This window comes from Schistocerca cancellata, chromosome 3 (genome assembly GCF_023864275.1).
Source record: "Schistocerca cancellata isolate TAMUIC-IGC-003103 chromosome 3, iqSchCanc2.1, whole genome shotgun sequence".
In the NCBI taxonomy this organism is placed as follows: domain Eukaryota; kingdom Metazoa; phylum Arthropoda; class Insecta; order Orthoptera; family Acrididae; genus Schistocerca; species Schistocerca cancellata.
Genome location: NC_064628.1, coordinates 666,604,128 through 666,748,306, shown reverse-complemented (window position 1 = coordinate 666,748,306; position 144,179 = coordinate 666,604,128).

Sequence of the window (144,179 nt, the reverse complement as noted above, 5' to 3'; positions counted from 1 at the left end):
GTCCGTAAATCCGTAAGAGTACGAGGGGGTGGGGATGACTTCTGAACAGCACATTGAAAGGCACCCCAGATATGGTCAATACGTTCATGTATGGGAAGTTTGGTGGCAACGGAAGTGTTTAACCTCAGAGGAGTGTTCCTGGAGCCACTCTGTAGCATTTCTGGGCGTGTGGGGTGTCCCACTGTCCTGCTGGGATTGCCCACCTCGGAACGCACAAAGAACATGAATGGATGTAGGTGATCAGACAGGATACTTATGTACATGTCACCTGTAAGAGTCTTATCTAGACGTATCAGGGGTCTCATATCACTCCACCATTACAGATTCTCCACAGATTGAACAGTTCCATGCTGACAAGCAGGGTCCATGGATTCATGAGGTTGTCTTCATACCATTACACGTCTGCCCACTCAATCTGAAAATACAATTTGAAACGAGACCCGTTCGACCAGCCTAGACGTTTCCATTCATCAACAGTCCAATGTCGGTGATGACGGTCCCCGACGCGTAAAAAATGGCTCTGAACACTATGGGACTTAACATCTGTGGTCATCATTCCCCTAGGACTTAGAACTACTTAAACCTAACTAACCTAAGGACAGCACACACATCTATGCCCGAGGCAGGATTCGAACCTGCGACCGTAGCGGTCACGCGGTGCTAGACTGTAGCGCCTAGAACCACACGGCCCGACGCGTAAAGCTTTGTGTCATACAGTCATCATATGTACACGATTGGGCCTTCGGCTCCGAAATCCCAAGTCGATGATGTTTCGTTGAACGGTTCGCACGCTGACACTTCTTGTTAGCCCAGCAATTTGAGGAAGGACTGCACTTTTGTCTTGGTTAGCGATTCTCTTCAGTCGTCGTAGATCCCGTTCTTTTTCCGGACGCAGCAATGTAGGAAATTTGATATTTTACCGGATTCCTGATATTCATTGCACATTCGTGAAATGGTCGTACGAGGAAATCCCCAGTTCATCGCCACCTTGGAGATGCTGTGTGACAACGCTCGTGCGCTATCTGTAAGACAACGTCCAGATTCACTTAAACCATGATAACCGGCCATTGTAGCAGCAGTAACAGATCTAACAACTGCGCGAGACACTTGTCTTATAAAGGCGTTGCGCTCCGTATTCTTCCTGTTTACATATCTGTGTATATTCTGGTGAACTCGAGAGATTATTTTTCTGACATCAGATACCATTCGCACCACGCTGGGCGCCAAAATTGTAGTGGACTCCAGAAATTATTTTGTGACATCAGATACTGGTCACCCCAAGTTGGGCGCCAAAGCTATAGCGATTGTTCAAAAATGGTTCAAATGGCTCTGAGCACCATGGGACTTAACTTCTGAGGTCATCAGTCCCCTAGAACTGAGTACTACTAAAACCTAACTAACCTAAGGACATCACACACATCCATGCCCGAGGCAGGATTCGAACCTGCGACCGCAGCGGTCGCACGGTTCCAGACTGTAGCGCCTAGAACTGCTCGGCCACTCAGGCCGGCAACTATAGTGAATTCATTTATGAATGTAAAAGATTGTGTATGCGATCAAAAGACGAAAGAAATGTATTTATTTTCGTGCTGTTTAAGCAAAACAAAACAAAAATATAAATCTCAGGGCCGATTTGACCGGGCATGGACACGACTCAGTTATTAAGGGGAATGAGGAGGAAACGAGTCGTCTCACCATTCTTCGTATCGTTCGTCGTATACTGCTGCCGGCGGCAGGCGCTGCGTCGGTGCGGCGCGTCGCGTCGGAGATGTGCTGCACGGGTTGGCTGCCCTCATCAGCAATCGCGGCCTTGCGGCGAGGCCCAGGTACGATCTCCGCGTTGTCTGCCCGTTGTCGGTTGCGTGGCTGAAGCTGTGCTCTCATGGCATCGGAAGGCGGATGCTCGTTCTGGATGGAGAAGCGCCCATGTCCTCTCGCTTCGGCGGTGTTTCCACGACACCCCCTGTTTCGCTTCTCATCCATCTCTCACCTCAACTTCTCTTCGAAACATCACTCCTTTCGGAGTTGTCATTGGCGAACGAAGTTTTCAGTGTAGCCCTACGACAGATCGCCGTTTCATTGCCACATCTCTCTGTGCAGGTTGGAAATTTTCTATCTGGCGTAGCCTGGCGTGCGCCTCGTGAATCAAATTCTTCAGATGTTTTCCTGCATTCCGAGGCTGTTGGGAGAGCAGCTACACAACACTCTTTTATAACCGCTCTCTCTGCGTGAGCCCTGGACAGCCTCATGTTTGGGCTCCATCTCAAAATCTGCCGGCGTCCGTCTTTTTAAAGGAATGTCCTCACTGTCGGGGAAAACATCTTAAAACTCCTAGCTTCTTTCACACGCCTCCCTGCACCGATCCCCCACGCTTTTCCCCCCCTCTGCCATGTGCCCATGGGGTGCTGCAATTGGCGGCACATCCTTGTTTTCTCATGAAGGTAAAATGACTGCTGCAATGCCAAAAGAACTCTGCCGCTTTGACGTGTACATTCTTGGCGTTCCATCCTAATGTCTGCAGGTGTCCATCAGTTCTAAGCACGTTTCTCGTTGTCAGATGGTCGTTCACATCGTGTCCTTTGAGTGAGCAGAGGACGTCGGCCTGGCTTCCTGTTGTGTGTTTGCAGAATGACTGCACCAGGGGGCTCACTCCAGGGAGCCCAGCCCCTTCTTCCTTCCCTGCCACTCGCGGTGACTATGCGAAAGTGGTTTGGTATTACACAGTTCTTTCTCATGGCAATTAAGCTTCTGATAAAGAAGGTTGAAAGTCAGGGCAAAATGGCCTATCTATGTTCACTTGGCCTGTCGCACACACACATCAAAACAAAACAAAAATCTTCACTCCCTAACAGTTACACTAACACTTCATTCACTGATGTGGGATACTGTGGAGATCTTACAATTACAGTCGAGCCCTAGTGTGTGAAACCCAGTGGACCATTTACATATATGGTTGCCCTTAGCAAAGAGGTACAAGACATGTACAGATAAACAAATTTCCTTACAAATAAACCGTTCATGAAGAACACTGTTACTATGAATTTGACGATAACGTGGCATATGTACACATGACAAGACATGCACAAATAAATGAAGAACAAAACAAGTAAACAATACATGAGTAACTCAGATAACACTGAACTCAATGAATGTGATGATAAAGTCAGAGATGTACGCAAAATAAACATGTATTCAAGACGAGTGTAAATCAAAGTAAACCGCTCACGATAATACTGTTCATTACCTCGCAGATGGGAATATTATATATCTATAAGACACATGGAGTTAAGACATGTGATACAAAAATGCACTTTACACAGCAATAATGTTTATAAAAGGCTTATTTGTTAGAAATGCCGACATGGAAAATATATAACACAGAATTAAGGCAAGTGACATAAGAGTTGACCTTAAGTGGCATTTTTCATCAAAGAGTTCTATAAAATTGATACAGAATGGATGTCATTTCAAACATCTGATGACACAAAACAATAAATTTTCCGATAACACACTTCATTGAACTGATAAGGATATAGTAGTTAGCATGGAAGGGAAAGAACCTGCACATTTTTATCAACTGTGCATGCGCACAGTTGCTGCCTTGTAAGTTGTACAAAAACAAGATTTTACCTTTTCTTCTTCCACAGAACCCAAAATCAATATATATAAAGTTCTCATCACAGGTCTTCGGGAGGCCTCCTTCTCATTAACTAGGTTGCATAGAGTCAGCTATGCGAGCTGCATTGACGGACTCAAATATCAAGAAAGAGCTGTTCCTATACTTAACTTTACATTGCCTTCTATTTAGCATGCAATTTTTTAAAAAACTAAATTCAATAGTGTCAGCTGGACGAATCACGAAAACGATCTCGAATGCCAATAATGTAAAACAAATGTTTTGTGTACGTCACTTTCTACACTCGCGATATTTTACCTAACCCTTAAATTCTAACATGCAAAATAATCCGAACATGCTTCGATCAACATTCCATGCACTACTTTGCTAAGGTAAAATGTCTTCTCTGCGAACTGCAAGGTACTTATTGGATGCCTCTGTATGCTGCAACAGAACTCTCATCAAATATTAGTGTGTGTCTGGTGTTCACCTTTCACGCTAGAGTCATTACACTGAACACCATTGCACTGCATTACAATTAAATATACACAACAAAGAAACAAACAAAAATTTGAATGACATGGAAATGGCAATGCGCTTGCGTGAGCTGCATGATAATCCCGCGCTATGGGAAGTATCATTCTGTCAAATGAGAGCGGCTCCTCTCAGTCTTGCGCTGCACGTCGCGACGGCGCACCGCACCCAGGCACACACATATGAAACTGCCTCTCATATCTACACATTTACACCAACTGTCCAACGCTTCAGGTGCAATACAAATGACTATCTAAGCACAATAAATGAGTACTAATTACTACAACAGAAAATCTATTCACAAAATATAGCATGCTGTTAACAGATATCTACATTTCTTTTTATACCACTACTGCCGTACAATCCTCTAATGAATCACGTACACTCTCAGGCTGCGGGCGTTAAAAATTCCGACCTCTCGCTCGCCTTCATAAATTGCGTAGGCATTGGGTGCTACTACCTGTCGAAACGAGGATGGGCCGTCGTACAAGTGGAAGAACTTTGCTATTCTTTCCTTTTCGGCATCCGACGGCCTATGCATTCTTACGAGAACTCGGTCTCCGATCTCGTAAGTCTTCGTCCGTTTTCCCTGCTCCCTTTCGATTCTCTTCGTCGTCTTCTCCATCATGAACTCTCGGGCTCGAGTCACGCGTTGCTGGTGTGTCTCTGCCTCTCCTCCCGTCGGCGGTGTGACGATCCTGTCAGCAACAGACTTATCCGGTTTCTGGAATAGTAGGTCTATTGGTCTGTATCCTGTTCTGCAGTGGTTCCCAACAGGTGGTCCGCGGAACCCCAGAGGTCCGCGAGCTATGCCAGACGGGTCTGCAAGATGCTATTAGAATAAAAAATAATGGACTTAAAGGTCAGATTCAACTCATCTAATTAAGAACTGAAAATTGAAACTGTGTATGATGGAGTACTCTGTTGTAACAGTGTTTTTTCAAATAAATAATACCTTGTATGAAATTACTGTTTTCTTATTTTTCACACATGTCTACTCAATGCAACCTCAAGTGTAGTACACTTGAAAGACCAGTACACTCAGTTTTAATTTTTTCCTGTCTTTTCAGTTCAGACTCAATTTTAATTTTTTAAGGAGTTTGTTATAATAAACACCCAGATTTGAAGATTTCGAGCAATAATCAAAAATTTAACAATAACAACCCTAAACTGAAAAAGTTTTAAGCTCAATATTTTTTCAATAATGAATATGTCAATGTTTTTCTAAGTACGAAAAAAAATAAACGTATTAAAAGACTCTTAATTTGGCTTTTTTAGCTGCTTGATACTGTGATATCACAAGGTACCAATCATGTTCGCTGAGTGGGGCCCTCGAGAAAATTGTTGGGAACCCCTGCTGTGCTGCAATGCACGACTTCGTAGAAGTACCTCTCTATCTTCGGTAGGTGCTGTTACCAGGCATTGCGCCTGTCAGGAACCAATATCCTAAAGAACACTCCCAGCTGCCGTACGTTCTGCAGTGTTAGATTGAGGAGAATGTCACTTTGTTCCTTTCCTTTTCTAATCCTGCCTTCCACCTCGGCGATGTGAAAATTGTGGCACGGTCTGAGAGGACTCTCTTGGCCTTCCCACATGTTCGCAGATAATCTTCGGCCAAGACATTTATACAGTTTTTCTTTATGGTGCAGTTGGTGGCGCAAAACCTGACGTGCTTAGTAAATGCGTCCACAGCAACGAAAATAAACTGCCGCCCGAACTGCCCTTAGACAGAGGGACGTAATGATCAACGCACACCAAGTCATTCGCTGCTTCTGGTGTGATGGCATGCATTTCACCTCGCACAATCGCGTTTGGATGTTTTGCTAGCTGGCGCATGTCGGGTTTCCTACTACCTCCGTAACTTTCCGTCTGAGAATGGTACGTTCTCACTCCTTGACGATTGTCGCATACAACTTCGTCGCCCCGCAATGGCCAAGGTCCTGGAGATATCGATCGATTAAATCTTCTAAAAGGGCATCAGGGAGCCAAGCTTTTTCCACCTGAGTTGTTCCACGTTCCATCAGAAACATACTCTCCGCTCTATCGTGCACAGTAGAGCAGCATTTCTAATTCGCACATCCTCTCCACCAATGCCATACATCAGAAAGTGCTTTACTCTGCGGATTTCTGGCCGTTGGTCTTGTGCTGTGGCTAGCTCTCTCCTGTATTGTCGGATGCATGCCTGATCCCATTGTTGTAACAAGGCCATTGTAACTTCATTATTTTCTTGCGCGACGTTTTCTTTGTCGTCATCTTCCCGCGAAGGACTTCGGCTTAGCCAGTCGGCAAATTGGTTTGGTTTACCCCGGCAATAAGCGAATTCCATATCAAATTCCTCAATCGCAGGGGCCCAATGCATCACTTTGTTACTCTTGTATCTGACAGTTCTTAGGAACGTTAGATCGTGGTGGTCTGTATATAAATGACTGTGTACTTTGTTCCCTCTGCACCCTATGCGATCGGATCCTCGAACAAACTGACCACCTTTTTAAGTGGCCCAATCCATTATCACTGCTCTACTCGAGAGTATATCATTCCCGATTATAAAATGAGTGACAGCCCAGAAATGACAATTGCATTCATCTTGAAGGTACATCGTCCATAGCTTAACGACACCAAGACCTGTTTCTCTACCTTCTTTCTTTTCGCCCCAAAAGTGGGAATTAGTGAGATTCCTTTTACCGGTATCTCAACTAATTTACTACCACTTTCTACCAGTTTTTCGTAAAAAGACGTCCAAAGTACTGTCACGTCCGACCCTGAATCCAGAATTCCTTCCACAGTTATTTCAACGAGGGGACACCGATTGTCCGCTTTTTCCGGCAACTCTGGTTCATCACAGTACTGGTCAATGTCGTCTAGCGCTTGTGATTGCCAGAACCGCACATTGCGTATTTGATGGCCCTTCTCTACCGTGGCGTCCCCTGCAGTACCTCATTTTCTCTGATCATTCATTTGAGTGATCTCATGCTTCTCTGCCTGAGGCGGGGTCAGAGGTGGTGAACTTGCATAATTCTTACTGTCTCTCCTATAATGTGTCGCTTGCAGGCAGTTCACGTGGCGTTTGGTTTGGCACCTCGTTCCTACCTTGTTCTCCATGGTGTGGACCATGACGTCTCTCTCGCTCTCGCCTATTCCCTTCTTCTCTCGTTCGTCCGTAATTGCGCCAGTTCTGTCTGTCATTGCGGTGCACAAACCCTTGCGGCGCCCCATTTTCTGTCCTAATTGCGTGTCCATTTTCTGCCCTTTGCTTCTACTGCTCTTAGATTTCGTCCAAGGGCATTAAAATATCGAGGAACTGTTCTCTCGACGGTGCCCCGAGGAGTGTACGTTGTAAATTAGCAGGAAAATGTGAGCGCATCGTGCTGCACCATTCCTCATCTGACATTTTGTCATCCAAATATCCCGCGAGAACGACAAAGTGAGCAGCGTCGGTTACCATGGATTGGCCTGACTATGGTGCTTACTGATACCGGTATATACTCATCTTTACACTCGCCTGTGCGACTAGGTTCCAGTATGTTGCCAGAAACATAGTTCAGAAATCCTTGTAACTACCGTTCTCACAAATTTTAACGCAAACCAGGCAGCCTCCTCCAGATCGAGGGTCTGGCGTTCAAAGAGTAAAGCGTTACATTCCGCCACTCCCTTCGCATGCAGATACGCGTCTAAATTCTTTAGGTATTCAGCCGTGACGCCGCCGTGGCAATCGCAGCTTTGGTGTCTCCCTCTGGTGGGAAAGGGGAAAGGTTGCCTGTTTACGTGCATTTAAGGGGCGTTATGAGCTCGCCAGGTGTCAGTCTGGAGTCAGTCTCTCGAGCCCAGCTTGCTAGTCTGTCTCTCGTCCGCAGTTGTGAGGCAGCTATTGTCTGTCTGTCGTTCGGATCAACCTTTAAAGCCGGCAAAATGAGAGTCTTTCCATTCCGCCAGTAAGAGAACTCAGCGAGTGTCGCTCGGTCGTGGCTTAGTTCCTGCGCGCTAGGCCGCCAGTCTGCTCGAGTTTGCTCAGGCAATGGTCAAGGCTGTTGGATCGATGGGTCGGTCGGTCACGCACCTGAGACACAAGATCACTTGCCCGCCTTGAGCGTGGCCTGAGCACCACGTGAGTCCAGTGGGCCGCGCCCTATAGCGAGGGGGTAGTGGCTTCGCGGTCGACACGAGAGCAACAGGAGTCAACCCACGAGATCAGTCTGGCCGATGCGAACTGCGACGCCGTGAGAGGGGAGATCGGCGCGCCTTCCTGCGTTCGTTCGAGCGGCTGGCAGCGGACGGTTCGAGAGAGCGATTTGGGGGTGCTGCGCCAAGTCTTCTCCAGAAATCGCAGTTTATTAGAAGTTAAGTGAATGATGATATGTTGTTTCATTTACTTGTTAAATTCTACTTGTTTTCTTGGTGAGGTCACCAGCCGTTTTGTTTTAGGGTCATCCCACCATTCTTCTCCGTTTGCCTACCCGTGGGAAGGTGGTTGTTTATGAATTGGGTGGTCCGTTTTTCCTTTGTAGAGTAGGGCCGGGTCAGAGCAACCTGCGGTTCGGGTTGTTCGGTAATCTCCCTATCAATATACCGTACGTTAGTAGCTGCCTCTGTCATGTTTGTCGGATTTGGTATTAACGAATTTATTGCTTGGAGTGTAAGGCCTAATTCCTGAAATATGTTTTGATTTTGCCCATCATCTTGAGAGGCGTTATCTGTGTACTATAGAGCATGTTAACTTGTTTGGCCAACCTTGAATAATCTTATAGAGATTGCATTTCATGGGGTTTTATTTAAATGGTCATTTTAGTATATGAAGTTGCCACCCTTTCACCGTAAGACTTTTCTTAGAAGCTAAAATCAAGTTGCACCTTCAGTGGCAAAGTTAATACTTTAATTCTAGTGTTTTTGTAAGTAGGCTGTTTATGTTTTCTTATTGGCAACGTTACGTAGCGCTCTATATGAAAATCACTGGCTGTGCTGTGTGCAGTCTGTGGCTGGTTTGCATTGTTGTCTGCCATTGTAGTGTTGGGCAGCGGCAGCTGGATGTGAACAGCGTGTAGCGTTGCGCAGTTGGAGGTGAGCCGCCAGCAGTGGTGGATGTGGGGAGAGAGATGGCGGAGTTTTGAAATTTGTCATGAACTGCTATATATATTATGACTATTAAGGTAAATACATTGTTTGTTCTCTATTAATATCTTTCATTTGCTAACTATCCCTATCAGTAGTTAGTGCCTTCCGTAGTCTAAATCTTTTATTTAGCTGGCAGTAGTGGCGCTCGCTATATTGCATTAGTTCGAGTAACGAAGATTTTTGTGAGGTAAGTGATTTCTGAAAGGTATAGTTTAATGTTACTCAGGGCCATTCTTTTGCAGGGATCTTTGATAGTCAGATTGCGTTGCGCTAAAAATATTGTGTGTCAGTTTAAGCACAGTCGTGTATAAATTGTTCTAAGGGGAAGTTTCATTTCCCCCCATTTCCATCCCTCCTGCGGGGTGCATACTTTGTGTACTTGTGTGAAGTGTTAAAACATTTAGCTTAAGGCAATCTCGTGTGTTGCAGAATTGCACCAGTGTAGTCATTCAGAGGTTGTTGTGAGCGGTCGTAACTTCGGCCGTGTCAAATGGGAGTGGCAAGGTTCTCAGCCCGAAAGCTCATACAGTCAAAAAATTTGTTTCTTTCTGCCTCTGAATAAATTGTAACTTGATATTTAGAGGGTGCTTACTGATTATAATTTTAAATCTGTTTCTTTTAAAAAAGCTTTAGGCACCATTAAAGTGAATAAATTACCATTAATTAAAAAGGAATTTGCTTATGATTTAATCAGTTACTCCCTGGCAACTACTTCCATTCTTCCATAGTGTGATTAAATGTGTTAATGTTCTTGATGAATCGCTAGTAAATAAAATAAATTCTTAAGAATATTCTTTGAAAATAAATCCACGGTTCAGGTCTGCCTTCGGGTGAGTGCTGCACATTCGGCCGAACTTGGGCAGTGGTATGTCCATCCCATGCATCGGTGGTGCGGCTTCCAAATTCGTTGGCGTGACCTGCGGTACAAGCTCATTACCTTGTCGCATTGAAGACATTTCTTGTTCCAGAATTGACACTCGTGTTACCTTGGATGATTTACTTTCCTCATCTAGACACATATCAGTCATCTTTGCATTTACCCGCGTTTCCAAGTCGTCAACCTTAGTTTCAAAACCTCAGTTGCATAGAGAAATGAAACTAAAAACTAAAAGCACTCCACAGAACGAACAGAGACAGTACAATGCTGATGACAACGCTGGAAACAGCAAACAGAGCAATGGATATCGTGGAAAAGAATATTCACAACAACAAACTACACATTTTAAAACTATATCACAAATCACGAGGAGGCTAAGGGAACCAAAAATGACTACACTAGCTACCGCTATACCTAATTTGTATGCTCATTTGCAACGCAGTTAGCACACATAAACACACCATCCTTGCACCTGACATCTCACACAATGAGGTTAACATATGTTAATATTGGAATGGGGATTCTTTCTGAGTCGTGTCTCGAAAATTAGAAATTCTCACACTAACAACAAAGTGAGAATGAAGTCAAATCGAAGCACCGCGTTGGGGGCCAAAAATTGCAATGGACTCGAGAGATTATTTTTCTGACATCAGGTACCGGACGCCCCACCCTGAGCGCCAAAATTGTAGTGAATTCGAGAAATAATTTTGTGACATCAGCTACCGGTCGCCCCATGTTGGGCGCCAGAAATGTGGTGAATTCGAGAAATTAAATGAAATCAAACACAAAGGGTACAAAATTAAAGGGCTCAATTATGAATGTAAAAGACTGCGTAAATGATCAAAACATTAAAAAAATGTATTTATTTTCGTGCATTAGACAAAAGAAAACAAAATATAAATCTCAGGGCCGATTTGACTGGGCGTGGATACGACTCACTTATTGAGGGGAAGGAGGAGGGAACGAATCGTCTCACCATTCTTAGTTATCGTTCGTCGTATACTGCTGCCAGCGGCAGGAGCTGCTTCGGTGCGGCGCTTCGCGTCGGAGATGTGCTGCACGGGTTGGCTGCCCTCATCAGCAATCGCGGCCTTGCGGCGAGGCCCAGGTACGATCTCCGCGTTGTCTGCCCGTTGTCGGTTGCGTGGCTGGAGCTGTGCTCTCACGGCGTCGGAAGGCGGATGCTCGTTCTGGATGTCCTCTCGCTTCGGCGGTGTTTCCACGACTCCCCCTTTTTCGCTTCTCATCCATCTCCCAGTTCAACTCCTCTTCGAAACATTATTCCTTTCAGTATTATTATTGGCGGACGAAATTTTCAGTGGAGCTCAATGACAGCGCCGTATCACTGCCACGCCTCTCTGTCCCGGGTGGAAATTTTCTATCTGGCGTGGGCTGGTGTGTGCCTCGTGAATTGGCATCTTTCTCACGATTTCACATTGATGTTTTCCTGCATTCCGAGGCTGTTGGGAGAGCAGCTACACAACTCTTCTTTATAACCACTCTCTCTGCGTGAGCCCTGGACAGACTCATGTTTAGGCTCCGTCTCAAAATCTGCCGGCGTCCGTCATTTATAAGGAATATCCTCACTGTCTAGGAAAACATCTTCTTAAGAATGCTGGCTTCATTCACACACTTCCCTGCGCCGATTCCCTGCGCTTTTTTTTCACGCTCTTCCCTGTTCCCGTGGGGTGCTGGAATTGTCTGCATATCCATGCTTTCTAAGGCAGGTAAAATAACTGCCGCAAGGCCAGAAGAACTCAGATGCCTTCGTGCGTAAATTGTCGGCGTTCCATCCTAATGGCTGCAGGTGTCCATTATAGTGGGACGTGAAATTGAAGCGTCACCCATCCACCAGTATCAGCCCAGTTTGTAGGTGAATATAAGTTTAATTTAGTGTTTTGTTTATGTATTTTGTAATATTTGTAATTGTTGTGAATTATCTAAAGTTTTGTATTTATTTTTGTGTTTCATGTACGGAGAGGGCGGCGCAACGAACGGAGACAGCATCTTCACTGCCGGGACCAGAGAGAATATTGCTGGCCACTATACGTCGCGGGTCGACAGCCAAAGAGCAACAGAAGATCCTGAAACCGAGTTGTTGCGTCGTGCTTCTAAAAACTGAAAAAATAAGAATTTGTAATGTTTCTACAACAATGACGTCATAGAAAAATTAATCATGTTGTAAATGTTCAGTCCTATCTTGTCAAGGCTCAGGTTCACGTCTATATGTATTATATAGGAAGATAATAAACTAGTGTATACTACAGAAGTTTAAATACGTGTTCCGAAAATTTATTTATGAAGAATTATGTTAAGGAAGAAGTATTACTAATTTATTTGACAAGATTATTAATTTTTGACAACATTCATCGCGAGTTTGAGTCTTGAAAGTTTATTCAATGTGGTTCTAATATTTATTAAAGCAGATAACTTGCATTAATATAATTTCTGAGAAGAAACAAACGACATCTAAATTGAAAAAAGTTTGCGCAAACCAACTGGACTGAGTGACGTAATTCTGCGCATACGACTCAAATGATGATGTTTTAAATTACAGTTTCGTTCAAGAACCATTCAGAGACAATTTTAAAAAGAATTTAAATAATTTTGAAGTGTTTTGTAACTGACGTAGGTGACGAAGTCTGCACATGGTCATATGTCAAAAGAAAATCATTTATACAAAACTACGTCGTTACACTACACCATCAGCTGTCGGCACGCTTCTCGTTGTCGGACGGGCCCTTCGCATCGTGTCCGTTCTTGAGTGAGGCCCGGACGTCGGCTTGGCTTCCCGCTGTGTGGTTGCACAATGATTGCACCTGGGGGATCGCCCCAGCGAGTCCGGCCACTTCCTCCTCCACGGCCGCTCGCGACGACTTGGCGAAAGTGGCTGCGGTATTACGATATGATTACGCAGGCATGTACCAGTTTCTTTGGCGCTTCAGTGTACAAGAAAATATATTAATTTGGTATTTCACGGCTGGCTAGCAGCGAAAGTCTGAAAAGTGTTCCAAGGTACGACATTCGCCCCTTGATCTTGCAGTATTCGATAGTTCAGTTCACAATTAATGTCTGCTAAATATTTGTTTCCATTTTCTGTACGATATTTCGACAACCCACGCAGCGCTTTCCTTTATGTGGTGTGAGGTTTGCTGTCATATGTACTCGCAGCATGGAGTTCAACCTCTTTCATGCTAACCAGTGTAGACTTTAAAAATATGGGCCTGGCGAAAACCAAGAAATGAAAGCCTAAGAGTCATTAGTAAAGATACTCTGAAGTATTTCTTGATTTTTGTGAAGCGTTTGACTCAGTACAATATCAAGACTAACTAAAGATATTCCATTCACACAAAGGAGGTTTCCTGCAAAACATTCGTTCACCGCTTGTCCTTATGGAACTACATTAATATGTTGTACTATGGAAAGTACTCTCTACTATGCACTTCAAAATGGCCTCAGAATATGGACGTCTATGGGGAATGATTATAGCGTTCTTATCAATCGTAATCGCCATTTCTAATTCAGAATCACTTCAACTGCTGCTTCTTTCCTTCGTGTTTACAGCAAGTGTAAATGGTTGTGCAATCATTTCATGCCATATGGATTGATCGGAGCGTGAATGTGTTAATTCTCTTCATTACAGTAGTCCGTCGGCTCACAAAAGGTGCTGGAACAAAACTGGAAAACTCTTCGCTTCAACGACAGTCCAGGTATCTTCCAGGCATTATATATTTTAAAAAAGTTTAAGCTCTCTTCAACCCGAAAGCCTTTTTCAATCCCGCAGTGCCTTGGCACGGTCCTGGTGCAAGTGGTGTGTCCTTGTCTCAATCTCTGGAGTGACTTACCGTACCACACCTGTTACAAGGGGATTTACACAGTAGTGTGAACTCGATACAAGATGCGATTTAACATTTCCCCCTTAGCGGGCCATTGCCATTGATCATAGGAATGAGTGAGTATTCAACTTTGGAATTTCGGCGTAGTCTTTTACATCTACAATTCAACTTCTGAATCACATATTATATTATTGTTGATCACCTGTGGTTCATCTAGTCAGTTTTCCGTAAACTCAACAATTTGAAAAATGTGAATGTAGTATTTTTATGCAATTTGTTACTAAAGGGTACCAACAAACATACAGAAATATGTTATGTGGACATGAATCTGGAAAATCTGTATTTCTACGTTAGAACTCGTTTTTACAGCTCTCCATTCTACCTTTAGCAAGAAAAATTCAAGGGAAGATGCTGTAGCAACATAGAACATACAATTCTTTCCAACATTGAATATTCTAAATATAATTTGTTAGCATCGATTCATGCATCCAACTCCCATTGCACTGATCCAGTGACGTATCCGTAAAAGATGCTAATCAGCTACACGATACTAAGAATGGATCTATGAATATTTCTTGACTGAGCGAAAATGACGCAGTGCGAAGACACTGGACTCTCATACAGGAGCACAACGGATCAAATCTCAGAAGCATTCGGATTTAGATTTTCCATGATTTGCCTAAATAATATAAAGCAGGTATCTGGATGGTTCCTCTGAAAGCACGTGGCTGATTTCCTTCCCTACGTTTCGCCAACACCAGCTTGTACTCCGTCGCTAATGACCTAGTCGTCGATGGTGCGCAAAATCGTAATTCTCCTTTCCTTCGTTCTTGAATATTTCTTGTAAAACAGAGTCTCATTTGCAACACTGGTACTTTCTGCTCCTGACTAGATGAGTCCAAAGAGAAGATTAATGTTTTAAAACGATAACTTTCTGGTTGTTTGATGCTATACTTTGATATCATTCTCTAAATCTACATTTACATGTTTACTCTGCAATTCACAGTTAAGTGCCTGGCAGTGGATTCATAGAACCACCTTTAAGCTACTTCTTTTCCGCTCCACTCTCGAACAGAACGTGGGAAAAACTACCACTTAAAGTTTTCCCTGAGAGCTCTGATTTCTTCCTATGTAGGTGGACGTCAACAACACACTTTTACGCTCTGGCAAGAAAGATGGTGATACAAATTTCATGAGAATGTTCAACAGCACAGAAAAACGCCTATGTTTTAGTGACTTCCACTCCAATTAGTGTATCATATCCGTGGCACACTTCCCCTAGTTCGATACAATTAAAAACGAGCTGTCTTTCTTTGAACTTTTTCGATGTCCTTCGTCAACCTTATCTGATTCGGATCCCACACTTTGCGTCTTCTAGATTTGTGTGATTTATGATATAGCTAAAATTTAGCGGATCCCTTTTAGTACTCATGTGAATGACTTCACACTTTATAATTGAGAGTCAATTACCAATTTTTGCACCATACAGATATCTTGTCTAAATCATTTTGCAGCTCATTTTGACAATCTGATGACTTTGCAAGACAGTAAATGACGGCATCATCTGAAAATAGTCGAAAATAGCTGCCCATATTGCCCCTAAATCGTTTACGTTGATCAAGACCAAGAGAGGGCCAATAACACTTTCTTGGGGAAGCCGATATTACTTCTGCTTTACTCGGCAACATTCCGTCAGTTATTACGAACTATGACATTTCTGACATGAAATCACTAATCCAGTCACACAACTGAGACGATATTCCGTAGGCACGTAATTTAATTTGAAGTCGCTTATGAGGAACGATGTTAACAGCCTTCTGCAAATCTAAAAATATGGAACTAGTTGGACGTCCCCTGTCGATAGTACACATTACTTCGTGATAAAAGAGTTAGTAGCACTTTACCTTCTAAAATCCTCCTGCAAATCGACGTTAATGATATGGCTATGTAGTTCAACGGATTACTCTATTTCCTTTCTTCATTATTGTTAATGTGATTTGTGCAACTTTACAGGCTTTGGATACGGATCTTTCTTCGAGCCAGCGACTGTATATTAGTGTTAAGTATGTAGCTGTTATATCTGCGTACTCTGAAAGGAATCTGATTTTTGCACAATCTGGACCGGAGACCTGTCCTGTCTTAGATATTGGACACTGCTTCGCTACACGGAGGTTACCTACTTCTAAGTTACTCATGTTGGTAGTTGTTCTTGACTCGAATTCTGGAATATTTACTTCGTTTTCTTCTATGAAGGAATTTCGGAAAACCATGTTTCGAACTCTGCTTTAGTCGCACTGTCATCAATAACATTAACATTGTTATTGTGCAGTGAAGGTACTGATTGTGTGTTGCCACTGGTGTATGTCACGTAAGACCATAATCTCTCTGGGTTGAGACAGGGTTTCGATGTGGAAGCTATTAACAGCATCTTGCATTGAAGCTCGAGCTAAATTTCGAGCTTGTGTAAAACTTCGACAGTATTGGGAATTCCGCCTTTTTTAAAATTTGACACGCTTTTTTCGTTGCGTCTGACCTGTTTTGTTTGCCATGAGGGATCAGTACCATCTCTTGTTAATTTATTTAATATATATCTTTCAATTGCCACCGATACTATTGCTTTGAATTTAATCCACGTCTGGTTTACGCTTATATAGTCAGACTGGAACGAGACTCTCTCTGAGGACGGTGTTTAAATATTAAACTGTATCTTTATCAAATTACGTGAGCTGTATTTACGTATTATTTGATGATAGTGACAAAAATGACTAAACAAAAGAGAAAACTCTCAATATATTTTTCATATACAAGCGTTGAACGAAATGTTGTAGTCTGTGAGTTGGCAAATTTCTGTCACCGAATTATTGCTCCATTGAATTATATGTATTTCCATTCCTGGTCTACTATCTGTAAAGTTGGGGCGTTTTAACTACTTTTAGAGTGCTGCAGCACCACTTTAGTATCAATAGAATTGTTTCAGTTGCCAGCCGAATGGAAATGCGAGTGCGAACAATAGCGTGAGACGCGCTCCACCGTCCCACTTCTGCTTGCAGTAGACGGAAGAAAAGTGCTTTTGATGATTCCTTTCTCACAGACCCGTACGAAACGCCACTGGCTCTCCGCAGGTGTTTGTTCCCATGGACGCAAGCGGATCGGCAACACTTTAAATTAAAACTAATCGATTCCATCAGGTCTATTCCCAAGGACACAAGTGGAGTGGCAATCCTTCAAATTAAAACTGGTCGATTCCATCACGTCTCTTCCAACTTCAAAGTTCTCAGCGGTAAGAGGGGCCATTTAAAACACTGGCTGTATCTGCCACAGTGCAAACACTTTAGATATTCCGTCCAACTGGCAGAACTAATTTTACAGACTTGCATTTACGACTGAAGCAACAAAATTCAGAGTCAGTGCGATAGTAAGCTGAAAAATTCTCATCCTGTGGCAGCTACTCGATTTATACCAAAGAAAAAACTGTTTTTCGTACGTTGGTACACTTACAAGAGCAGAGTAAGACAATTGCCTGGTTCATCGGTGGAGTTGGTTTGTATACAAGGCTTTATGGATAAGTCCTTCAAAGGTGCTTCGACGCCGTAGACGAATTGCAATACCATGGCTTCACAAGTTTCTTTGTTACGATCAGTTTACCGTCATTGCAAAATTTTACTAAGATGGTGAACGTTTATAGGGAGTTACAAAACCACTTTCTTAAGCGAGTGATAATAACATTTTCAAATCAAACCGGTAATATCTTAAATGAGTATAGACTTTTATGTTATATTTTACTTCACTTCATGCAGAAATTTTGATTGCGATCTATAGTATGTACTTCTTTACAAAAATGGTTCAAATGGCTCTAAGCACTATGGGACTTAACATCTGAGGTCATCAGTCCCATAGACTTAGAACTAACTAAGGACATCACACACATCCATGCCCGAGGTTGGATTCGAACCTGCGACCGTAGCAGCAGCGCGGTTCCGTACTGAAGCGCCTAGAACCACTCGGCCACAGCGGCCAGCCCTTCTTTACAACGTTTGTGCATTTGGCAATATATTTTGACAGCACTATATGGAATACACTCTTTGGAGGTGGAATTATGTTTGTAGTCTTCAGTCCGAAAACTGGTTTGATGCACCTCTCCATGCTACTCTGTCTTGCGCAAGCCTCTTCTTCTCCCAGTAACTATTGAGATCTACATTCTTTTGAATCTGCTTCCTGTGTTCATTCCTTAGTCTTCTTCTACCACTTTTACCCCACACTTCCCGACAATACTAATTTGGTGGTATCTTCATGTCTCAACCAAACCCTTCTTTTAATTAAGTTGCATCACAGCTTTGCTGTCTCTCCAATTCTATTTCGTTCCTCCTCATTAGTTACACGATCTACCCACCTAATCTACAGCATTCTTCTGTAGCACCACATTTAAAAACTTCTATTCTCTTCTTGTCTAAGCTGTCTATCGCCCTTGTTTCACTTCGATACATGGCTACACTCCATACAAATACCTTCAGAAGAGACTTCGGAAAACTCAAATCTATATTCGGTGTTAATAAATTTCTCTTCTTAAGAAACAGTTTTCTTGCCATTGCCAGCCTACATTTTACATCTTCTACACCTAGGCCATCATCCTTTCAAGACGCTGTTCATTCCGTTCAATTCCCTTACGGCATCTTTGCTGTTTCTGACATAATTACCTTATCATCGGAAAACTTCAAAGATTTTATTTCTTCTGTCTGAACTTTAATTCCGACTTCAAATTTTTCTTTGGTTTCCCTTACTGCTTGCTCAACATACGGACTGAATAGCTTCGGGGATAGTATACAACACTGTTTCACTTTCTTTTAAACTCGGCTTCTACCTCTCTCTCCATTTCTCTTAAAGAATTCTTTTTAGTACCTTGCAATCAGACTTATTAAACTGACGATTTGGTAATATTCACACCTGTCAACACCCTCTGTCTTTGGAATTGGAATTATTACGCTCTTCTTGAGGTCTGAGGGTATTTCGCCTGTCACACAGATTTTGCTCGCTAGATGGAATAGTTTTGCCACGGATGGATCTCCTAAGTCTATCAGTACTTCTGACGGAATATTGTCTAGGCAGGGGCCTCGTTTCAGCGAATGTCTTTCATTGTTCTGTTAAATTCTTCTCTCAGTATCATATCTCCTAACTCATATTCATCTATGTCCTCTTCCCTTTCTACACTCCTGGAAATTGAAATAAGAACACCGTGAATTCATTGTCCCAGGAAGGGGAAACTTTATTGACACATTCCTGGGGTCAGATACATCACATGATCACACTGACAGAACCACAGGCACATAGACTCAGGCAACAGAGCATGCACAATGTCGGCACTAGTACAGTGTATATCCACCTTTCGCAGCAATGCAGGCTGCTATTCTCCCATGGAGACGATCGTAGAGATGCTGGATGTAGTCCTGTGGAACGGCTTGCCATGCCATTTCCACCTGGCGCCTCAGTTGGACCAGCGTTCGTGCTGGACGTGCAGACCGCGTGAGACGACGCTTCATCCAGTCCCAAACATGCTCAATGGGGGACAGATCCGGAGATCTTGCTGGCCAGGGTAGTTGACTTACACCTTCTAGAGCACGTTGGGTGGCACGGGATACATGCGGACGTGCATTGTCCTGTTGGAACAGCAAGTTCCCTTGCCGGTCTAGGAATGGTAGAACGATGGGTCGATGACGGTTTGGATGTACCGTGCACTATTCAGTGTCCCCTCGACGATCACCAGTGGTGTACGGCCAGTGTAGGAGATCGCTCCCCACACCATGATGCCGGGTGTTGGCCCTGTGTCCTCGGTCGTATGCAGTCCTGATTGTGGCGCTCACCTGCACGGCGCCAAACACGCATACGACCATCATTGGCACCAAGGCAGAAGCGACTCTCATCGCTGAAGACGACACGTCTCCATTCGTCCCTCCATTCACGCCTGTCGCGACACCACTGGAGGCGGGCTGCACGATGTTGGGGCGTGAGCGGAAGACGGCCTAACGGTGTGCGGGACCGTAGCCCAGCTTCATGGAGACGGTTGCGAATGGTCCTCACCGATACCCCAGGAGCAACAGTGTCCCTAATTTGCTGGGAAGTGGCGGTGCGGTCCCCTACGGCACTGCGTAGGATCCTACGGTCTTGGCGTGCATCCGTGCGTCGCTGCGGTCCGGTCCCAGGTCGACGGGCACGTGCACCTTCCGCCGACCACTGGCGACAACATCGATGTACTGTGGAGACCTCACGCCCCACGTGTTGAGCAATTCGGCGGTACGTCCACCCGGCCTCCCGCATGCCCACTATACGCCCTCGCTCAAAGTCCGTCAACTGCACATACGGTTCACGTCCACTCTGTCGCGGCATGCTACCAGTGTTAAAGACCGATGGAGCTCCGTATGCCACGGCAAACTGGCTGACACTGACGGCGGCGGTGCACAAATGCTGCGCAGCTAGCGCCATTCGACGGCCAACACCGCGGTTCCTGGTGTGTCCGCTGTGCCGTGCGTGTGATCATTGCTTGTACGGCCCTCTCGCAGTGTCCGGAGCAAGTATGGTGGGTCTGACACACCGGTGTCAATGTGTTCTTTTTTCCATTTCCAGGAGTGTATAATAGTGCCGTCTCTCCTGTAAATACCCAGTATATACTTATTTCACCCTTTCTTTCTATACTTCATACTTTTTTCCCATCTGAGCCCTTGATATTCATACAGCTGGGTCCCTGCAAAGGGCCCTTTAATTTTTCTGTAGGTGGTATGTATCTTTTCCTCGGTGAAATGTGCTTCTAAATCCCTAACTTTGTCCTGAACTCTAACCATTTCTTCTTAGCCATTTTGCAATTCCTGTCAATTTTATTTTTAGACTTTGTATTCCCTTTCGTCCGCTTCATTTGCCGTATTTCTATATTTTCTCCCTTCATAAAGTGAATTCGTTGTGATATTCAATGATTTCTACTAGGCCTTCATGTGTTTTATCCTCCTCTGTCTTCATTATTTCATATCTCAAAGATATTGTATTCCTTTCCCCTGTTCTAGTCAATCGTTGTCTGATTCTCCCAACAACCTTTGGTTCTTTCAGCTTATCCACGTCCAATCTTCTTAATTTCTAACTTTTCGCAATGTCCTCAGTTTTAATCTACAGTTCATAATCGATAAATTGTGGTCAAATCCACATCAGTGCCTCAAAATATTTTACAATTTAAAATCTATTCTGAAATTTTCTCTTACCATTATATAGTCAATCTGAAACTTTTCTGTGTCTCTAGGTCTCTTCCACATATACAACCCTTTTCTATGATGCTTAGTCGAAGTATTATCGATGATAAAATTTTAATCTGTGCAGGACTGTGCCATGCGGGTTCCTCTTACATTCCCTTCCCCTAGTCCACATTCACCTACTCTTTTTGCTCCTCTTCCTTTTCCTACTATCGAATTCCAGTCCACAATCATAATGGCATTTTCGATTCCATTAAACATCTATATAATTTCTTTTATCTCATGGGACATTTCTTCAATCTATACATCATCTGCGGAGGTAGCTGGCCTATAAATTTGTACTACTATAGTGAGTTTGTGCTTAGTGTCTACTTTGGCTACAACAATGCGTCCACTACTCTGTTCATAGTAGCTTACCCGTATTCCTATTTCCTTATTCATAACTAAAGGTACCCTTGCATTACAACTATTTGAGTTTTTATTTATAAACCTGTATTCAGCTGACCAGAATTCCTGTTTCTCTTGCCACCGAACTTCTCTAATTCCGATTATATCTAACTTCAACCTATCAATTTCCCTTTTTAAATTTTCTAACCTACCTGACAGATTAAGGGATCTACCATGGCATCTTCCGACACGTAGAACACCAGTTTTGTTTCTTCTGATGACATTTTCCTGAGTAGTTCCCGCCCGGAGATCCGAATGGGGACAATTTTTCTGCAGAATATTTTACCCAAGATGGTACCATCATCATTTAACAACACAGTTTAGCTGTAAGCCCATGGGAAAAATAAAGATTGAAATAATCAGGCATAAAATACACGGATTGAGAGATTATCTACAACGTTAACGGACACCAGGTTGACGTTTGAAATGTCGAAGACATGGAAGAGAGTTAATAGTTGAAAAGAGAGCGAGCCAGTGTTGTAACCCACCTCAAGTTGTTCAGCTTCTACTTAGAGCAAGCAATAAATGAAACTAATGACCTAAACTGGCGCCAGAGACATGGAGTCGTGTTATATTTGCATCATTGTCCTGTCGGACAATTATTCCGACTATATAGAGAACCGACTCATAAGAGTAGAGTCATACTTCCTCGAGCAACAAGAAGATACGAAATCTTCAATCCATTAACGCAGAGAGCACCAGTAATAATAACGCTGTGATAGCGTAAATAATTACAGACGTGACAGGGACTGGAACGAAAGATAAAATACACTGACGAAAAAATCGTAGTACCAAGGGGGGTTATGCGAGATGAACAGAACTCAGCAGTCGCGTTTCTACATCTGATAGATGATGTCTGTTGCGATCCCCTGGCATAAGAGTGGTGCTAGTAGCACCTCTAAGAGGATACAAATCGGGTTTGATTTTAATACACCCCGTAACGGGCGTGAGAGATAGTTACCTTTGAGATTGGTCGCGGTGAGATGATGTCAGTCAAGAATGCATTCATGACGACAGAAACGCCATTATCAGCACCTTACTGAACGAGATCGTGTAATAGGGCTACAAGAAGCTGGATGTTCCTTCTGCGATATTGCAGAAAGACTTGGCAGGACTGTAGCCACTGTACGTGATTGCTGGCAGCGGTGGTCACGAGAATGTACGGTCACAAGAGAACCATGCCCCGGACGGCCACGTATCACTGCCGAGACAACGTACAGAATCCTAATGTAGTGTTCGCCGTATGGTTTTGGCACATCGTACTACATCTTCAGGAGAAATTTGAGCAGCAGTTGACACCACAGTGGAACAAAGGACTGTTACAAATCCTAGGAGAGCTCCGAGCCAGACGCCCTGTGCTGTTCATTCCACTGACTTCTAAACATCGCCAATTGCAGCTTCGTGGGTATTAAGCGAGAGCTCGTTGGAGGGCAGGGTGCAGCTGATGAAAGCTGGTTCTGCCTTGGTGCCAGTGATGGCCGTGTGTTGGTTAGAAGGAGACCAATTACTCGACCGATACTTGGATACTGCTTACCAGTATGAGACGCTTATCAGGTTATGTTAATTCAAGATATGGAGAAGATCCATCAAAGACTGGGGCCGTTTATTCGGAGTGTGAACGTTAAGGAAATACTCGGCGAACTGCAGCGACACACGCCACAAAATCAGTGCGGTGCATCAGGGAGATATTCAGAGAGCGTACGTTTCAAGAAAAGCTGGATAACGTATTATTTCCTCTCAAATAAACACTGTATTTTTTGCCTTAATAAGCCTCCATTGAGAGCTAAGCATAGTAGATACGTGATTATCCAGGGAAGGCATTGTATAGCCTGACCACTGGAGTCATTGGTCTGCTTAACTGAACGATCACTTATTTGACATTTATTGTACATTTGATAAATAGTTTGCAGGCGATACAGTAGATTGAAAGCACTTCTGGCTGTAGCTTTATGTCCTGAAGAAGGATTGCAGTTGCAGAGACGCAAGAAACTGGCTGCCGACACATGACAAAACCAACGGACAGCGCACAGAATACTAATATAGTGTTTTAGTGCTGTGAGAATATAATGCGAATGCTGCAACAAATGTGGCTTGATTAAAAACGAACCAGGCCTAACGTTAAATAAAACTTGTATAAAGTATGTGTTACCTCTGCTCTTTGTACACTATCTGTTAGGTATGACTGGAATCAGTCATTAGCTACTCCTAATGCTGGTAACTCATTTATTAGATTTTATGATCAGCAGTATCAGAAGCCTTACAAAGATCTAAAAATAAGCCTGTGACACACTCATCTTTCTAAAGAGTATCTAACAGAACTTTTGTGAATTCTGTTATTGCTGATTCGGTACTTCTACCACTCAAGAAAGCAAACATCACCACTTAAAAGTTTTATTCGAGCAGCTCATTAATCTGACATTTGCAATTGATTCTATTATTTCTGATAATCGTGAAGCAGGGAAATGGACGTAATTTTCTATGTCTTCTGTGTTACCTTCTTTTAGCATAGAAACAACTCTTGTCCTTTTCAAAGACTTAGAAATTTCCCTAATGCGAAGTATTCGTTTCTATGTTTTGCTAAGAGAGCTTGTATATTCTTTCTGCTTTCTTTCCGAACACACACTGGTACTTCATCTAAGTCTACTGACTTCTAATGTTTCAGTTTTGTGTACAGTTTCACGAACTTCATGTTCTGTCATGTTGCAACATTTTTGTACGTATTGCATAGTTATTTACATGTTTCATATTTATTTTTGCTCTAAATTCTCAGCACAACATTAAAAATGCTCTTTCACATAGTTTTCCTGGAGAGTGTGAACCATTTATTACTTTATCCCAGGCACTTAACAGAATGTTATTATGCCTTTGTTCATCTCTATTTTATATTTTATGGCATCCCAGACTGTTTTTCTTTTATTCACTGCATTTTACATAATTTTGCCATTAAATTACTTTTTTGCAGCAATCACCACCTTTCTAAAAATATTTTTCTACCTGTGTCAGAAATTCAAGCACTCTTGCTCATTATGATTTTTTTTTTCACTGAGCTGAGTTATGTAAGGGTTTGGGAGGTCTTCCTAATACCTGCTGTTATTAACATGTTGTTGTGGGACAGTGACACTGATGTGGGTACTTTTGGAAATGCCTTCTCAAAGATCAATTTAAATAATGATGAGAATTTGGAGAATTTCACATTTACAATGGTTTCCCTGTACAGTTCTTCCCTGTTGTGGTTTACTAATTCTTTTGAAAAACCTTGTGTTTTGATTTCTGATAAATGTCTTTTGTAAGCTTATAGTTTAGGGAATTTTCCATACCTGATTTTATTATTATTATGTGGTAGAAATGGCTTGACAGTCAAAGACCCTTCACAGTTATATCCCCTTCTTCCTGCCCATATTTGTGGCCACATGATCAAACACTATTGCTGTCGTTGCACTAATGACAACAGGACATGCGAAAATCCTAGAGATTACTTATGAGAGTGCAACTAATTTCATTTATGATATTTGTGTTTTTGTTTATGCCTTGACGTTTGAACGCGAGATTTTACCTAAAAATTCTGTCAACTCAATGAAAAATGCTTCCACATTGTCACTGAAAGATCAATGCATACACTAGAATATCAGTTCCTTGGTGTTATCAAGCCCTGTTAGTTCAACAGCTTATGTTTCAAAGTGTTAGCCTTCACTTACTGTACTAAGATCATATCTTGCTTTGATCTGTGTTCCTGTTCTGATATAAACGCATAATCGTCCGCCATTTGAAGTTGTCCCGTATAAAGCATCCACCCTTTCACACACTGATGATCCAGCATGTTGGATTTCTGTTTCTCTACACCAGTGCTCAGTGACACAAACTACTGTGTACTTCAAAGATTGGAGCTCAATTTCAGATTCTTGTAGTGCATTTCTTATTCATTGCATGCTTTGATGAAGTATGTGAAACATCCCATGTTGCTTTATCCAATTATTTCATTTCCATCGTGATTTGTACTACGTGTGTGATTTGGTGTGTTATAAACTGTTTTGTGAGTGATTGTTTCAGAATTTTTTAAACTGCTGAATGTACTCTTTAGGCAAGGGAACCTGTTATCTGGATTTATTTCAAAAACTACCTATTTCTGCTACTCGTGAGTATGGGTATTTTACCATGTGTGGCCAGAGATCCACCTCTTATTCTTTCACAAATGTTGTACCAATATTTCCTCCCCAGTCCAGCTTGGATGTAGATCACGCCTAGTGAAACTCCTTGTATCGATAGATCCGGCGGGCACCAGAACAACAAGAGCAAAGCCAGCTGCCATCACTGCCGTCTCTAACCCCACGTTAATCCGCCAAACAGTTCCATTATGGTGAGGCCGATCACGACGCTAGAATAGCTCAACAAAGTGTAGATGAGTGCGGTTATTCAGGGTATCTATATTGTCCAGGTCATCACCTACGTCATGAGCCCCATAGCTGGGGACACTTTTTGCCGTGCTACCCACTATCACTACATGGACCTGTTTTGAAAAATTCTTGGATAAAATCCTTACATAACGTCCTCTACCATTTAACTGCATTTGGTTTGGAAATGCTGGTGATCTGGTACGCTGCCCCTACTCTTCCCTATACCTTGCCAATGGCTACCGACTGACAGCAACACTTTCTTCTTCGTAACACTTATAACTAGCGCATTCACAAACTTCCTGACGATGGCTGAAGTGAGCTGGGGATTTACTGCAGCTAGACCCATCTGAGGCTGTTCTCCACTCAACACCTAGTTTCCATTTATTTATCGTCGACACCAGCAAGTGATCGAGTTATGCTTCCAGTGATGCCTGCGCTATGTACTAGGACAGAAGAGTGAAATTCAATTTTGTGTCACTTTTTAATAACGTCATGTTTAAGTAAATGTTACACGGTGGGAAGTTTTAGAACCGGTCTTAAAGAGAGGAGGTGGATTACTGAATAAAAGATGTAGGGTGCTATTTAAAAGTAACATAATGCTGTTCATAATTTCTTAACAAAAAAAGTTACAAGAAAGCGAATCATATTGTCCTTCTTGTAGAAAAACGACATTTATTTGATACTTTTTTTTTATTTTGCTTCTGGACAAAGAAGTATTTGGGGTGGTCAGGATAAATGGGACATCTTGGGCGTATGTGAAGGTGTACGAGCAATTGTTCTTCAGACACACCATTTACAAATGAGTGTCATCACAAGACGTTACACGCCCACAGCGATTTAAACGCCAAGGTGATGGGCGCGCTGCGGCTGTGAAGTACACCGCTCAATGTGGCCGTGAGGCGGAGCTAAAAGAGCTCTTCTATGGCAGGGTGCTCCGGAAAACAGGGCTTTGCTGGGCACGATGAGCAGTGTGTATAGATCGTCCGCTGCGCCCCTTGGAGGACAGTGGTTCGACGTCCGAAGGACACAACGTGACCCGGACGGTTTGTAAGAGGCTGACCTCTTTGACCTGAGATTACTGTACTGCCTGGATATCTTATGTTGTCAGTACCTTTATTTCACAAATGGTCCAAAAACTGTGAAGTCTGAAGGTAATCGAAAGATTTTCCGTGTAATGTTTCAAATTAGCAGATAGTTTTCTGTCTGGAGCGTCGCTACAGCGTGAGCCAGTGCATGGGAGTGGTGAAGATGTATCTAATATCACTGCTGTGGTTATGCAGAGAATGTTCGTACAACTACTCCATATTGGTAAAGCTGAATTGTAACTGTGGCAAAGTATTCACTTGTGTATCCGGCGATGTTTTAACTGATGTTTTAAAACTTTGGCTGAAAGCGACTTACTTGAGTAACCGACTAATGATTGCTTTTTTGGGAGCTTCCTGAGATTAGAGATATTTTCATGGTGTAATTTGTCGAGCATAGTACGAAAGACCACTGCCTGTATTATTAAGATGTAGAATGCAGCTATTATCGCCGTTCATAAATACAGGAAAAAATATATTCTCATTTACTAATGCACAACATCTTGACGAAAATGAAAATTTGTGCCGGATTGGAACTCAGCACCGGGTTTCCCGAACTACACGAGCGGTCGTCTTAACTGCTACGGCTATCAGTGCACGAATCACAACCAGACCCAAACTTACATATATCGTCGGCATCGTGCCATAAATTGCACTCATACGTTAGGCATCTTGACATCCAGGAAGAACATATTTATTGAGAGTCAAGGCCCTGGTATTGCGAATAAATATGAAATTGCAATGCCTCTTCTATTAAGAAATAGGAGAGAGTAATACACAGTGCGACCAAAATTACATTATCGATGATTTGGAAGAAATTATTTCTTACAGAACAAAATGCTTGTATTTATTTAAAAGAATAATTCATTGCCCATAATATGGACTGAAACGAAAATAATTTGACAAGTTATTAACAAATGAAATTATAATTTTAAAAAGATGCTACGAATGTTTTACTGTGTAACATGTATCGTATACTGTGAAATAATTATAATTTTTTACATTTTTAGTATCTGAATAGTTTAAATTACACATTAAACATCAACATATGTGTTAAATACAATTACAAACTTTAACATACGATAAGTTTTGCTCATTGAACATCAAGTATATCAAAACTGATTGGACGTAGAACATTATTTGACATTCTCCTAATAGCTATAGGCAAAGCTGGATTCATTACACTGTGCTACTTATGTGATACACGAGCTCATATTCATCATCACCATCCACTAGCTTAAACACTTAAGCTACATCATTTGCAAGTTTTATCAAAATGCAGCTACCAATCACAAGATACTAGTAAAATTAAAAACATTTATTGACTAATTCTCCAGTGATTCATTTGATGACACCTGATCTTCAAAGATTTGATAATCAGTTTCGCTTGAATTCGGTTTAATCGTTGCTTAATTTTCTTGTTGCTGGCTCTCTTCAAACTTCTTTTCTTCTTGTTTTATTTTTTCCTTGAGGTTTCTCTTCAGTATCCTTTTTCTCAAACGATGAAGCCAATATTATACTTCCCCCTTTTGGGTGTACAGTAGTTCTTCTAGGAGGTGCTTTTGGGAAACCAAGGGACTCCTTCGGTGAGATATATGATTCGCTTGCTATTGTTATCATTGTATGCTATGTTATTGAGTGTAAACTGCACCTGGTTGTCCCAGCATTTTGTATATTATCTTTCAAAGTGTTTTGAGGAGCTTTACTGAATTAGGCATACGACCAGAATTTACAATGTGGTCTGAAACTGCTGACATAAGAAAATTTGATGCGTCAAAGATGTTGACTTTAAGTGGATAAGCTCCACACTTTCTAAATCAAGAATTTACATTTGTTTCTCACTTTGTGAAGAAAGCTTTCACCAATACAATCTGCAACTTGATACATTGTATCAATTACGAAATTAGTTAAGATTCATAAACTGCATATTTACCACATCTAAAACAGGTCAATATATAGCTTAAAGTGTATATTTGATCACAAGACAGCCAACTTCCTTAGCTGTATGTACTATAGAAAATATTTATAAGGAGATGTTAATTGTAATTTATGAACTATCAAAAAGATACAACAACATGAAAAGAAGAATACAACTCACAAAATTTTCCAGCGTTACAGTCAAGCATGTGTCTGGTACAGATCAACATGTACTGATATAAAAATGACGAACAAATATTACTAGGAAGATCTGAAATAGGATGTTTCACTGTGTAACAAGTTCCACTGTGTACTACTCTCCGCTATTCTGCAGTGTTCCTTCGGGCATGCCGTTCTCGTAAAGCTGGAAATCCGGGTTCGAGTCTCGGTCCGGCACAATCTTTTACTGTCTTCATTCTAATATACAGCCAAAGGTGATTCATATTCGCAACTGCGAATATTTTTTATAATCCATTCCATTTGTGGAATTGAGCAATTGGTAAGAGAGATCGTTAAATAGCCCGGAGTACAGTTTCACTGTGTTATTGCCGGCAGTATCTAAATGTGCATGATGCACGGACAATAAGTCAAATTTCTTATCGTCTGGAGTTTTATTACCATTGGTGTTCCGTTTTTATGCATGAAATTATTGTGAAATAAAATATGTTCAAAAACAAACGTACCTCCTTGTTCAACCCAGACCTATCACGTCTCTGTTCCGCTGTAAAACGGTCGCTAAAAAGCATCAACTTCCGGTACTACAAACAGACCTTTCTGCCTCACAGTTCACAGTGATTTGCGGAACAAGCAAGCAGGCGGTTAGTTTCATGCATTCTACATTTGTGTGATTCACAGACGTGTCGAACTTAAAACAGTAATCGTCAGTTACTTTTTAGATCCTTTAGAGGCTCTGAGTGCGGCTTCACACGTTTCAGAACGCCATTTGATAGTCGCTCACACGACCTGCAGAGCACCTGTGCCGGCGCACAGAGGCGAGAAGCCGGTTGTAATTAGCGCCTGTTGGGGGCGCACCCAGCCTGTCGCATTATTCAGCAGGGCCGAGGGCCGCACTCCCTTTCCACACACTCACACACACACACAGCAGGGAGAGAGAGAGAGGGAGAGCGTGTTATTTGCATATGCACGAATAAGTAACAAAGGGGTGTGTAATCCGTTTTTAGATTTTAGCATTGTACAGTACTTTCTACTTCCATTACACACAGTACAGGAAGCGTCTAAAAGTTAATAACGTACTGCTAAAGGAAATTACCAAGGCTTTGAGATAAGGAAGTTGTACCCTTGTATTATCGGCAGCCATTTTAGACGTATTCGATACACAGAAGAATCGAGAGAAAGAAATACACAATTTCACCTGTATGGGTTATAACTGGAAATGACTAAAAATGATACGTACGCGTTGAATGTGCCATCTAACGCTCACAAAAGTAAATAATGATGATGAACAAGTTGTATAGGATAAATATTATATTTTGCAACTCTAATGAAAGTCTTACGAAGACCAAAAGCGTTTCGATTTGTTCTAAAGCATCTTCAGTGTTCATTATAACAATACGTTTCTTTTCTTAAAAACTTGTACTTTTCCTCTAAGGATTTTCAGATTTTTGCTTCTGTGTTATCTCTCATATTTTATTGTGTTCATGTCTTGTAGCCGGCCGGGGTGGCCGAGCGGTTCTAGGCGCTACACTCTGGAACCGCGCGACCGCTACGGTCGCAGGTTCGAATACTGCCTCGGTCATGGATGTGTGTGATGTCCTTAGGTTGGTTACGTTTAAGTAGTTCTAAGTTCTAGGGGACTGATGACCTCAGAAGTTAAGTCCCATAGTGCTAAGAGCCATTTGAACCACGTCTTGTATCTATGATGTTTTTAATTTCTTTGCCTGCTAATTCTCTTGTTAGCCTTATGTTCATGTTGCCTGTGTCCTTGCTCTGTTCTTGAGAAAGTATATTATTAGATTCTGTGATCAGATTTTCTTTGAAGTGTTCATTTGTTTTTCCGATTACCTTATGCTTAAAACCTTTCTGTAGTAGCTGTGTTTCTTCATCCTTAAGCTTAGTTCTGTGAGATTTATGAGACGTATGTGGAACTGATCTGTGTGTCTCTGCCGGTCTGGAGTGTTTGACTGCATTTGCTTGTCCATAAGTGTCTTTAGTATCTTACCCTGTCTTCGCATTAACTGCTGTATGTTATTACAGGTGTGTTCTTCAACTCTTTCCAGTATATAGCAGAGGAGGGCGCTATTAGAGTGTCACCTAAGTGTAAGCGTGCTTTTACGCTGACATACTTACGTAAAGGGTTGTTAAATTTACAGTATCTGTTAAAACTGAAGTATTGAATCGCGTGATGAAGCTTCAGATAGATATTTTGCTACTTCAAGTGAAGGCCTCCAGGAAATGCTTGACTGGGCATCATATACACGTTCTCTACCTTGTTTTCCGCGTAAAGACACTTCTGGGCAAACAGATAGTCACATCGACCAGGCAGAGACACGCACATAAATCCTACCTGCGTCTCATAAACTTCACAGAAATGAAACTTAAGGACGAAGAAACACAGCTACTACAGAATGGTTTGGAACGTAACGTAAACACAAAAGCAAACGAACGCTTCGTAGAAAGTCTGATTATAGAATCTGAGAACGGACTTTCTTAAGAACTGAGAATAAATTAACTACATTAACTAACGCTTCGTAGAAAGTCTGATTATAGAATCTGAGAACGGACTTTCTTAAGAACTGAGAATAAATTAACTAACATTACTTTACGCTATTTAAAGAAATTTATTTTGTATGCAGGGTGATTATAATTAAAGTAGCCGCGCGGGATTAGCCGAGCGGTCTCTTGCCCTGCAGTAATGGACTCTGCGGCTGGTCACGCTGGAGGTTCGAGCCCTCCCTCGGGCATGGGTGTGTGTGTTTGTCCTTAGGATAATTAAGTCATGTAGTGTGTAAGCTTAGGGACTTATGACCTTAGCAGTTAAGTCCCATAAGATTTCACATACATTTGAACATTTTTTATAATTAACCTTACAAACCGGTGTAGAAGTAACACCACTGGTCAGAATGACGTCAAATTGCGACGGAATATTGTAGGAGGAGGGGGAAAACATATGACACAATAAAAAGAAATAGTTACAGAATGTAGCAATAGATGGCGCTGTAAGCATCATAATTTAATAGTGGTAGGATACAAATGACAAATGAATCATACAACAATGCCTAAGGTGTACGTTTGACGTTAAATAAACTGTACTACTCAGTGTGCTTTGGGTACACAGGTGTGGTACTGTTAGTTATGTAAGCCGATCCACCACGGCAAGGTCATACGACATTGGATGGGAAAAACTGGTTTTTAATTGTCCTGAGGCCAAAAACCGCATAAGAAGCATAACTCACATCGGTTTTTAATTGTCCTGAGGCCAAAAACGGCATAAAAATCATAACTCACATCGGGTCTTAATTGTCCTGAGGCCACAAACTGCAGTATTAGTTTCCGTATGACTGTCGCAAACCACGTTCACTATGCCGTCCACCGTTTTCTGCAACAAGCTGAGATCGAGAAGCAGCATGTTCCTCAAATGATCGAAATGTTTCCGGGGTCACGTTCAGAATGTGTTGTGCAATGCGTGCCTTCAATGCAGCTAAGTCTGCAATCGGCATACTGAACACATCTTTCAGATAGCCCCACAGCCACAAGCCACATGGATGACGATCAGGTGATCCCGACGGCCAGGCTGTAGGGAAATGGCGGTTGATAATTCTAGCATTTTCGAAATGGCACTTCAGCAGCTGCTTGACTGGATTTGCAATTTGCGGAGGTGAGCCATCTTGCATAAAAGTGACGCTGTTGGAGAGCTGGAATGACGTGGTTGCGAAAAGGCACTCATAGCGCTTACCAGTGACGGTACGGATCTTCCACGGCCAATCATTGTCCACTTCCATGCGAGCAAGAAATTTTAAACCAAAGGTCTCTCTTGCTGGCAGATCAACAGGAAGCAACTCGTGTACATAGGTAATTTCGAATGGATAACAAAGAACGATGTTTCGCAGGATTTTACGTACTTGGCTCACGAGTATGTCCAATGATCGGTCAATCCTTCATGCACTACAAGTTTGCACACCACTCGTCTCCTCCAGCATTTCTGTGGCCACTGCTTCTACTGACATCGAATAATCACTTCATTTCCTCCTTCTACCAGGTTGCACACCGAAGGAACCCGTCTTTCCGAATTTCCGAATAATTTTCTCCAGACCCACGGCAGTCATCGGACCAAAGCCTTTTTTCAAATCATTCAGTGACCGGACCTTCTGCAGAGCGACGTGTGCACAGTCACCATTCTCGTAATAGAATTTTACAAGCAGAGTGCGATTATGCAGTGAGACAGTCACGGCGAATTGTCGCAGACGCGAAAGGAGGAACAGCTATGTACCCGGCGTGTTTATATCAACGTCAATGGGTCGTGCGCATGACAGGTGGTTTCATTTACGCATTCTGACACATACAGCACCGTCTATTGATCAATTTTCATACTATATTTTCCTTCTGCCGTACGTGTTCCCCCTTCTCCGGTAATATTCCGTTGCAACTTGACGTCATTCTGGCCAGTGGTGTTATTTCTACATCTTTTTGAAAGTTTAACTTTAACTGTAATCACACTGTATATCAAGTTCAGAAAAACCTTACTGAAAAACCACCTTAACGTTAATTTTAAAATATAGGCAACTTTTACATATGCTTACAACGTCGTATTTTTCTTGCAGACAGCTACCCAATAATTACTTATTGTTGTTGACGTAATGTGTGTTTGAAGTTACGATGGACTGGGATGTAGAAAAATGTCCTTTTCTTTTTTCTGTACTTTATCCTGCATAGCCGGCCAGTGTGGTCGAGCGGTTCTAGGCTCTACAGTCTGGAACCACGCGACTGCTACGGTCGCAGGTTCGAATCCTGCCTCGGGCATGTGTGTGATGTCCTTAGGTTAGTTAGGTTTAAGTAGTTCTAAGTTCTAGGGGACTGATGACCTTAGAATTTATGTCCCACAGTGCTTCGAGCCATTTGATTTCGATTTTCGATAATCACGTACCGGAATACATAACTGGTAGCAAGGTACATGGTCCTGAATTATATGATGTAACATGTGGACACTTTGTTCTAAGCTAGATGTTATTTACTGTGAATAACGGACATCGTCGAGCGTCAAATAAAGAACCAAGGATTGTACTACACTACTGGCCATTAAAATTGCTACACCACGAAGATGACGTGCTACAGATACGAAGTTTAACCTACAGGAAGCAGATGCTATGATAAGCAAATAATGAGCTTTTCATAGCATTCACACAAGTTTGGCGCCGGTGGCGACACCTACAACGTGCTGACATGAGGAAAGTTTCCAACCGATTTCTGATACATAAACAGCAATTCACCGGCGTTGCCTGGTGAAACGTTGTTGTGATGCCTCGTGTGAAGAGGAGAAATGCGTGCCATCACGTTTCCTACTTTCATAGAGGTCGGATTGTAGCCTATCGCGATTGCGGTTTATCGTATCGCGACATTGCTGCTCGCGTTGCTCGAGATCCAATGACTGTTAGCAGAATATGGAATCGGTGGGTTCAGGAGGCTAATACGGAACGCCGTACTGGATCCCAACGACCTCATATCACTAGCAGTCGAAATGACAGGCATCTTATCCGAATGGCTATAACGGATCGTGAAGCCACGTCTCAAACCCTGAGTCAACAGATGGGGACGTTTGTAAGACAACAACCATCTGCACGAACAGTTTGTGGTTAGCACACTGGACTCGCATTCGGGAGGACAACGGTTCAAACCCGCGTCCGGCCATCCTGATTTAGATTTTCCGTGATTTCCCTAAATCGCTCCAGGCATCTACATCTACATCTACATCTACATGACTACTCTGCAATTCACATTTAAGTGCTTGGCAGAGGGTTCATCGAACCACAATCATACTATCTCTCTACCATTCCACTCCCGAACAGCGCGCGGGAAAAACGAACACCTCCTTTCTGTTCGAGCTCTGATTTCTCTTATTTTATTTTGATGATCATTCCTACCTAAGTAGGTTGGCCTCAACAAAATATTATCGCATTCGGAAGAGAAAATTGGTGACTGAAATTTCGTAAATAGATCTCGCCACGACGAAAATCGTCTTTGCTGTAATGACTTCCATCCCAACTCGCGTAACATATCTGCCACACTCTCTCCCCTATTACGTGATAATACAAAACGAGCTACCCTTTTTTGCACCCTCTCGATGTCCTCCGTCAATCCCACCTGGTAAGGATCCCACACCGCGCAGCAATATTCTAACAGAGGACGAATGAGTGTAGTGTAAGCTGTCTCTTTAGTGGACTTGTTACATCTTCTAAGTGTCCTGCCAATGAAACGCAACCTTTGGCTCGCCTTCCCCACAATATTATCTATGTGGTCTTTCCAACTGAAGTTGTTCATAATTTTAACACCCAGGTACTTAGTTGAATTGACAGCCTTGAGAATTGTACTATAAATCAAGTAATCGAATTCCAACGGATTTCTTTTGGAACTCATGTGGATCACCTCACACTTTTCGTTATTTAGCGTCAACTGCCACCTGCCACACCATACAGCAATCTTTTCAAAATCGCTTTGCCACTGATACTGGTCTTCGGATGACCTTACTAGACGGTAAATTACAGCATCATCTGCGAACAACCTAAGAGAACTGCTCAGATTGTCACCCAGGTCATTTATATAGATCAGGAACAGCAGAGGTCCCAGGACGCTTCCTTGGGGAACGCCTGATATCACTTCAGTTTTACTCAATGATTTGCCGTCTATTACTACGAACTGCTAGTTGAATTGACAGCCTTGAGAATTGTACTATAAATCAAGTAATCGAATTCCAACGGATTTCTTTTGGAACTCATGTGGATCACCTCACACTTTTCGTTATTTAGCGTCAACTGCCACCTGCCACACCATACAGCAATCTTTTCAAAATCGCTTTGCCACTGATACTGGTCTTCGGATGACCTTACTAGACGGTAAATTACAGCATCATCTGCGAACAACCTAAGAGAACTGCTCAGATTGTCACCCAGGTCATTTATATAGATCAGGAACAGCAGAGGTCCCAGGACGCTTCCTTGGGGAACGCCTGATATCACTTCAATTTTACTCAATGATTTGCCGTCTATTACTACGAACTGCGACCTTCCTGACAGGAAATCACGAATCCAGTCACACATCTGAGACGATACTCCATAGGCCCGCAGCTTGATTAGAAGTCGCTTGTGAGGAACGGTGTCAAAAGCTTTCCGGAAATCTAGAAATACGGAATCAACTTGAGATCCCCTGTCGAAAGCTGCCATTACTTCGTGCGAATAAAGAGCTAGCTGCGTTGCACAAGAACGATTTTTCTGAAACCATGCTGATTACGTATCAATAGATCGTTCCCTTCGAGGTGATTCATAATGTTTGAGTACAGTATATGCTCCAAGACCCTACTGCAAACCGACGTTAATGATATAGGTCTGTAGTTAGATGGATTACTCCTATTACCCTTCTTAAACACTGGTGCGACCTGCGCAATTTTCCAATCTGTAGGTACAGATCTATCGGTGAGCGAGCGGTTGTATATGATTGCTACGTAGGGAGCTATTGTATCAGCGTAATCTGAAAGGAACCTAATCGGTATACAATCTGGACCTGAAGACTTGCCGGTATCAAGCGATTTCAGTTGCTTCGCAACCCCTATGGTATCTACTTCTAAGAAACTCATGCTAGCAGCTGTTCGTGTTTCAAATTCTTGAATATTCCATTCGTCTTCCCTGGTGAAGGAATTTCGGAAAACTGCGTTCAATAACTCCGCTTTAGCGGCACAGTCGTCGGTAACAGTACCATCGGCACTGCGCAGCGAAGGTATTGACTGCGTCTTGCCGCATGTGTACTTTACATACGACCAGAATTTCTTCGGATTTTCTACCAAATTTCGAGACAATGTTTCGTTGTGGAACCTATTAAAGGCATCTCGCATAGAAGTCCGTGCCAAATTTCGCGCGTCTGTAAATTTTGGCCAATCTTCGGGATTTCGCGTTCTTCTGAACTTCCCATGCTTTTTCCGTTGCCTCTGCAACAGCGTTCGGACCTGTTTTGTGTACCACGGAGGATCAGTTCCATCTCTTATCAATTTACGAGGTATGAATCTCTCAATTGCTGTTGCTACTACACCTTTGCATTTGAGCCACATCTCGTCTACATTTGCATAGTCGGTTCGGAAGGAATGGAGCTTGTCTCTTAGGAAGGCTTCTAGTGACACTTTATCCGCTTTTTTAAATAAAATTATTTTGCGTTTGTTTCTGGTGGATTTGGAAGAAACGGTATTGAGCCTAGTTACAACGACCTTGTGATCACTAATCCCTGTATCAGTCCTGATGCTCTCTATCAGCTCTGGATTGTTTGTGGCTAAGAGGTCAAGTGTGTTTTCGCAACCATTTACAATTCGCGTGGGTTCGTGGACTAACTGCTCGAAATAATTTTCGGAGAAAGCATTTAGGACAATCTCGGAAGATGTTTTCTGCCTACCACCGGTTTTGAACAAGTATTTTTGTCAACATATCGAGGGAAGGTTGAAGTCCCCACCAACTATAACCGTATGAGTGGGGTATTTATTTGTTACGAGACTCATATTTTCTCTGAACTGTTCAGCAAATATATCATCGGAGTCTGGGGTCGGTAGAAGGAGCCAATTATTAACTTCGTTCGGCTGTTAAGTATAACCTCCACCCATACCAATTCGCACGGAGTATCTACTTCGACTTCACTACAAGATAAACCACTACTGACAGTCACAAACACACCACCACCAATTCTGCCTAATCTATCTTTCCTGAACACCGTCTGAGATTTCGTAAAAATTTCTGCAGAACTTATTTCAGGCTTTAGCCAGCTTGCTGTACCTATAACGATTTCAGCTTCTGTGCTTTCTATTAGCGCTTGAAACTCAGGGACTTTCCCAGCACAACTACAACAATTTACAACTACAATTCCGACTGTTCCTTGATCCAAGCACGTCCTGTATTTGCCATGCACCCTTTGAGATTGCAGCCCACCCCGTACCTTCCCGACGCCTTCTAACCTAAAAAACTGCCCAGTCCACGCCACACAGCCTCCGCTACCCGTGTAGCCGCCAACACCGGGATGGTTCCTTTGAAAGTGCATGGCCGACTTCCTTCCCCATCCTTCCCTAATCCAATTAGACCGATGACTTCGCTGTTTGGTCTCTTCCCCCAAACAATCTAACCCACGAACAGTTCGACGACGTTTTGCAGCAGCATGGACTATCAGCTCGGAGACCATGGCTGCGGTTACCCTCGGTTACTCTTGACGCTGCTTCACAGACAGGAACACCTCCGAGGGTGTACTCAACGACGAACCTGGGTGCACGAATGACAAAACGTCATTTTTTCCTATGAGTCCGTGTTCTGTATACAGCATCATGATGATCGCATCCGTTTTTGTCGACATGGCGGTGAACGCACATTGGAAGCGTGTATTCGTCATCGCCATACTGGCGTATCACCCGACATGATAATATGGGGTGCCATTGGTTACACGTCTCGGTCACCTCTTGTTCGCATTGACGGCACTTTGAACAGTGGACGTTACATTTCAGATGTGTTACGACCCGTGGCTCTACTCTTCATTGATCCCAGCGATACCCTACATTTCAGCAGGATAATGCACGACGGCATGTTGCAGATCCTGTACGGGCCTTTCTGGATACATAAAATGTTCGACTGCTACCCTGGCCTGCTCATTCTCCATATCTCTCACCAATTGAAAACGTCTGGTCAATGGTGGCCGACCAACTGGCTCGTCACAATACGCCAGTCATTACTCTTGATGAACTGTGGTATCGTGTTGAAGCTGCATGGACAGCTGTGTCTGTACACCCCATCCAAGCTCTGTTTGACTCAATGCCCAGGTGTCCCAAGGACGTTATTACGGCCGGAGGTGGTTGTCCTGGGTACTGATTTCTCAGGATCTGTGCACCCAAACTGCGTGAAAATGTAATCACATGTCAGTTCTAGTATAATATATATATATATATATATATATATATATATATATATATATATATATATATATATCCAATGAATACCCGTTTATCATCTGCATTTCTTCTTGGTGTAGCAATTTTAATGGCCAGTAGTGTACGTTGGCGCACGCTAGATTTCTCTACGTGTTCCAATAAAAGTGAATGTTAATTGGTACTAGGAGATCAAGTAAATCAGAAGAAACATTCTAGGTTGTTGACTTATGAACTCCCGTCAATATCATTTATCCATTACAGGCACTTACAGCAGTGAAAAAATCTTAGAGTGAATATTAATGACTATAGGTTGTATGGTGCCAGGTAACCACTAACATTATTTACAGAAGAAAAGTGTTGGTGACTTGCACAAATCTCACAACGGACTGCCAGTACCGGGTAGCTGTTATTCACATTCTGTAATGAATTTCACGACTCCATAATTAACGGACTATGATTATGTAAATATTCAATTTTGTTCTTTACACTTAAACATAATTCCTACTAATAGTGTTTATTGTGTGTACTTCAGTAAATTGTTCATTACTTCCAAAATGTTCCATGTGTATACTTGAGGCCGATGGAACCTGGGCGATGTCATTGATTATGGAGTATAGTGTGGAATATTGAATAACCCTAGTGAATTCGGTATCACATACTGGAATCAAAACAAAAATTTTAAACCACACATCTTTATAAGGATGAACGATGTCGATGGTACATTACTCCTACACCAAGATAGGGAAGGGTGTGACGGAAGAAGTAATGCGTCGTACCAGCAGGTATCTGTGTATTAAGAGTTCGCGATTTCACAACTGGGTCTTGATGTCGGTGATTAGCGAACACAATCTTCTTCAAGATCTACTCCAGTAACAGTACCAAATTCTCCACACATCTATGTCACATGGTCAGACTATACAGTAGGCTCACTGCAATTGTGGTACATGTACGGATCGCCCTAATAAATCTGGTGATGCAGTGTCTGCAGAAATTACCGTATTTACTCGAATCTAAGCCGCATTTTTTTTCCGGTTTTCGTAATCCAAAAAACCGCCTGCGGCTTAGAATCGAGTGCAAAGCAAGCGAACGTTTTGAAAAATGTTGGTACGTGCCGCCACAACTAACTTCTGCCGTCGAATATACACTCCTGGAAATTGAAATAAGAACACCGTGAATTCATTGTCCCAGGAAGGGGAAACTTTATTGAGACATTCCTGGGGCCAGATACATCACATGATCACACTGACAGAACCACAGGCACATAGACACAGGCAACAGAGCATGCACAATGTCGGCACTAGTACAGTGTATATCCACCTTTCGCAGCAATGCAGGCTGCTATTCTCCCATGGAGACGATCGTAGAGATGCTGGATGTAGTCCTGTGGAACGGCTTGCCATGCTATTTCCACCTGGCGCCTCAGTTGGACCAGCGTTCGTGCTGGACGTGCAGACCGCGTGAGACGACGCTTCATCCAGTCCCAAACGTGCTCAATGGGGGACAGATCCGGAGATCTTGCTGGCCAGGGTAGTTGACTTACATCTTCTAGAGCACGTTGGGTGGCACGGGATACATGCGGACGTGCATTGTCCTGTTGGAACAGCAAGTTCCCTTGCCGGTCTAGGAATGGTAGAACGATGGGTTCGATGACGGTTTGGATGTACCGTGCACTATTCAGTGTCCCCTCGACGATCACCAGTGGTGTACGGCCAGTGTAGGAGATCGCTCCCCACACCATGATGCCGGGTGTTGGCCCTGTGTGCCTCGGTCGTATGCAGTCCTGATTGTGGCGCTCACCTGCACGGCGCCAAACACGCATACGACCATCATTGGCACCAAGGCAGATGCGACTCTCATCGCTGAAGACGACACGTCTCCATTCGTCCCTCCATTCACGCCTGTCGCGACACCACTGGAGGCGGGCTGCACGATGTTGGGGCGTGAGCGGAAGACGGCCTAACGGTGTGCGGGACCGTAGCCCAGCTTCATGGAGACGGTTGCGAATGGTCCTCGCCGATACCCCAGGAGCAACAGTGTCCCTAATTTGCTGGGAAGTGGCGGTGCGGTCCCCTACGGCACTGCGTAGGATCCTACGGTCTTGGCGTGCATCCGTGCGTCGCTGCGGTCCGGTCCCAGGTCGACGGACACGTGCACCTTCCGCCGACCACTGGGGACAACATCGATGTACTGTGGAGACCTCACGCCCCACGTGTTGAGCAATTCGGCGGTACGTCCACCCGGCCTCCCGCATGCCCACTATACGCCCTCGCTCAAAGTCCGTCAACTGCACATACGGTTCACGTCCACGCTGTCGCGGCATGCTACCAGTGTTAAAGACTGCGATGGAGCTCCGTATGCCACGGCAAACTGGCTGACACTGACGGCGGCGGTGCACAAATGCTGCGCAGCTAGCGCCATTCGACGGCCAACACCGCGGTTCCTGGTGTGTCCGCTGTGCCGTGCGTGTGATCATTGCTTGTACAGCCCTCTCGCAGTGTCCGGAGCAAGTATGGTGGGTCTGACACACCGGTGTCAATGTGTTCTTTTTTCCATTTCCAGGAGTGTACTTGGTCAAAGTCATAAAATGTGGTGATTCAAACTGAGAGTGCACAAATGACCAAGTTTAACAATAATGTCGCGCTGGTGAATCTGAAATGACAAAGAGTTGTCGGAAATTGTGTTGTCCGACCGTTTTCTGAAAAATAGTTTACACTGTCGAAAAACTACACTGTTGGTTCCGAGGAGGGAACCCGAATCAATTAAGCCCTTTAGTCCTCAACTGATACTTATCCCTGACATTGTTGCACACGGTTATGTCATCGCTCACATAGCATCGACTGCTCAAGCGACTCCGTCTTTTTTCGCTAGAAACTATATAGTGCCGTTTGCTTGCAGTTCCTACAAAAAGCCTGACTGACTGTCTTTACACACATAATTTGTCTTTAGTACTACCTATTAATGGCATCTCCTCTACGCGTATCCTCTACGCGTTTACTTGAATTAAACATCGTAATTTTGGGGCTTCGCTTTCCTGAATGTGTTTAACCGGGCTGGAAATTAATAGTGTTCAACTCAGTTGCAATCTCGGAGATTTCCCTCCGTAACGGTGCATTGACTCTCACTAACAGTTCTATATCTTTCACATTTCCGCGAGTTACATTTTGGTGAATATTTCATACTTTATGTAAAGCTTACTTTCGTGTATAGAACTCGCTTTCAATTTTTACGAACATAAACTGGCTTTGTAGAAACCTTAACATTAAGCGTTTTCTCCCTCCTTCGCTTAACCAAAGAATTCACAGCCTTTCCTTCGCCACTGACAGCTGTTACTTTCCATGTTTCCTTTGACCTAGAGAGGTACTGTATTTTTGCTATTACACAGCAGTCATTGTTCGAACCACAAATCATGGAACTGTCAGAATAACTTCCTGTTCCTCTTAACGTTTCCACAGTTTCTAGCGAATGAATGTCCGAAAAATTAACTAAAAAATAACACATATATAGGACTTCAGGAGAATCAGATGATTTCTATTGCATAGCACATTCTTCTTGTTTTAGCTTTGCAACGTTGAAAACACTGATTTGATACCACATACTGTGAAGCTCTACAACATGTATGAAGACAGATGCTGTTAGAAAGCATGCATTAAGAAAAAATAAAGAAAATTAATTCAGGTTTACCTCTACTGTTAACACATAGCGATACTACAAACTTAGCTGCTAATTATTATGGATACTGAAGGAGTAGCAAATTCAAGCGGATAGTAACTGTGAAAAAATGCGTCATTGAAACATTGAGTGGAAACTGCAGTTCACTTTACAAATTAAGGTCACCTTGTGTTGTGTTATTTGTTTACCGATGTACCGTCAATCAAAGATGTGCGCCTGCCGTGTTGTGGACTTATTTCTTATACAGCTACGGTATGAAGTATACATTACTCGAGCCACCTGGCGAGCTACGAACTTGGGAATTTTCAAAATTAAAAAAAAGTACTTACAGTGTTTCTTAGCAGCTAGAATTTCAACACTGTTTCTTTTGGCGTATTCTTCTTATATAAAAAAATTTCGAGGCAGGATTCGCCATAAAGGATTAGATTGTTCCCTTGTCTGGTGTATACCACCCATTACGAAGTAGTCTAGGTTTTTTATGTCCTGGAATCCAACAAAGAACTGCCTTGGTCCATCTAGCATCCATTCACCTTCCTACAAATCACATCCACTTCCATTTGCTTTCCATTACGGTAATATCCGACGTTCCCCAAGGAAGTCTTATAGGCCCTCTAGTGTTCGTGATCTATATTAACGACATAGGAGACAATTTGAATAGCCGTCTTTGATTGTTTGTAGATGTTGCTGTCTTGTAAAGTCATCAGATGATCAAAACGACTTGCAAAATGATTTAGATGAGATATCTGTGTGGTCCGAGTAGAGGCAATTGACCCTGAATAAAGAAAAGTGTGACGTTATTCACATGAGTACTAAAAGAAATGAGCTAAATTTCGATTACGCGATATGTCACACAAATCTGAAGGCTATAAATTCAACTAAATACTTAAGAATTACAATTACAAATAACCTAAATTGGAAATATCACATAGACAATATTGTGGGTAGAGCAAACCAAAGACTGCGATTCATTGGCAGAACACTTAGAAGTTACAACAGGTCTACCAAAGAGACTGCTTACACTACGCTTGTCTGCCCTATTCTGGAGTATTGCTGTGCGGTGTGGGATCCGCATTAGGTGGAACTGACGGATGACATCGTAAAAGTACAAAGAAGGGCAGCTCGTTTTGTATTATCGCGAAGTAGGGGAGATAGTGTCACTGACATGATGCGTGAATTGGAGTGGCAATCATTACAACAAAGGCGTTTTTTTTTTGCGACGGGATCTTCTCATGAAATTTCAATCACCAGTTTTCTCCTCCGATTGCAAAAACATTCTGTTGACACCCACCTACATAGGGATAAATGATCATCACGATAAAATAAGAGAAATCAGGACACGCACATAAAATTTAAGTCCTCGTTATTTCCGCGTGCCGTTCGAGAGCGGAACGGTAGAGAGAACCCTCAGCCAGGCACTTTATTGTGAATAGCAGAGTAATCAAGTAGATGTAGATGTAGATATAGATGTCCCTGTCGCTACAAGTAATTCCAAACATACCTCTTTCCATTGACTGTGAAGCACCCTCCTTTTTATTTAAAGGCTTCCGCATTAAATCGGAGTCTCACCGACACAATTCAAATCTAGTTAGCACACCGACTGCTACCTTTCTGGCCATTTGAGAAACTTATTTTCACAAACGGAAATTCGATTACAAACAAACACCACTACAGCTCAGTGTTTATTTGTTTTAGTGTCCTTCCATTTGTCTACAGCAGCGCAACACATAAAGATTCATGAACTTCTATAACTTCATTGCTAACATACGCAATTTCCTGTCGATTACGTTGTTACATATAAGTTCAGTCTTTTTTTTTCGTGAATGGTTTGATGCGGCCCGCCACTAATTCCTCTCCACTGCCAATATGAGAGGACCACATGGAACTTACACCCTCAACTATTTACTAGATGTATTCCAATCTCTGTCTTCCTCTACAATTTTTACCCTTTGCAGCTCTCTCTAGTACCATGGAAGGCATTCCCCGATGACTTAACAAATGTCCTATCATCCTGCCCCTTCTCCTTGTCAGTGTTTTCCATATATTCCTTTCCCTTCCGATTCTGCGGAGAACCACCTCATTCCTTACCTTATCAGTCCACCTAATTTTCAACAAGCGTCTGTATTACCACTTCTCAAATGCTTCGATTCTCTTGTGTTCTGGTTTCCCCACGGTCCATGTTCTCCAAACGTACATTCTCAGAAACTGCTTCCTCAAATTAAGGTCTATGTTTGATACTAGTAGACTTCTCTTGGCCAGGAATACCCTTTTTGCCAATGCTAGTCTGCTTTTGATGTCCTTGCTCCCTCCGTCATTGATTATTTTGCTGCGCAGGTAGTAAATTCCTTAACTTCATCTGCCTCCTGACCATCAATCCTGATGTCATGTTTCCCGCTGTTCTCACTTCTGCCACTTCTCATTACCTTCGTCTCTTTTCTATTAACTCTCAGTCCATTCTCTGTACTCCTAAGAATGTTCATTCCATTTAGGAGATGACGTAATTCTTCTTCACCTGCAATGTTGCTTACGAGAATAATATACAGTAGAATGGAAAAGAAAACTGAGGATGTCTTAGATGATTAGTTTGGCCTTGGGAACGGTAAAGACACCAGAGAAGCAAAGCTGACGTTGCTGTTGATAATGGAAGCAAGACTAAAGAAAAATCAAGAGACGTTCTTAAGATTTGTCGTCCTGATAAAGTGGTCGACAATGTAAATTGGTGCAAGATATTCGTAATTCTGAGAAAAAATAGGGCTAAGTTATAGGGAGAGACTGGTAATATACAGTATGTACAAGAGCCAGAACGGAATAATAAGAGTGGACGACCAAGAACGAAGTGCTCATATTAAAAAGGGTCTAAGAGAGAAATATAGGCAACGGCCTTGCCGCAGTGGATAGACCGCTTGGGGTGAGATCACCGAAGTTAAGCGATGTCGGGCGTGGCCGACACTTGGATGGGTGACCATCCAGGCCGCCATGCGCTGTTGCCATTTTTCGGGGTGCACTCAGCCTCGTGATGCCAATTGATGAGCTACTCGACCGAATAGTAGCGGCTTCGGTCAAGAATACCATCATAACGACCGGGAGAGAGGTATGCTGGCCACATGCCCCTCCTATCCGTAACCTCCTCGGAGGATGACACGGCGGTCTCGATGGGCCACTTGTGGCATGTAGATGGAGTGGTAAGACAGAGATATAGTCTTTCACCCCTACTGTTCAATCTGTATGTCGAAGAAGCAACTTCGGCTACCTTGGTTATGGAAGCACCCGCCATTCGAACGCCAACAATTTTCCCATGTTCTAATTCACTTAGGGCACATATCATGCAGTCACGACTAGTTATGATAGTATTCTGACTGTGACTGATGCTTGCAACGTATTGAGGACATTGCACAGGTGTCGTTCTAGGTCAAGTAAAATAGTGCAACCCCGAGGCTTCGCTGCACTTATGTTCAAGACCGCGTTCCTCGAGCTGTTTCCATATTTTTTTTCATCGCCTGTTAGTAAAGTTATGAGGACGGCTCGTGAAGCGCGCGTGTAGAACTCAGTCGCAAAGAACATCTGTCAATGCTTTTGTTTCGAACCTGGTCTGGCACGAAGTAATAATCCCTCAGGACCATTCGTACTTTCTATGCTGTGGTAATAATATTCAGCACCGAATATTCTATCATCCACAACAGCTTTCACAGCCTTTAAGAACAGAAAATTCAGTAATTAACGTCAATTACAATGATTGTAAGCAAAATTCAGTAACAAACCTCAGTCACTAAGCTACCATTTCCAAAGAAAGAATTACAAACTACCAGATCACTGCCTGATAGGAAGAAGTACTTGTCCTCGAGTGTCCGTCCGGTGTGCTCAATGATTTCAAGCTATACTCGTTTTGGAATGCAGAGATCGCCTCCATTAGCAGCGTGGAGAGCGGACACGAGCGCACCACCTCCCAGTACCCCGATGGCCGGCGGGCAGGCGGCGTGCGCACGAGTCTACGTCACGGGGTAACATTCAGGTGACCTTTCCAGAGGTCGATACACTGGGGAGGGCGGCGGCCTCCGGCCCGCGACCGGCGCTGGACCGCGGACTCCAGCGGGCGCGCCGCTCCAGCACTCGGCGTCTGGATGCCCCGACAAAGCACCAGCCCTGGAGAGCGGTGCCTGCGGCAGTGACCGACGGTCGCTGTTCCAGCCTACCGTTAGATACGGAGAACGACGCCGGATGCTCTCTGAGAAAGTGGCTGTTGCACTGATCACCACGGCTACCGCACGCACAGTGAACTAATCTCTAGGGACAAACCGACCTTAACAGCGTACAGCTCATACTTAACCATTTCTCTACCACTACATTCTGTGCTGAGGGCGGCTTTTGTTACGACTGTACGGCTCGCCAAATACTGATGCCTGTGCTGAAAAAAAATGATTCAAATGTCCCAGATCACTATGGGACTTAACATCTGAGGTCATCAGTCCCCTAGAACTTTGAACTACTTAAGCCTAACTAACCTAATTACATCACACACATCCATGCCCGAGGTACGATTCGAACCTGAGACTGTAGCGGTCGCGCGGTTCCTGACTGAAGCTCCTAGAACCGCTCGGGCGTAACGGCCGGCGCCTGTGCTTAGAGACGGCGTTCTGTCCATTATAAAATACAGTAAAACCTGCTCAAATCGGGACGTGAATAATTCGGAAATCTACCAAAAACCGTACACATATTTCAGTTCCGGCGCATTCAGTGCACTTTTATATGCTGATTTTTTGTATAACGCTTTACGTGCCTATCGCGGAAGCGGAAAGCAAATCTTAGAACATACGTATTGCATTATACGGAAAAGAGCCTATACAGTACTACTGTATTACAGTTCATTAGTTATTCACGACTCTACAAGAACGTTACTTTTACGCCTGTGTTAAGCGGCGCAAAACTAAGAAGAGAGGTCCAGCGCAGCGCGTCGCTGCTGGTTTCGACCTAAAACAGCGCTGCTCTGTGCAACGAGGAATAAGTTACACTCAATGTGGGTACAGTACATATAAGGAAACGGTTCTTTCGTCAGCGCTCTGTTTGTCGGCTTTCTCGTTTTCCTCATTATTGACCCAAGTCGGCGCATACAGGAGCATTGTTGCGCATCTACCAACATTCTGCCACAATTTGGGCAATGAAAAAGGTGGGTATTGTTCCGTTAAACAATGGTTTCAGCCGGCAAGGCCATTATTTTCTGTCAGTTGCAGTTGCCTAGTAGCACTTTAAGAGATACAGTATGTGCCGAAAAGATTAATGCAACGGAGGCGGGTGACAAAGACAAATTCTCTGTGCGCGAAATTATGTTGCTTTTCAAATGCAGCAAAACGCAAATTTATGAGACTTTAAGATACAAGGAAAAGATTCGGGGCGGATGGATGAAAGAGAACGGGCAGATGAAGGAAGGCGAAGAAGGCCGGAAATGAAGAAATTAACGAAATAGTGTGGGAATGGTTCGTAAGCCACGGGCAAAAAATATACCTTTATCTGGATCCATGCTGCAGAGTGAGGCCCTGAAAGTCGCTAAAGAGCTCGGAATTACAGAGTTTAAGGACTCACAGGCTGGCTGGCCAGTTTAAAAGCTGTAAACAAAATCGTGCGAAATGAAGTGTGTGGGGAAGCTAGGGTGTGCAGGAAAGTGTAGCAACAGAATGGAAGACAATACTGTCCAACTTAATTGTGAAATATGACACGAAAGACACATTCAAAGCCGATGAAATGGGACTGTTTTATCGCCGCTGTCTTCAAAATCGCTTGCAATTCGAGGTGAAAAGTGCACCAGCAGAAAAATGTCCAAGGAAAGACTCACTGTACTGCTGTATGCAAACATGTTAGTGAAATGCAGAAGCTACTGGTGACTGGAAAGGCGGAAAAATCGCTTTGTTTCAAAAACATAGACGTCAGTAAGCTTCTAGTCATATAGCGAAGCGTGGGTGGTGAGTGGTCTTATGGAAGAAAGACTGGGCTCTTTCAATGCCAAAATGAAAGAAGGTAGTGGCCAAGCTCTCCTTTCCTTAGACAATGCAATCTGCCAACCGAAAGTAACGTTATCACACGTGAAATTGGCTTGGTTCCCTCCAGGTTCAACCAGCCTCGCACAACCCATGGACCAGGGGGTTATTTACACATTCAAGTGTCATTATAGATGATTACTGATGCAATCTCTTATTCTTTGTGTTGAAGAAGCCGAAAGTGCATTTGCTCTTGCATGGTCAGTTTCTGTCCTGGATGCAGTAAACTGGACTGGTTTGGCAGTAAAGGAAATTAAACCCGAAACTGTCACCAAGTGCTGCCGGCCTCTGTCGGGCATGGATGTGTGTGATGTCCTTAGGTTAGTTAAGTTTAAATTGTTCTAAGTTCTAGGCGACTGATGACCTCAGCAGTTAAGTCGCATAGTGCTCAGAGCCATTTGAACCATTTGCTGCTGTGTCAGCTATTTCCACACCACGCGTGACCGGCTCGCCTTGCAAACTGCGACGACTATGATATGATTCGTAAGGCAAAATATATGCATTCTCCTTAGCTTGTCTGTGCTGTAATCAACTAAACCAATTTGTGAGTTTCTGAACGAATAAGGTCGGTATGCAACACACCAGTACTTCAGAAATACACATACGACACAACTCCCCGCAAGGAAAGGGAGCAGTTTGCATCGAGGAAGAAAACCCTTTCGATATTAAAACTGTATTAACAACTTCAGCTGCTACCGGGCGTTGATATATAATCAACGGGGAGCGATGAAAATGTGTGCCCCGACCGAGACTCGAACCCTCGATCTCCTGCTCACATGGCAGACGCTCTATCCATTTGAGCCACCATAGGATTGCGCAAGTGCAGGGACCATCTCGCGCACGCCTCCCGCGAGACCCACATTTTCACCGTGTATGTCCACACACTAAATTCGTAGTGTCCCACCCGAACACACTCATTACTCATGAAGACATTCTTCTCATAAGAAGAAGAAGATCATGCCCGGTGTTGCAAGAACTATATACTTACACTCCTGGAAATTGAAATAAGAACACCGTGAATTCATTGTCCCAGGAAGGGGAAACTTTATTGACACATTCCTGGGGTCAGATACATCACATGATCACACTGACAGAACCACAGGCACGTAGACACAGGCAACAGAGCATGCACAATGTCGGCACTAGTACAGTGTATATCCACCTTTCGCAGCAATGCCGGCTGCTATTCTCCCATGGAGACGATCGTAGAGATGCTGGATGTAGTCCTGTGGAACGGCTTGCCATGCCATTTCCACCTGGCGCCTCAGTTGGACCAGCGTTCGTGCTGGACGTGCAGACTGCGTGAGACGACGCTTCATCTAGTCCCAAACATGCTCAATGGGGGACAGATCCGGAGATCTTGCTGGCCAGGGTAGTTGACTTACACCTTCTAGAGCACGTTGGGTGGCACGGGATACATGCGGACGTGCATTGTCCTGTTGGAACAGCAAGTTCCCTTGCCGGTCTAGGAATGGTAGAACGATGGGTTCGATGACGGTTTGGATGTACCGTGCACTATTCAGTGTCCCCTCGACGATCACCAGTGGTGTACGGCCAGTGTAGGAGATCGCTCCCCACACCATGATGCCGGGTGTTGGGCCTGTGTGCCTCGGTCGTATGCAGTCCTGACTGTGGCGCTCACCTGCACGGCGCCAAACACGCATACGACCATCATTGGCACCAAGGCAGAAGCGACTCTCATCGCTGAAGACGACACGTCTCCATTCGTCCCTCCATTCACGCCTGTCGCGACTCCACTGGAGGCGGGCTGCACGATGTTGGGGCGTGAGCGGAAGACGGCCTAACGGTGTGCGGGACCGTAGCCCAGCTTCATGGAGACGGTTGCGAATGGTCCTCGCCGATACCCAAGGAGCAACAGTGTCCCTAATTTGCTGGGAAGTGGCGGTGCGGTCCCCTACGGCACTGCGTAGGATCCTACGGTCTTGGCGTGCATCCGTGCGTCGCTGCGGTCCGGTCCCAGGTCGACGGGCACGTGCACCTTCCGCCGACCACTGGCGACAACATCGATGTACTGTGGAGACCTCACGCCCCACGTGTTGAACAATTCGGCGGTACGACCACCCGGCCTCCCGCATGCCCACTATACGCCCTCGCTCAAAGTCCGTCAACTGCACATACGGTTCACGTCCACGCTGTCGCGGCATGCTACCAGTGTTAAAGACTGCGATGGAGCTCCGTATGCCACGGCAAACTGGCTGACACTGACGGCGGCGGTGCACAAATGCTGCGCAGTAGCGCCATTCGACGGCCAACACCGCGGTTCCTGGTGTGTCCGCTGTGCCGTGCGTGTGATCACTGCTTGTACAGTCCTCCGCAGTGTCCGGAGCAAGTATGGTGGGTCTGACACACCGGTGTCAATGTGTTCTTTTTTCCATTTCCAGGAGTGTATATGGATATGGCCATGTCCGAAAGAACAGACACCACATTCATATAAGAAAACCCTTTCCGTCTGGCAACAGAATCCACCCTGCGGGATATCCCAGCCAACAGTGCCATACGACATGTAACTCAGTCTTACTAGACACTTTGGAGTACTGAAAATGGTGTACATGTGACCCTTTTCGATTGAAGTAAGTCATGCCAGTGAAGTGGTGTGCATGTGCTAGTGTGTAGTATGGAATCAGAGTGGTAATATGGATCGAAATGGAGATATGCTAGAAGTCGGAGACCAACTACCCTGTTTGGACGTACCCAGTACCATGTAGTGAAGAAAAATCCAGATTTGTACGTGTATCAGTGTGGACTGTTGAACGTGTCTCCTATGAAGCGTGTAAAATTCGTATTCAGGGAACATGGTGTGCATCATAAATAAATCCTAACTCACAAGCAACGGAGAAAGGGACAGAAGCAATTAGAATGGCAGAAGCAACAGCAGCACTGTTCTTAGACAATGAATTTGCGTTCGATGACATGTGGCTTTACGTTTCAATTTCCCTTGCGAAATCGTGCAGTTAACAGAAAATCTTATCTGTGAGGGGAAAGTACGAAATTTCGACATGTTTCACACCAAACGCAGGTGGTACCTCAGGAATCATAGTGCACAATACTGCACATAATCTCTACGGCTAACATTACTGGACTCGAAGGTGGAATAAAGGAACAACCATACATGCAGACCATACTGCTGCATACTGGTGTCACGCCACAAATTGTAACAGAATTATCGAACAGGCCAACGACTACACAAACAGACGGGAATTGTGGCAAAGCAAGTAGACGAAAGTACCTAACCCCGCAAAAAGCCAGTTAATATTGTTCCGGTATCGACACCTCACTAATTTGTTAGCACAGAAGCCACAGAAATAAAAATTCGACTCTGGGGCGAGGAATAATACCACACTCTCACGTAAAATGCCCTGGAATTCACTTAGACAAACTATTAAACTTAAAAAAAAACGGAAGAGTAAATAGGAAAAGGAAAGAAAATATTGAACCTACATGACAAATGGCAAGATTTCGTTACAGCCATAATTATAAGAGGCTTGGAATTTAAAATGACTCAGATGGAGATAAACATAAGCTAACTGTTTATTTTTTTGAGTAATATTTTTAACTGTTTTAATACCACAGTGAGACCAGGCAGCCAATGCCTTCGTGATAAAATGTTTGCGGACGCATGATAGTACCCAGATGTGCAGCTCTTTGTCCAAAACAAAACGACGGTCACTAATGTCTTTCTCCAAAGCTTCAAAAATATGTATATCTCTGGGAGTGATCGGAACAACCTTAGCAACAAGTGGTCTGATATTTTCCTGAACACAACGATGCTGTCCATCAACCCGCTGCTCATAACTTTCTGGAACACGATGTCACAATTTACGCACAGCGGTACGTGGACACTTTGGAAAACGCGCTATCAAGACCAAACGCCCAGGAATGTTGACGGACAGCATCGTTCTGTTCCAGGATTATGCCTGGCTACATGATGCCACATTGTCCGTCTATGCTGCAGATGTTTCGCTGGGAAGCCCTAACATGTCTTCCATACAGCCCCAATTTCTCCGCATGCGATTTCCATTGTTTTCAAGCACTGAAGAGAGGCATTCGTGGACGTCGATTTTTTTTTCGGCAAAAAAGTTGACTTCTGGATCCAATCATGATTCCGTCCGCAATCGCAAACATTTTCCCATGAAGGTAGTAGTCGTTTTATCTCAGAGTCGAAGAAAATTATTAACAGTTATGGTGAATTCATTTGAAAAATTAAAAAGTTTACTTAATTTTTTTCCATCTGTCTTGTTTTCATTTGACTGTCCCTTATAATACGAGTTCTGAAATATATATACGAGGTGCATTCAAGTTCTAAGGCCTCAAGTTTTTTTTCTCCAGACTGGAAAGAGATAGAAATATGCGCATTGTTTTAAAATGAGGCCGCATTCATTGTCAATATGTCCCAGAGATGGCAGCACCGTACGGCAGATGGAATTTTACCGCCAGCGGCGAGAATGACAACTGTTTTAAATACTTAAAATGGCGACGTTTTCCTTACTTGAACAGCGTGCAATCATTCGTTTTCTGAATTTGCGTGGTGTGAAACCAATTGAAATTCATCGACAGTTGAAGGAGACATGTGGTGATGGAGTTATGGATGTGTCGAAAGTGCGTTCGTGGGTGCGACAGTTTAATGAAGGCAGAACATTGTGTGACAACAAACTGGAACAACCTCGGGCTCGCACAAGCCGGTCTGACGACATGATCGAGAAAGTGGAGAGAATTGTTTTGGGGGATCGCCGAATGACTGTTGAACAGATCGCCTCCAGAGTTGGCATTTCTGTGGGTTCTGTGCACACAATCCTGCATGACGACCTGAAAATGCGGAAAGTTTCATCCAGGTGGGTGCCACGAATGCTGACGGACGACCACATGGCTGCCCGTGTGGCATGTTGCCGAGCAATGTTGACGCGCAACGACAGCATGAATGGGACTTTCTTTTCGTCGGTTGTGACAATGGATGAGACGTGGCTGCCATTTTTCAATCCAGAAACAAAGCGCCAGTCAGCTCAATGGAATCACACAGATTCACCGCCACCAAAAAAATTTCGGGTAACCACCAGTGCTGAAAAAATGATGGTGTCCATGTTCTGGGACAGCGAGGGCGTAATCCTTACCCATTGCGTTCCAAAGGGCACTACGGTAACAGGTGCATCCTACGAAAATGTTTTGAAGAACAAATTACTTCCTGCATCGCAACAAAAACGTCCGGGAAGCGCTGCGCGTGTGCTGTTTCACCAAAACAACGCACCCGCACATCGAGCTACGCAACATCGAGTTACGCGACAGTTTCTTCGTGATAACAACTTTGAAGTGATTCCTCATGCTCCCTACTCACCTGACCTGGCTCCTAGTGACTTTTGGCTTTTTCCAACAATGAAAGACACTCTCCGTGGCCGCACATTCACCATCCGTGCTGCTATTGCCTCAGCGATTTTCCAGTGGTCAAAACAGACTCCTAAAGAAGCCTTCGCCGCTGCCTTGGAATAATAGCGTCAGCGTTGTGAAAAATGTGTACGTCTGCAGGGCGATTACGTCGAGAAGTAACGCCAGTTTCATCGATTTCGGGTGAGTAGTTAATTAGAAAAAAAAATCGGAGGCCTTAGGACTTGAATGGACCTCGTAGAATGCGTGGCGCGGGCCCACTAACGCCGTTGCTAAAATAAAAAATATTTTTCGGCCCTGTACTTGAATGCGAATTACAAGCATTGGAAATATCATCCACTCAAACTAATATCACGTTGACAGACAAGAGGATGATACGAATAGCTGGAGATCAAGCAAACGACTTCGCTACTGGCTCATTACTTGAAACTCTGAATGAAAATACAGCACAGCCTATAAGAAATGCGTTGGATGGATTCGACACATTAAAGAAGGCTGGATCCACGAAATCTCTCTTTCAGCACGAATCTGCAACCATCAACTATCCACAGTTCAAGTACATATACCTCCTTTCATCTGTCTCGGAACTACTTCGGATATGCACCAGACACTCCTAAACAATGAAGAAGTAAACGAGTTCCTTCTTGGGTTGGTTACCCCAAGCAGAACATGGGGAGATTAGCATAAAACGCTTTGTCGATAACATTATCTTTCAAACCTTACAGGAATTCCTACGGTCAGTAAATGTAATTTCATGTCACTCCTTTTTCGAGTGAAAATTGGATCCAATGGACTTTTGTACGTGAGTGCCTTGCTGAAGGCACGTAGTGCTACACGTTCTGAATGGATCACACAAACCAGAAACTGGACAATATCTCACTGAAAGAGTGCAGTGTGGTCCGAGTTGATTTCGCCTCCTTTCAAATGGTGCGAAGCGTCGAAAGCACTGATGCAGTGATGAGGTGTTTAACCTGTGGTTGGTGTAATGTATAGTGAAGGCCGTAAATGGTTCTGTGATTTTTTTGGATTGTTTTTTGTACCGTGACGGGTCCAATCATTCACGGTACTGTGTACGTGAACTAGGACGTTTATTTCAACTTTCTTGGTGAGCTGAGCTGGTGTTGTCCTTTTCTCTACATCTTATTGGTCAGAGTGGTGTCGTCACTCCCTTCTTCCAAAAGGACAGAAGTACTGACTGGGCTTTACACGAAACTTACTCGTTTGGCGTACACATAGGCACCTTGCCGTACCTTGACTGATCCGTTAAATGACCCGATCGTAACCCTGTAGAAAATTATTTTGACTATTTGGGGTAGTGGGTGGAATGTACCAATCAGCATCCCCACTATTTGGTAGATTTGTTAGAGGTGATTGATCAATGGTGTGTTTCTAGGTCATCAGAAAAGTTGATGCTCATTAAGTCATGTAGTATGACGTTGGGGACCAGTCATAATGGCAAGACTACGAAAAGAATATTACTCAGGCAATGTTAACTGGAAATTCGGAAAAAATACGCAGATTTGTTTGCAGGTACATTTCCCATTCTTTCATATTCTCTTCAAAAGTTGTGACCAGCGGACTAATAGTACGACCAGTGCTGCTGAATTTTTTGCGAGGAAGCTCATCGTGAACTCTCGTTCTTGTTTCTGCCGCATTTCGTATTGTTCCTGGTGTTTCGCCCCCTACACGGCGAACAGTTGCTCATGTTAAACCAGCTGCCGCTGCTGTTCTTGCAAGAATGGAAAGTATGCAGAAAGGCTAGCAGAAATACAAATACATCACAGTTGAATTAAATTCATAACTTCCAATCGGCATTATGTTTTGTTGTGCTCTCTCTCTCTCTCCCTTCCTCTCTCTCTCTCTCTCTCTCTCTCTCTCTCTCTACCTCCGTACAGAAGAAGTCCAACCTGGGGATTCAGTATTCAGTTTGTAGATGTTTGTGGAGTTTGATGTTTTGTTTTCGGTAAAACGATACGAAATTACAATTAAAGTCAAACCGTGTGTACTCCAGAAGATAAGAACAAGACAACTGCTCAAAATTAAGCAAATTTGGCAGAACTACTGAAGCATTGAAAAAAGATGTGAAACTTTGCAGAAAGCTTTGTAATGAAGTTATAATAGCACATAGAAAGCTCGATAATGACTCTTAGTAATGATAAAATAAAATCGTCCGTGACAAATTGTCTTCATACCGCTGTTGTATACGACAACCTACACCACATTATATTACGTCTATCTACCTTAATGAAGCCCAATTTCCGGAAAGGCGGTATCCAGTGTATCTTTATCCCGTCAACAAGGACAAGAAGTGTTCTTTGTAATGTTAAAGAAGATATAGGTCTCCAATGCCGAGTGGGTACATTCCATGCGAACGTTCGATGGACAGTCTATCAGAACAGTCGTGGAGAAATGCAAGGAACCTTAGCGATACAGTCGATTAAAACCCAACTGAAGGAGCCAAGAAAAACACATGTCGCCGAACATTATCTCGAGTATAACCATCGCGGAGAAGCCGTCGTTTATAGAATTTATTTGGTGATTAATTACATAACTTCACTTATTCGAGGTAATAATTAAAGCTTTAGTCCTCGTAAACAGTCCCTTGATGTGTATGATGCTCCAGCAACTATACTGTCGCCCATAGCATTTTTGGATTAAGGTTGCCGCTTCTTCTGCTGCAAAACTGTCATAAATGAAGAAGAGAATAGCGTGTACCGTATCACTGCTACCTCTTACAACGAAGCATTGTTCACGACTCTACATGAAGGGTTTCTATCCCGGACTCCGCTAGCAAATGTGTATATCATCCTGCCGTTGGTGGCTGCCAATATTCTTCGTTTGAGAGTTTACACACAAAAGAGAGAGAGAGAGAGAGCACTGGTTGATTTCAGCCAAACCCTTGATACAAGTATTACTTTATGCCCGTGAAGTAACACTATGGCGGTATGAACCACCAGGGTGGAGGGCGGTAAATTGCTGATTTGCAAATGAAATAAAATAAATTATGAACTCTTAGAAACACATATTTTTATTTTCATATTATTGGACAGTTATGGAAGATTCTGTTACTGCGTAAAGTCAAGCGCCGGCAGGCCAGTCGAAAAAGAGAGAGACCAGAGAGGGCTGTGAAAGAAGACGTCAGCCAATTGCATGCTGACCGACCCCTCTAAGGACACCAACGCGACGGCAGCTGTCTCTATGCGAAGAGGACATAAGCGCCGTGCCGACTGTCCGCGCCGGCCGGTGTGGCCGTGCGGTTCTAGGCGCTTCAGTCTGGAACTGAATGTACTTGCAAAAATATATGATTGTACGACAGATAGTTAAGGGGATATGACGTTATTAATATTGACCTGCGTTAAAACGAAACTCCAGGGCGAAATATGCTAGAGATACAGGAGAAATATGTGTAGAAATATGTGTGAAAAACGTTAAATATACGTGAAATATATGTGACATGCATACATTGCAAAGCAATGGGTAAAATGTTCCTCCTTCCTTTTGCCTCTGGATAAATTTCAACAAGACGTAGTACACATATTACTATCTGGAAAGAAATAGTGTGGGGATAAGAACAAGCAACCTTCTATTGGAGCGGAGCTGATGGTGTGGGGAAGGGGACAGGAGATCGACAGAGAGACTGGCGACAGGGGAAGCGGGTCAGAGAAAGGAAGGAGGAGGAGATGGGCAGAAAGAGAAAGGGAGGGAGAGATGCACAGAGAGAGAGGGGAGCAGGAAATGGACAGAGAAAGGAAAAAGGAGGAAACGGATAGGGGGGAGAGGAGAAAATGGATAGAAAGAGGGAGCAGATGGAAAAAGAGAGGGGGAAGGAAATGGACAGAGACAGGGGAAGGACGAGGTGGACAGAGAGAGGAGGAGGAGATAGAAGGAGAGAGGGAGGAGGAGCAGATAGACAAAGAAAGGAAATAGAAGTAGGTTCACAGATAAAGGAAAAAGGAAGAGATGGACGGGGACGAACTGGTGGACGGTGAGAGGTGGAATGACGAGATCGTCTGACTGAAGACTAGTACAAACACGTGTCCTGGCAATCCCAAATATTCAGGTAGTCTCCACAGAAAAATGGTTTCATTCTCATTTAAATTTTCGAATATGCTAAGGCTTCACACTTGTCTCTGGTGTTATGATCGCTGTTCTTACAGTGTTTGTCATTCCGCGTTGATACACTCTATTCTCTCTGTGCTCGTGGACATGTCCAACACCTATAGCTGCTCTATAATCATGTCACGATTCCACATTGATCCATCTTACAGCACGGATTTGATTCCGCCTACTGGAGCATGGAACAACTTCACTGCCAGAACTTATGTCAGTGGCGGAGCGTGACATGTGGCCTTGTACAAGTTCTACACTGTCTGCTTCGTCCCAAGTTTTTCTGTGTATCTCCCTGAAAGAATATGTTGTCCGCCCCAGTAGCTGAGTGGTCAGCGTGACGGATTGCCGTCCTCCGGGCCCGGGTTCGATTCCCGGCTGGGTCGGAGATTTTCTCCGCTCAGGGACTGGGTGTTGTGTTGTGTTCATCATCATTTCATCCCCATCCGGCGTGCAGGTCGCCCAATGTGGCGCCGAATGTAATAAGACCTGCGCCAAGGCGGCCGGACCTGCCCCGCGAGGGGCCTCCCGGCCAATGACGCCAAACGCTCATTTCCATTTCCAAAGAATATGTTCGGAAACTTTACAGACTTTAATCATGTAGCTGGATGAAGAGTTCTGTCACAGCAGCTAAAAACTGAATAGGCATTCAGTAGAACGGAAAACCAGTCAATGTTGCAAATTTTTACTTTTTATTCTTTCAATGACTAGTTTCGGGCCGAGGTCCCGACAGAAACTAGTTCAAAATGGTTCAAATGGCTCTGAGCACTATGGGACTTAACATCTGTGGTCATCAGTCCCCTAGAACTTAGAACTACTTAAACCTAACGAACCTAAGGACATCACACACATCCATGCCCGAGGCAGGATTCGAACCAGAAACTAGTCATCGAATGAATAAAAAGTAAAAACTTGCAACTTGGACTGTCCTACTGATTAACAGAAGTTGCTAAGTTCTTCCAGCATGTGCGCTGTCCCCGTCCCACTGATGAGTTTTATTATTTGCGTAGTTCGGCTCTGTCTTAATGTTGACTAAATTCGTCGAGTGAAAGGGGGGACGGCGCAGCTGATGAAGAAAATGTCGCCTATGGCGATCATTCACCAGTAACTGACGCTGTCTGACTGCTTCTCGTAATAACTCTTATTCAGACCTCCTTTTTTACAATAGTTACAGCGATTTATTTACGATACCTATGTACAGTCGGCTCTGGAGGTACCGCCTACTGCGTTACCGGCCGTTAAAATGCTTCTTACTACTTTCGCTGTTATACACAAAGATCCTCATTATGCATTCTTCGTTTTTTTTTCCTTCGAAGTCCAACAACCGCCTCGGAGTATCCCGCCGCCGCGACTCTGGACCTCCATGGAGCGACATCATCAGCCGCACTGTGTTGTGCCCGCTACTTGCCGCGTCAACGGAAGTCCACGCCGGTTGCTGGCTCGGTGTTTGAATTATCTGCACGTATAAAAACCAAATACTTCCGCAGTATTTATGCACATAACTAACAAATTGTAACTCGCAGCTCAATTTTATCATTTAATTAGAATGTGTGCTAGGCCAGGGGCGATAGATGGCGCATGCAACAGACCACTTGTCGTCTCTTACACCACACCTGCTGGAAGTTCGTGAATAGGCATTGTTGATCTCTTTGGTATCAGTCAACCAAGCATACGCTCACAGAGCTGTGAAGTGTCAGCTCTAACAGCTGTAACAGTTGTGACATTGATGACCATGGTGTGTAAAGCTGAACGTTGTTCTCTCGTGCGACAGACTGATGGAATATTCCTCATATCCAGTGACTTCAGATTGATACTAAAAGTTTCTCTTGCTAGCGTACAGCAGTTTTAAATATTTTACATCCCCTCTTCTTTAACTTCTTCAACACCAGTTTTCGTCCATCTTTTGCTATGGGTAAGAAGTAACCAGTTATACCACCAATTATGGAAGCTATTTCTCGTCCTTCAAGCTTCTTTCCTTCTGCCATTTAAGCGATTCTATTTCCTCTCCAGATTTCGTTATACTAGGCAGAGTAATCAGCTTCCAGTTGATGTGATCAATGCCAGCGCATGTAGTAAAATGTATGTTAACGCTGACTGTTAAGAGAAACAACCCCGTAATTCTCGAATACAGCATCAGTAGTGTGCTGTTTGACACAGTCAGATCGATTAAATGTCTAGGCGAAATGTTACGAAGCTACATCAGATGGAAAGAACATGTAAGGATTGTAGTAGGGAAGGCGAATGGTCGACTTCGGTTTATTGGGAGAATTTTAGGAAAGTGTGGTTCATCTGTAAAGGAGACAGCGTATGGAACACTAGTACGACCCATTCTTGTGTATTGCTCGAGTGTTTGTGATCCCCACCAGGGGTCGGATTAAACGAAGACATCGAAACAATTCAGAAACGTGCAACTACATTTGTTGCTCGTAGGTTCGATCAGCACGCAAGTATTAGGCAGATGCTTCGTGAACTCAAATAGGAATCTCCGGACGGCAGACGACGTTCCTTATATGAAGCGCCATTGAGAAAAGAGAACCGAGCATTTGATGCCGACTGCAGAACTACTGTGCAGCCGTCAACGTACGTTTCGGATAAGGACCAAGAGGACAAGACGAGAGAAATTAGGGCTTTTACGGGTGCTTATAGGCAATCGTTTTCCCTTGCTCTATTTGCAAGCGAAGCAGAAAAGGTAATGACTAATAATGGTATGTGGTATCCTATGCCACGCTCCGTACGGTGGCTTGTGAAGTATCTATGTAGATGCAGATATAAATGTAGAATCTAAAAAGCCCTACGAAGTTTCCATAGTGTCATCCATCTTCTTCTATAGGAAACATGGGTTCCGTCAAGTATCGTTTCAGTTACCAAAACCCTTCAGTCTTCGATACCACTGGATCTTGTGTCCTCGAACCTTCTCACATAGAAAGCAGACGACATGAAAAGTAGCAGATGATGCGTCTGCCCTTGGATTAAGAAAGTTATGGGGACAGGTAGGTATCGAGGTCAGCAATCTTAATCTTAATGGCTGGCAGCCTTGTCGAAGGGCTCACAGAACAAAAAGAGTATTATGTAACTGTTACACGTAATAGTCTTCTTTTTTGATGCCGCCAGCCACAAATTCCTCTCCTGTGCCAGTCTCGGAGTAGCTATTGCCACCTATGTCCTCATTTAATTGCAGGATAGATTCTAATCTCTGTCTTCTCTACAGTTTTTACCCTCTAGAAATCCCTCTTGTACCATGGAAGTTATTCCCTAATGCCTTAAAAGATGTCCTATCATCCTGTCTCTTCTTCTTGTCGGTGTTTTCCACATATTCCTTTCCTCACCGATTCTGCGCAGAACCTCTTTATTCCTTACCTTATCCGTCCACCTAGTTTTCAACATTCTTGTCTAGCACCAAATCTCAAATACTTCGATTCTCTTCTGTACCGATTTTTCCACAGTTCTTGTGCTGTGCACGAAAAGTACATCCTCAGAAATTTCTTACTAAAGTTAAGCTCTATGTTTGACTCGAGTAGATTTCTCTTGGCTAGGAATGCCGTTTTTGCAGCGCTAGTTTGCTTTTGATGTCCTTCCTGCTCCATTCGTCATTGGTTTTTTTGCCGACTTTCAAGATTTTAAACATGACTGAAACAGCAACTGTTGAAATACTTCACGGTAAATGACGACAGCCAAAACAGTTGCAGGATAAAGCTTTATTAGAATTCTTGACCACGGTTTCGGTATATCTAAATATATCTTCATCAGAAGTAAAATACACTACAATCACATCCTGCAATGGAGATTCATAAAACAATTGTGCCAAAGGCGTCATCAGTAGTTAACACATCATCTCCATTTATACAACATAATGATGGACGGAGGGTCGATGCGAACACAGCTTAGCATCAGTACTTCGCTGACTACTTAGAAAAATTCTTTTACTTCATCTACTTTGTGACCACAAATCCTGATGTTAAGTTTCTCACTGCTCTCATTTCTGCTACCTCTCATCACTTACGTCTTTCTTCGATTTTCTCTCAGCCCATATTCTGCCTTCATTATGCCGTTCATTCCATTCATCAGTTCACGAAATAGTTCTTCACGTTCACCGAGGATAGCAATGTCATCGGCGAATCATATCACTGATATCCTTTCACCTTGAATTTTAATCTTTCTTTTATTTTCGTAATTGCATCTTCGATGTATAGGCTGAACAGTAGGGGCGAAGTATTACATCAATGACTTACACCGTTTTTAATCCGAGCATTTTTTTCGTGGTCTTCCACTCTTATTATTCTCTCATAGAGGCCTTTAGTGTAGTCTTTCCACTCCTCTGCAATTACCAGTGGAATTCCCGTTACATTCTTAGTGTTATAATCCTTGCTTTTAATTTCACCGAAGGTTGTTTTGATTTTCCTATTTGCTGAGTCAGGCGTACTGGCAAACATTTCTTCTTCGATTTCTGCATATTTTTTGATTCAGGCATTTCGTCCATTTCGTCTTAGCTTCCGTGCACTTCCTATTCATTTCATTCCTCTCTGATTTGTATTTCTGTATTTCAGAAATATCCTATTGCCTAGTATTGTGCAATATGAAATTATTTCTGCCTAGGATTACATTTCTACATTCACTTTGATTAAAAGTAGAATTACAGAGTTAAATTTGTAGTCAAGACTGGAGTAGTTAGTTACAGAATTTTAACTTCCGGTCCCACTTCTGGTAAACAGAGGCTGAACATTGGCTCTTGATCCAAGTTAGACGCGAAGTGAATGTTGTTAAATAAGATGCCTCTCTTGCTAGTTCCGCAGCAGCGAGATACATTATTCTCTCCGCCTTCACTACCCTTAGGCCTTCGCTGAGACCGTAGCAGGAACGCTCGCAACTTTCTATCACAGGAGCCACGCTTTCTTTTTTTCTTTTTTTTTAAACTAGGCTTATTAGTCCTCGCTCTCCTCCTGTCTCGAAAATGCACAATACTGAGACACTGCATCCCAGTCATCAAACCATTCTTAACTGGTCTGAAACATTTTAAGAAAAGACATTGATCAAATCCAAAATAGAGATCAAACATTAATCAGAAAAATTTTGGCTCTAACTTATACTGAAGAGCAGCGGACCAAGAGCAAATAAAGAAACTGGAAAGTATACTAAAATTCATTTGGAAAAAAGCACATTATAAAATTCCATAGACATATTAAAGGAATTTAACAAGTCGCATTAGGTTACGGAATTCTATGAAAGTTGCAGGAAAGCTAAAACTGAAGCAACAAATGGATCATAGCAGTAAAAGACGTCCCTGAGGAAACAGTAACATCACAACTTGATACACAAGACAAAAATTTGTAGGCAGAAAAGTCACGCCGGGAAATTCACCTCGCAGAAAACCACAATAAAACCGGAAAAAATTGGTCTGGCGAGTAGAAAGAAAGACATTCTGAGGGAATGTAATGCAGGCACGAAGAGAAGTTAAAATGAAACGCCGGCCGGGGTGGCCATGCGGTTAAAGGCGCTACAGTCTGGAACCGCGCGACTACTGCGGTCGCAGGTTCGAATCCTGCCTCGGGCATGGATGTGTGTGATGTCCTTAGGTTAGTTAGGTTTAAGTAGTTCTAAGTTCTAGGGGACTGATGACCTTAGAAGTTAAGTCCCATAGTGCTCAGAGCCATTTGAACCATTTTTTAAAATGAAACTCTGAAAATGTCTTTTGCTGTTCATCGTGTGGTCCATTACGGTCCATACCAGAATATTAATAATAATAAAGATGCTGTTGGGCGTTATTTTCAACACCATTTATTCACACCGTTCGCGCATCACTGTTACGTTACACTAAAAGATGTCGACAAAACATCGAATTTAGGGGCACTTGTGGCATCGCTCTGATGGAGCGAGATGTTGATTTGTTGTCACTCTTCAGTTTTTCATCGTGTTGTTTTTAATGAGTATGGCGTTAATTTTGAACGTTAACTGCTACTGTTTATAATGAGGAACAAAAATAATTGTAACATTTGGTGCCGCTGTAACAAAACCGAATACATTACTCTGCTCCTAAGAACACACATATTACACCGACAGTCCACGCCTTAACGTTGTAAACGAGAAAAGTAGCCATCCGTAAGATCCACCAAGATGGTCCGTACTCCAGCCAGGCAGTCGCCACGTAGAACAGTCCGAAGAAATATCGAGAGTTAAAAACCACAGGCAGGTACAGCGGAACATGGTACCAACGATTAGTGACCAGTGAAGTAAATCTTGATCCGAAGTGATCCAACTCCTATTGACTAACATAACTGGAAATGCTTAACTTCCAAATGTGGGCGGAGGTCAAGTGCGTTGCACTGTTCCTCCAATTGTAGCTAGAACTGTAGAGAACTAGACATAACCGATGTGGTAGGTATTACTTGTTAGTCGCTGGTGTCGTCGTTCCATGCTGGGCAGGTACCATTGGCAGTAGCACCCTACATGGATAGGACGTCGGTTGTAGTGATTGTACTCCACTGGACGGCGAGTTACATCAACTGCGCGACGTCAACGGTATCGCCCATGTGCCGTCTATCCTGCTTTGCAGCCAATAGTAAAGCTGATCTTCAATTTCTGTGTCACAAGACGGTGATAGAGCAATATATTTGATTGTGTGTGTGTGTTTGTTTGTCAGAGTGTCACAGAAAGAGGTAGAAAGCGGGAAGAGGAGAGAGAGCGAAAGAGAGAGTGAGTGAGTGAGCGAGAGAGAGGGAGAGAGAGAGAGTGAGTGAGAAAGAGAGAGAGAGTGAGTGAATGAGTGAGTGAGAGAAGGAGAGAGAAAATAAGGTGTTTTGAATTACAGAGAACGCCTGATTATAGTATTTTGTTTGTGGATGTTTCTTTTTTTCATTAGATGAGGAAAAAAGAATTTTGCTACATTTATGTATCTGTTCAACATTTCCTTTCATCATACAAGTATTGGTGCTTCTTGTACGTAGAACTTCTGTCTTAAGATTTCGATTGAGATTAATACTTATTCCGATGACCGGAAACCTTAACATGAGTTTCAGTATTGCTGTGCTGACGTAAAGACATTCGTTGACACTGTGGTGAGTTGTTAGTTTTAATCCTGGAGGAGGCCGAGTTGATACTGCAATAAATACAAGTTATTATATCGCTCTATTATAACTTGAAGGAGATGATACACTTAACTCTGTAACAACCCATGTCCACAGGAATGTCATGTGTATGTGTTACTGTCACTGAACACTAACGTATCACTGGATACAGTACGCGATAGTAGTCTCATATCTCTGATTACCACTGACTATAAGCTTTGCTACATGGTTCTGTCTAATACAACTCTGACACTGCTGCCTGCGATAAGACGATGCTGTCCTCTTCAATGATCACTGCCCAGTAGAGCTGAGCGGCGCTCCACTCTGACAAGGTAAGCGCTCTGCAACTTTGGTGTGTCTACGCCAGTCTTTCACTGGTCGCTGAGTCTGACAGTAACTATGCTTATTTGTGGCTCCATCGCGATGTATCAACTTTGCCGTGGGACCTCGTTCTTCGGACTACACGACAATAGTATCATTTGGTCATTACTACAGAGCTGTTTCCCACTGTCCTCAAGCCATGCATTTTTTTTTTCTTTAGGGGCTTTATAAAGTATTGTGTGTAGGTTCCGCCAATACCTAATTATTTGCTAGAGTTGAGACACAGAATTGATGAGGCTATTGCTTCCACTACTCCGGAATTGTTAACCAAAGTGTGGGGAGAATAACAAAAGGTGTAGAGACTGAACATTTGTAAAAAAAAAAAAAAAAAAAAAAAAAGAAAAGAAAAGAAAAAGTAGGTTACTTGCTTTCAGTTTGATGTATGATTAATTGTAAACACTATAAATTATACTGTTATAATAAACCATTGAAACTATGTATAGAGGACAATCACCACCCAAATGATACTGGAACTCATGTTAAGATTCTCAGTCTTCCGAGTAAGCGAGAGTCTCAACCGAACACAAATGATACAAGAAAAATTCTACGTACAACAAGCACCATATAAGGGAAGATAATCTTGAACTGATATTTCAGTATTGAAAAATCTACTTTACTCGTCTACAGTGCTAGCCAAAGACACATCCATAAGTAAATCCTAATTATCAAATCTCCTCTGTTACCTCACCAACTCTCTCTCTCTGACCTCACTCTCACACACATGATACTCTTCACCGCTGAAGAAATTCACTAGTCCTTGTTGGTCTCCTCATTATTGATTTTGTTACATTTTTCCAAACACAATTTATTACATAATTTTCTTTGATTTTTTATGAAGTTGGAAGTGTTTTATTGAATCTCAGGAAGCCATAATATTCTGTAAAGTCAACCGTGTCCAATTAGTGCTCGTATATTAACTCAATGGGTCTATGCTGATAAGTGAAACGTTAAGACCACTGCCCACCGCGATACTGAATGCCATCTGCAGTACGTGGTGGCAAGTGAAGCGGTATGGAAAGTCCATAAGCGGAGCACAGGAGAAGATGGAACTATTATAGGGACGATACAATCGTTTTGAACAAAGGGCAGACTGTTATGGCCTCGTTCATGGGAACGAGTAGCTCGGAAATGGCAAAGCTGGTCAGCTGTTCGTCAGCATCTGTAGAAAGTGGAGAAGCGCGTTGAAACCACGTGTAGACGACAAGCTGTTGGACGTTCACTCTTCACCACAGAGCTTAAGAGGACGCTATAGGACGCGAACACAACACACACAAACGACCGACCCGTAATTTACTGGATTACATGTACTGTGCGTAGACATCTGATGCCACATACCTCCGGTATCCTAATAAAGACTTGCCGAATCCATTATGCTAAAGTGCTGTTGGTTTGCCATTCAACGATTTACCTATTAATGTGGTAGTAATAATGTTTTGTCTTATCAGTGTATTCGTCTCTACAGGACCACCATCTTTAAAACAGTTAAGTCTACACCATTTGAAGTATTTTGCTCTCACACCATTGATAACAGCCAAAATGATAATAATACATCTCACTGTTAAAGAGTAGGTACGTTCTGAATCTTGAAATTTAAAATTAAGGGAGTAAATAAACATAGCCGAGTAGTGAAATATGTGACGATGGAGTAGCCAAGCCATAGACAGAGCTGAAGCGTTTCAATTGAGTGGCCAATCTGTTATATGATCCTATGTCGTCTCTGATAATAACTGTGTAATATTTACAGGGGATAGACAAAATAGTATAAACACCTGTACTTACTTGGGAACGGTTTATTAATAAGACGTTTGACCCCAATTTGCCCGTAACAAAGCTTCGATTCTTCTTGCAATACTGGAAAATAATGACTGTATAGCCTCCAGTGGAATGTTATGCCACTCTTCTGCCATAACCTCTTCTAATTGCTAGAAATCTGCTCCGGAATCGGCGCTCCAATACCGCCCACATGATCCAACCTGTCCTAGCTGTATGAATAGATGCATTATCGTCCTGATATATGGGGAACAAGATTTGAACCATGGGGTGCAACTGATCACCTAAAATGTTCACATAAACGTTGGCTGTAACACGGCCTATGAGAGTAGTGATGAAACCAGCAGAATACCATAATATGGCTGCCCACACCATCATGGTTCCATCTCCATTTTTTACCGTTGGAATGAAGCAGTCAGGATTGTAGGTTTCTTTTGGCGTTCTCCAGACGTAAACCCGGTCCGATGTTGGAAACAACGAAAACGTTGAGTCGTCGGACTATAAGATGTGTTTCCACTGATCAGCCGTTCAGGAATTATTCTCCTGACACCATGTTTTACGCTTCTTTGCGCTGATTGTCGTCACTAACGGTTTCGGTATGGCAGATCGTCCATGAATAATCGCTTTATGGAGTTCTCTGCGCACAGTGTCGATAGATATGGAGTCTCAAAGGTTGCTATTGAGTTCTGCAGTCAGTTTAGCAACTGTAGTTTCGGTTCAGATGGCTCTGAGCACTATGGCACTTAAGATCTGAGGTCATCAATCCCCTAGAACTTAGAACTACTTAAACCTAACTAACCTAAGGACATCACACACATCCATGCGCGAGGCAGGATTCGAACCTGCGACAGTAGCGATCGCGCGGTTCCAGACTGAAGCGCCTAGAACCGCTCGGCCACGTCGGCCGGCAGTTTCGTGTCGTTTTGACACAACTCATGTTAGCGTAGGACGGTCTCTGTTATCTAATTTTGACTTTTGCCCACTGTTACTTTTACATGATGATGTCTATCCATGTTTTGCGTAGGCTGTCATGACTGTTGAAACAGTTGCTCTTGAAACATTCAGTGAGTTGGTTGTCTAGATTATTGATGCTACAACTAATAGGGCCCCCACAATATGCCCTCTTTGGAACTCTGTTAGGTCCTTCATTGCACGTCGACCTCGGCCTCTGAATGAAAATACGAAGCGTGCACTGTTCGTGAACAACCTACACTGATGCCTCGTCCGTACTGCATACCCACAGTCCAGCACGACACGTGCCTTACCAGCGTTGTCGACCGTCAAACACAACCATCCCATTACTACCACCGTTCACGTTATTTTGACCGTCCGCAGTCTATATGTGAAATTCTCCAACTTTTAGGCACTACTATAAACGGCCATCCTCAGTGTGTTGCGCTGATTGGTGAATGAGAAAACTAAAGTTCTTATATAGGATAATTCAGGTGCCCATACTGATCGGTTTTTGACAACTCGCATGTCTTCAGAGTCCACACGCAAAATTTAAACATTCTCTGATTCGCTAAACGCAAACTGTTAGTTCTACGGAAGAAATGAACAGGAAATTTTCGTAGGAAATTTACCGTAGTTAAATCTTGTACTGGAATACGTTTTTTCTAGTTTTCGAATGGTTCAAGAAAAACGTTCAAATGTGACCTTCAAACACGTTTTTCTTGAATAATTCGAGAACCATAGCATCCAGCGAAAACGTACCTCAGAACAAAATTTAACTACATTAAATTTCCTACACAAAGATGCTGTTTATTTCTTTGGTGGGGCTAATAGATTGCACATAGTGAGCGAGACAACATACACTACTGGCCATTAAAATTGCTACACCACGAAAATGACGTGCTACAGACGCGATATTTAACTGACAGGAAGAAGATGCTGTGATATGCAAATGATTAGCTTTTCAGAGCATTCACACAAGGTTGACTCCGGTGGCGACACCTATAACGTGCTAACATGAGGTGTACTCAACGACGAACCTGGGTGCACGAATGGCAAAACGTCATTTTTTCGGTTGAATCCAGTATCTGTTTACAGCATAAATGATGGTCGCATCCGTGTTTGGCGACATCGCGGTGAACGCACATTGGAAGCGTGTATTCGTCATCGCCATACTGGTGTATTACCCGGCGTGATGGCATGGGGTGCCACTGGTTACACGTCTCGGTCACCTCTTGTTCGGATTGACGGTACTTTGAACAGTGGACGTTCCATCTCAGATGTGTTAAGACCCGTGGCTCTACCCTTCATTCGACCACTGCAAAACCCTACATTTCAGCAGAATAATGCACGACCGCATGTTGCAGGTCCTGTACGGGCCTTTCTGGATACAGAAAATGTTCGACTGCTGCCCTGGTTAGCACATTCTCCAGATCTCTCACCAATTGAAAACGTCTGGTCAACGATGGCCGAGCAACTGGCTCGTCACGATACGCCAGTCACTGCTGTTGATGACCTGTGGTATCATGTTGAAGCTGCTTGGGCAGCTGTACCTGTACACACCATCCAAGCTCTGTTTGACTCAATGCTCAGGCGTATCAAGGCCGTTATTTCGGCCAGAGGTGGTTGTTCTGGGCACTGATTTCTCAGGATCTATGCATCCAAATTGCGTGAAAATGTAATCACATTTCAGTTCTAGTATAATATATTAGTCCAATGAATATCCGTTTATCATCTGCATTTCTTCTTGGTGTAGCAATTTTATGGCCAGTAGTGTAGAACGTCGCGCATTGTTTTTGACGGCGTTGTGGGTTGTATGAAACCTATCGGTAGGGGCAGCTGACTCACCCTGTCTGTAACTAGTGGACGACGTTGTTCTTTGTAATCTGATATGCTACTGAATATAAGGGGGACGGGTTTCATTTATTTGGTGGAAATAGACGTCATTTATTGGTTTTGCTTTATTTCTTGCCAGTGGTGAAAATCGGCGAATGAGAAATTGGTTGCATTTGCGAACCGCGCGGAGTGGCCACGGGGTTAGAGGCGCCATTTCACTAATTGTGCGGCCCCTCCTGCCGGATGTTCGAGTCCTCCCTCGGGCATGGGTGTGTGTGTTGTCCTTAGCTTTAAGTTTGTTTAAGTAGTGTGTAAGTATAGGGACCGATGACCTCAGCACTCAGCAGTTGGGTTCCTTAGGAATTCACAAACATTTGAACATTTTTGCACTTACGATTTTGCGCTCATTACTTGTTGTATGGTGCCAGTTGAGGCGTGCCTGTATTCTATATACCTACGGCACCTGTGGTCTCCATCGCACTTGCGTGGAACGCTTTGCGAGGGCTGTCGTCCTAGCACTGTTACTGCTGGCAGCCAAGACATTGGAAGTCTTCTCTATTCATTTTGGCACGTCGCTTAGCTATTTATATGGACTCTCTAATCTTCCAGCCGGCCGTGGTGGCCGAGCGGTTCTAGGCTCTACAGTCTGGAACCGCGCGACCGCAACGGTCGCAGGTTCGAATCCTGCCTCGGGCATGGATGTGTGTGATGTCCTTAGGTTGGTTAGGTTTAAGTAGTTCTAAGTTCTAGGGGACTGATGACCTCAGAAGTTACGTCCCATAGTGCTCAGAGCCAGCCAATCTTCCTCCTTAAAGTAAAAGGCTGTTTCGTCAGCACGTGAACTTTTCGAAAAATTATTTTTGTCGCAGTCATTGTTATGTTCTGCCACCGCTGACATCGTGTGCTGCCTCAAATGAATATTTCTTTCACGTCCAGATATCTATGCGCTTACTGTATTACAACTACAGCTTCTTCCACTAAAACATAAAAACTAGTTCAGCATTCACGCGAACACCCTGAGTAACAATGACTGAAACGTTGGAGAATTTTGTATATTAATAGTGCGGCCATACACCGTGAAGATCACCTATTTAAAAGCGTTTTGGTCCACTTCTGGAACGCAGTTCAGCAGTGATGTTCGTGTCATGGATTCGACAAGTACTTGATAAGTTTCCAAAGGTTGTGGCACCAGATGTCTACGAACATGTCACAGACTTCCGGTAATTTGCGGGCTGTCGGTTTGTGGGTGCTCAGCTGACGCCCGATAGCATCCCAGTTGTGTTTCATCCGATTCCGATAAGCCGAATCTGATGGCCAGGACATCAACGTGAGTTCACTATCATGCTTCTCAAACTATTACAGCACGAGTCTGATACTGTTCGAAGATGCCATTGCTGTGAGTAAGACATCAAACATGAGGAGTTAAAGGTGTTCTCTAATAACGTTCACGTAGTTCCCGTCAAGAAGCCTTCGAGTACTACCGCAGGTCCAGTGGAAGCCCACCACAACATAATACTGCTTCCACCGGCCTGCATCCATGATGTGCTGCATGTTTCGACCACCTCCATCTCCTGGATGACGGTGTACCTGGAGACCACCGTCGACCTGGTTTAACAACAAATAGGATTCATCAGACCAGGTGACAGGATTCCACAGATCCGCGATCCAGTCTCATTTATACCGTGCCCTCTCTAATCATAAATGACAATGTTCTTGGGTCAATATGGGAACACGTAGGGGTCCTCTGCTGCAGAACACCATGTTTAACACCTTGCGCTGAACGGCGTGCTCCAAAGCACTTGGGCCTCCGCCATCAATATACTGTGTCATCAGATATACCACCGATCGCCGCCTATTCTACTTTAGAGAGCGGACAGGATTCCGTTTCTTAGGTTCTGTGATGAAATACCGACGTCCAGCTTCTTGTCGCGTACTCGTGGTCTCAGCATTCTTCAACCAATTTCCGCAGATTCTCATGAAAGTAGCATGTGAACAGCCGCCTAGTTCCGTCGTTCCTGTGTCGTTCCCAGGCACTCGGCCGCAACAACCTGACTTACGTCAATGTTGCTTAAGTCGGCAGACTTCAGCATTTGCGCCACTTGTCGTCGCTAGAATTATTTCCCCTTCGTCTCTGCTCCTCTCATGTACTTCTCTTACCGCCTCACCTGCCTTCAGTGCCACCAGGCAGCATACGATCTCGTGATGGATAGTGCCATAATGTTTTGGCTCGCCGTGTATACAATATGTAATAATTTATATTGGAGCAGAGTGAGCTGTTTAAAATCCGACAAGCTGCGGAGCTCATATTCACGTCAAGAGCAAGGAGTGGAGCACAAGCATTCCTCACTGCGACCATATGGAAGTGAGTTACCAGCTTTATAACCAAGGGAGACCACCCGACGGACAACCTTTGTGGGCAATACCAACTGGAGCGCCGGCCGGTGTGACCGAGCGGCTCTAAGGGCTTCAGTCTGGAAACGCTCGACCGCTACGGTCGCAGGCTCGAATCCTGCATCGGGCATGGATGTGTGTGATGTCTTAGGTTAGTTAGGTTTAAGTAGTTCTAAATTCTAGAGGACTGATGACCTCAGCAGTTACGTCCCATTGTGCTCAGACCCATTTAGAACCAAATGGAGCCATTTTTATTTTGAGTGTAACGTGATTCATCCCATACAAAATAAGAAGGCCTATTTCGATATTATCTGTATCTCTTTGCGCGCAACACAAATTGAGGCCTGGGATCACATTTAATTCAGTATACCTCGCTCAACTAACGTCTGAAGTAGGATTACTTCCAAAAGACTTCGGATAAAATCAACAGGGAACGAGCAAACGAGGGTGGAGGAGGGAATTGACGTCACGTAATTTTTTGATAATGGCGGCGGAAGTTAATTATTACTGCTCCTGGAGATTGTAGCGTGCGCGCGCTGCAGTCTAATCTTTGGGTATCGAATGGACAGCCCCCGATAGGTAATGAGAAGTGAAATACGAACACTATATGTATGGAGATAGCCTCACAAAATTCGATATTCTAGAACGATATAAAATTATGGAGTGCAGTGGATAGTGTTACTAACAAAGACACTATCGGTCTATCGCATAGAAATAAAAGAATTCGTTGAGATTCATATTACAGACTGATGACGTCAGATCTTTATATGACACAGAACAGTGCCGATATATTTCCAGGTAAGCGTTGTACCTTACAGGTGTTGCAAGTGGCCATCCGAGTTTGTAGGTGCCCCTAACTCTAGGGGCAGCACACTGCAGCTCGTCTCGCAGATTCTCATCACCGGCCAAGCTCGAAGCAAATGAACACCTCAGGGCCGCAGGGGAAATCAGGAATTAAGCCGACACTCGAGGAGTCAATTAATGTCGTGTCTCGGCAAAGGCAACTTGTGGCAGATAGCTGCGTACCCAGGCGAGCTGCTTTCTTTTTATACAACCATGGAAAACGGATATCGTAGCCAATCTACATTTTCTTTCAAACTGATGAAATTACACGAATTTTGGATAACTGTTTTTTCTTTTATTTATCTCAATGTCTTTCTTACACAGCTAAATCGTTCACTTTACTGTGAATCCGGGGTTTAATTAAGTTATGGAAGTATAGTAATCTTTACATTAACGTGTAAAGCCAATCACAAAATCCATGTGAACAGCCTGATTGCCTTAATCGAGTTACCTAATAGTCAGCAGCCTGATCTGCAAGTACCAACAGTATCACGTTCGTTGCCTTCAACGACTTCCCTATTTATCCAAGAATACATACAGTCGAAGCTTAAGTTTTACAGATTTCTCCATGAAATTCGTATGTCGTATTTGTTTCAGGGAAGTGGCAGGACTACATTCATGACGTTCCTTGATTTTTATGCTACGTTTCTAAACAATACACTACTGAATTTCAGCTATCGTCTGGGACATCCAGTAGAGAAACCCGGAATTATTTTATAAAGTTAAGAAGTATGAAGTTATGTCCAACGTTATTTTCACCAATAAGAAGTATGAAGTTATGTATAACTTTATTTTCACCGATAAGAAGTATGAAGTTATGTTGAAACATTCCTTCAGATAAATTTATAAATGACAGTGTTGGAAAACCTCTACGTTATTTGATTTTCAAACAGCTGGCAAAACTGAAAGTACTCAGACATTTCTCTCTTTACTTATTCTGATCAACACTTAACTGACACACAATATTTTAGCGCAACGCAATCTGACTCTCAATAATCCCTAAAAAAGGATGGCTCTGACTAACAATAACCTATACCTTTCATGAATCACTTACCTCACAAAAATCTTCTTTACTCAAACTACTGCAATACAATGAGCGCCAGTACTGCTAGCTAAATAAAAGATTCTAACTACTGAAGGCACTAACTACTGATAGGCATAGTTAGCAAGTGAAAGATTTTGATGGAGAACAAACAATGTATTTACCTTAATATCAGTTCATGACATCGAGTCTTACAAATTTCCTTTTTCTGACAGACACACGTCCACACCGTCCGCTATCAAAACTCTGCCATCTCTCTCCCCACATCCACCACTGCTGGCCGCTCACCACCAACTGCGCAACGCTAAGCGCTGTTCACATCCAATTGCCCAACACTACAATAGAGAATATTCCAACAATGCCAACCAGCCACAGACTGCACACAGCACTGACAGTGATTTTCATACAGAGCGCTACGTGGCATTACCAACATAAAAACCTAAACAGGCTACTTACAATGTCTTACGTTATTTTCAACGGTATAAATTATCATGACACAAAGCTAGACTCACAGTGTATTGGCATTCTGAACTGTGGTCACAAAAGTCGTGGGATAGCAATATCCACATGTACATAAGGCCGTAGTATCGAGTACACAAGGTATAAAAGGGCAGTGCATTAGCAAAGCTGCCATTTGTGCTCAGGTGATTCTTGTGAAAAGGAGTCTGACGTGATTATAACCGCACGACGAGAATTAAAAGATTCTGAACGAGGAATGGCAGTTAGAACTAGACGCTTCGAGCATTTTATTTCCGAGGAATGGTAGTTGGAGCTAGACGCTTCGAGCATTTTATTTCGGAAATTGTTAGGTAATTCAATATTCCGAGATACACAGTGTCAAGAGTGGCCCGAGAATATAAAATTTCAGGTACTACTTCCTACTACCTACAAGTAGTGTCCTACGGCTTTCACCTAACAATCGAGAGCAGCGCCGTTTGCGTAGAGTTGTCAGCGCTAACATACAAGCAACACTGCTGAAATACTCAGAGAAATCAATGTCGGACGTACGACGAACGTATCCTCTAGGACAGTGCGCCGAAATTTGGCGTTAATGGGGTATGGCAGCAGGTGACTGACGAGGGTGCCTTTGCTAACAGCATGAAATCGCATGGAACACCTCTCTTGGGATCGTAACTGTCTGTTGGAGCATAGACGTCTGGAAAACCGTAGCCTGGTCAGATGAGTCCCTACTTCAGGGATGGATGGATGGATGTGGCGCAGATCCGACGAAGCCACGGACCCACCTTGTCAACATTGCGCTGTGCAAGCCGGTGATGGCTTCATAGTGTTGTGAGCTGTGTTTACATGAAGTGGACTGAGTCCTCTGACCCAACTGAACCGATCACTGACTGGAAATGATTATGTTCGACTACTTGGAGACTACCTGCAGCGATGGAATTTTTATGGCTGACTGTGCGCCATGTTACCGGGCCACAGCTGTTCGGATTGGTTTGAAGAACAATGTGGACAATTCGAGTGAATGGTTTGGTCACCCAGATCGCTCGATGTGAGCCCCACCGAACATGAGACATAGTCGAGAGACGACTTTGTGCAGAAGCCGGCCGGAGTGGCCGAGCGGTTCTAGGCGCTACAGTCTGGAACAGCGCGACCGCTACGGTCGCAGGTTAGAATCCTGCCTCGGGCATGGATGCGTGTGATGTCCTTAGGTTAGTTAGGTTTAAGTAGTTCTAAGTTCTAGGGGACTGATGATCTCAGAAGTTAAGTCCCATAGTGCTCAGAGCCATTTGAACCATTTTTTGTGCAGAAAATCCTGCGCCTGGAATATTTTCACAATTATGGACGGGTATAGAGGCAACTTGGTCCATTATGTCTGCACTGAACTTCCAAAGGTTTGTACTGCACTTCGATATGCTGCACAACGGCGGAAAAAAGGAGGTCCCACACGATATTAGGTTTCTCATGACTTTTGCCACCTCAGTGTATAACAAAATGCTTGTCCCTCTCAAGAGTCTTCCTTACGCTTTTCACGATAAAGTTTTGTTAATCATCTCGGAATATTGTTAAGTGTATGTCTGAACTCACCCGACATAATACCATGTCAGACAGATAGACAAAATGGCACACCCCATTCATAAAGTGTAGCTGAGCTCCGCCACTTAGTTTTGTCTCCTGTAGTGGCGTTCTACAGTACGATCAAGCTGGAATTTCATTGTGTACCTACGAAATAGACATGTACCTGCAAAGAAATAAAAAAGTATATAACATTTTTTCGAAGTGAAAATTGAAGCCTTGGGACTACTGTTTGGATAATAAATTAACATTTCTCACACTGGATTTCACATTTAATTGTTTCATTGTTGAATTTTCCTCGACTATATGATTTTTCCTGCTGGAATACGACCATTGAGTAATAGATGTGCGTCATTCCTTTTAAAAATGTTTAAATCATGACAGAATCAGACTTTTTAATTAGATTTCGAGACCTATTATTTAATAAAGTCGTCTTAAGTAATTCAGGACCTCATAAGAAGCAAAGTCTACTTTCTGCTTTTTGTGTGTTGTGATCTAGAGTCCTAAATCTGGTTTGTTGTAGCCCTCCATGCTTGTCTATTCTGTGCAATTTTCTTCATCCTGTAGGAACTAGAGGCAGATCAGATAGAGGTTTAGACAGATATTGTACCAGGCTCGACTGACAAGTTCGATGACTAGTCTCAGAAAGTAAAAGAATAAAAGAGTTACAAACAAAATACCGTTACTAACGTTCAAAACAATCATTAGCCACAACACACTTTTAACAACTGTTGTAAAGTTGTTGGAAACAGCCTGCAAACGCTTTTTGCGTAGTCGATTTTCCAGCCTCCCAAAAAACGTCCTTCTGAAAAAATCAAGATTAAGATGATGTTGATCGCCTTTTTCGACAGTAAGTGCTTGATCTGTCATTAATTTCTTCTTGAGGGATGCAATTAGAATAATGTACACTATGCCATTGACCGTCGCTTGGTCTCCGGATTGTACAATCGCCTGTAATGATACGGATATCCAACAAGGCCAGTAAGGCTACTTTTTGTAGCTCTCCTTTCCTTTATTTTATGAGAGTCTTCACCGACATTTTTAAACGCATCTTGTACATCGTCTGTAGCGAATGTGGATAAAAATTGGGGTATGTACTGCCTATCACTCTCTCCCCATCAGACAGGAAGTTGCATTCAATTGCTTATGTTCCGTCCCCAGATAGTGAAGGGATTCTTCACTTATGCAAATGTTTCATCGCCTAACTTGAGAGTGTAATAAAAAGAAAAAGGACAGAGGGAAAGTCACGAATCGATACTACCGAGTACATTGCATTAACTTTTAACATATTGGAGAAAAGGCACAAATGTGAGGTAATCCTGCCACAAAGTTTCGACGAGTCCAGTTACATTCATGAGAGACTTGGCGAACTGTCATCTTGCAGTAAGACAAGTAACGAAACAGAAAGTACATCGGGGACACAATCGTAACTAAACAATGCCTAGAGAGAGCAAGGATTGTTTAACCAAGAAGAATCGAAGAATCAAGAAGCCGTGAGTTGCTAAATACGCTAACAGAGACAGGGATTGAACGACAGAGCTTACTTCATTGTGTTTGGTGGAGTTTCCATGCTGAATATTCACTTTACAAAGGCGTGATTGCTTGGTAGCAATCAACGTAGTTACTTCAAATTACCTATCACAAAATATATCGCCGAAAACCGGACGGTCTTACCACAAGGCTGCTTCCAAGATAGTGGAAGACAATGCCAGGGTATCAAAATAACTGTAATTACTACTGCCCGTGAAGTGTTGATGCCCAGGTTCTGCAACCAAATGGGTGGAGAGTGGCTCACCATGCTTTTTGTAAACTCAGACATCACACCGCAATGTGCGTTCACGGCTAAGTGAAAGGTTCCTATAGCCAAAGTGGTCGGTGGCGATTGCGGAATCGCTGCTACTGCCTCGGCCCAGTGAGGTGACATGGAGTCTTGGCGCTCAACTTGGGACATCTCTCCGGGCGCCAGTACTTCAAACGAGCGAGGAAATAGTTTCCCTCCACGAAACTGTGGCTTAAATTCAAACATAACAGTCCCAGGGCATTACTGATTTTCGCCATGTTGAGTACTTTCTAAATTAATTAAATGGTGAATATGAAAATTACCTTGCCCCTCCAACCGATAGTTCTTCATGCATGCACCCATTGGTGCTATTCACTGGTAGGTAAAATTAATTCAGTTACATAAATTATTGATATCGTCTGATGAATTTTTAATTGATTGATATCAGCGTGCTCGGAATATGGCAATCAACTCCATTCTGTGACAGAAGTTAAGAAAGTAATTTTACTTGACGCTCTCTCTTTGTGAAAGGGGCTGGCACGGAAAACTGTAGTGACCTCGACATGTGCACTGTATCCCTTCAAGAAGTCTCCGGGTTGCAGTCTCTGCATAATGACTGCAAATGACTTCCTCTTGAACCTGGGTACTCTACTCTGGAATAATTCTATGAAACTCGTTCCTATTGTTTTTCTCCATTGGGTTCAAAGTGATATTATTCCGTGATCCTTCGCCCTTCAGAGTATTATCTTATTCATTCTTTATACAGGGTGTTAAAAAAGGTACGGCCAAACTTTCAGGAAACATTCCTCACACACAAAGAAAGAAAATATGTTATGTGGACATGTGTCCGGAAACGCTTACTTTCCATGTTAGAGCTCATTTTATTACTTCTCTTCAAATCACATTAATCATGGAATAAAACACACAGCAACAGAACGTACCAGCGTGACTTCAAACACTTTGTTACAGGAAATGTTCAAAATGTCCTCCGTTAGCGAGGATACATGCATCCATCCTCCGTCGCATGGAATCCCTGATGCGCTGATGCAGCCCTGGAGAATGGCGTATTGTATCACAGCCGTCCACAATACGAGCATGAAGAGTCTCTACATTTGGTACCGGGGTTGCGTAGACAAGAGCTTTCAAATGCCCCCATAAATGAAAGTCAAGAGGGTTGAGGTCAGGAGAGCGTGTAGGCCAGGGAATTGGTCCGCCTCCACCAATCCATCGGTCACCGAATCTGTTGTTGAGAAGCGTACGAACACTATGACTGAAATGTGCAGGAGCTCCATCGCGCATGAACCACATGTTGTGTCGTACTTGTAAAGGCACAGGCTATAGCATCACAGGTAGAGTATCCCGTATGAAATCATGATAACGTGCTCCATTGAGCGTAGGTGGACGAAACTAAAATGAGCTCTAACACGGAAATTAAGCGTTTCCGGACACATGCCCACATAACATCTTTTCTTTATTTGCGTGTGAGGAATGTTTCCTGAAAGTTTGGCCGTACCTTTTTGTAACGCCCTGAAGAACTGCAAATCATGAGTATGTATCAGAGAGAACTGGGAAGAAATTGTTGTCAGCCAATATATTTCCGGGATTTTTCATACAAAAAGATAATGCAGTGTTTTTCTGTACTGTCTGACGAGACTGGGAAATAGAACGAACTTCTCTCTGTCTTTGCTACGTGTGTTGAGTAGGAATCACAGCTGCTAATGGAAGACTTCCTACAATTAATTCCCGTAGTAAGGGAGCCGTGCGTTTTCGAAAAGTATCCTTTCTCCTATCCTGGCATATATCATGTTGTATGCAGTACAAGCCAGATCTGTATGACCAGATATATCAGCCAGACAGTTAGGAATTTTTATATGAGATTTAACGAACACGAATGTATGGCCGATTCTAGGTCAGCTTCGACAATGCATTTGAGTGACAACCATCATCAGCCTCAGCAGGTTAGCGATAACACAACTATCTTACACGCTGCAGAGAATCGTCAGATACACAGTGTTCTGGAAGAAGCAGAGCCGGCCGGTGTGGCCGTGCGGTTCTAGGCGCTTCAGTCTGGAACTGCGCGATCGCTACGGTCGCAGGTTCGAATCCTTCCTCGGTCATGGATGTGTGTGATGTCCTTAAGTTAGTTAGGTTTAAGTAGTTCTAAGTTCTAGGGGACTGTTGACCACAGATGTTAAGTCCCATAGTGCTCAGAGCCATTTGAAGAAGCAGAAACCTTAAGAAGTCTTCGTTTCCATCCCCTTGATACTACTAGTGAACGCAGTGACCTGCATCACTAGGATATTATAGTTAGTTATGACATTATTCAGGTAAGTTAAGGGATGTATGTAACGCAATATTTCTCCTTGATTTTGGATGTACAGGTTCTCTTCCCTGCTTATGTTCTGATGCTTCTGTCTCCTTTCTGCTGTCACTTCCCGATTTTCGGGTTTAAACAGTTTACTAATCGCATACCTAATTCATACCGCGCCAGCGTTATGGGTCGAGTGCGTTCTTAGTACTCACGGATAGCAAGTATTTAGTATTTCATAGTCATCGGGTATTAGCGTTCCCGGTTGGGGCGGCACGAGGGAAAGGATTTATGGAATTACTGTGAGTAGTTTCACACAATATGCTTTTTCACTTCCCGTTTTCATTGCGTCTTACATGTTTTATGACTCTGGTGACATTCCGTGGCCGGTCGCGATGTCGGTTATTGCGATTTTTCTAGATACCCTTTTGTACTCTTTTGAGACTGAACTGACAACATTGGGGTGAGGATAACCTCAGGTGGTTAAGTGACTTTATTTGTAATTAACGTACTATTCTCTGTTCTATTTAATTTTAGAAATTTAAAGTGTACATCTCCATATCTGACGTTTTTCAAAAATAACTTGAGGTTCCCCTCCGATTGTCGTACAACACATTCTTTTCGTTGTTGCAGTTTACACCAAACGATGGAACCGCTCTGAATGCAATAACAGATTTAGGATTCAGAACTCGTTGAACGGCTTCTTCATTTTACAAAATAAACCTCCACCGTCGTGGATACCCCACAAGAAGAACCCTTCACACTGCAGAATAGGACTCATTAAGAGTTTGCCCCTGCAACTGTGTCTAAAGAGCCACGTAGCCAACGTGAATAACTTCAATAAATTGTCAGGTCTTTCAGCCTACCGAATTGCACACAGCTTCTTCATAGTATTTTGTTGACCATCACAACAGTTAGCACTACTTGCAGTTTCCCTGTCATTGATGGAGGTTCATCGTAAACTTGTCCCCTTAGATATCGAGAATCTATTACAAATTCGTTCAGCTTTTCTAACAAAGAAAACGCTAAATCAGTTCCAGGTAAATTTAATAAGTTTTGTTAACTCAAGGTAATCCTCCGTTAGCAGCTGTGATACATAGTCAACATACGCAGCAAACACACAAAGAAGCCAGTTTCCCAGTCTCGTCAGACAGTACAGAAAACTACTGAGATTTATTTATATTTTCAACAATCTTTCCAGGAATTATTGCATCACATGATTGAATAATTTCATTTCGTATGATAGGAATTGTGTACATATTTCTTTCTCCACGACATCTGAAACTGATTTTATCTCGATGTTTGCATTGGCACGATACCTTAATACAGGCAGAAAGTTTCAATATCAAGTAAGTTTTCAACAGAAGTCTCTGGTTTCTTTTCTGTAGATAAAAATAGCTCAACGAAAAAAATGTATTTTTATGGTACTGATTTGTTGTGTGCCTGTCAAAATATTCTTCCTTCCAGTTGTTATATTTCCTTTTACGGTGTGAACCTAGAGGTTAAAAATTCATTCCAGTCACTGACTTTCAAATAAGACACAAAATTTGAAGTAAGCCACCTCATCGACAGCACTGTATGCAAGCCATTTCCATTTAGACAGCCATGCATGTTGATATCTGAGAATTTGTCTCTTTTGTTGATAAAGTTTTGAAACAGAGATGCATATGTTTCTTCTGGGCCCACATATTGCTTAACATATTTCATATCAATCAGCATCGCGTAAGATACTTCTACCAACAAACAAAGAAATATCATTTTTTTGCACATGGGGCTGGAAATAGAGAAAGTTTGACCAATCGTATCAATCCTCTCAATTGACTACATCAGACTGTGAACAAGAAGTAAAGTTAGAGCTAGCTTGCTGTGTTTCTGACATATATTCAATACTTTCTTTAAGATCTTTATTAGGTGTTTCCAGTTTTGCAACTTCGAAAAAATGATTTAATTTATGCTTGCGGAGGTTCTTTTTCAGCTGCTGGCTACATAATGGTTCCAAAGAAACAGGCAACAAAATGTGAAATGTACAGTGTTGAAATGTTGTGACACTGTAGGAATAAAATAATCATACATACTATGTGTTAAAGTAAAAGAATAAAAGTAGCGTCAGTAAAGTTATTTTCTAGAATATTTTTCTCATATGTAATGTGAAAAATGAGAAATTATATCAAATGAAATGCTTAAAAATCCGCTGACTGACTTTCGTAACTCTCCAAAAGACAGACCTATTAAAAAAAAGTACATCAGCGCAAGTTTTTATTAGGGAGATAGTAGATTTCGACAGAAGTTGAAATATGCTTTCGGTACTAAGTTAAGCTTCGACCTCAATGGAGCGCGAGTTGCGGAGAAATCAGGAAGGAGCAAGGTAGCTAGTAACAAAGGAAAAATAACATGGTCACCACGTTGAGAAAGGGCGTAAGACTAGGGGAATCTTATCTGTCTGTTATGCAATGATGCGACTTCAGGTATTCATGCGCGCACATGATCAGCAACTAAGGTGTAAATTACTCATGGAAGTAACAAGGTTATGTGAAAACGTATCATAGAGTTGTTTATTTTCAGACACTCGTTACTCTATTTTTCGCTTGGCACACACAAGAGTTCACTGCGCTACCATATGGCTACAGCATTAGATTGCTGAATTTGGCAGCAATCGTATACATAAGACAGGATACACAAAGTGTACTGACATGTACCGATAACAAATAAAGAACCGAACCTCAGCTTATAAACACAGTGCACCACTTGCTTCAACAGACTTAAATATACTCCTTAATGTCGGATGTCTCGAATTTACATCATATCAATACTTTGTTAACAATTGACAGTTTAACTGTTTTCCAACAACAGTGCCAGTAAGTGTTGACTCTTCATGAAGCTACCAACGCTTCTGATAAGTGCTACATTCTCCTGGGTGTTTTGGGTACCTCTAATGCGCCACAGTTTTTGATTTTTCTCTTTCCGGGCAGTAAGCGGTTAATCTAATACTCATTATGCCACTTTACCGTGAGTGCCTTTAAAGTAAATTTAAAAAAATAAGAAATCCAAAAAGTTCATTGCTCGGGGGGGGGGGGAAGGCTTGAACACCTTCGTGCCTCCACCCCCCCCCCCCCCACCGCACACACAAACAGATCAATGTCCCTGCATATGAATAACCTTTCGCTCCCTTTATTTTGCACTTGCTACCTTCAGTATTCCAGACAAAACAGCTATCAGGAAATCTACAAATTCTATGGATGTCGGTTTACCAACGTTCAGCCTATCTTCTAACATAAGTCATACGGTCATTATTGTGTCTCTGGAATTCAAACCGATCTTCCACAAGATCAGCTTCTTCCAGTTTGATGACGCTGACCTGAAAACCATTATTTCTACAAGATAATCCTTCACATATATTCCAAAATGACTAACTGCTAGTCAATGTTTTTTAGAGAGTCACTCGAAACGTAGACGAGTGAAGTTGGGTATGAGGAAATGTGTGGGCTGTAAAATGTTTCCTGTCACGCACTATGAATGGTGCTGACTCCTTCTGAGCCTGGAAAACATAATTTTTGCGACGAATTATCGTGGAACTTCACAGTGCCTTAAATTTCTTGTAGAGGAAGAATGGACACAGAATCTGTGTTACAAATTTAGTGAGAGATTTCGTGAGGAGACACGCGTGGGGAACTTACAGTAACTTTTTCATCAATGTATATTGTAACAGCTGCGTATAATCTAGTGAAATGGAGAAGTGGAACGAATTGTTACTTAATAGGACCACTGGAGCGTCAACACAGGCGCAGTTGAGATCGCTTTATTTAAGATCATTGTACCCTGGCATCAGAAAGATGAAGAATTGTTGAGGCTTTCGTGGCCACTTGTTGACGAATTAAGTGTAGGCTTTCGTCTCGGTATCTGCAGACGACGTTTGTTTGATGTTCTTCTCTGACATTTCGTCAGTATGAGTGGCTGCCACTGTCAAAGATTCACAACGAGCAATGGAGGGTAAATCTTTGACAATACCAACTCCTCTTGAGGGGAAAATAGAAAAAATAAGTAAACAAACGCCGGCCGAAAATCCGAAGACGAAAGCCAACAGAAAAACGCATATCATAGGTATACTTGCTGAATGTTCTTCCCTGAGTTAGTACTTTGAAACTTTGAGTTCCTCCACACGCATTGTAAACCAATAAATTTCCGCATTGGAATATGGAAGACATTTTATTGGTTATAGCTTTCTTTTCTGTCATCATTTCATCATAGATCGTGTGACATTAGGAAAGCAGGCTCAGTCGAATAATTTCGTGAAGGTAGGAGTTACGTTTTACGAGTATATTATGTAACTTTTGTTGCTCGAGAGGCACACAACTTTTTCTACTCGGCAGGTATATGTCCAAAACGTTTTGGCATTATTTTAAGAATGGGTCGCCAGTTCCCGCATGCAAAGATTTGTTGAAGTTTTAGAGAGTTTCCTCTCCCTTGCTTGCAAGTATGAAGTCGACAAATGGATGGCATTTAAAACACTATATCCGGTTTGATACGTACTGTCTGTTCTTAAATCGGATGAATCCCGAAGTCATGCAGTATAGTCGTGATAGCGTTTCTAAAGGCAGAATACAGCTAACGTTCTACATGATTCAAAATTCAGTCTGGTCGCATATTTTTAACTTTGATCACACTACCTTTCAGTCGTCTTTACAGGTATTTTTTGATGCTTACATTCATCATAGCTTTACATAATACACTTCCCTTGTTTCTGTTTTAGATACTTCATTACTCATAACGTATCCTGCAAAGAACTTCGCTGTCTGGAGTTCTGTAATCCATTGAGAAGTAGAGTACTACTCCCTAATCACAAGAATTTCACATACTCGACATTCTTTTACATGACATTTGCGAAATGAAGCATTTGCGTGAAAATGCCTTTCTGACTGTGCAATATTATTTTTTCACTGATATCATCAACAATTATTTTCATTATTGGTTAAAACTATTTTATGGGTGCTAGGTTTGGCGCTGATAAAACAAATACGCAAATACCGTCCGTGAAAGACCGCGTTATACAATTGGTTTCATTGTCGCTTTTACACGAAGGCTCATCAACAAAATGCTTGTTGTTGGCAGGTGATTGGGAATTCTCTGGAGGCCCATCTAATGCATTTGCAGTGATAAACTTCGCTGCATTCCACACACTACCAAGAACGCAGAGGGTAGCTGTATTATGCTATGCTTAACAGAAGTGGGGTACTGCAGATGACCCGTACAATAACGTGGCCTCAACAGCAATCCACCCAAACAGTATGAAGCAGTTGCGGGATTCTGAGAGTTATGAACCATACGAGGAATTTAGAAGGTTCCCCCAAGACACTCATTTCTTGGCACACTCTATTGTCCACTGTCGCACGTGATCGTGGTTGCTGAAACATGACCAGAGTTAACAGAAACCCCCTGTTTACCAAAAACGACCCGGTCATTGCTGCCTTAGTCGTGTGACATTTTCATTTTGCACGACCTTAGAGGCGCCCATCTGGTGAGTTGGCATACTGGTGGTCTTGTATTCGAGGGGACGGCGGTTCAGTTCCTCGTACGACCATACAGTTTTGGTTTTTCCGTGATTTCTATAATTCGCATCAGGCGTACTTAGAGATACTTCCTGTGAGTGGATGTGGGCTCTTTCTTTCCCGCCCTTCTCCAATGGGAGCTTGTGCCCGGGTTCTTATAATCTTGGTGTCCGTGGGACCTAGTTATTCATCTGGTGCCTCGCCACACTTACTGTGTGCTTAAATGACGCATGAACCTTAGCACTCCAACCTGATAACGTTAACTTACGGTGTTGCGAGTTGCGACCTTGGTTGCTCAGTACTTATTAAACTTTCGCCGGCATGTCATCGCACTGTCTGAGTGATACCTGCCTTGCTGCAAACAGTATATGATCCTGACTCTGCGTATGTGTTGTGGTTGGAGTTTTTGCACAGCTGAGTGAACAATTTGTACTTTAGGGAGCAAGTCGCATTGGAGGCCATTGAGATCTACCATGGAACTGAATATGGCCAGGTTGAACTCATCACCTCCACATTCGTATGACAGTCGTGCGATTCCAACCAACGGGAACAGCGATATCTCATTACTCCTATCAAATCTGTTCAGATGTGCTAAATGAAGATGATTCAACACGTACATTACTGTATATGCAAGTATCATGCACAGTGGGCATATGCCGATTTCGGAACACCTGATAAAAGAAGAACAAAATATGCATCGAAAAGAAAGCCCAGCTGCAGACACTGTATTTATTACACCGCAGATTTTAGAGAAAAAAATCTTGCCTTTAATTTAGAAATACACATAGCATTGGTAGACTTTGTCAGATATTAAAAATGATAACGGAAACGGTAGTGGGCAGTAAAATAAAAATAATAGTTGTCTTGCCAAAGAAAACATGTAGGACAAGTGCGTGCACTACCAGCTTTCCTTTCTAAAAGTTATGTGGAAAACATAGCTCATGTCAGGAGAAAATTTTATGACATAGTCACTGGAGCAACAAAAGCAAAAGTGTGAAATGGTTTACTATGCGGTGAAGATGAATTATTATTCGCAAATCAGAGCGTTTACAGCGTCCTAATTACGTGACGAAAGAACGCGTCGAAATTTCTAACTCGGAAACGAGCATAATGACTTTATATAACAAAAGATAGAGCTACAAATAAAACTACTTTTGATGGTTGATTACCTTGTGTTAGAACAAGTATCAGATTGTGGCTACAATACTAAACACGAACAACATTAATGCACTCTGGTGTCCGTTCTACCTGTGACAGAGAAATTTAAGTTTGACCATTTACAAACCTACATCTATACGCATATTCCGCAAGGCACCGTGCGGTGCCTGACAGAGGGTACGTTATACCACTACCAATTCCCTTCCCGTTTCATTTTTTCATTTCTGAACAGAACGACGGAGAAACGATTGCCTATATTACCCAACACGACCTCTAATTTCTCTTATATTCGTGGTGCATACATGATATGTATGTTGGTGGCAGCAGGATCATTCTACAGTCAGCTTCAAATGCAAGTTATCTAAATTTTCTCGACAGGGTTTCGCGAAAAGAACATCGCCTTCCCTCCAGTGATCCCCAGTTTAGTTCCTGAGGAAACTCTGTAATAGCTGCGCATTGACCTTACCTACCGGACCGGCCGCTGTGGCCGAGCGGTTCTAGGTGCTTCACTCCGGAACCACGCGGCTGCTACGGTCGCAGGTTCGAATCCTGCCTCGGGCATGGATGTGTGTGATGACCTTAGGTTAGTCAGGTTTAAGTAGTTTTAAGTCTAGGGGACTGATGACCTCAGATGTTAAGTCCCATAGTGCTTAGAGTCATTTGAACCATTTGTGTTCATCTGCTTACGCTTTAAGCGTTTTATTAATGGCAATAAGCAACCACTTCCCTTACCTTAACACCGCCTCCTCCGTACTTCATTGTTGGCACTACAAACGACGTGAGGTAACGTTTTTCCAGTATTCGCCAAACCCAAACCCCTCCATCGGATTGCCACAGAGTATACCGTAATGCTTCACGCCAAATCACTCATTTCCAGCCATCCACTGTACATTTGCGTCGCTGTCTACACCACTTCTAGAGTCGCATAGCGTTGATTACTGCAATTTGTGGCTTACAGAGAGCCGCTGGATTTATTATTTTTGGGTATTTCCGTTGAGTTCATGTTACTTGTAATAACCAACCTCTCCCATGCTCGACGGACTCTGTTCGTCAGAAGATGAAGTCTGCCAGGTTTTGATTTAGCTGCGGCTAGTCCTCGACGTTTACGCTTCGCAGCCACATCACCAACAGTGACTTGTGCATCTGTAGAAGGCCTAAAGTGTCCCTCAGTGTTACTCACGTGAAATGCAATGCCTAGTCCTCATTCGAAGACACTGAGCTCTTTCAACGAAACCATGTTGCTGTTACTTCTTCCCTCTTAACACAATACAGCCTGCCTCCTTTTATACTGACGGTCGTCTTACCGTGACATTTGGTGGTCAGTTCCACATTACATGTCCGGATACTTTTGATCAGATAGTATAGTTTCCCGGCCGATACAAAAAATTAAGGGAACCAAAAATGACAGGATACTGCGCGAAATCAGCGAGGAGAGGAATATGTAGAACTCCCTAACTCGAAGAAGGGACTGAAGGACAGTACTTGTGATGAAACACCAGGGAATATCTCCCAAGGTAGCCCAATAGAGGAAGCCGTGTGAGTACAAACATTCTAGGGGAAGACACAGATTAGAAAGCGTCTAACAAGTAAGTTATCTGCAAGAGCTACTCTGAAATGAAGAGATTGTCATAGGAGAGCAAACTGTCGCTTTTTGCCTCACGCCCATCGCGAGACAAATTAAAGAAAAAAAAGCAATCGTTGCCTTAGCAATGAAGAAATAGACGTGTTAAGTAGACAAGGGTTTCCCAAATTTTATTTTTTCTGCATAATTCTTTTTTTATTTCGCTATTTGTGTTATTAGTTACGATTCAGAATTGAAGAAGTCACTGATTTGAACAAGTTTTTCTTAAGAATAAAAAATCTTTCGTTAACCTTCAAAATAAAGTAGTTGTTCTATCGAAGTGTCAGGATTCTCAGTGAGTTCCGTCGGCCGAAATTTTCGGAACCCCTGAAGTACACTTAAAGATCACCCGATCTTACATCACTTGAACTTTATCTATAGTAACACTAGAAAACTCATAACTCTTGTGTATCAGACAAACGCAGAGAAAGGAGCTACTTCCTCTGACTGCGGTTGCTATAGGGAAGTCCAACATCATCCCAACAAACATTTGTAAATGCGCAACGATCTGGAATTGGGGGACTTGGGTTGAAAATGAAATTAATACAGGTCAGGTTGAGTATTTACTGTGAAATACAATTGAATTGAAACATACAACCACGATTCTTGGTTTATTCCACTTTAGGGACTGCACTTCATCATTATTTAGTCCGTTAAATAAGGGACACAGGCTGTACGTCTATCCACTTATGAATAATCATATACACACACTATCTATTTCCCTACATGTATTTGAAACACTTGGTATATGCAGGCTATAGAAAAAAGCTCCTAAGTTGGTATAGGACACATTAAATTACGCATAATATCCGTTATAATCATAGGTTGTGAAGTTACGACCGTAGCCAATCCACGACGAGTCTGCGGTAGTGCGTGTGTGTGTGTGTGTGTGAGAATTTAACCTAAATTTACAACGTCTAATATGCTGTTACGGTAAAGTGTGGACTTCCTGGTTAAATTAGCTCAACGTACTTGTTTAAGCTCAACAGTCAAAGCTGAGCAAACTTGAAACTCCTATCCACAGCTGGTTACGTTGCACGAGATTTTTATACAATGTTTACTGTGTAAAGTTTGGCTATAAATTCAGCCGTGCTGAAAGTACTGTAACTCTGTTAATTTGTTAAGGTAACAGGCTGCACTGCTGAAACAGCACTCTAATAAGGTTGCAAAGATGTAGTACTGTGGCGAACTATCTTTCAATTACAAAATGTAAAGGCCACGTGTTTCAGTGTTTGATAATATACGAGGAGCATAAATTACTATTCTAATAAGTACATCAATACACATGAACTAAGACAGTGAGAAATCATAAATTACATCTGCACCAGTCTCGTCTTCTCACATATTGTTTGTTTCTAGAGAATGCACGCAAAATGCTCAAAAACGTGGTGTTACAGAATTATGTTCAAAATGAATCAACTATTTAAAGAGTAAATGAGAAGTCTTTGTGTATTATCGGCGAAGGAGGGAATATACGGAAACAACTAATTGGAAGAAGTGTTGTGTTGATACGTCATGTTTTAATCAATCTGCGAATAACTTATACGGTACTAGGGGAAGCCATAGACGGCAAAAATAGTAGACAGAATTGTATGTATTGAATAACTTAAAATACTGGTTCGAAGAGATACTCCAGATTTCCAAAGGAGTAGAAATTGTGGCGGGCCGTATCAAAACATTCATATGCCTGAAGACACAAGATTGCTTTTACATTAATCAACATAAGAGAAATAACAGAGTGATTCACAATGAACCCCTTGAGTGCGAGGTCATAAGTTCAATCTTTAGTAAGGCGTACTTGAAAGTGTTGTGCCAACAATTATGGCATGGTAAACATTAGCTGCTAATGACTCATCATGTGCATCAGGAGGGCGACAAAAACGAGTGTCCGGGAGGTGCAGAGATCAGCCTTATATGGGATGTATGTATTACACTTCACAGAATGGATATCGTCGACATTCAAGAAATGTTCAAAAGACAAGATTAACTTGCACCATGAACACTGAATAAAAAATGGCGCACCACGTAATCACAATGATTCACACCATCAAGATCGAAGCGAACTCCTTGGGCATTACGAAATGTGCAGAACGTTCATCTAGGTATGCACTCTTGAAGAACGCATATAGAATCATACTTGTGTAACAGAATAATGAGAACTGATGGCATGCAACCGAATGCGAAACATTCTGTCGTGGAGCTTACCGTAAAACTTGATAACCTTTGAGGCGTAGCTACAGATAGTACGATAATATGTTTTATAGGAATGGAAAAGAATATCCAGAGGCTGAATTTGTCCAGTGATTCCAGGTGCTGGTAACTGAAATGTCACACACTTTTTAGGAATGATACTTCGCGCTGACGGTACCTGTTTTCTATACGCAGACCAGGAGTCAAGCAAAAGCAAGTTATGTTGACCGGCTATTGACCAAAAGCAGTACTCATACCATAGTTGTCATTCTCTTATATCCATTTTCCCTTCTTTCCTGTGTGACGTAAATATTCCCTACAGCTCTCGCAAGAACACGTATACGAGAAGGAGTCGTAGCGGGCACAGCACCAGCTTCTCTCAACGCAGTATATAACTTTCCAGTCAATTTACCACCCACATTATACGAGTGTGTTAAGGCATTAACGTTAGGTGATCTTAATACCTCTAATGTGTATGGTTCCTTTCATATGCATTTCCTCTTCAAACCCCTTGGTAGGAGTTGAAAACAAACTCCGTGCTGAACGATGGGACAAGTTTTTCTTTTTTTATCTCATCTACAAATTTTCGGGCCGATTTCGCAGTTTTTTGCGCATCTTCAAGTTGACGCTTTGTTTGAAATCTCGTTATCGCGTGTCTTCCAATTCCTTAGCACTATTTGAAGTTATATAACCATCCACTACTTCCCATGAAATCACTGTAATCAATGTCGCGCGCAATATGATGCTGATAACTTACTACGTCCCTATCAGGCACGTACTGTAAACTGTATCGAGGAACCCGCAAACACTAGTTTTTGTACCACGTGCGGCGCCCTGTCCTCCCTTGAACAACGTTCGTTTTTATTATACACTCCACTACACGGTCATATTGCTGCGGACTTATTCTAAATTTGTTCATAACTGTTTTCTGACTAGCTGCGGATGATCTTCCATATACGTAATTATGTTTAGTACCCACTCCTCGCGCAGAGATTGGCCTTCACTGCGTTTCACTGGAGACAGGTTTTTTGGCTCCCTGTTAGGTATGAATTACGTGGCTTGACGCCTGTTTAGTGTCACTTTCGAAGCACGTATCGTCATCATTGTACTTCTCAGGTAAATTGTCCGCATAGACGAGCATATACGACACCATACGTTCCACTGACTCATCTTTCAGAAATGTAAATTTTTTATCTGCCACTTCTGTCTCACCTGCGAAATTACTTGGATTTCTTTCTGATGTAATGTCAACTTCGGGAACTGTTGTTATAGATATTACGCAGTGTTTGCTTTGCTTATCGTTGGCATTGATTTGCTTTGCATCAACACCACTAGCACTGTAATACTGCTGTGAGTTACTCGTCGACTAAGCAGTTCAACTACGCTCGGTAGCCCCGTGCAATGCTCTCTTTTGGATATGGTTGCATAGAACACAACATGAGAGGCGTCGAATGCCGTAAACATCATTGGCCTATTGCAACCTCGAGCTCCGGAGGTTGCTTCTCAATAACAGAACCGAATTCATGATCAGCAACAAATGGAATCACTCGTTGGCAAATGGACAACGAATAGCTACCTAACGATAAGTAACACTATCACTCACAACAGAGGATCAGCTATTCACAGGCTAAGCAGTATGATAAAATAACAGTTCAGCATTGACAATTCAGTATAATACAATCTAAAACAAAAGATTTCCCTTTATAGTCAGTACCGCCATTAGACTGTTTTTTATTTGCAGTGCTACATTTACACGATCATGATTTCGGCTTCAAAGTGCCATTATCAAGTGTTTTAAGTGTTATACAGTGCCTAAGATGGCATACTGTAGTATTTAAAATACACTGTAGACACACTGTCTAAGGGTCGATATTTCTGGTAAAGCCTACTGCCATATCAGTGGTATACTCAGTGATAAAACAAAGCAGTAGACTTTACCAGAAATAACGACCCTTAGACAATGTGTCTAATAGTGTATTTTAAATACGACAGTACGCCATCGTAGGCACTGTATAACACTTAAAACACTTGATAATGGCACTTTGAAGCCGAAATCATGATCGTGTAAATGTAACACTGCAAATAAAAAACAGTCTAATGGCGGTATTGACTTTAAAGAAATATACAATGACCGTGGGCCCACGTCATGAAAAAATTATTTAAGGATTTCACCATCTAAATATTTTGAAGCACGGTGGTAACTTCCTCATCAAAGAAATTGTTGAGGGGTCTTATTACATACATAATCCTGCTGTCGTAAAGGATAAATCGTAAAAATATCAAGCCCCTCTCAGCAAGAATAGCGAAGGAAAATGAAGACAGTCAACACCCGCAGAAATCTGACGCACGCAGATGTGCACCAACACTCCATGCCAAACGCGCAGTCGTGTATTTCCAAAATACCCGTCTGACAGGCAGAAAACAAGCGTTGCAGCAGCTGAGGACGGAACAAACAGCACAATACTTACAATACCAGTGCTTGGAATGCAGAGTAATTACTACAACAACACAACCTCCGCCAACAGCGACAAAAAATAAGTTGAAACCAAAACTACGAATGTTTCTCTTCTTCTGAAACGCTACACAAATAGGCTTAAGTAAACAATGTTTAACGTGTCACTACAGACACTTTACGTAGATCATTTTCGGTTACGAAAACTTAGACAGAAATGCTGGCATACGTAAAACAAAGTTATAAAGAGAAATGTTATTAACGAGCTGTCTAAATAACTAGTAAGTAACAAATTGCAAAGCCCACTGGATAAGAATAACTCCATGAGCGACACTTCAAAAATGCTGTTATTCAAATATTTGGTACACGCAAGCTCTTAATGTCCATTTCGAATTCCACACTGCCAGCTTTTCCCTGGATATAGCATAAAAGCCTAGTAAGAAATCTCCTTTATAGTTAAGGTTCTGTTAGTTTCTTAAGGACTAGACAGGTAAAGTAACTAAACTTATTAACAACAACGTGAAAATGACTAAAAGTGAGGGATCATGTTGCCAAGACATACTAGTCGTACACAAAAAGCTGGACGTAACATGGAGTGAGACCAGGGTGACTGAAGCGCCAAATGGCGCTGGTCCGACGACACGAGACAGTTGAAGGAACAGGGAAAGACAGTGTGTGTCACTCAGCGAATAATTACAGTGCACTGACGTGGTGTTCTTCACGAAAAATGTCCCAGAAACAACATTTGGATGACTTATTACGGGGAAGAACAATTAGAAAACTGGAAGAGAGGCCACGTGTGACGAGTGTAGCCCAGATGTTTGGTATTGCTCACAGCGTTGTTTCACGTGCATGAAAAGCTTGCCGAACCACAGGCTCTGATGCTCGAAGATGGTCAATTACGGTCAACTACAGCAATCCCGAGTCCGGCAGGGTTGCATTTTATCACCAATACTTTTTATACTTGTTCTAGACTCAGTTATGAGGAGAGTCACATCAGGCAGGAGAATAGGAATCCAGTAGGAGATCCATGAACGTCTGGAGGATTTGGATTTTGCAGACGACATAGTTTCATTAGCTCAAAGGCTGACTGATATGCAAGCTAAATTAAACTTGCTGAAATAAGAAGCAGATACTGCTGACCTCTAGATAAATACAGGAAAAACAAAGGAAATGAGAGTAAATTCAGGGAACAAGGAGGTGCCACTGTTAATAGGTGAGCAGCGGGGGGAGACTGTCAACTCATTCCTGTATCTGGGTAGTATAGTGACGGAAGATGCTGGAGCTGGAGATGACCTGAAAAACCGCATTAGAAAGGAAAATGCTGCCTTCATACAATTGTATCCAATATGGAAAAATAGAAATATCACTACAAAACAAAAATCCGTATTTTTAAAGCAAATGTGAAGGCTGTCCTGTACGCTAGTGAAAGCTGAAAAATGGATAAAAATATACCACCCCAGTTACAAAGCTTCATAAATAGATTTCGACGCATCATGAATATCTGGTGGCAACAAAAAATATGTAATGAGGAGCTCTGACGAATAACAAATACCAATAGAAGACCAGATACGAGACAGAAAGTAGGGTTGGTTGGGGCATACCTTGAGAAAACCAGATGGAGCCATCGAGAAAATACACTCCTGGAAATGGAAAAAAGAACACATTGACACCGGTGTGTCAGACCCACCATACTTGCTCCGGACACTGCGAGAGGGCTGTACAAGCAATGATCACACGCACGGCCCAGCGGACACACCAGGAACCGCGGTGTTGGCCGTCGAATGGCGCTAGCTGCGCAGCATTTGTGCACCGCCGCCGTCAGTGACAGCCAGTTTGCCGTGGCATACGGAGCTCCATCGCAGTCTTTAACACTGGTAGCATGCCGCGACAGCGTGGACGTGAACCGTATGTGCAGTTGACGGACTTTGAGCGAGGGCGTATAGTGGGCATGCGGGAGGCCGGGTGGACGTACCGCCGAATTGCTCAACACGTGGGGCGTGAGGTCTCCACAGTACATCGATGTTGTCGCCAGTGGTCGGCGGAAGGTGCACGTGCCCGTCGACCTGGGACCGGACCGCAGCGACGCACGGATGCACGCCAAGACCGTAGGATCCTACGCAGTGCCATAGGGGACCGCACCGCCACTTCGCAGCAAATTAGGGACACTGTTGCTCCTGGGGTATCGGCGAGGACCATTCGCAACCGTCTCCATGAAGCTGGGCTACCGTTAGGCCGTCTTCCGCTCACGCCCCAACATCGTGCAGCCCGCCTCCAGTGGTGTCGCGACAGGCGTGAATGGAGGGACGAATAGAGACGTGTCGTCTTCAGCGATGAGAGTCGCTTCTGCCTTGGTGCCAATGATGGTCGTATGCGTGTTTGGCGCCGTGCAGGTGAGCGCCACAATCAGGACTGCATACGACCGAGGCACACAGGGCCAACACCCGTCATCATGGTGTGGGGAGCGATCTCCTACACTGGCCGTACACCACTGGTGATCGTCGAGGGGACACTGAATAGTGCACGGTACATCCAAACCGTCATCGAACCCATCGTTCTACCATTCCTAGACCGGCAAGGGAACTTGCTGTTCCAACAGGACAATGCACGTCCGCATGTATCCCGTGCCACCCAACGTGCTCTAGAAGGTGTAAGTCAACTACCCTGGCCAGCAAGATCTCCGGATCTGTCCCCCATTGAGCATGTTTGGGACTGGATGAAGCGTCGTCTCACGCGGTCTGCACGTCCAGCACGAACGCTGGTCCAACTGAGGCGCCAGGTGGAAATGGCATGGCAAGCCGTTCCACAGGACTACATCCAGCATCTCTACGATCGTCTCCATGGGAGAATAGCAGCCTGCATTGCTGCGAAAGGTGGATATACACTGTACTAGTGCCGACATTGTGCATGCTCTGTTGCCTGTGTCTATGTGCCTGTGGTTCTGTCAGTGTGATCATGTGATGTATCTGACCCCAGGAATGTGTCAATAAAGTTTCCCCTTCCTGGGACAATGAATTCACGGTGTTCTTATTTCAATTTCCAGGAGTGTAGCATTGGAATGGAATCCCCAGGGAACAAGGAAGGGAGGAAGACCAAGAGGCACATGGAAGAGGACAGTGGAAGGGGAAGCAACGAGAGTCGGTAAGACCTGGGCAGAATTGAGGCAAATGGCCAAAGACAGAGACGGATGGCGAGTTCTCCTTGATACTATATGCCCCATAGGGGCCAAAGGAATTAAGTCAAGTAACTCAAGTCACAGCAGCAAATGACCTCTGCATTGTGCAACAGGCAAGAAGGAACTCACATTAAACAGCGGTTGCAATTGCAACCGCATTTAAAGAGACTGCAAGGCTCGCGATAATATGCTTCACAGTGGAACGACGATTGCTTCGCGGTGGTCATTTTGCCAGACGACCAGTTCGTTGTAGTCCGTTGACACTCGTATACCAGCAGCGACGTCTGCGATTGTGCCAAAAGCGTATGTACTGTATTAGCGAGGAGTGTCATCGCGGAGTAGTGGTTATGGACAAACCCTCATATAGCGAGATGTTGGAAACATGTAACACGCCCAGGAATACTGTCGAACATCACCGTTTTGGTGGTTCTGTTGTAATGGTGTGGGGAGGCATAATGTTACATGGGCGTATTGAGCTCCAGATCTTTGAACGTTGTTGTGACACTACTCATTCCTCCTTTGGGTCTTTTTAGGAGTGCATTCGCCCCTGACTTCATTTTTATGGGTGATAATGCGCTACTGCATCGAACAGTTGAGGTAGAGGAGCTCTCAGAATTGATATTCGGTGAATGGATTGGTTTGTCGTTCACCTGAATTAAATTCCATCGAGCACGTGTGGGATTGATTGGGGAGAGGTACTGCAGCACGTCCAGGTGCACCAATGACCATCCTGCAGTAGTTAACCGAGCTAGTGGAGAAATGGAACGTCCAAACATAAGAACTCCTTACTAATATTGTGACCAGCATGGGAGGCTGTTTCAGAGTATTTATTGTCGTTCGGACTGATCAGAGATCGTCTTAAGCACCATGTCTCGTATGTTGTGTTGGGTTGGCAGAAGAGCCAACACAATGTTACTAGAGGAGACCGAAATGCACGCGTTTTAGCTCACGCAGGCTGGCGTGAGGAGAGAAGAACTATACTAACGTGAGGTCTGGAACATGACAAGGAAATTAGAATTCAGATAGTGGACGTAGCTGGTTTGATACTTAACTTTAATCCATTAATGATGAACGTCGCTCTTGACGGTACATGATTCACAATATCAATATCAATAGTAACTGAATATGGCGCCTTGCTAGGTCGTAGCAAATGACGTAGCTGAAGGTTATGCTAAACTGTCGTATCTACAAATGAGAGCGTCTGTAGTCAGTGAACCATCGCTAGCAAAGTCGGCTGTACAACTGGAGGGAGTGATAGTAAGTCTCTCTAGACTAGACCTGCCGTGTGGCGGCGCTCGGTCTGCAATCACTGATAGTGGCGACACGCGGGTCCGAAGTATACTAACGGACCGCGGCCGATTTAAAGGCTACCACCTAGAAAGTGTGGTGTCTGGCGGTGACACCACATGTTGTACATCCACGGAACGATCATAAATCGCGGCGACTCGAGTATAAGTATTGTCTTTGAATAAAAGTTACCTTCAGTGCTAGACTGTGGCAGTTTTTTCTGTGTATGTTCCAAGTTCAATCGAGCTATTTTTCGATCTCTGATCAGCCTATGACAAAAATGGTTCAAATAACTCTAAGCACTATGGGACTTAACATCTGAGGTAATCAGTTCCCTAGAACTGAGAACTACTTAAACCTAACTAACCTAAGGACATCACACACATCCATGCCCGAGGCAAGATTCGAACATGCGACCACAACAATAGCGCGGTTCCGGACTGCCAGCCTATGACACTGTACAACATCAAATCGCCCTAAGGAAGATTTACGACCTGACCATGGACTTCAGGCTTACGCAAATCGTTGCCACCCTGTAGCAGAATCTACGTTTCTTTGTAGAATTTCAAGGCCGGCGGAGCAGACGGATAATACAAAAGAATGGGGTCCCGCAAGGCAGCGTGTTAGCACCAAAGCTGTTTAATATCTACACCAATGACCAACCACTTCCTCCTCACACAAGAAGCTTCCTATATGCCGACGACCTGGCATTGGCCACTCAGTGTAAGAATTTTGAGACAGTAGAAGAAAATCTCTCTGCTGCTCTGAAGATTCTCTCAGAATATTATGAGGAAAATCATCTCAAGCCAAACCCATCAAACACTAAAACATGTGCTTTTCATCTGAAAAACAGAGAAGCTTCTCGACAGTTACATGTAAACTGGAATGGAAAGGAGTTGGAACACTGCAGTCGCTCCAATTTACCTTGGTGTTAACTTGCACCGCTCACTGACCTTCAAGGCACACTGCACCAACCTTAAAGCAAAGGTTTCATCGCGAAATTGCCTACTGCGCAAGGTGATTCGTTCTGGATGGGGTGTGCTCCGCCAGAAAGAACAACTGCCCTGGTACTCTGCTACTCCGCTGCCGAATATGCCGCTACAGTGTGGTACAATTCTGCACAGGCAGAAAAAGTGGACACAGCCCTGAATGAAACCTGCGGGCTGATCACAGGCTGTCTGAAGCCAACGCCAATACAGAAGCTGTATACACTTGCAGGTATAGCCCCACGTGATGTTAGACGCGAGATAGCTGCTGGCAACGAGAGGAAAAAGGTCTGTAATAACCCGGCCCACCCCTTGCACGAACATCAGCCACCACCAACTCGTCTGAAGTCCAGAAAGACCTTTCCACAGTCTTCTGTTCCAGTTGACAGAGATCAAAGTATAGCCAGGGTTGAATTGTGGAAAAAAGACACCCTGTCCATCCACAGCGAGACGTAATTGAAGAAACGCTGCCACCTGGTCACCAAGAAGGATTGTGCACATGGAAGTCCTTGAATAGACTGCGCTCCGGCGTTGCAAGACCGAAGGACAGCTTGAAGAAATGGGGCATTCCACGTGGCGAAGACACATTGTGTGAGTGTGGAGTTGAAAAAACTACAAGCCACCTCCTGAAGTGTCGTCTCTGCCCATACTCTTGTATAGGACTGGAACTGGCCTTGGCTTATAGCAACGCATTCAAATACTGGACAGAACTAGTGTAAATGTGTTTCTTATGTAAAAATTGATTTCTTACTCCTGTGCGTATTATCTAAATATTGATTTCTTACTGTTGTGTGTATTATATAAATATGGATTTCTTACTCTTTTTCCCCTATGTGTTCATTTTATTACGTTTATATGTCTTTGAATTACTCATGTACAGAAATATGTATATTTTTAAATCAGCACAGTCTGTGTCCTGGTACTTCTGGCACGAATAAATAAAAATTAGGGAGTAACATATCATGCGAAAATTAGTTTCAGCCTTATGTTTATTTCACTAATCTGTGCATTTTTTCATTTGCTTGTGTCAGTTTGCAATCCAATTCCTTTTTGTTAAACGAAAATTAGTTTCGTCCTTATGTTTATTTCACTGATCTGTGCATTTTTTCATTTGCTTGTGTCAGTTTGCAATTCAATTCCTTTTTGTTAAACGTGCATTGAATACAAAGATCTTCGCAATTTCTGAAGTGATTAACTCTGCACGTAATAACATACAGAGCCCATTGCAGTGTCTTTATGTTAGGCTCGTGGAATCGTTGTCAAGGTGCGATTTCCTTTGCAAAAATGTCTGAAGATTTGATAATTTTGTCAGAAATTATTTAGGACACAACAGAGATTGAGGGCACTGTGTATGAAAGTATGGATTGCATGGATACCTTGCGCAAATGCAGGGTCGGCATGTGAAACAACTCCCGTAGAGGACACAATTGAGAGCTAATTGTCTGCGCTGTGTGTGCGTCATGAAACAGGTCATTTGAAAATGATCCGATCTTCAAAATTATTGTACATTCCAATGTTCCATTTTTAGGAACAAGTATATGCCCCCCCCCCCCCTCCCCCAACCACACACAAAAATTCGCTACAGAACTTTGTTTTGCAGCGACTACCTTCTTACTGACATCGTATGACAGACTGTTAAGCTTCAAACTGTATGTATCACTCATCGAAGATATCAAAATTTGTTACTTTTAGGTACAAAAATTATCTTAATTAATAGCGAAAACTGCCACGGAAGGAAGAATACGATAACAGCAGCTAAATCTTCAATGCATTGAAAATAACAACCACTTGCAAAATACAGATTTATTAAACACTGACCGTGGTTTCAACTGTTTTAAAACTGGCTTCTCCAGAGGATATTGTACCTATTAAAAAATATTACGACACTGTGTGTAGAACAGACATCGTACAGGTATCTTAACAATAAACAAAATATGGGAAGTGATTACAAATAATTTTAGTGAAGCATACTGAAAGGTGGCTACACTGAGCCACAGCGCCAGAAATCGCGCCAGAGAGATTGTTCCGCCGCCTCCACTGGCAGTGATTATTGAGACGTAGCGGCAAGCAGTTCTTACCGAGAAGTTGTGGTGGACACTGCTTGTAGCTGAAGTCAGAGTGAGATGCGGTAGTGGAGAGTGTTGTTCCATGTTATATGCAGTGGTTTGATGGGAGAGATGATGATGTTCTAATGGAGATATTGTAATGGTCAGAGTGCATTTCGTCAATATATATGGAGGTATTTTCTTTAATTCTTTTATTCTTTCAGTGACCTGAATAATGTGTCATTACAGGTTCAGTCAACAAAGCATCTGGCGTGTGTTCTTGTATTAGAGTGTAATTTTGGTTTTCTTGCACAATTATAGTATTTGTAATTTTCTTTTATCACGTCAGTATAATTGGTATTTAAAAATTCTTGTCTTGTTAAGAAGAACCGTGCCAGATGTGCGTTGAGTCATACTACCATATACAGAACAGCTACACTTGTGCTATGTTGACTTCGTAGATTTTATAGTTGCTGGGGACTTAATTAATTAATTGTGCTAACAAAAATTTTCTTACATTCTTTGTTGTCATTCTAAGCAGTCAGATTGCGTACTAAAACTAGTCAGGGCCAGCCGTTTACGAGACTTGCGTAATCGGACTTACAGCTACTAAAAATATTTGCATTTCATTTTATTAAGCCCCCATGCACGTGGCGACCGCTGCTTCGGATCGTCCCTTGGAGTCTTCTGATTGTAAAAATAGTAGACCGTAGCATTGTTGTAGTAATTTGTAGTTTAGTAATTGTAGTCTATTTTGCATGTGTAGATTTGGTAATTGTCATTCTTCTAATGGTATTTTCTTTTTTTTAGAATTTGATTTGTTATCTTGTATACGCGTTTGACGCTTTTGTGCAATTATTTCAATTGTTCGTTAATCGTGTTTGAGGGAAACATTTCGTGTGAATGGTATTGTTGGAGAGAAGGAGTCATTGTGTGTAATTTTCGTACAGTGACGAGCTTTGTATGTTTTGTAAATGATTACGCGATCTATGAAAAAGGCAAAAATGATGGATAGTGAGAATGAAGAAATTGTTAACATGGCGAACTCGCCAACAGAGGAAAACAGTATCATGAATAATGAAGTGGAAAACAATTTAAGAAGTCGGCAAAATAGTCCGGAACCATTTCAAAATTTTTCTCAATCAGAAAATGCACAGAATACGAGATTAACGATAGAAGATTCTGAAATAGTATCGAACACAGATAGCTTTATGGCTATGCAGAAGGAAGTTAGTTTTGCGGGAAATGTTAGGGGCGAAAATAATTTCGAACAAGTTAACATGGAGCAGTTGATGAGTGCAATATTAAATTTGGGATCACAGTTACGGTCTGAATTAAAAACAGATAGGGAAACAATGGAAATACGGTTAGACTCACTGGGATCACAAATGGGAACAATGGAAACACGGTTAGACTCACGAATAGGGACATGTTTCAAAAATATGAAAGATGAGTTAAAGAAAGAAATCAGAGAAGAAGTACAACCGATTTTGAACTCTCACAATAATAGATTAATTGCAGTAGAGATTAGACAAAGGGAACAGGATAGAGAACAGGAAGAAAGAGATCGCGTGATAGTACAAAAATTTTCAGAGTTAAATTTACAACGTGCACACGATAAGAAAGAAATATTTGAGAGAATCGAGGAATCCGTACCAAATGACAGAATAAATAACTTAACGCAACAGTGTGAACAGTTAACGACTAAGTGTGACAATACCGAAACGCGAGTCGCGACACTTACGGAAGACGTAAATAAACAGAAAGAACAATTAGGTGATTTATCGGAAAGAGTTGAGGAGATTTCAGATAGATTGACAAGTCTTAGCTTAAATGGGGACAGAGATTCAGATGATACAGCTCCATTGCCATTTTCAGAAACCGAAGAGTACCAGAACATAAATAAACATGTTGAAAATCAAGGAAAATTTAATGAACGCGTGAAAAGGGAATTTGAGGCATTAAAAAAGCAAGTCAAACAAATTGAAGGCGAAATCGTAGGAAAAGACGGCAAAAGAAATTTAGAATCACAGATACCAGAGGGGTTTGAAGAAAGTAATTTGTTTCATTTACGGGATGCAACAAGAGAGCGCCAGGCGCGCGAACTTGACAATAATCGACATTGGGACTGGGACAGACGCGGTAGGTCTTCGTCGCCACAAGGAGAAAACTTTGACTATAAACACTTTTTGACTGTTCGGAAATTTAAGATCTTTCGTAATTCTAAGAATGAGATACATCCATGTTCATGGTTAGATCAATTTACGTACGCACTTCCGCCAGATGTGCCACAAAGTCACAAACTGAAATTTATGTGCAGCTATTAATGTCCTCAGGGGATTCACTACACTAAGTGAATATGTGCCGTAGCGTGCACAGGGCCTCGAGCTGTAGTGGTGCTATTTCTCTTTTAGTTTTCTGCACCGCTGCCTACTCTTTTACTATTCTTTGCATCTATCAAACCAACTCTTCGACTATCAATCTATCTAGTGAGTAAGTAAACAATAACCGGATATGACTGTTTTACCCAAAAGTGACTTTGGAAATTACCGTTTGGACTTACTGTATTTTCAGCAGCATTCATTCGTAGTTTAAATGAAATTTTACCTGTTTATCTTCGTGACAACATTACTTCATATGTTGACGACATTCTTATTGCTAAAAATTCTTGGAGTGAGCACAACAAAATTTTGGATTCATTATTACGTATTTTTGCAAGAGTTGGCATTACGGTGAACTTAGAAAAATCTGAATTTGGTTGTTCTCAGGTGAAATTTCTCGGTCACATTATTTCTACAGAAGGTATTCTTCCGGATCCAGAAAAATTAGACGCTATTCGTAATTATGCTGTTCCTACCACAAAACGTGAGGTTCGTAGTTTCCTTGGTGTCTGTAATTTTCTTAGACGCTTTGTTAGATTGGACAATTTGGTCACACCTCGTTTTTGCGATCTATCCGGAAAATTCTTTTCAAACGAAAACTCTGTTTGGTTAGTTTGTATTCCTGATGAGTGGGTTAATAAGCTGATTTGGTACACGCATTTCAGTTAGGCACACTTTGGTCCCAGAAAATGCTTTCATAAATTACGAGAAAATTGCTACTTCAATAATATGGAAAAACGTATTCGATTTGTTCTTGCCAAATGCAAATTATGTCAAAAGGCTAAGCCGCCAACAGTGTCTCACAGAGCACCGTTGTTTCCTATCATTCCAGCAAAATTAAAGGACATGGCTGCAGTTGATTTGTTCGGTCCAGTGGTTCGATCTACTAATGGTTTTGCGTACATTTTCGTAGCAGTGGAGTTGACATCAAAATATGTGTGTTTTACACCATTACGCAAAGCAACAGCTCGTTCAGTATCTAATGCTTTCATTAACCATTTTCTTAAAGAAGTGGGTCATGTTGATAAGGTTATATCAGATAATGGATCACAGTTTCGTTCTAAAATTTGGCTTCGTACTCTACGGCGTCGTAAAATTAAACCAATTTTTATTTCACTTTTTCACCCTCAATCTAACGCTTCAGAGAGATGGATGAAGGAAATCAATAAATTGTGTCGTCTTTATTGTCATCAGAATCACAGAACTTGGGATCAGTATCTTCATATTTTTCAAAACATTCTGAATGAACTCCCTAATGATTTAACTTCTTTACCGCCTATACTGATATTAAAAAACAAAGCACCGACAAATCGCATTTCTGAAATCGTTCCTTTTCCGCCTTCACGGAAACTGCGGCATTCTGAAGTTGTCAACCTGGCTCTATGAAATATTGCATCTGCGGCTGCTAGAAGAGAGAAATCAGCTAAGCGTCCTGGTCGTTTAAAAATCTTGTCAGTTGGTCAGAAAGTGTTAATTAAATCTCATCGTTTGTCTCACAAAGGAAAAGGCTTGTGTCGCAAATTTTTTCTGCTTTATAACGGTCCATATAGGATTCGCAAAATTATTCATGATAACACTGTCGAAGTAGAAACTCTTAAATCACGACGCTCTAAGGGAATACATCATATATCTAACGTTAAAATTTTTGTGGAATGATATACTTTTGAAAAATTTTTGTAGAATGACATACTTTTGAGAAACTAACAGTTGTATGTAAACACACGGAGAGTACAAGGATACCGCGCTGTGTTTTGGCGGCGGCACATACTCAAAGCAACAGTCAAGTCTGCGCGCCGCTAAAGGCAGTCGTTGACCGCAAACAATCACTTCCTACGTCACGCGCCTACAGCTGATCGAGCGCTCAGTGCGAATGCACTGACAGCCGTAAATAAATACACAGTCTAATTTCTCCGACTAAATTCAGTATAAAGCTATAGTGACTTGATGAATTCTGTTATTAACATTCAGTATTTTTCAGGATGCGGTTCTATAAAATATTTAAGAACTTCAGGTAAATTCTGTGCGTGTCCGACGTTAAGACGACTTGCTATCGAGAAAATTTCAGGAAAAATGTCATTTCGAAGAAGAAAGTAATAAACTAAAAAGGTAATTATTAATTGAGTCTATTTTTCAGGTAACATATTTCCACTTAGGTACGTACTTTAGACGTAATTTGCTGCTCGCGATTACGTGATTCATACTTTGTGCTAAATTTCATGTTCTATGAATTTACTTGTGAAGCGACGTGCTTGCGTACGTTAACTGATTTTGACGATGATTATTAATGAACTGAGTTGTAACTTGTGTATATTATGCATCGCTTGACTGCACTGCTTTTTCACTGATGTCATATTTTTAATTATGTGCCTGCTGTGCCTATTTATTTAAATTATAATTGTCACCTGATTAATTGTGCTGATGTGGTTGGGTATGTAAGTTATACTTTGTGATTTATCTGCTTGTGCCTTCATGTTTACTTATTAAGATACGATGCTAATGACCTGTTTAGTACGTAAGATATATGTTTACTGCTATGCGTATGGATTGCACATTTACACATTTCTGCTTGTTGTCATAACTATACTTTAATTTGGTATATAGCAATGCTGATGTACAGTGTACGGACATGGGGTGTGGGTTACGATGTGGTATGGGTTACGGATTGTTCGCTTGGCGAAGCCTCGTTATAGAAATTGTGCTGCATCCACTTGTTGACATTCTGTTCACTACTGGTATATTTACTCGCTGTTGCTTGTTTTGCTTACGCTCAGTGCTTTATATTTTAACATAAGAAAATGAACTGCAGTAATTCGACGAGCGACTTTAGTACAAGAAACATCATAGAAGTCACATGAGCTGGAGGTTTTATGAAAGCTGTATAAATGTATGCCAATAGGAAGGAAGCTAACGACATGACATACCAACACAGTTATTACACTGCATTTTTCGTGAGCAATTGAAATAGGAAGTGACACTTGACACAAGAAATACTCCACATGTTTGCTTCTGTTTGCCATAATTCTTGAAGTGGTGTACACACTGTGAAATATTAGGATCATTCACACTCCGTAATCGTACTTAATTACTGAGAGTTATTCGAACTAAGTCTGTTAGAGGTCATGTATGCATTCTTTGTTTATAATTCATAATGAGTAGAAGATTTTGGTCAGATGGATTACACAGAGGTTGTGTGTTGACAGTGTGTCTTCGGATTGTATGGGATGAGGAGGTTTGCATTAGGATTTTATCTGTACTCGATCGAGGAGACTGACTAGAGGAAAGAGTTGTTATGGAAGTGAAATGATACTGGCAATAAGGTTTATATGTATCGACGTATTGAAGAGGTATTATGGAGGTATTGAGATTATATGAAGTTGATTGGAGTTATGGTGTATAAGAGGTAAAATAAGTGAGGTGCATATTTTTTTTTTTTTTTTTGGTTGGTCTATATGGAACAAGGAGGATGAAGATAGCAGACTAGAACACTAAAATGGAAGGAAGATTGTCTACACACACTTTGTTAAATCACTAAGCAGTATGTACTTTTTTTTTTTTTTGAGAGAGGAAGTTGCATATCTTGGCACACTGACAGTTGTTCAGCAACCGTACATTTTGATCTGGCTTGGCAAACATTGGTCTTGACATGATGACTATGACGTTGACTTAACTATTATTGACTGTTATACATTGCTGTCACTACCACTTGATACACATGATGAACATGAAATTTTGACAGAAGTGGATTCACACAGTTAACACTATTCAATTATACAGTAGTACTTAATGTGGATGAAAGATGAGTGAGTGTGTTTTGTGTGTTTTCCTTTCCTAATCCTACCCACCTATCTCCTAAATATTATTTTATTTGTTTATAGTGGCTTGCACTGACACCCATAAATATTATAGGTTTACTGATGTTTGTGTATTTGTAATAGTAATATGACAATTATCTGATATCATTTGTGTGTTTGTTATGATTTGTATGTTTAGTGTAAGAGCATTGTAAAAGCATTTGTATGTGCATTCAAACTATTGTTCATGCTTGAACTGTCTGATTAGTGATAGTAAATATTATGGACTGTTACTTGTACTTTTTCTACATGATTGGTGCCACTAGGACATTTTTAATTTCTGCTAATGAACTGTGTCATCAGTGATAGTGAATATGATGGACTGCTCTCTGCACCTACTCAACATTGCTGGGTGCCACAGATGAACTGCTTCTACTGAGAAATGTGACTTGTTGCTGTGTGTACCTCTTCAACATTGCTGGGTACCACAAATGGAACTGCTTCTACCGAAATGATGTTACTTCTTGCTGTCTGTACCTCTTCAACATTGCTGGGTACACAGATGGAATTGTTTCTACTGAAATGATGTTACTTCTTGCTGTCTGCACCTACTCAACATTGCTGGGTGCCACTGATGGACTGATTCAACTGAGATGATGTCACCTGTTGCTGTTTGCACCTACTCAACATTGCTGGGTGCCATTGATGGAATGCTTCTACTGAGAAATGTGACTTGTTGCTGTGTGTACCTCTTCAACATTGCTGGGTACCACAAATGGAACTGCTTCTACTGAAACGATGTTACTTCTTGCTGTCTGTACCTCTTCAACATTGCTGGGTACCACAAATGGAACTGCTTCTACTGAAATGATGTTACTTCTTGCTGTCTGTACCTCTTCAACATTGCTGGGTGCCACTGATGGACTGCTTCTACTGAAATGATGTCACCTGTTGGAGTCTGCACCTGTTCCACAATGCTGGGTGCCACTGATGGACTGCTTCTACTGAAATGATGTCACCTGTTGGAGTCTGCACCTGTTCCACAATGCTGGGTGCCACTGATGGACTGCTTCTACTGAAATGATGTCACCTGATGGTGTCTGCACCTACTCAACATTGCTGGGTGCTACTGCTGGAACTGTCAACCACTTGTTATGAAAACATTTTATGTGAATATTTGTATAAACTGATTTTTTGTGTATTACTGTTTGTGAAAAGTTATAAGACTCTTACCTGCTCATATTCGTCATTGCTGACGCTATCGATTGAATTGTTTAACCACATGATATTTCTGTAAACTATTATGTAAAGTCATATGTATGAAAGAATTTGTATACCTTACTGTATTTTATATATTAGGCTATTGTAAGGTCAGTGCAAAGCCAAAATTTTATGTAGTTATATGATACTTACGTATTAATATTATCTTTTATTTTTGTCTGTATTTTTTTGTTTTTTTGACGAATTTGGTGGTATTTTCACCACCAATGCTGGCAAAAATACCATCAAATTCTAGCCCGTGGAGGAAGGGCATATGAAAGGTGGCTACACTGAGCCACAGCGCCAGAAATCGCGCCAGAGAGTATTGTTCCGCCGCCTCCACTGGCAGTGATTATTGAGACGTAGCGGCAAGCAGTTCTTACCGAGAAGTTGTGGTGGACACTGCTTGTAGCTGAAGTCAGAGTGAGATGCGGTAGTGGAGAGTGTTGTTCCATGTTATATGCAGTGGTTTGATGGGAGAGATGATGATGTTCTAATGGAGATATTGTAATGGTCAGAGTGCATTTCGTCAATATATATGGAGGTATTTTCTTTAATTCTTTTATTCTTTCAGTGACCTGAATAATGTGTCATTACAGGTTCAGTCAACAAAGCATCTGGCGTGTGTTCTTGTATTAGAGTGTAATTTTGGTTTTCTTGCACAATTATAGTATTTGTAATTTTCTTTTATCACGTCAGTATAATTGGTATTTAAAAATTCTTGTCTTGTTAAGAAGAACCGTGCCAGATGTGCGTTGAGTCATACTACCATATACAGAACAGCTACACTTGTGCTATGTTGGCTTCGTAGATTTTATAGTTGCTGGGGACTTAATTAATTAATTGTGCTAACAAAAATTTTCTTACATTCTTTGTTGTCATTCTAAGCAGTCAGATTGCGTACTAAAACTAGTCAGGGCCAGCCGTTTACGAGACTTGCGTAATCGGACATACAGAGACAGAAAATTAAAAAGTATTTGTATTGCATTCTTATATCTTTATTTTAATTAAGCCCCCATGCAATACTCACGAAGAATCACATTATCTACATCCAGTGTGAGAGTCGTTGATGTTGTTTAGTACATGTGCGTGCCATCCACTTAACCACCATTTAAAATACATGATTTAAAATAGTAGCTCTCTACTGTACATCTTTGTTGTAAAAATTGTTATGGATATCACACATTTGGCGTTGGATCCAGCAATGTTAGTGTACCACCTGACAGATTTGTGTGTCTATGGACATTAAATACAAAATATGGCATCAGATCCTACAGAGCGTAAGACACTTAAATATCTGTAGACATGAGAAGCTATAGTTTTAGGTCACTTCTTGTAAGTTATGCTCATGCCGTCCTGTACGCAAGTAGCTGCAATGAGCAGCGTGTGTGACTTCACAAGTACATATTCATTACTGGAATTAACATATTAACGAAAAACTTAAAGACAGGACAGGAGACGGCGTAGAAAGTGTGCCGTTTAAGTCATATGGCCCGCAGGCTCAGATAAACACAGCAAACTCTTACAATATCATGAAACGCGCGAGAAGCACTTGTGCGTGAACACGCAACTTTAACAAGTATGAATGTGAAAGCAAAAAGGCTTCAAGAAAATATTATCATTGTATAAGAGGTCCAGCACTGACATGTTAAAATGACCCTGACACGAAGGAATACTGTAAGAGTTTGAGAATATTGTAAAAGTTTGCTGTGTTTTCCTGAGTCTACAGGCTCCTTATTAGCCCCGCTACGGAGGATTAAATACATGGGGGCGACGCTTAAGTCGCAGTAAGATACCGTCATGGACTGTGCGGCTGGTCCCGGCGGAGGTTCGAGTCCTCCTTCGGTCATGGGTGTGTGTGTTTATCCTTAGGATAATTTAGGTTAAGTAGTGTGTAAGCTTAGGGACTGATGACCTTAGCAGTTAAGTCCCATAAGATTTCACACACATTTGAACATTTTTTTCCTCTCCTGTGTCAGTGTCTTCATCTCAGCGTAGCACACGCAGAGTTCAATTATTTGTTGGGTGTATTCCAATCTCTCTCTTTCCCTACAACTTTTTCCCTCTAGAGCCCCCTCAAGTACTATGTAATTTATTGCTTGATATAGCACGTGTCCTATCATCCTGTACCTTCTTAGCAAAGAGGCCCAAATGTTCCTCTCCTCACCTATTCTGCCGATAATGTAATTAAAAACATCCTTCTATAATAGCAAAACCCAATCCCAAACGCTTCTATTTTCTTCTTTTCCGCATTTCCAGCCGTTCACGAACCCCTACCGGCTTGTAAATTGCGTCTGCAAAAAGCAGACCCAGTTGCTGCGGCCTGGGAACTATGTGGAGATTTGTTTACGACCTGCCGTAAGGGGCGGGGGATGCCTGTGTAGCCAATGTTTGCGACTGATCTTGGATTCAGAAAGTATTCAATCAGTTAGCAACGTTTTCTAGTGCGACCTTTTTACTGCTTCTGAACAGCACGGGTGGACATATATGCCCTCTCTCTAACATCAGGTCTCCCCCAAGAAAGCACTTATCAAAAGGATCATTGTTGAATTACTGCTAATAACCAATTTCGTGTACAAATCACCCTCTACGTATTTCCACATATATATTGCGCAAGCCAGTGAAAAATGTGTGGCAGTGGGTACTTGCTTACCAATTTATCGATTTTCCGTCGTATTTCATTTACTCGCCTATTGATCGAGACAAACATAACTGTCTGTATCCTCTCGACGCGTCCAATCTCATCTTATTATCACGATTCTATCTTAGAATACACATTGTCTAAATTTACCACGTATGGTATTCTGAGAAAAAGTCTTCCTTTCTCCAAAGATTCCCATATAACTTCCCCGAGCATTTATCTTACACTTTCGTATGGGCTGTGCCGCCATCTCACGAGCTTATCGGCACCTCTCTAGACCCTTTTGTGGTCTGTTGTCATGCCTACCTTGATAAGGATTGGGGACATTCGTACAGTAGTACTCTAGCGTCTTGCATACAGTCACGTTTACAGGACAACCGTACTTTTACAGAACACTTCAAAAATATTCATATGTCTTCTATAACACTGATTTTAAGTGATCCTTCTATTTCATTTCGATTCTTAGTATTACTGCTATGTACTTACACGACGCCACACAATTAGTTTTGTAATTGGGTATTATCAGGCTCTTCCTCTTTGTTATAAGCATTGTCTTGCACTTATCCACAATTGTGACGAAGCGATTTAGAGCACTGAAAGCAAAGAATCAGCACTGTGAGAAACTATTTCCGCAGAGAGAAGGTGTTCACGATTTTATGGTACTTGAAATGGTAAGATAGCACATGCTGAGGCGCACTGGTTTGCGTGAATGTTTTATCGTGGGAAGAAGTCAGTGGTAATTGAGCTGTGCGTGGCTTATGTTCGTGCCATTTATTGCTTGACATCTTGTCTTTTTGGTACTGCTGCCTAGTTTCTTATTCGATTTATTGGCGTCACTAAGTTTGTGGCTTGCCGGCCCATGAGTGGCAGCAACAGCGCTTATCGATAAGAGCACTGTCGCAATATCTTTGGAGCGACCGTGAGTAATTCTGGGTCTTGGTGTGTGGGGAGTTAAATGGGGACGGACCACCAGTTAGGTCCGGACAGCCATGAGTCGCCCGACCATTGCCAGCACAGATGACTGTAGTGGGGACGACCTGTGTTGGTCGTCCGGTCGGTTGTCTCATCAGATGCTTCCAAGTTCTCCGCGTGTGTCGACTTGTGATTCCTCGTAGCTGTTCCACAGTGACTGGTTTTAGTATTGTTCGACTTGTTTGTGGACGTGTTTCATGGAACCATATGTAGCTTGTGTGGTTTTGACTGAACAGTTATTTAAATGCTGTCTGCGTGCTGGATTGAGTCAGTCGGTTGTCAGTTGTTATGAAACCTCAACTATTGTGACATCTCTTCGTTTATTTGTGGGTTGTTGTTCCCTGCACCATTTGGACTACCAGCAACGTATGATGTGTTGGAGTCGGCGAAATTTTGCAGCCACCTTCCTATATTGTGATTTATTATTAAATTGACTGTTACTTGCCAGTGAAGTGCACCAGCGGTATTTTCTGTCCCGTGGCCGCTAACACCCGAGTTACCTGCCCTGGTCGTTAGCATAGTGTGCCGTTCCTCTTCGTGTTGATGCTGTCGGGCACAGCGTGTAGTTCGACAGCCTTTTAAGTTGTTTGGTTCCTATTTTGCTTACAGTGGTTATTGTTCCCTTGGCTGCTTTTAGACACAAATTTCTGAAGACGTAGTGCTGTTCGTATCCTCTTCCTCAGCCGATATTTTCCATTGTTGTGCCATTGGTTGGAGGGAAGGGAATTGGTTAAATTGTTGGTCGGTCTTTGGGCCATCCCTAGTTTGGGTTTCCATCCGGCTATTTAACTTCAACACTGGGCTGTCTGTCTCATCTAACCTTACGTTTCACCTACCTTCTCAGAACGACCCTTTGGAACACTTCTGAGCATCACTTGTTCTGTTTGTTTTAGATTGAGATTTTCATTGTAGTTTGCAGTATTGCGCGAGGCCTTCGTCCGTGTATTAATTCAGTTTTTTTATGTAAACATAAAGGCCTTGAGACATGTTAAATTAAAATTTTGAAGATTAATTTTATTTAAATTTTTTCCTTAAAATTTGTTCTGTCTGAAATTGTTTGCAGTCCAGGCCCCAAGCCGTTAGTTGTTCCATGTGTTATGTGTGGCCTTCAGCCGACGATTTACATGAACCTCTTCTAATAAGGCCTTTGAAGGAAAACATTTTACAAGAAGGGAGGGGTTTATTTTAAATTATTTGTCTGACTTGTTGTTCAGGCCTTCAGCTGTTGTTTCAAATTTGTTTGTGGCCTTCAGCTGTGCAATAAGTTAATTTCTTTACTTAGGCTTGCAGCCATTCTGTTGTAAGTTTAAAAAGAAATTTCTTGGCTAGAAGAAATTGTTTATTAGTGTGTTTTAATTATAGTTGGCCTTCAGACGTGTGGTTTAGGCCTTCAGCCGCTAATTATTTTCAACTGCATGTTTTATTAAAAAAAGAAAATTTTTATCTTCTATTTGTAATTGTTTTTTATTTCTAAGCCATGCCTTCAGCCATTCTTGTTTTTGGTGTGGTTTTGGGCCTTCAGCCCAGAAATCATCTCAATTTTTCTTTAACTAGGCCTTCAGCCGTATTGTCTAGTTGTGATCTTTTAAAGGAATGTGTAAATAAGTGGTTCATAGAAAAATAAAGTTGTGTGTTTGATTGTACAACTCACAGTAACTTTTTACGGCCCAGGTTTCAGTAATAAACATAAGAATTAAGATAGCGGTAGAAAAGACCATGTTTCGAAGAGGAAATAACGGAAAATAAAGGGAAATCCTGCTATCAGGAGGAACAGAGACGAGTGTGGAAGATGTGGTAGCAAGGAAAAACATCAGGGGGAATTTCATTAGCGGAAGGGATGCTGTTACAGTTGTTTTCGGAGATGATACGCAGAGTGAAAAGGTGTCGGTTGCAGACATAGCCTTTAATCTCCCTGTATCTGCACATCCAGCTGACAGTTACAGAACAAAGGGAATGTCTGGTTTGAAGTCATATTACGAAACAGCTAGCGCTCCCAGAGTAAATGGTTGTGCCAAGGTAATTTACTTTACTTGGAGAATAACGATGGATGATCCAGCAACTGAACAAAGGGAAAACCTTGTTGCAAATCATATTATGAAACATCTAGATCTTCCAATGAAATCAGTTGCGTCAATGTAATTTACTTTAGTGCTAGAATACCAACGGATATGATGCTACACTAGACGACAATATTTATTCCGAAACAAATAAAATGAATAAACATAAATTTGAAAGACGGAATTGCCTTTGACCGAACGCAAAATAGAGAGACAAAGACATTGTTTTACCATATTGGGAACAAGCAACAGATAAAATCCAGCACACCCTACAAAAGCCAGCCTATAAATCGGATTTAGTCCACGAAACACAGTCAGAGCACACACATGTCGTTCTCGCTCAGGTGTCTACAAATTAAAATGTAAAGACTGTGGAAAATATGTAATACGTAGGGGTAAGACAGGTAAATACAGGGTGGTCAAAAATTCCCGTTACAAACTTCTATGACATGTAGATGGTAGTGAGCACATAACATTTTGAACAGGAACTCATGTCCGGAAACGTATCGTTTCCGTTCTATGACAGTTTCAGTGCAGATGATTATCTCATCCACAACCACGTGAGGAATGTACTTAGGCGTGACCCAGTGCAATTGTTGCAATCCATTTGAAAGGAGTACTGAATCGCTCCGTTATTACTTACGCATTTACATTACAACTTACACCTTATGGGTTCCATTAGTCGACAACAACAAGAACCCAGCATCTACGGCACCGGCCGCAACGTACCAGTGCATTACAACAGCGGCTCGGTGTGGCGACCACCAACGTTGTGACACACATTGTACCTCCGAAGCAAGTTCTGGTACACTCTCTCCATTCCGCCTGTTGTCTCTTCAGTGTCTTGTTCAGCAGCCAGAACTCGTGCCAGCAGATCTTCCTTTATCTCTAGAGGTGTCTCATGAATTAGGCTCTTCATACGACCCCACAAGAAATAGTCCATAGGGGTTAAATCCGGCGATCGTGGCGGCCACGCTGTTGGACCACCACGGCCTATCCATCTTTCACCATACCGTCTGTTGAGATGTCTATGGACAGCCAGTGAAAAGTGAGGTGGTGCTCCATCGTGCTGATACCACATTTCCTGATGGACATTCAGTGGCACAGCTTCCAAGAACGAGTCCGTTACGTGCCGTAGGAAGACTAAGTATGCGGGACTCGGGAGCTTGGATGGAAGGAGGTATGGTCCAATCACAAGACCGTCCAGAATACCTACCCACACTTTAATTCCAAACCAGTCTTGAAATCTCTGAACATGCGTGGCATTAGGGTTTTCGTCCTCCCAGTCATGGCTATTTTGAGCATTCAGAACACAATCCCTTGTGAACCTACATTCATCTGTGACGAGAACTCGACGTGGAAACAGGGGCGTGTCGATGCAAAGATGCAGGAACCATGGGCAGAAGGCGACGCGTTGTGGAAAGTCTGCTGGACCCATAGCGTGTACCCTTTCTAAGTGGTACGGATGTAATTGTTGCTCATGCAGGACGTCCAAGACGGAACTGTGACTAAAGCCATTGCACGCGCAATTGTTCGCGAACTCTTTGACGGGCTGTCTTCAATGCGACGCAGTACACCTGCTTCAAATTCGGGAGTGCGGCGTCGCCGTGGAGCACCACAGTCGTGCCTCCTCACGGTGGAGGTACCCGTTTCTCGTGGCCGTTGTGTAACTTGGGCAAACAGTTTATGCGATGGAGTGTGACGGTATGGAAAACGTTCGTAATACAGCCGACTAGCAGCTCTTCCGTTACCTCCAGCTTCGCCATACACAAGGAGCATGTCTGTGTATTCCGCAAACGTGTAATGCACCATGTTTCCTATATCGGTAATGCATAGGTATTGACTCGGCCTCACAGCAAAGCGGACAATAAGTGACATCTGGGGATCGTTTGACGTAGTACACTTCATCCTGTCTACCCTGTAGCATACCAGGACGGGGAACTCTGAGACGTTTCTCTTGCCCTAAACAGACATTGATGAGGTATACATCTGAACTGAAACTGTCGCAGAACGGAAACGATACGATTCCGGACATGGATTCCTATTCAAAACGTTCTGTACTCACTAACCTCTACATGTCCTAGACGTTTGTAACGATAATTTCCGACCACCCAGTATGTTAAAGACATTCCGTGAACAAATGATAGCAGGGCGGCGTGGCCGAGCAGTTCTAGGCGCTTCAGTCTGGAACCGCGCCCCCCCCCCCTTCGGTAGCAGGCTCAAATCCTTCCTCGGGCATGGATGTCCTTACGTTAGTAGGTTTAAGTAGTTCTAAGTTCTAGGGGACTGATGACCTCAGAAGTTAAGTCCCATAGTGCTCAGAGCCATTTGAACCATTTGAACAAATGAATAATAATGAAAATAATCAATTAGTGTTCAGCATACATCTCAGAGAAAAACAATCATGCAGTAAGAGACATACCAGTTGACGCCAGAAGAAAAAGCAATCTTTATCCACATAATATGAGTGAACAGACCAAGGAAACAAGAATTATGGAAAATTTTAGAAATATCTTCGTCAAAAGGCGAAATAACATACATTACTAAATACAGCAAACTTAACACTAATTACGATTTTACAGAATCTGTTTTTAAATTAATTACATTTTATAAGTTCATTTTAGTGTACAAATTAAAGCAATTAAATAATAAGAGTGTATGCATCACTGAAATTACAGAAAACAATACAATATATTAACGACAAAATAAAACGCTGGTATTGTGAAACATGCTGCGTCCTACACAGTATCCAAGCACGTCAATATGAGTACCTGTAAAAAGCCGGACTGCTGCGAGACGTTCAAGAAAAGAGTCAATGAGATTCTGTAGGTTACCGACAGGGATTTGGAGCCATTCCAACTCCACTCCTAGCTGCGCTAGGTTTCTTATCTGAGGACCTATGGCGCAAAAAGACCGACCGAGATGGTCTCACAGATTCTCGATTGGGTTTAAACCAGAGGAGTCCTGGTGCTCTTTGACCCATGCACATACACTACAAGATGTGCGACATGTTGCGCTACCCTGCTGGTAGATGCCTCCATATCGAGAAAAACATATGTAGGGGTGGACATGGGTTCTCAATGATAGATGCATACTTATTTTGATCTCTTGTGCCTTCCAGAATGGCAAGATCAACCATGGAACGCCAAAAACTTCCCAAATATCATAACACTATTGCTGGGGCAAAGAGAGTTCTGAGACACTTTTGATATCAATTTAATAAGCTAATTAATGAAATGAATTAATTAAGCCATCCTTCTCCCTCCCCTCCTACTTATCCAATTACTCTGATAAGTGGTTATTGATCCCTGGGATTGATTTATGACCCCCTAGGGGATTATCCATCCTTCTGAGAAAACCCCCACCTCTCCCAATCCCCCATTCCTCCTGCAGCCCTCTGGCAAAAGGGACACTTTTCTTTGTCAGCCCTCTCCAGTGCAGTTCTGAGCCAGTTTCCCCTCTTATGAAATCCTCCCGCCCTCACCTCCTCTCCACCCACTTCCCCCTCCTCTCACCATCTGAAAATAGGCGGGAAAAGACTCAGTCTATGCTGGTGAGGAAGGATCTCACAAAATGAAATTCAAAGCAATGTCAATAATACATTGTTCAGTTCAATTTGCATTTTCTTTATTTAACCAGTTTGCAGGAGACAGGTCTCACCCACTTGGGTAGAACACAAGTTTGCACGCCCTCGCTACACCTCCTTCAATGACATAATAATGGTAAGCACCAAGGAATGAAATGAAGTGCAGTATAGTAGTTATTGTTTTGGGTCATCTGCAAATATGTAAACCATCCGAGTGCTTCCTGGCACTGGGTGCGTGCATCTGCACGCTTCAGAGGTCAGACAACATCTGCTGGATGGGCGCTGCCAGAAGCAGGCGGAACAAAGAGTCCTGATAGCTGTGTTTGCTTTGGAAGCCTGCAGGCTAATGGCACATTGCCTGTCAGTTCACACTGCTAGTGTCGCCACATGGCGGCCAGCAAAACTACTGCAAGACTGTGCATGTGTGAGGTGCACATCTCCATGCCCTGTGGAGAAACCACTATCCGGGAGCCACAGAGAAACAGTTGTTCGAGATCTCACAGCCAGCCACCACCAACCTGCCCAAGGGACCACACGTGGTTCTCACAGCCTCGAACAAAGCATTAGGTAACGAATTCCTTTGAATGGGAAATTCTATAGTCGCTTCCTGTCTCTGTCTCTCTCAGGAGTCTCTTCCTGTTTGTTTCAGTATATGCATGAACCATCTTGTCCAAACAAGTAGATCGAGGTTTTCATCTCTCCTCAGAATATTGCATTATTATTGGCTAACGCTGAATTGGTGAAGACATACGAGGATTGGAACATAAATAATGGCAACTATTTATTCACAACCGATAAAAAAGAGTTACATGGTTGCACCTGTTACTGTCCTTGAGAGTAGTCACAAACGTTGTGTATAACACGTTCTAGCGATGTGGAAGGCGTAGTATACCGTTAGCAGAGCCTGTTCTGGTGATGATGCGAATGGAGCGGTCTAAAGTTATGATGATTCTCGTGTAGGAGAATCCTAACAGATTACGTTCCTCCATAGTATAACTGCTCGTTTTTGGAGCATCGCCTGCGACCAGCTTTGCGAAAGAAGCGGCGACACTTTCTGCTCATCGCACCCATCATTTTGCACAACAATGCGAGGGCGCACACAGCGCAAGCTGTGGCTGCTCTGTTCGGTCGATGGGACTGGCAGGTACTGTATCATCCACCATACTCTTCAAACTTAAATCCATGTGACTTTGATTCGATTTCGAAGATGAAGGAACCACTTCGTGGCATTTCGTGTTCCAGAGATTCGACAGGCAGTAGACCGCTCCATTCGTACCATTAACAGAACAGGCTCTGCTAACGGTATACTACGCCATCCACATCGCTGGCAACGGGTTCTACACATCGCTGGTGACTACTTTGAAGGACAGTAACATGTGCAAACATGTAACTCTTTTGCATCGGTTGTGAGTAAATAGTTGCCACTATTTAAGTTCCAATCCTCGTATAAAACCTACCACTCCCAGTCGTCCTCATTCTGCTCTAGTCTCAAACTATGTACAGTTGTCCTTTATAGTGTCTCGAGTTTTCGATAATGTGTCAATCATGAAGCAGTCAGCAGCAGCAAACAGCTGCAGTCTCAGTTCCTACACAGGGAGAATTACTGGGTAAATACGTATCGCAATCAATAACTGTACTTTTTTCCACAAGTCAGTCCCTAAGAATTTCGTAGTGTTGAATACATATCTACTTCATATTGCTTCAGCATACATCCACCAAATCATGCTGCAGCAGTAGCAACACAAGTATATATATATATACATTTTTCTTTTTCATAGTACTGTGTGTATACAGAATATTTTACTGAGACATATTATTTAAACAAGTCGACCTTTCTAAAATTTCGTTGTAGCCCTGCGTTTATACAGAATATGTTGTTGTCTGAGACACATTCTTTGTTGTTGCAAATGATTTAAAGGAACAGGGGCAGGGAAGGATCCACATCATGTAAGTGTATATTCTAAAAAGAATTCTTAGTCTTGTGTGTGAAAATGTTTTTATTTTATTCACTCAATATGTTGTAGGGGATGTAGGGGATCTGGGTCCATGGTGGAATGTGTGGAGGTGACTAAGGTGATTCCCAATGACTTGAGGGATATGTCACAGAGCCAGAACAATGCTTACACAGAATCAGTGTTTATAACGATGTACCACCAGCAGCAGCAAGCAATGTCAAGAACATTTTATGTAATTCTTTTTTCTGTTATTCGCCATGGTATGGGTATTGGTGGAAGTGAAGAAACAACCATGCAACACGCCACTTCTCGCTGCACAGGAAGTTCCAGAGACCTTATGTAATAGTGACCCTACAGCCTGACATACTATCTTCGTAGAAAAACAAATACCATATGTGGCAGTGTACCAAGCTTCATCATCCTACAACTTAAGTCTTAACTGATACAAACCTTATGTTGGGGATAATCCTGCAGTTTGAATTCTCAGAGCGCTTGACAACTTTCATGGGAGATTGATAAGCTCTACAGCGACAATGTTCCAATGACCAAATCGAAGATTTGTATGTGAAGGCCGTTGACCGCCATATTTGTGCTCCGCCATTAGATATATATGCCAACACTCCTCTTAGGGGCCACTGTCATCTTATGGAGAAGTTCTGTGGCGCTGCCTATAACACATGCAACTTGAATTACCTGACACATACCCATTTTCTTTTATAATTTAAGCAGATATGAGTTCACTTTCATGTTCACTTCGGTATAGAGAAGGATAAGGTCAGTGACCTGTCAGAGCTACTGAAAAATATATTTCATTTTCCAAATGAATGACGCCAAGAATTATGCTCCTGTTCTTGACTCGCTATGTTTTATGCAAGCAGCACTCCAGGAACCTGTTGATACTCTTCCTCAAAGAGGAAGAGCTGCATTTCCCGATGAGGAAAAGATTCAACTTGTGACCAGGGAGGGTGTTTCTCCATATGAGTATCTAGATAGTACGATATGGCAAAACGAAACCAGACTACTGAACATAGCTACGATGTCCATCAACCTTTCAGGTGATGCCAAATCGTATGCAGAATATGAGCTTGCTGTGAATGTCCGGCAGGAATGCAACATATCCACTTTAGGAGAGTAGACACAGCTTTCTGTGGACGCAGATGTTCGCTTGCTCATAGATGATTTCGAGAAATTCTGAAGTCCATGCATTAGCACTAAACTATTGACCAATGCTAACATGCTTCTGGTCTTTGAGCGAGGGAAATGTTGGAGACTTTGTCAATGTGCCCCTGGACATGGCAAGGCAAATAACCCATGTATGGGTTAGAGGTTTAACACATCCCATGATTCTAATTACATCATGTACTTGGATGTCAATAACCTATACAGGCACACCATACAACAATCTCTGCCGATTGGTGAGCTCGATGGGTGCCCAAAGAATGCAAGGGATTAATTGGAAAAAGCGAGCTTATGGGGGCTGACATACAGAACGTGCAGGCTACACTACTGGCCATTAAAATTGCTACACCACGAATATGACGTGCTACAGACGCGAAATTTAACCGACAGGAAGAAGATGCTGTGATATGCAAATGATTAGCTTTTCAGAGCATTCACACAAGTTTGGCGCCGGTGGCGACACCTACAACGTGCTGACATGAGGAAAGTTACCAACCGATTTCTCATACACAAACAGCAGTTGACCGGCGTTACCTGGTGAAACGTTGTTGTGATGCCTCGTGTAAAGAGGAGAAATGCGTACCATCACGTTTCCAACTTTGATAAATGTCGGATTGCAGCCTATCGCGATTGCGGTTTATCGTATCGCGACATTGCTGCTCGCGTTGGTCAAGATCCAATGACTGTTAGCAGAATATGGAATCGGTGGATTGAGGAGGGTAATACGGAACGCCGTGCTGGATCCCAACGGCCCCGTATCACTATCAGTCGAGATGACAGGCATCTTAGCCGCATGGCTGTAACGGATCGTGCAGCCACGTCTCCATCCCTGAGTCAACAGATGGGGACGTTTTCAAGACAACAATCATCTGCACGAACAGTTCGACGACATTTGCAGCAGCATGCACTATCAGCTCGGAGACCATGGCTGCGGTTACCCTTGACGTTGCATCACAGACAGGAGCGCCTGCGATGGTGTACTCAACGACGAACCTGGGTGCACGAATGGCATATCGTAATTTTTTCGGATGAATCCAGGTTCTGTTTACAGCATCATGATGGTCGCATCGCGGTGAACTCACATTGGAAGCGTGTATTCGTCATCGCCATACTGGCGTATCACCCGGCGTGATGGCATGGGGTGCCATTGGTTACACGTCTCGGTCACCTCCTGTTCTCATTGACGGCACTTTGAACAGTGGACGTTAAATTTCAGATGTGTTACGACACGTGGCTCTACCCTCCATTCGATCCCTGCGAAACCCTACATTTAAGCAGGATAATGCATGACCGCATGTTGCACATCCTGTACGGGCCTTTCTGGATAGAGAAAACGTTCGACTACTGCTCTGGCCAGCACATTGTCCAGATCTCTCACCAATTGAAAACGTCTGGTCAATGGCGGCCGAGCAACTGGCTCGTCACAATACTTCAGTCACTACTCTTGATAAACTGTGGTACCGTGTTGAAACTGCATGGGCAGCTGTACCTGTACACGCCAACCAAGCCCTGTTTGAATCAATGCCCAGGCTTATCAAGGCCGTTATTTCCGTCAGAGGTGGTTGTTCTGGGTACTGATTTCTCAGGATCTATGCACCCAAATTGCGTGAAAATGAAATCACATGTCAGTTCTAGTATAATATATTTGTCCAATGAATACCCGTTTATCATCTGCATTTCTTCTTGGTGTAGCAATTTTAATGGCCAGTAGTGTAACAAGAATATGGCAAGACGAGACCAACGTAGTGTACTCCCGAGAATGAGCGGAGCCTTCAACACCACATCACTACAGGCATTTTAGTTGCGATGTGGACCTGCCCTGTACACATAACAATACGTTACAGAGTTGCACTTTACTGGCTTAAGAGGGACAGGCTCAATAAAGTCACCGAAATTACGGGAACCAACATTATGAACAAAACACAAATGAAACAATGGCGGATTCAAACATGGCACAGAGGTTGGGATGCATCCGACAAGGGTCGCCGAGTGCACTCTTTCTTTCCTGATGTACACGAAAGACTACAACTGAAACATGTCGACCGGCGCGGGGTGATGGTCCATTTCCTGACAGGCCACGGGCCATATCCGCTACATTTAAACCGTATAGGACTACCTAACGATAAAGTATGCGTATGCAGAGAAACTGGGACACCAGAATATGTCACACTGCTGTGCAATACGCTAGCACAAGGGAGACCTATACAGAGCGACAATGACATCACCAGAATAATATGTAATCCTGATGACTGGAATACAATAAAATGACTGGAACACAATAAATAGCGTATCTGATATTGTATCGAGCACTCTGCACGAAGAATACAAGGGCCAAAACCCATATGGAAGGAGACGCAGACAAGCGGTTATACGTGTTAGGAACGTTAGCCGAAGTTACAAGATTAGTTACGTACTTTTTCTGCAAACAGTTGAGTTATTTAGTGTTGGCAAACGCAGTCACAATTTTTAAGTAACAATAGAAAGAACGCTGATAGTGGAAACCTTGTGAAAGTTGATTCGTTTATGCTCCACCTATGTAGATCGGCGATATATGCGACAACGGACATTCTTTTCCTGCTCACTACAACATAATTAAACTCGCTCAAAACTAAGAAATTGCAGAACTTTTGCAAATGGGTCCGTATATTACAACTACATTGCCGGCTATCAGTCATGAGCTAAGACCCAAAGCACAATAACATTACTCTCGGGCAAAACTTAGTGCTCTAGAAGACACTCAGCAGAGTTAATGCATTTAACACGCGTTCGGTAGCGCAACGGAAAGCTTTTTTAGACTGCAGAGAAGGAGGTCATATGTTATAATCCTGGAAAAGTCATATAATTTAAAAAATTTTGCATGAAATACGAAAATACGGTTAGCTTGAACTGATTGTAGCAGTTGCTTCGATTTTGGAATGTATTGTATTTAGCTTCACATTAATCCTAGTGTAATAAATAGTCAACAGAGGCTACATTCATTTTCGTTGCGAACAAACAATTAACTTTTTTGGAAAGAATTGCTAGTAGTGATGATAGTACCCACCATATGCCCACAGTACAACGAGGTGTAGGACTATGTGGTTATACAGAGAGAAGTAAAGCGTGTACAACATGCGGGTGACACAAATGTATGGGCTGTGATGTTTGTGAATGTAAACTAACGTTAGCGTCTAAGGCAGACATACTTCATCTGTATGTAAGATGGTGAAACTGCAATAGTTTAAAAAATAAAGGTTCTAGCTGGACTGTAAGAAGATAAAAACATTGTTTCTAACAAAATAAAAAGTATATTGTCACATTAACTAGAAAATATGTCCCTGAACGTGACGTGTGTGAACAGCGATTGCAAATGTAAGCGCATGTAAACAGCAAGGAAAACACAATAGTATTCTGTTTCTCATCGGTTGGTAAAGTTTTGTAATTATGATTTGGTTTTCATAGGAGAGGACTACAGAGTCGTCTTACAAATGAACTAAAACGTTCTTTCGGATTCGACTCGAACTAGCCATCCATAGACATCATCTTATAAAATTCGACGGTCTACCGTCTAAATTTGACTGCACTACCGAATAATTGAGATGAACCTGGATAAAATGACAATTTTCGCCAGGAGTTTAATTTCGTTGAATGACACTAGCCTCGAACTCGGGACCTTTGGACCTTTGCCTTTTGCGGGCAAGCGCGAAAGACAAAGGTCCCGAGTTCGAGTCTCGGTCCGGCACACAGTTTCAATCTGCCAGGAAGTTTCATATCAGCGCATACTCCGCTGTAGAGTGAAAATTTCGTTCTAGACACTAGCCTTCTTCTTATCAGTGGGAGAGCAAATCTCGGAGGTAAGTTAATGTCAACTTCACAGTGCAACCATTTTTAATTAAGTTAGTGAATTTGTGCGTCGTCGTGGTAGCAATTTGCTGGTACAATGAAACCACGTTTTACGCATTCTCTGGAACACTCAAAAACAACTTTTTAGGAGTTTTTATACATGTATTTGTACACCACGGCGCTACACACCATTTGTAACACACTTTCAGAAACGTAAATTCCAAAACGTAGCTGTGAGTTAACATTACGACAGTAGGAGCAGCAATTTAGCCAGTGACGTCACAGGCATCACATGACTCGAATGAAGCGTTTTAGCGGGCTTTCAAATTATTTGAATTTAATTTTCGTTTTTATAAAAGAGTAATGAAATTCAAGAGGAAAAAAAGCATGTTAGGAGCATAAAATGTTACAAGTAATCATCAGCGGGAAATAATTTGTGCATGACGCTCACGGTCGTTCTTTTAAAGTTAGCATGTACGACATTGCATCTCAGCCTCAACTGACGTTTAATGCACCTCCTTATATATCCTTTTCGTAAATGTTAGGAGGAACATGATGCACAGATGCAGACACAAACTGTGTGAAAGTATTGGTAGCGATGGAAACTGCGGAACACACATTATCTGTCGGTGAAGTACCATTGTAACTATTCTGGTGGCTGCAAGTCTCCAAATGAGTCGAAACAGTATCTAAACGTTATCCTTGGTTTTCTTAACATACATCACCCAGTGAGATTCTGGTCCACCAGCAACATCTAAATCCACGATTCCACGGGCTCCAGATTTCCACAGTCTTTGGCAACGTATCCCTCATAAACAAACCACAGTATCTTGGAATGCCGAATGTTTTCATAACAAAGTTCGGCAGATCTGTATTTGTAAGCGGGCTTTTCTTTTAATTTACGAAGACACCTAGTCCTTTCTTGTAGGTCTCATGTGCAGTCTTTTTCGGATGGCTGCTGCTTCCATCATGCAGTTCTGTCTTTTTGCTTACCGTAGCTGCTCCTGGGAGTTCTGTGCGTTCTTGACTGTTCTGGCAATAGCCACAGCACCACCAGCTACTGAATCCATCTCTGAGAGACTTGTGAGGCCATGAATGGAGTCTTGGGTATCGGCAGAACTCGGGCTGCTTTAACTGGTCATTTATGTTTCAGGGCGGTTTTCGCTGCATATATCGCTGTCAGGATACAGTTTTGTAAATACCACTGCTCCGGCTGGATTCGTCTTCTTCGTCATCATTGTCTTTTTCTTCCTCAGTGCACGACTGTGTCGTTCATAACATGCTTGAACTTCACATCCAAGCACAACTTAATTTTACAACACATGGTGTTATCAACTGCAAATGCTACAATGCGCTGTCCAATACTGATATCCTTTTCCGCGCATGTTGCCTTGGCTTTATAAACCAAAATTCGATCTGCATCTTGACGTCCTGGGAGATCTCCATGATTTACTTACGCAATTTGAACCTTTGTACGAGGTCCGCATTAATGACGTTCCACAATTCTCAGTTCAACTGGAAGTTGAATACCCCCATCTCCTATGATGTGTCTCCTATTGTGAGTGTTATGCTACTGTACTGGCTGTGCTCTGTGCACCCTATTATATAACAAACTGTCTGCGTAAATCCAGTTGTTTTGTGTTCTAGGAAAACGAAGCCATTTAACTAGTTCTCTATTCCCTCGACGTCCTGTGACATGCTCTATGAGAAACACATGTGGTTCTGAGCTCTTCCGTATTTTCTCTGGATAAAAGAATCCTGAAATTTCAGTGCCACTGCTATCCCTTCACTTGTAAGTTGTGGGACTTGTTTCCTGCACTTTGTAAATTGTGAATATCTCGCTCTAACGGTTTCAGTGGTATGATTTATCAAGCGCTGTCGTGTATTTTAAGATACGTACCAAATCACCCACATTAAATATCTGTTTACGTGGATCCACCATGCTAAGATGATAGTGTTGCGTATCCATCAGTCCATTATCACGAACTTCGATTAGTTTAATTTTTATAGTGCTATGTTTGGTTTGATTATACTGTGCAATTATTTCTGGAAAGAGATGCAGCCATTTGCATAACTGCAAAGATTAAAATGCATCCACATTTGTCCATTCTGTCCAGACGTTTCACGATACTCGTCTTCAGGTGGGCGAGTGTTGAGTGGTGGTGTAGTCCATATTGCTGCATCACCGTCTTGGTATACCTATCGTAGAACTCCCCACCACCGTCAGTTTCGACGTGGTATGGACATCGAATTCATCACTGTCTGCAACGAACACCTCCACGACATCTATCCCCCTTTTTGTTTTAACCGATAATACCCAGGCATATTTGGAGTGTGTATCAATAACCATTAAAATATATGTGCCATGAGCAATTGCAGTTGGTCTATTAGCTCATTGGGATCATCATAGTATATATATGCCAGGGGGTTGCTGAGTCTTTGATGCTGTATGTCAATACTATGACCAATGCTACATCGAGTATCTAATATAGGTTTCGTAATGGTTCGTATTTCGCACTGTGCCGGTTTTTCCGCTTTCCAGTGTACATTGGTCAGTTGCAGTATATCCCCATGCATCTCCAGACCACCAGATGAATAATTTACAGCTTTGGTAGAATTTTTCTTTGAAATTCGCTGTTACCTATCTGTATTTTTTTTCTTATAGGGTGCTTGCGAAACATGTGTGGTTTTTCACCATTGACACCGAACGTTTTGTGTATCCTAGTATTACTGTGACAGTTAATTAAAACAGCAGCGCTGTCGTCGTTGTGTAATGTCGCTGAGAGTTCATCGAGCAGTTCCGTAACAGTTTTAAAGGTTTCTCTTAGTGTCTGCTCTGGATCCAAATGTCCTAAGCTTAGCAGTCATAACTTCTCTCAAACAGTGATGAACTTATGTTTAACCGACCTCTTGTTATATACTAAGTGGACTCCTTTGCAGTAGCACCTTATATACATTCTGTCCACTTCTATGAACCTCTACCGTTTGTTTCAATACCGACAACTTTTACAGCTAAGTCATCCACGTTCTTTCTCAGAATTATATGGGTGTACGTCTCTAGTACGTTAACCCTAGCATCTAAATTTCTCAGATGGGTCTGGGAAAACGTCCCTAGGTTCTTAACTTTACGTTCGAATGGTGGAAATGTTCCATCTATGCATAGGCGCATTCTCTGTCTATGCACACATATCCTCTCGGAACACGTGCGAACATGTTCATGATGTGATATAAAATAATATATTCATCACTTTTTTCATAGCTATACAGGGTGTATCATAATTAATGGCGTAAACGCATACACGGAAGTACACGATACTAGAAACAAAAAGATCTCAGTAGACATAGGGTCGAAAATGCTTACCTTAAGAGCTACGAGCAATTTTTATCTCCGATACTGTGAAACAAATCTCTTCTAATGAACAAATGCTCGCAACTTTTAATCTATGTATTTTAGAGCACATATTTACCGGAAATTTTTTCTTGTTTTGGTCCATACTGCCACTTCCCAAAATTACGAAAGCAAAGAACTTGCAGTAGAAAAGATTTGTTTCACAGTATCGAAGATGAAAAATTTCTTGCAGCTCTTAAGGTATGCGTTATCGACCCTATGTCTACTGAGACTTTTGCTTCTAGTATCGTGTACTTTCAACTGTATGCGTTTACGCAGTTAATTATCATACGCCCTGTATATAAAGTAACTTCTAGAAGTTCCGTCAGTACCTAATGACTTAGAGTTTTTTTGATTTATCAGTGACAAGAAACCAATACTGTGTATGATCCCAGCAATCTGCACATATCTTTACGTAGTCATTGAATAATGTGTCATTTTCGATATGGGCCCAGTAAATATTTTTAAATTGAAATTGTCTTGCTTGAAAACTATAATGATATTTGCTTAATCCCACACTACTGTTTCGGGATTATGGAATACACTCCTGGAAATGGAAAAAAGAACACATTGACACCGGTGTGTCAGACCCACCATACTTGCTCCGGACACTGCGAGAGGGCTGTACAAGCAATGATCACACGCACGGCACAGCGGACACACCAGGAACCGCGGTGTTGGCCGTCGAATGGCGCTAGCTGCGCAGCATTTGTGCACCGCCGCCGTCAGTGTCAGACAGTTTGCCGTGGCATACGGAGCTCCATCGCAGTCTTTAACACTGGTAGCATGCCGCGACAGCGTGGACGCGAACCGTATGTGCAGTTGACGGACTTTGAGCGAGGGCGTATAGGGGGCACGCGGGAGGCCGGGTGGACGTACCGCCGAATTGCTCAACACGTGGGGCGTGAGGTCTCCACAGTACATCGATGTTGTCGCCAGTGGTCGGCGGAAGGTGCACGTGCCCGTCGACCTGGGACCGGACCGCAGCGACGCACGGATGCACGCCAAGACCGTAGGATCCTACGCAGTGCCGTAGGGGACCGCACCGCCACTTCCCAGAAAATTAGGGACACTGTTGCTCCTGGGGTATCGGCGAGGACCATTCTCAACCGTCTCCATGAAGCTGGACTACGGTCCCGCACACCGTTAGGCCGTCTTCCGCTCACGCCCCAACATCGTGCAGCCCGCCTCCAGTGGTGTCGCGACAGGCGTGAATGGAGGGACGAATGGAGACGTGTCATCTTCAGCGATGAGAGTCGCTTCTGCCTTGGTGCCAATGATGGTCGTATGCGTGTTTGGCGCCGTGCAGGTGAGCGCCACAATCAGGACTGCATACGACCGAGGCACACAGGGCCAACACCCGGCATCATGGTGTGGGGAGTGATCTCCTACACTGGCCGTACACCACTGGTGATCGTCGAGGGGACACTGAATAGTGCACGGTACATCCAAACCGTCATCGAACCCATCGTTCTACCATTCGTAGACCGGCAAGGGAACTTGCTGTTCCAACAGGACAATGCACGTCCGCATGTATCCCGTGCCACCCAACGTGCTCTAGAAGGTGTAAGTCAACTACCCTGGCCAGCAAGATCTCCGGATCTGTCCCCCATTGAGCATGTTTGGGACTGGATGAAGCGTCGTCTCACGCGGTCTGCACGTCCAGCACGAACGCTGGTCCAACTGAGGCGCCAGGTGGAAATGGCATGGCAAGCCGTTCCACAGGACTACATCCAGCATCTCTACGATCGTCTCCATGGGAGAATAGCAGCCTGCATTGCTGCGAAAGGTGGATATACACTGTACTAGTGCCGACATTGTGCATGCTCTGTTGCCTGTGTCTATGTGCCTGTGGTTCTGTCAGTGTGATCATGTGATGTATCTGACCCCAGGAATGTGTCAATAAAGTTTCCCCTTCCTGGGACAATGAATTCACGGTGTTCTTATTTCAATTTCCAGGAGTGTATGTTTGACTCAAATAAAATACGTCAACAGCCATACAATGACCAGATCAGAAATATTGTAGAATGTGATCCCAGTTTTCCAGAGCAACATCATCAAATACGAACACAATGTTTGGCTTTACTTTTTCTGGCGGTGAGATTTGACTACTTTGATTGAATGTCATATATGTTGCACCATCGACATTCTGCAGTATCTTTTATAGTAACTGGTACTCGGGCTGAAATAGCATTTTTGAAAATACACGTACATACCCAAAGTAGACTCCATCCGGATGTGTTAGCAGTAACAAGAGATCATTTTGCTGCAGTCAGATTATCGTTCTTATATTATTGGGTATCCCTCTTCTTCTTCTGGTCTTCTTCCGCACCGTCATAGTAAAAGTCACTTACAACAAAGTCCTGATGTTTCACCCAACCTGACATGATACTGACTACATCAGCTTTTGCTGTGCAATTAGTTTTTATAGATAATATGTCATCAACTAAGGTACAGGGTACACATACGTCTGTAATGTTCAGTCTGTTATCCAGTTTAACAGTGACTGAAGATGTCGACTGGTGATGAAGTGATTCAGGAGGTGCTGATTCGGTATTCTAGACATTTAGTGAAAATGGTAGCAGCAGCAACATTATTACGAGAGGTATGAACAAAATAAAAGCACATTTGCCAAAATGTATACATTTTTATTCAACAATCATATACAGGATGCACTACATTAAAAACATTAACTGGTTCTTTCTTTAGCTTCCCACCTGTAGAGAATTTATCAAACAAAGCGTTCTTGTATGCAGAGAATTCTGCATGTATTTCTCTCAAAGTACTGTGTGTTCCTTTAGATTCTTCTTTTGAGACCGAGTTGATGCAATGTTCTAAATGCCCTGCATGCCCACTATCAGTAAGGAGACAGTCCAAAATGTGTTTACACACAGTTTGAACACATGGCAGCCCATGAGGTCGAACAAGTTTGTAGTAGTAGAGTGTTGCAAATAAATGGATTAGCCTACAAATCACACCATGAGTCCCACGCCATCATACATTGATGTTATTGATAACGTCAGGCCAGCACAGCAAATGTCTGGCGGTGGACGAGAAGGACAATACTCGGTGGTCATCTGCAGGGTTCTGCACAACAGAGTTCATTCTATTCTAACTCTGTAAACCGTACTCTAACGCTTCTAGATGCACTTTCAACCTCTAGCACAACACATCAGTCACAGCCCACTGATGTTTTTACACCAATATTTTAGCCCTTTCGACCGCTAGCTGTTAAATTATAAATTGATGTGAAAAGCAGTAGATCACTGGGAGAAATTGGCAGCTTCTCATCCACCACATCAACACTCTGTCCTTGCAGTAACCCCAGAATGTTCTGGGATGATACGTATGTCAGAGACCAGTACTGACCTGCAACATGTGGTTAGGCCTTCATCACAATTCTTCTAAGAGTCATGTACTGACTGCATGTCTTGATTACACAAATCAGTGTGGAGGATGGATAATAGCAGCTCATTGTCCTCTTCCAGCATGCTGGCCAGGTGTAATGCAGGATCCCATCAAGTGGCTGCCGGTCCTGACAACCTGGAGGTCATGATGTGTCCGTGGTGGACGCTGGCATGGACATGCTGGAGGCTGCTGCTGTTCCCAACACTCAGGAGACTGCTGAACAAAGAAGAAGAAGAAACAATAAGAATCCCCAAACAAAGACATGGAGATGAATAAGGACATGGAACTAAACAACATGCACTTACCTTTACGCTTTTTATGCTAGACTGAGGTGGATGAGGATCTTGGTGCTATTGACACTTCATGGTTCTTCCACTGACTGACTGACTGCAAATGAGAATGTATCTGCCTTACACCCCCCTGATGTCACGATTATGTGACCATATATAACGTTCCTGTGTCCCTTTTCAGTCGAAGGAGGGGGCGAATGCTGTGTTGCTATTGGTTCCTGAGTGAATTGGAGAGTGAAAATCCTGTTTCAACCGCCCTTTGTGGCAGTTTTGTAAACTAGCTAACTCAAGGGGCATACAACTCTGGTTGTGTCTGTGTTAGTGAAATAGGACTATTGAATCCTGCATTGTGGAGTGACCAGCCATTTAAAAAAACACAGAAAGCTTCATCACAGGCATTAGTCTCTATGAGAAATGCATCTTCAGCCTATCCCACTGCATCACCATTATGTGCTGAAAACTATTCACCCCACACTCAACCATTGTCACCTTCTTCCAATCCTCATGTACAAGGCTATGGACGCAATCCTCAGCTGTATGCTTACAGGTAATACACTTATTAAACTCCTTTCTGTCCAACACCAACATCTTCTGAGTTGAAAACATTATGACTGTACCTTCTAAGGAGGACGCTACATACTGAAGTGAAGAAGCATGCTACACAACAAAATATCACAATTTTATTTCACAGCCACATTAGTGCCCCATAGTGAAATCTAACACAGCCGCTGTTTTAGGGGTGGCAGATAACTGGTACACTGCTGCTGCCTGGGGGTGGCATGTGGAATTAGAGCATTAGCAGTGGTCCAATATGCACATGCATTTGCACACTCTGCACCCAGCAGTGCCTTGACTGGTGACATATTCTTGGGCAACCCAGATGACAGCTAATACAATGCACTTCATTCCATTCCTTAGTGACTACAAGTGTTATGTCATGGGAATTTGGATCAGGGCAGGGGTGCCAACATGAGCTCTACTCAAGTGAGGGAGCCCTGTGTCTAGCAAACTGATTAAACAAGGAATATGCAAACTGAATTGAACAACAAATGAGACTGATTGGAATTTCTAATCACGAAATCATTCCTGTTCATCACAGACTAAGTCTTTTTCCTGTTTATTTCCAGATGGGGAGGGGAGGAGAAAGTGGGGAAGGAGGAAAAGTGGCTAAGAGCTGGACTGGGGAGGGGTGACAAAAAGTGTCACGTTCCCAAGAGTGATGGGGAAGGAAAAGGGGGAAGGGAGGGGTGGGGGACCTCCCAGAAGGAGACAAATTGGCTCACAGCTGAACTGGGGAAGGATGACAAAAAGTATCCCTTTCCCCAGAGGGATGAGGGAGGAGAAGGGGGAGGAGATGGTGTGGGGGTGTTTCTTAGGAGGACAGATTATCCCAAGGGGGTCATAAATCAATCCTAAGGGCCCATAAAACATTTGGCAGAACAATAGGTTAAGGAGTGGTAGAGGGGTGATTTAATTAATCATTTTAATTAATCATCATATCATTTGATGTTAAAAGTGTCCCAGAGATCTCACTGACCAACTGTTAGTGCTCCTTCCTCTGCCTTGTACCTTTATAACGACTGTTACTGTATGCTTGCTTTCAGATGCTCCACGCCATTCTCACCAACATCACACCAACATCTGTCTTATGAATCATAAAATACGATTCATCTGAAAAGGCCCCATGTTGCCATTCAGTGAATGTCCAGCTGCGGTATAGACTTGCACAGTCCACCCTTCGTCACTGATGAACAGCAGTCAGTATGGGAGTATGAACCAGGTGCCTGCTGCGGAGGCTCAAACACAAGAACGTTCCCTGAGCAGGCACTGTTGTTACCCCCATCGTTCATCTGGGCTTTCGGTTGCCCAATAATTGCACCTTTACTCACACATACACACCTCTGCGCCCATCGTTCACACATGTCATCTATGGCTCTTGGTGCACCACAGTTACCACGACACCGATTTTGGATAGCGCTATTTCGCCCTACAACATATAGTTTAACCATGAAGACATGCCAACAGTTTACAAAGCTATCCATTTCGGAAACGCTTCCATCCAGTGATCATCCTGGACGTCTGATAAATCGCTCCATTTCCGACTTACAACGACTACACTGGTATCTGTATCCCCTGCACAAGCTTTATGTACCCTCCGCTGCTAGTGCCACAACCTTCCGTCTTTGAGTGGTTATAGCACATTGCATGGTTATTGCATGTCAGAATATGGAACTTAATAAGTGGCATTATACATAAAATGCATTGTTGCCGAATACCTTACTGAAGAGATTTTTTCGTGCGCGGAGAATGTATGCTGAGTAGAGCACAATTAATCCCCCTAAAACCGCCTTCCCTGTTTCCAGTGATGCAAAATTCAGTCCTCAGTCGGAGTCGCCGCCTCTGAAGCGAACTTATTCAATTACGGCCCCAGCGATCAATGGGGGCTGCCACAGCGTCGCCACCGGCGTCTGTGAAACGCGATTGTGCTCTGGGCCAAACCAGCGGCCCAGGCTGAGTGTGGCGTGCGCGTTAATGGCCTCTCTGCGTAAGGGGAAAAGTGGCTCTCTTCCTTCTAGTTTGTATTCACTAATTTAGTAAAAAAAATCCTCAAGCATCCGAGGTGAAACAGATAAATGTCTACAACGAGTAAATATATGAAGTGCAGCTTTCGCTATGTGGCAAATTTTGTGACAAAAGCAACTAACCTTTAAATCTTATATTTCTAGAGCTATGACACCTAACTTGCTTTATTTTTTTTAAACGAAACCGCATAGTTTTCCAGCTGCATTAAAAAGAGGCTTCACGAGAGTAAATCAGCGACATAATGAGTATTGATGCTGATCAAATAGTAGCAAACCATTGCATCGTTGTCAGAAAAGGTTCCACCGTACCGGGTGTCAACAGTATCGTGACCGGGTGCAGTTCGGTTCCTCGTGAAGCTATTCAGACTCTTATCGTACATATGAAGACCAAAAAAGAGGAAATGGTTTTCGCTAACGGCGAATTTTAGATTATTATTGGAGCTGCAGTGCGGTTATATGCTGAGGGCTATCTTGGTCATGCAAAGCCCTCACGAACTGCATTGATCCTGATATTACACCTACCAGAAATGACCGTAGTCACACAAAAAAAAGCAAAGCCCTCGAGAACAGGAATCTTCCTAATATTAAATCTACCAGAAATGATCGTATTCATGTAAAAGAATTAATAACGAGAATAATTTGCGTTTAAAACTGAAGCTCAGTTTGACAAAAAATATTAAAAGTGGGGGAAATCAGACAAGTTTCTAATGAAATGAACACCGCATCTTTAGTTTGTAATCATGGAATAACTGAAAAATTCTCACTGTTCTTGGAATTCACTGCCCATTACATTAACTCGGACGCAAACAATTACTTATATTCACCGAAACAGGTACGCAAGGTCCCACAGTGGCCTTATAATGTCATTCTATGACGAGTTCTGAGATGTAAACTAAAGTCAGGCAATAACGCAACTCTCTGATTTAAATTTTTCAAGCGGTGTAAATGCTTCCCTAATGAAAAACCAAACAACACTCTCCTGATTGGTCGTAGCTGACCTAACGGTGGGCACTATACGAAGCACATATTTTATAGCAATTTTTATTAAACAACATGTTTTACGAAGTTCAAAATGGATCATCATGCAAAGGAAAGAATTAACACTCACACACTTTGAAAATACAGACGTATATGTCCTAAAAATAAAGGAAACATAAAATACAACATTTCTATCACTAAAGATGAATGTGCAGCACTCTTAAATGCTACAAAAATGAAAGCAGTATCAGAAGATTAGGTATTCACACAAATATAGTATTTTGCTATAAAAAGCACTTAATAAAAGAAATTAATTTCAGTTTAATCTTCTTAAATTACGGAAAGTGTGACTGAAAGTGCTAGTGATCTAAGATACATCAGATACGTAACAACAATGAGGAGTCGTAAAAATAACTTCAGCATAAAATTCAGTGTTTATTACGTGTATTAATTCTTTTTGAATCTAATTTATGAAAGAAGGGCTACCTAGAAGTCATAATGCTGGATGAAGAAACACATGGCTCTGAGAAATGGCGTTTCGTCATCCCACGCTGACGACCCATTAAGCATATTGCTATGAACCTGCTTAAGAACCGCCGCTGTAATTGTCCTGTTGAAAATAGCCGCTTGCATAGAGACGCAGTAGACAGTGTGTTGTTCACAATCTCCTCGTTGATTGAAGTACAGTTGTATGTACTCGGCGATGTAGACCAGACGAGCTTCATGTGGAAAAAACATGATGTTTATCGAAGTCACTACACGTAATAAACATTTCTCACCACTGTTCGAACGTTGTGGTTTTTACATTTCTTTCATTGATGTTGCATTATGGCGCGAAGTTCTTCAGTGTATTTAAATTTCACAGGCCGTGCTTTGCACCGAAAACAGTTCACTTGGTAAACACGTAAGTCCTCTGTCCAAGAATTGTAGCTTTCGAATTATAACTTTGTAGAATACCAGTCCATGACAAGAAGCATATCTGTAGGGTTTCACAGTCCACTTTGTAAGTGAGAACAGTCCCTTCGGTAAACCTCTGTCTTCACTGTTCCGATTTTGTAGTTTTCACATTATTATTTTCTGATACATTAGTTAACAACGTGAATAACTTTGATCTAAACGTCCATTAAGTTACAAGCAGAAGGCAGTCCACTCAGCAATATACATCACATTCCGCGATACGCGTCGGAAACATTCCTACACAGTAAACAGAGTCTAAAGCTGCTGCCACAAAAACGCCATTCCCTCGTTTATGCTCTGCAGTAATTACTCTGCACTTCTCTCCAGACTCCTTAGTGAACGTGTCCCATAGTGACTTCTCATCAGAATTCAAACCTTGTAAGTCTCCTAGAATATTACATACACTGCGGTTTTCTGAACTTTAAAGCGAAATTACAATTTTATGTACATAAAAGATATTTGACCAATAAATTTGTGAACGTATAAGCACACAGCCGCAGAAAATGAAAAATAATAGTTCATTTGATTTGCAGCTATAGAGCTTATGTAGAACTAAACACAAAACCTGCACTATTGCAAGTCTCTTTACGTGAAAAAAAAGAGAAGGAAAAAATTATATGGGACTGTATTAGTATCTTCACGAACACATAAACCGCACGTGTTGTAACGGTACTGTCAGTTCCGTTACGTAAGATTTGTCGCTTGGCATCTCCAAGCATAGTATTAATACGTGAGTCTCACTGAATCTGCCTCTTTTACTTTTATAATGATATCGTGGAGATATGATGAGCGGGACACTGTGTTTATTTACTATCGAATGATATCTTTTTGATCCATCTTCCATTCTCTACATCTTCCTGGGTGAATGCATATATGAATCAACCTGTTCTGAAAGTTCCACTGGGAACATCTAGCTATTATGGTAACTGGTGTGGCTAGTGGTAAGCCCAGGGTGCGTCAGTGATGCTCCGTTCCATTTTAACTTCGCTCTTCAGTAGCTGTCAGTGATTAACGGTTCTAGTTACTCCTCCACCACTTGATGACGACGAGTACGAAGAAATTTGCAAACGGGCAGTAAGTTTACTTTTATTCGGAGTCTCGTAAATATAGCACGGAATAGCACAGAATTTTCCTCGAGTTTTCTGATACGGAGTCAGTCATTTAGTTGATGATTCATAATGTAGCAGCTTTCTATCGATTTTCATTTAGAGCTAGAATTTAATAGTTGTTTTGGAAGCAAATTGTATTTAATCAATTTTCTAATGTGGAATGGGTTTTGTTGACGCAGCGTTTGTCTGAGAGAAGATGCACCCACTTGTGCTTATACATCAGTGAGTTTAGTGGTTCGTTCATTGACTTTTTCACAAAATTTGTCCGCCCCGATAGCTGAGTGGTTTGCTGGTACGGTATCTTAGGGTGTTCGGCCATAGAGCTGGTTGGCCTCTGTAATAAAAAAACTGAGTGGAAGTTTCAACAAACGAACTTGAACGGATATCATGTGACGTCCCCAACGACCAAACACAACGATCAGCAACGAACAAAATGGAAAAAAAGTGGTCAGCGTGACGTATTGCCGTCCTACTGGCCCGGGTTCGATTCCTTGCTGGGTCTGGGATTTTCTCCGCTCAGGGAATGGGTGTTGTGTTGTCTTCATCATCATTTCATCCCCATTTGGCTGGTAGGTCGCCCAGTGTGGCGTCCAATGTAATACGACCTACACAAAGGCGGCCGGACCTGCCCCATAAGGGGCCTCCCGGCCAATGACGCCAAACGGTCATTTCCATTCTTCACAAAATTAAATACCTTTTTTACGGAACTTTAAAACTCTTTTCTTTGGGAATTCTTGCAGTTTTAATGTCTTGATTCGTACTATAGACTTGCCAGTTTGTCAGCAGCCATGCTACGTGGCTCTTTCGTCAGTCGGAGCTCATGCTGAACTGTTTCAATTAAAATATCTTCATCCTTAGAAATCGCATTTAGTTACTTCGCCCCCGCCTCCTTGGGAAAATTTTATCCGAGTTAAGTGATTTCCACTCCATGGCGAACATACTCGTAATGGTTCGAACATGCCAAGTACTCTTTATCTTGAATGTAGATAGCAGTTTACGTCGTACATAAAATTATGGACCTAACTCTTACCGTTATGTGTAACAATTTTCTGCTCAACCTGTATGTATAGAATTCCAGGTGTCCATTTAGCAAAACCGTTATTATTTGCCTCTTTGTAAAGACAGGCTGCAATCTTATGTCTTAACGACCAGTATAAGCCCGTTTTTTATGATCATCTACCCCAAATCTTTTACTAATATTTCGTGTAGATCTAAACGTCATCCATTCTCATTTATTAACCTTTTCCAACGGCGTAACGAATATTAAAAGAAAGAAATGAAATTAACTACTGCAATGCGTGGTGGGTTACACCAAGTACCATCACGTATCCTTGAGCTTGTGTGTTAATGCAAGTTCTTCATTATGCGTAGAATCAGTTTTAATGGCATTAGTGGGTCAACTTAACTGAAATAGATTCAGATTTTTTCTAAACCCACATACGTCACAAAGGTCAGTGGCAAGCAGATAACGCGAAATGGATAAATGCTAGTTAAAATACACTCACTTACATCCTGTGACCCCCTTTTACAACCACTAAGTATAGGTATTTTATGGAACACCTCCCTTTTAATGTCGCTACAATGCTCGAACTTATAAGTGGGATCTGCAGAATGAATTTTCTGCAAATCTTATATTCAAACGTACATTTTCCTCAACAGTTCTACATAGCTTGTCTACTGCAAAGTGATCTGGTGAATCTGTATATTGTGACGAGGCTATCTGTCCAGTAGCACGTGCTGTTATAGTACGACTGTGCCATTATAGTACTGGAGACAACTACACAAATCAATAACCCAAGTCCAGTAATTGTATTTATCGGAATACTCAAACGGAACACAAAACTCTCGTACAACGAAACACAAGTAACTTCCTGGAAGAGGTAACTTATAGTAGCTAAGTTCGAAGCTAGCCAACGCAGTACAAGTCTGACAGTGCTTCTTTGTTGTTGTTGTGCTCTTCAGTCCTGAGACTGGTTTGATGCAGCTCTCCATGCTACTCTATCCTGTGCAAGCTTCTTCATCTCCCAGTATCTACTGCAACCTACATCCTTCTGAATCTGCTTAGTGTATTCATCTCTTGGTCTCCCTCTACGATTTTTACCCTCCACACTGCCCTCCAATGCTAAATTTGTGATCCCTTGATGCCTCAAAACATGTCCTACCAACCGATCCCTTCTTCTAGTCAAGTTGTGCCACAAACTTCTCTTCTCCCCAATCCTATTTAATACCTCCTCATTAGTTACGTGATCTACCCACCTTATCTTCAGCATTCTTCTGTAGCACCACATTTCGAAAGCTTCTATTCTCTTCTTGTCCAAACTAGTTATCGTCCATGTTTCACTTCCATACATGGCTACACTCCATACAAATACTTTCAGAAACGACTTCCTGACACTTAAATCTATACTCGATGTTAACAAATTCCTCTTCTTGAGAAACGCTTTCCTTGCCATTGCCAGTCTACATTTTATATCCTCTCTACTTCGACCATCATCGGTTATTTTACTCCCTAAATAGCAAAACTCCTTTACTACTTTAAGTGTCTCATTTCCTAATCTAATTCCCTCAGCATCACCCGACTTAATTTGACTACATTCCATTATCCTCGTTTTGCTTTTGATGTTGTTCATCTTATATCCTCCTTTCAAGACACTGTCCATTCCGTTCAACTGCTCTTCCAAGTCCTTTGCTGTCTCTGACAGAATTACAATGTCATCGGCGAACCTCAAAGTTTTTACTTCTTCTCCATGAATTTTAATACCTACTCCGAATTTTTCTTTTGTTTCCTTTACTGCTTGCTCAATATACAGATTGAATAACATCGGGGAGAGGCTACAACCCTGTCTTACTCCTTTCCCAACCACTGCTTCCCTTTCATGCCCCTCGACTCTTATAACTGCCATCTGGTTTCTGTACAAACTGTAAATAGCCTTTCGCTCCCTGTATTTTACCCCTGCCACCTTCAGAATTTGAAAGAGAGTATTCCAGTTAACATTGTCAAAAGCTTTCTCTAAGTCTACAAATGCTAGAAACGTAGGTTTGCCTTTTCTTAATCTTTCTTCTAAGATTAGTCGTAAGGTCAGTATTGCCTCACGTGTTCCAACATTTCTACGGAATCCAAACTGATCTTCCCCGAGGTCGGCTTCTACCAGTTTTTCCATTCGTCTGTAAAGAATTCGTGTTAGTATTTTGCAGCTGTGACATATTAAACTGATAGTTCGGTAATTTTCACATCTGTCAACACCTGCTTTCTTTGGGATTGGAATTATTATATTCTTCTTGAAGTCTGAGGGTATTTCGCCTGTCTCATACATCGTGCTCACCAGATGGTAGAGTTTTGTCATGACTGGCTCTCCCGAGGCCATCAGTAGTTCAAATGGAATGTTGTCTGCTCCCGGGGCCTTGTTTCGACTCAGGTCTTTCAGTGCTCTGTCAAACTCTTCACGCAGTATTTTATCTCCCATTTCGTCTTCATCTACATCCTCTTCCATTTCCATAATATTGTCCTCAAGTACATCGCCCTTGTATAAACCCTCTATATACTCCTTCCACCTTTCTGCCTTCCCTTCTTTGCTTAGAACTGGGTTGCCATCTGAGCTCTTGATATTCATACAAGTGGTTCTCTTCTCTCCAAAGGTCTCTTTAATTTTCCTGTAGGCAGTATCTATCTTACCCCTAGTGAGACAAGCCTCTACATCCTTACATTTGTCCTCTAGCCATCCCTGCTTAGCCATTTTGCACTTCCTGTCGATATCATTTTTGAGACGTCTGTATTCCTTTTTGCCTGCTTCATTTACTGCATTTTTGTATTTTCTCCTTTCATCAATTAAATTCAATATTTCTTCTGTTACCCAAGGATTTCTATTAGCCCTCGTCTTTTTACCTACTTGATCCTCTGCTGCCTTCACTACTTCATCCCTCAGAGCTACCCATTCTTTTTCTACTGTATTTCTTTCCCCCATTCCTGTCAATTGTTCCCTTATGCTCTCCCTGAAACTCTGTACAACCTCTGGTTCTTTCAGTTTATCCAGGTCCCATCTCCTTAAATTCCCACCTTTTTGCAGTTTCTTCAGTTTCAATCTGCAGTTCATAACCAATAGATTGTGGTCAGAAGCCACATCTGCCCCAGGAAATGTCTTACAATTTAAAACCTGGTTCCTAAATCTCTGTCTTACCATTATATAATCTATCTGATACCTACTAGTATCTCCAGGATTCTTCCAGGTATACAACCTTCTTTTATGATTCTTGAACCAAGTGTTGGCTATGATTAAGGTATGCTCTGTGCAAAATTCTACAAGGCGGCTTCCCCTTTCATTCCTTCCCCCCAATCCATATTCACCTACTATGTTTCCTTCTCTCCCTTTTCCTACTGACGAATTCCAGTCACCCATGACTATTAAATTTTCGTCTCCTTTCACTACTTGAATAATTTCTTTTATCTCGTCATACATTTCATCTATTTCTTCATCATCTGCAGAGCTAGTTGGCATATAAACTTGTACTACTGTAGTAGGCATGGGCTTTGTGTCTATTTTGGCCACAATAATGCGTTCACTATGCTGTTTGTAGTAGCTAACCCGCACTCCTATTTTTTTATTCATTATTAAACCTACTCCTGCATTACCCCTATTTGATTTTGTATTTATAACCCTGTAGTCACCTGACCAAAAGTCTTGTTCCTCCTGCCACCGAACTTCACTAATTCCCACTATATCTAACTTTAACCTATCCATTTCCCTTTTTAAATTTTCTAACCTACCTGCCCGATTAAGGGATCTGACATTCCACGCTCCGATCCGTAAGACGCCAGTTTTCTTTCTCCTGATAACGACGTCCTCCTGAGTAGTCCCCGCCCGGAGATCCGAATGGGGGACTATTTTACCTCCGGAATATTTTACCCAAGAGGACGCCATCATCATTTAATCATACAGTAGAGCTGCATGTCCTCGGGAAAAATTACGGCTGTAGTTTCCCCTTGCTTTCAGCCGTTCGCAGTACCAGCACAGCAAGGCCGTTTTGGTTAATGTTACAAGGCCAGATCAGTCAATCATCCAGACTGTTGCCCCTGCAACTACTGAAAAGGCTGCTGCCCCTCTTCAGGAACCACATGTTTGTCTGGCCTCTCAACAGATACCCCTCCGTTGTGGTTGCACCTACGGTACGGCCATCTGTATCGCTGAGGCACGCAAGCCTCCCCACCAGCGGCAAGGTCCATGGTTCATGGGGAGGAGTGCTTCTTAGAAGTCCGTATCTGTCAAGTTGTATTCTGAGATGGCGTCCTGGAAGTCCACTGTACTGTCGGTGATACCGCTCACTGATGCCTGCTCGCAGGGTTCTTGGTATGGACTCCAGCACTGGACTTGAGTGAACTCGTTGTACTCACTGTGTGCTGAACGCAGACTGACTGTAAAGGCCTGGGTGCATTGGTTACATTATTACTCGAATGAGTACACTCGATCGCCCGCCGGTGTGGTCGAGCGGTTCTAGGCGCGTCAGTCTGGAGCCGCGGGACCGCTACGGTCGCAGGTTCTAATCCTTCCTCGGTGATGGATGTGTGTGATGTCCTTAGGATAGTTAGGTTTAAGTAGTTCTAAGTTCTAGAGGACTGATGACCTCAGATGTTAAGTCTCATAGTGCTCAGAGCCATTTATTACACTCTATCCGAGACGACATTTTCTGCTGCCGGTCGCGATGAAAAGCTGCTTGCTCATTGGCTCTCCGCGCAAGTTGATGCCCTTCGGCGGATGACTGGCGTCTATGGACAGCATGACAATATAGTTCCGTCGGCTGCGGTGCCCTCTTAAGCCGGCCGTCGCTATCACGCGATCAGCGTTTTCTAACGGCCGCACCTGCACAGTATGCAGCCCGTGACACCGTGCCGTACAACGGAATGTCGCCTGACGAGCGCAGGAGCACGCAACACTATACAAGAAATGAACTTTTCATAACTGGGATTCATGTGAAGAGCGCAGTTAGACCAAACTACATGGCCAATTCCTTTTGCTGCCTTCCTTGCTGCCCAAACTTCCCCCATTCGCTCGCTGTGTTTCTGTTTCCGATCCTCTGTCCATGCACCTTGTCGGCTTCGTGTCTTCTGCTTCATCTTGGTTGCTTTTATGGTTGCCCATATTTCTTTCATATTCCGACTGTGATCTTGTTTGCGTTTTTCGGTCCATTTTACGCCTGTTCTTTTCTCCAGTGGATCTCATGTAGTTTACTTTTCTTAATGATGGTTCTGAATTTTATTCTATCGTTTATTGTGTCTGGCGTGATGCTGAGTTGGTTCAGGTCGTTTTTTACCACTGCCACCCATTTGTTGTTCCTAGTGGTTACCCAGTCAAAGATCTGTTTGGGTCTGTGTGATGGCATTCTGAACAGGTGTCCATAGAATTGTAGTCTGCGTTTTCTTATCTTTTCTGTGATTGTCTCCGTATGTTTGTATAGTTCGTCTGTAGGTTTGTTGATCCATATTCCATTGTTGTTAGTTGTGCCAAATATTTTCCTAAGTCTTTTCCGTTCTACTTTTTCTAGTTGTCTGATACGTGTAAGCCCTGGAATTAGTGTGGTCCCTGCTGCATACAGTGCTTCGGGGAGCACCACCATGTGGTAGTGGCGTAATTTGGCTTTCGTCGT